Source organism: Urocitellus parryii, unplaced genomic scaffold (genome assembly GCF_045843805.1).
Source record: "Urocitellus parryii isolate mUroPar1 unplaced genomic scaffold, mUroPar1.hap1 Scaffold_48, whole genome shotgun sequence".
Classification (NCBI taxonomy): Eukaryota; Metazoa; Chordata; class Mammalia; order Rodentia; family Sciuridae; genus Urocitellus; species Urocitellus parryii.
The window spans coordinates 1,288,756-1,432,934 of NW_027554049.1; the positions used below are offsets into that span (position 1 = coordinate 1,288,756).

General features: G+C 43.3%; 1 pseudogene; it reads left to right on the top strand.

Moving 5' to 3' along the window:
- The first annotated feature begins 30,047 nt into the window (after window positions 1-30,047).
- Window positions 30,048-113,756, top strand: LOC144252564 (KAT8 regulatory NSL complex subunit 3-like; annotated as a pseudogene).
- The last annotated feature ends 30,423 nt before the right edge of the window (window positions 113,757-144,179 follow it).

A 144,179-nucleotide genomic window follows, 5' to 3' on the forward strand; every position in this document is an offset into this window, starting at 1 on the left:
TTGGGCTCACGGTAGTAAAATAATTGAGAGTTCAATATGGAAAGGAGTAACAAGAAATGTGAGAGGCCAAGATAAAATAGATCAGGTCAGGAACAGCGGTACACCCCTATAACCCCAGGAACTAGGAAGGCTGAAATAGGAGGATCATAAGTTCAAGGCCAGACAGGGCAATTTAAGGAGACCCTATCTCAAAATAAAATAAAAGGGTCTAGGGATATAGCTCAAAGGTAGAATGCTCCTGGGTTCAATTCCCAGTCCCACCCCCCCCGCCAAAAAAAAAAAAACACAACAAACAAATAAACCCCCCCCCAGAGCTGTCAGAACCTTGCTGGGTGACCTGCCAGGTATTCTGGGGTCAGACATCTGCAATCACTACCAAGAAATACATGCTGAGCACATTCTGTTTGGAGAATCAAAGTAAGTTTTGATTACTCTGCTATATGTTACTACTATTTTTTTTTTCGGAAACAGAATTAACTGTATAGAAGAATGCACACAGTCCCAGTTTGGAGACTGGAAATGCTTTCTCTAATAAAGGATCTGTTATTTCAGAAGCAACAGATCAGATGTCGCTCCCTCACCACACCCCCACAGGGACCCAAACCACCCAGCCTGGAGTCTGCAGAAGTGGGTCTGGCTGGGGCTTTTGTTCTTATGTGGTAACTGCCAGAAGGAAAAATACCTCCCTCAGCCTCAATCCCCACTGTCCTGAAAGAGATGGCACAGTCACTGGGCCTTGCTTTCTTTTCTCCACAGCTGCACAAAACCAACCACCAGGGCTTTTCATGGTGTCACAGGATTGTAATTAATCAGTAGACACCAGCAAAATACATGACTTTAGAATTTACTTGTAAAGAAAGCTGTGAGATTTTCAAATGCTTCTCATTTAGAAGCAATCACTTCAAAAATAACTCCTGATGGATGTTTAAACTTAGTCCTATATTTGCTCACCTTGCTTGGCAAAAACAAGACTGTTTTTGAAACGCTTGGTAGCTCTGGCTTAGGAAAATCAGCCTACAGGCCCATCAGTTCTGTTACTCTGGGCACAAACCAGACAACAATTGTGATCCTGGTTATTCATCAGGAAGGGAGAGTGATCTGTTTCCATGGGTCAAATGGAGAGAGAGATACACTTAGAAGAACTTGCAGAAAGAAGCAAGCAGAGTGACAGAGTAATATAAATGAAGCACAGAATAGGAGCAGTCACAGAGGAAATGGAGTAGAAAAGACAAGGAGGAGAAAAAGAGAGGAAGGGGAGAGGAAAGAAAAGTTTTAAAAGCAAATGTATTAGTAAGTTAGTGACTTTTAGATAATATTTTTTCTTTAAGAAAATTAATGAAAATATTTGAACACACAACCACCTTCACATGACATTTAGTGTTGGGTTCAAGGAAAAAGAGGCCATCTTTTGGTGTGAGGTCCAGGCATACGGCCAGGCCTCTGGAACTGGGATCTACAGTGAGAAACAGGCATACCAGGCAGCTCCAACCTGAAAGGTCATTTGTCCACCAGCTCTTAAGGCTGCCAGAGGCAAGGCTACTCCTTCTCCTTTTCCCTCTTGCCTACAGTTCTGATCCAGAAGAACTTCTGGGCTAAGAGCATGGTTGAGCCCAGGCCTGGGATAATTTGCAAACAGCCTGTATCCCACACTGTCCTGAACCAAGCACAGAAAATCCAAAGCTGCTAGACCCAAGGTGGAGGGTGATGAACTGAACACACATGAGAACTCTGAGAAGTTTGGTGGGGTTTCTTGTTGTTGTTTGGTGACACTGGGGACTGAACTTAAGGGGTGCTCTACCACTGAACTATATCCTCAGACCTTCTGATTTTTACTTTGAAACAGCGTCTCACTAAGTTGCCCAGGCTGGCCTCCAACTTTTGCTCCTCCTGTCTCAGCCTTCTAAATTGCTGGTTTGCACAGCTGTATGACCATCACTTTCTCTTTTATTTTATATCTTTTTATTTATTTATTTATTTTTGGTACCAGGGATTAAACCCAGAAGTGCTTATGCACTAAGCTACATTCCCAGCCCTTTTTATTTTTTATTTTGAGACACAGTCTTGCTAAATTGCTTAGGGCCTCACCAAACTTGCTAAGGCTGGCTTTAAACTTCTGATCCTCCTACCTCAGCCTCCTGAACCCCTGGGATTACAGGTGCATGCCACTGTGACAAAAAAGATTTTAAATGGTATCAAAATATTGGCATTGCCAACAGAAAGAGTGAATCTTAACATAAACTATGGACTTTGGTTAATAATGATTATCAATATTGGTTCATTAGCTGTAACGGATGTACCACTCTAATGAAGATATTAATAATACGAGAAAACTGGGGTGTCCAGGGAGGAGAGGAATATATGGGAACTTCCAATACTATCAATTTGATTTTTGATAAATCTAAAATTATTCTTGAAAATAGTCTAGTCATTAAAAAACATACATGTTTATACAGCTTGGGAGACAGCAAGCATCCTGTGTGACAAGAGCACAGCCAGGGTGTGCAGAGGGTGGTGGGGTCAGACTGAGAAAGTACTTAAAGGTAACCTGCTGGGATGAGCATTGCCCTGTGGACAGCAGAGGCCTCTTCGGAGAGCACTTCAGTGGGGGAGCTGTGACCTGGAGAGGAAAAGTCACTGGGAGCGGGGGTAAGGTGTGGAGGGCCAGGACCACAGCAAGAGTCTAGACAAGAGATGGGCACATTGAAAACAGGGCTCAAGGCCAACAGTCTGTGGGCTGAGGCTTTACTTGGCCCATACAGTACTTTTAAACCAACATTTATGAATTGGGAGATCACATCAAAATCATCCTGATTCCCCAGTTCTTTTGGAAAGTCAAAAGATCTAGCTGTAGCTGGCCCACCTTCTTGCTGGCTGACAGTCACCTGGCTGTGGCTGAGCAAAGTGTGGACAGAGAGGGCCATGAGTTTATCCTCACTGCCCGTCTTGGCTCACTTAGCTACCTGGCCTGAGCAGGGCTCTCATTTTGCAACTTTCCCATCTCACCCACCCTATCTCAACTCCAGCAGCAGTGGATTCAGAGGAAAGGATCCATTCTTCTGGGGGCTGCAAAGTAGGGCTTGACAACTGCTGTGGACATGGAGCTGAGGGGCAGCTGGTGAACCAGGGTCATCTTTCAGGACCAGGTTCATAAGAGAATACACAACAGGTCTGAGAATGAGGGAGGGGACTTAAAGAGTCTGGCTGGGAACATCAAGGTTATGGCTGCTCTAATTAGGGCAAAACCAGGAATTCTTCTGTGAGGAAAGAAAGCTCAATTAATAATCACATCAGAACAAACAGAGAACAGATAGTTATTACCCCCCTAGCTACAGCATGCCCCTCGGAGAAGGGTGAGGGGTAGACTTAGAGTTGTCAGCAAAAGAAAACAAAGAAAAGCTTTGTTGCTTTATGCCCAGTCACAAAGAGACCAAAAGTACAGAAGACCAACAGCACTGCCCATGACTATCACAGGCATGGGACGGTCAGCCCTGCCTTGGAGAGGGGTGGTCACTGAAGAAGCAGGAAATGCAGAAGAGGGCCAGAGAATGTGCTGGATTTCTTGCCCCTAAGACACAAGGCTCAATGAAACTCCATCTGGAGAACCTAGAAGTGGTTACCCTCTGTCCCCAACCCCACCCCAACTCTAAACAGAGAGGGCCCAGGCATCTGTGCAAAGCTCAGGGTCCACTTGGGGAGTACAAGATCTTAAAAGCAACTCCAGAGAGCAAAATATAAGGTTCTCTGAATAAATGCCACAGGCTTAAAAGGAGTCATGAGGCAGTTCCCTGAAAAAACTCACACTGCACCAGTAAAATAGGTCTGGTTTATGCTGCTGGACTAAAATAGTGACTTGTGTTAGACAAGATCAAGATGATATATGGCTGTTTGGGAATGTAACGCTGAGATGGGTTTTCCTCTTCACCAAGCATGGCTTCCAGGCAATTTTCCCCCTTATAAAATCAACAGCAGCTGAGCTCCAGAAACCAGCAGGATCCAGCAATAACAGGACAGTGAGATAGGCCATGAAAAAGGCTAATGCCAGTAAGAAAAGAGATTCTCATTTCAAAGGCTAGATCTCTATGGAGTGAATGAACTGGAACCACTAGCAATCCCAGACTCTTCGAGATCAACCAGTCTCTCCACTTTTGGAACTGTATTTTCTTAAAAGCAAATTCAATCTTTTCCTTTTGCAGCATGCAGACTGTGAGTGCGTACTTCTGACCCTATCACATTCAGCCAAGTATAAAAGTCCTGTCTCTACCTTTCTGCCTCTTCTCTCTGCTTTGCTCTAACCCCCCAGCTAAGTCAGTGCTTCATTTTTCCAAGCTCAGTGTTTACACAGGGTTTTATTTCGGCTGGTAAAACATCTGTATTTTTTCAGGGACTTAAATAAATGATCTATGCCGGGATTGTACAGTATAGGGTGATGTCAGGCCCCCTTTTTTTCTCAACTCACTGGGCAGAACAGGCAAACATTGTTTCAGCCTGTAGTTGGGAATGTGAATATTTATCCTGTCGACTTAATTCATACAAACAGAACTAAAGGCAGGCAGGCAGGCAGAAGTATTTTATGGCTGTAAGTCAGATTGCAAGCTGGGAGTGGGGGGAGGCTGAAGGAGGGATCTAAACTTTCTAATTCACAGAAACACGCCTAATCACATAACTGCTGGGAAACGGATACAGCAAAAGTCATTTAAAAGGCAGATCTGTGCTTGCATGTGTGTGTGGAGGAGATGGGAAAGCAAGAGAGAAAAAAGTTGTCTAACCTATATATCATTTCTAATCATAACAAGGTGGGTTAGGATTTGCTTTCTGCTTCAGGTATATCAATCAAATCCCAGCCCAACTGTGCTTTCTCAGGAGCACTCCTCTTGCTACAGACTTCCAAATTCAGGGCAATGCTTGCAAGGCATATGTACCTGCCTATGTCACAAGAACAGAGAGCTCAATGTCCTATTTTTTATTGACAGACCAACTATTACCAGTCTTGAGGGTCAGTGTGGGCTACAGACAGAACCTTAAGAAACTGGAGCCCCTTGGTCCAGTTATTCCTAGAAGAATGACTTAGTGGGCATGTGCCACCCACACTCACCCACCAACTGAACCCTTCGCCAGAGGGCAGGCCGGGAAGCATTTCAAGTGGTTGCTCCCTGTCTACCAGATGAGACCACATCCTTAGGAAGGTCTTGGTAAGTTCCAAAAAGGTGACTTCACTATATTATGTTGATGCTACCAGGAAGAGGACACTAATTACAAAGTGTAATTACTTCCTACCTAACTCTGGCTGGGGGAAGAGAATTGTAGGAAATAGGCCATAAATATCTTTAAGGACTAAAATGTACAAAAATACCATCTCTGTGAGAACTGAGCAAATCACTTTGTGTCTCAAATCTACCCCTCCTTTCCAGAACATTCCCACAGTCCTGTTCAGAATCCAAAAGACCTTGTACCTAGATGATGAGAACAACCTAATCTGGCAGGTCTCTCCCTCTCCCACACAGATTTTACACACAGCTGTCAGAAGTTCTAAAGCCAAGCTCAGAGGTATCACTCCCAAGTTCAAAATCTGTCAATGACTTTCAATCTTCTCAAGAACTTACTGGGAATTGAAGATTCAACTAACCTTTCTGGTTTCACTTCCTGTACATTCTCTATTGCATAAAACCTGTTCTATGGCCACAGGAGATGATTCCCCATTCCTGACAACCTATCAGCTTTATAGAGTGAGTATATATTTATCTTGGATCACCTCTGGCCTGATGTTTCAATTTTTAAACACAATCAGGAGTCTTGTCACCCAGCAGTAGTGTCAAAGGCCCCTACACTGACATAAAATTGGTTCTAACCAAAGAATTTCTAATTTCACTTATGAGAAAATATGTATAAAAAATTAAGTTTTATTTATTTGCAAAATAAGGCTCTGTTTAGATTCCTTAGGAGAACCCTTTTCTATACTGGCTAATTTAACTTTTCTGTCTATCTGGATCTTCAACTATTGAGATTCCTTAAAGATAGTACTGAGATCTGTAAGGAACTCTTTGATGTAGCAAACTTATTAATTAATGAAAAATAACAATTTGTTCAGTCAAAACACAACACAGAGCTGGGTGCCATGGCTCACGTCTGTAATCCCAGTAGCTTGGGAAGCTGAGGTAGGCAGATTTCAAGTTCAAAGCCAGCCTCAGCAATAGCGAGGCGCTAAGCAGCTCAGTGAGACCCTGTCCCCAAATAACGTACAAAAAAGGGCTGGGGATATGGTTCAGTGGTCAAGTTCCCTGGGTTCAGTCCTCAGTACCCGCTCCCTCCAAAAAACAAACAACACAGCAATGCAGGAGGGGGTAAGTGGATAGAAGAATAAATGAAAGGAAATTAGTCAATAATTGATCACTGTTGAAACTGAGTGATGGATACACTGGGATTAATTATATTACTTGTATACACTTAAAGTTTTCTACAATATGAAGTTTAAAATATTCAGAGAGGGAAGAAAAGAAAAAAACAGTAAAATGTATGTAAGATACAAAGATGAAATTAATAAAGAGCTATGATCTTGTGAAGGAAATAAGAAATGTGCATAAATAACTGAAGTTTAAGTGGAAAAAAATATAAGTGCTATAAGATAGAAAACACAAGGTCCAGAGATAAACTTGCTGGAAATTCTGCATATAGAAATAGAATACATGATAAAAATGACATTCAGGCTGTAGAGAAAAGACTGATTCATTCAAGAAAAAAATACTAAAACAACCAACCAGTCCTTTGAGAAATAATATAATTGGAAAACTACCTAAAGCCTTGAACTGAGGTAAATTCCAGATAGATAGAAAAAAAAGAGTCCAATGTAAAAAAAGAAAGTATAAAAATGCTAGAGAAAAAATGTTTTATAATATTCAGGTAAAAAGGGTTTTTATGAAGAAGCTGGGTGTGGTGGCACACCTCTGTAATTCCAGCTACTGGGGAGGCTGAGGCAGGAGGATCACAAGTTCAAGGGTATTGTCAGCAATTTAGAATACCTTATCTTAAAATACAAAATAAAAAGGGCTGGGGAGTGGCTCAGAGGTAGAGTGGCACTAGGTTCAATCCATAGCACTCCACACAGACACACAAAAGAAGAAGCCATGATGGATACAAAGAATGTATGGATGTGTAAAAAGCACTAAGAACTTCTGCATACCAAAATCTACTGTGAATATTCAAGAGTGAAGATAAAAACTGGGGGAAATATTTGCCAATTCCTTATCAATAACAAAATTAAAGTTAAATATGGCAAGGATTCCAAGAGTTTTTTCAGTTCATAGCCCGTTCAGTACCTCAATAATATTTTCATGGTGCTCTCTTGACCAAAGGAAATACCTAATAGTTTCATTAAGTAGGTATATCCAAACAACCCAATAAGTATTTATGCCCTTACAAAGTAATGGTTGTTTTAAAAAGTGACACATAAAAGTTAAAAGAACGTATGTGTATCACTTCATTCTTAAATAACCACAATACTTAACTCATGGGACCTGTGTGCCTATTGGATATTTCATAACTGCCCAAGCCTTAGAATCATTAGATTGTACCACTTTAATTTCTGTTCCATGTTGATTTCTCATGGCTCTTGCTTTTTATTACAGTAACTATCAAATACTCAGTTTTACTACTATCAAAAGGAATGTAGTATAATTTAGAGTTGTTAACTCTAAATTACTTCAAGTCAGTAGTTCACATATCATCTGACAGATGGCAAATGTCACTGTGCTTCTCCCCAAAATTTAAAATTTGGCATACACTTTGGGAACTGCAAATATTTAGCAAATAAAATAAACAAACAATTCACAGATGAAATATAAATAGCCAATAAACATGAGAAAATGTTTCATTATTGTTTAAAGTAGTACAACAATGTTTTTTTTTCAACTCATAAATTTGGCGCAGAATCTTTTTTTATTGAATGGGTAAGATCCAATTAATATCTGGATAAGAAAATAAATACTCATTCATCATTGGTGGGAATATAAATAGGCACTACCTCTTTGGAGGGTAACCAGCAGAGCCATGTTGTTGCATACACAATGTGTCCCCCATGGTACTGGGGCAAAGCAGCAATCTAGAGGTCTAGCAGTTGCCATCAGAATGGAAAACACATACTTTCTTCAATCTTGCAAAATCTACTTCTAGGAGTTTATTTGCAGACATCCTTCCATGGGCGGACTAAGATACAGATGCTCAAGGATAACCTTCAGCAACACTGGTTGTACCAGTAAAGTTTAGAAATGACCAATACAAAACCAGATGAAAACAATCATGGGATATTCCTACAAGTGGAGCCAAACTATATGGCCATTCAAAAGAAGTGTTGGAGATATACATGGACAGAACTGGAAATATCCCAAAATCATACTTTTCTTTTTTTGGGTTGTGGAGGAGGAAATGTGCTGGGGATTGAACTCAGGGTTGCTTTACTATTAAGCTGCATCTCCAGCCCTTTTTAATTCTTTTATTTTGAGATAGGATCTTGCTAAGTTTCTGGGCATCTTGCTAAGTTGCTGAAATTGGCCTCAAACACGCAATCCTCCTGCATTTACCCTCCTCAATTGCTGGGATTACAGGCATGTTCCACCGTATAAACTCCAAATCACACTTTTAAGTGAAAAGACAGGCTGTAAGGCACTGTGATCTCATTTTTATTAATAGTGGGGGTGGGATACTTATATTCAATGTTTCATATTTTTGTAATTTAGAAAGCTTTTACAGTAAGAAAAAACATTACTTTAAAATCTTTTCCTTTGAAAGAATTATACTCATTTTATTTGTAAAAACAGTAATCTGTGTACATTTCCTTCAGCTTATTCCAACAGTGGTACCTTATATTAGTTTATATCAAAATTAGAAAATGAACAGAAACATTACTGTCAACTAGGCTATGTATCTTATTCCGTTTTCACCATTTTTTTAACACACATTGTGGCAGGGGATAATTTTATCCAGTGTATGGATTTGTGTAAGTTCTACCAAAATCAAGATACAGTGTGGTCCTATCATCACAAAGGAAGAGTATATTACTTTTGGAACCAGAAACATTCATATATTTCTTAACTCCATTGTTAGAATGAAAATCCACATACTAATTATTGGGACAGGTGTCTATGTGGTATTTTCACCAAAAGATGGAATTTTCAAAGCATCAGTGTTAGACCAGGACGCAAGAAAAGACCACTGACTCCAATTAAATTCAAATTAAAGCAAGCTTATTATTTCGACCGGCCGGGCTGCCTTTCCCTCCCAAAACGGCGGGAACAAGACAGCCCCGAGGCTTCTTTGTGGCCCAGTTTTATAGCCCAAAAAGTTACACAAAGGGGGGGTTACAGATAACAACACTCTGAGGAGCATAACACAAGTTTACATTTTTGCTGGCCCCGGCATCAGAATTTATGGAGATCTTAGAGACTTAGAGAGGGTCATTGTCTGGCCAGGGAAGGCCAGAATTTATGAGGCGTCACTAAGGTTTAGGAAAGGGTTGTTATCTGGTCAGGGAAAACCGGACCTGGGTGAGTTCAGGGCACGGGCAGGCATTCCAATCAGATTTACAACATCAACTAATGGCCAGGCCATACAGACATCCTGATATTTTTACAGAAAACAGAAATGAATCCTTCATAACTTGTGACAAGCTGGCTTCTAATCTAATGAGATAACTAGGCTAGGTATATCATTCCCCCCTTTTCTGATGTGTCCCTTTCAAATCTTTGATAGGGAGGGGAAGAGCACTGAGGGAATTTTAATCCCTCAGGCAACAGTCTCTAAATTTTTAGAACTCACCCAAAACTGGTCTCCCTGATTTTACCTGATTTAATTAATTACTTATATTGATAATCTATTTATTTTTGGCTCCATTGTTGTAAGAAGAGAGGCGTCACTCATTTTGGCTTCTTCTGAGCTGAGAGAGGGTGACGTGAGGGGGCACGGCGTGAGGGACATGAGTTGCCTTTTAGAAGTCAGTTCGGTTTGAAGTCTGGTTGGGGAGGAACAGGTTGTAAAGTCACATCTGGGGATGGGTGCTTCTATGAGAGAAACAAAAACCATGAGTACTGAGTACTGAGTAATGTTGCAGCAGCCGGAACGTGTCACTGTATAGAAGTTCCCTCACCAGGCTTTAACATTCCCAGTTATCAGGATTGTAAGCATGACATTTAACCTTTAGTGTTACAGTTGTCCCTCCCCATAAGATACAGTTTAATAATTTAATTTCATCAGATCTTGCAAAATTCTTCTACTAGTATGAGCTCTGTGTCTAATAGAGAAACCTTTAATTCTGTTACTCAGGGCTGGATAATCATACTAGCAAACACGAAGCCTACCTGTGTAGGTTAGGAATATCTGTAGGCCTTAAACAAAAAAAAACTTCTGTCTCTGGCAGCTCCTCTTGATAGTCTCTTTCTATAGTTATCAGGCATTTCTGTCTGAGAATCCTTCTTTGTAGCCTCCAGTCTTACTTATTTTGGAAGGCTAACATAAAGTGTATACCTTAAAATTATTATTATTATTATTATTATTATTATTCAAAATGCCCAGGAATGGCTGTATTTTGGTTTTAATGTCTTTGCTAAGTGTTTAAGATGAAGCAGTCAAACTGACTTTTGTTTCTATCTATTGTTAACAGTCAGCTGAGCTTTTATGGGAGTCATTCCTGGGGAAACTTCTCAGTTCTGCTAGTGCCATTTGCGCTAGGATGGGTCTAGGTCTTGCTTGACCATGTGGCTTCCCTCGGAAGCACCAGGGATATCTCCCTTCTCTGATGACTCTCCTCTTCATAGCAAATGCACTGATTGGCTTTCTGTTCTCCAGTGGTCTCATTAGTCTCCCTGATCGGGAGGTTATGTGGCCCAGAGTTGCAAAGCTCTTTAGAGAAGTCCCCTGTTCCCTGGATTCAGACTGACTCAGAGGGCAAGAGCCAAATATTGGTTTTTCTGGCCCTTTTAATTTAACTTTAATTTAAAAACTTAATCTTAAACATCCAGCAAATAAATTTTAACAGCCTTATATTAAGGGTACTGGGCTTTAATGTCTATAACTTTATAATTATTCATCTTTTTATTAATTGGGATCTGTATTATCCTATCTGTCTTGTAGGTGATGGCTTACTATCTCGAACTAACCCATGTTGTGTTCTTAAAGCAACACTTCTGTAAAACACTAACAGGGAATCTTTAGATCACTTATAAGGAAATTACAAAATAAAATTAACAAGAGTAAAAACACTTAGTTCGTGTAACAGCTTCCCTGAATTTTTGGCTGAGTTATACATTATATCCCCTGTTTGAGATCCTAGTAATCTTGACAGAAAAAACAACAACAACAACAACAACAAAAAAAAAAAAAAACTTTTGAACATAACTTTAAATGAACTAAAATCTGGCCTACTGTTTTCATAGTCATTCTCACATGTAGTAAGATGGGACACAGAGCCTCATCTCAGGTAAGGCAGGGCTCTTTATAAATCTTAAGTGTTTTAGTTCTAAAGCTGATCTTTGTATTTTTAATTATCATTTTACAAATTTTACATAAATTGTTTGAGGTCACATGAACATTAGCTAACACCATATGATATCACATTTAAAACATGAATTAAAGAAAGGCTGAAAGTTTTTAACCTTTACATAGATTAGGCTCTCATTAACTTAAGAATACATTTAAATTGTTCCCCAATGTAAGAAGTAACAAAACTTTACATATCTTATTGATAACAGGTAAATAAATCCCCAATATATTTTTTACCATACAACTTCTGAACACCAGCTTGATATAATGCTCTTTCAAAGTTTCTACCTTACAGACTTGTATACCTGGAAAATATGAGCACATTAATAGCATCACAATTACATTGATGTTTCTACATTAACCAAGTTTAACTTTTAAAGAAATGGCAGTACAGTGCTCTAAAATAACAGTTCTTATTTAACCAGTTGTTTAATTTTTATGGTTGCTTGCTCTAGGAAAAAAATAAAACTTAATAAACACAATGTTATGGGTAAACTTATGTTTTAAGAAATTTTTGTCTCTTTAACACATGACTGATTTTTACAATCTTATACAGACTTTAGTACAAACTTATACAGACCATAGTAAATCAATCAGATATCTAACAAAAGTACCCATGAATGAATAATCCCATATCAAATTTACTTTACTTATTTATCAAAATATTAGACAAATGTATTGAACAGTGTAAACCATTTTTTGTTGAAGGAAAAGTCCTAGAACCAAGGCATATTAGACATTTTATAGACATTAATATTTTATGAGGGTTTTGAACACCTAGAAAAACTTGTAAGCTTAAATTTTAAAGACATTTATTTTTATCTGTTTATCCAATTTAAATTGAACCATTTAAATCACATGAATTAAAGATCTTTGGATCCATTTTTTTAAATTTGTTTTTATGAGCGCTCCTTATATATGTTAATTTGTATATCATATATATGATATACGGACATATGTATATATAGACATACAACACATAACAAAAGTGTGCACACATAACAATAGTAAAGGCCTTAGTAGATTTTCGCAGGTGAAATTTCCATTGCAATGTTTCAAAAACTCCACAGTTGGTCAAAGATAGAACTGATCAGAAAAACATTAACCTAGGTCTGTAGGGTCAAAATCATGAGCTCAAAAAATACAGAATCTAAGGAAAAAAACAAGAGTCCTAGTAAAAATGACTGGCCAGTAATTAGTAAATACCATACAATTTACATTTTTTCCTTAGGTCTCAGATCAGTCTCCTACTGAGCTTGCAGGCTTCTTTCATTTGCATTTCAACATAAGTCCTGGCTGAGGTCTGGAAGGAGCAGGGAAAAACTGCTATTCTGAGCAGACACCTCAGGCCTAATGCAATTTAACCATAAGTCATAATTTTCAGGTTCCGATGTTGAAAATTATGATACAAGTTTAAGATACAATTCACAAAATTTTATATCTTTACATCTTGTTTTGTCAACAGATACCATACTATGATTTACTATCCTTGTCCAAATTAATGCACTGGTACACACAGTAACATTTTCCCAGGCTACCCAATTCAAAATTGGTGAAAAAAAAGACTAAATGATTAGGAAGTTACTTGCCAACTTGGAAGTAGAGTTCTTTAGTTTTCCATCCTAAGTATTTAAGTTCTGTGGCATGAATTATCTGAAATCATAAACTAAACAATTACCTAAACCCAACTTTTAACTGCAGCATTGTGCAATGCATTAAAAACCCATTCAGATACCAGATTGTTACAATAAAACATCATCTTTTAGACACACATTCAGCCAAGATCATTCCCAAGAAACAATTTATAATATCAACACACTATTGCACATGTCTTAAAGGGCCAGAAACAAAGACACAGGACAGACAGGAGCTCCAGACTATGGCTGACAGACAGAAACCATTTAAAACAGAGCAGATAAGAGAAAAATCTCCTACACCAGTGGCACCATAGATGTCCCCACAAGGGGACCAGATGTTTTCACAGAGGGGCAACCTGAAATATAAAATCAAGGGTCTCCATGGCGACTTTACTGCATTAAGTGTCTCCTTTTTCTTTTTCTCTTTTCAAGAAGACAAAGGTGGCATAATCCTTACAGTACAGGGAAGGAAGGAGGGAATCCCCGAAGCAACAGGGCTTCGGCAGCTGCTGGGAGTCCCTCAGTCCCTCCTTTTACTTACAGGATTCCACCCCAAGCACACTCCATCTCTTAACATTTCAGTAGTCAGTTCTGGGGGTGGGGGGGTATCAAAATTTGTAACTGAAAGTTTGGTTCCTGACCTTAGAGCCAATTAATGCCAATTTAATAATGAGGACAGGGTTTTGAGAAAAAGAAAAAGGGAGGTTTATTGCTTTGCTAACAAAGGAGAAACACAGGGGACTCTCTTGATCTGGAGGGACAAGGGGTTTTAAAGGAGTTTCACTTGTTAACCTGGGAGATACTCAGTTCTTAGGTCCCCAGCAGGCATTGCCCTCTGCACTGGAGGTGCTTCAAGCAGCCAGCTAGGGGCTTCTCTCCTCCTGCTTAACAAAGGGGGGTAAAGTTCATCGCAGTTCCTTAAAACACAGTCCAAAGGGGTGTCAGGCTGACTTGCTTTATTACCCATTTTCACATCCAATATCCTTAAGTTTTTACCACAGAAATCACACAACAGAACGCACAAAAACAAACAAACAAAAAACATATAGAACACAGAACAAAATACAAGAAAACAGAAACCCAGCGCCGAAACAGAAAAACAGAAGAGCAATGCAACGTTTTGCCAAAGCTCCGGGGTAGGAGCGCGTGCGTGCCCGTCGGCACCTCTCTACCCTTCCAGAGGAATTCCCTACAGAACAGAACAGAGGACAGAACGATTTCTCGTTACTGTCCGGACAGGAGTATATGTGAGCCTCGCCAGGCCACCTCTCTGTCATCAGAAGAGATCTCCCTTAACCGGATACCAGATGTTATAAAGGCGCCACTTACCTATGGAGGCCTCCTCCCCCAGGTGCTTGCTGAGAGTTTTAGTGCGGCAGTTCACTGCAGTGCTCCGGGGACGAAGGCTCACTCCGAGGCCTTGGAACATCTCAAGTTGCGCACCCCCTAGAGTGGCTCTCCAGCCCGGAGCCCTGGAGCGAAGGCCGGCTTCAGAATTTCCAGCAGTCTGCTCTTGTGGTCTGGCCGTGCAGGGTCATCTCGCTGGGGAACTCCAAAATGTTAGACCAGGACGCCAGAAAAGACCACTGACTCCAATTAAATTCAAATTAAAGCAAGCTTATTATTTCGACCGGCCGGGCTGCCTTTCCCTCCCAAAACGGCGGGAACAAGACAGCCCCGAGGCTTCTTTGTGGCCCAGTTTTATAGCCCAAAAAGTTACACAAAGGGGGGGTTACAGATAACAACACTCTGAGGAGCATAACACAAGTTTACATTTTTGCTGGCCCCGGCATCAGAATTTATGGAGATCTTAGAGACTTAGAGAGGGTCATTGTCTGGCCAGGGAAGGCCAGAATTTATGAGGCGTCACTAAGGTTTAGGAAAGGGTTGTTATCTGGTCAGGGAAAACCAGACCTGGGTGAGTTCAGGGCACGGGCAGGCATTCCAATCAGCTTTACAACATCAACTAATGGCCAGGCCATACAGACATCCTGATATTTTTACAGAAAACAGAAATGAATCCTTCATAACTTGTGACAAGCTGGCTTCTAATCTAATGAGATAACTAGGCTAGGTATATCATCAGTACAACGAAGATCTCATGATATCGCCAAGGCATCTCCCTGGTGTCCTCCTCTGACATCTCAGTTGAAGCCCTGTGGCCCTGGAAGGGCAGATCAGAGGAGAAGACCATTGAGGGGAGAGAAGGCTGCCCCTGGTGTGGACATGCAGCAGCATTCTCAAAAGTGGCAGTGAGATTTTCAGCGAACAAGGTCCAAGGACATGTAAATCTATTAAATTAATTTGCACTTTCCAGAATTTAAGGCAGCTCTGAAATTTGCCTTGTAAAGAGTTTTAATTATGGAAATTAGATGAGCATTCAGCATCTGGTCTTCAGGCTGGTAACTCACATTATCCGAGCTGTCCAGAGAAAGGGTTTGGGGCAAAAAAATTTAAAAACCTGGGCCTGGACTGTGGCAGCCTTGGAGTCTGAGGGTTTCCTGTGTACCATGGTAATGAACAGACTCCTCTTTTTGAAAAATGAGGATGAATTTTTTTTCTTTTACTCTTTCGGTTGCAGCTTATTTCAAGGGTCATCAAAGTAAACAAAAGGAAAAGACTGTGAATCTTTAAAAGTCAAAAAGTGACAACTGTTTATAAAGTGTTTATATTTTCAAATGGAGGAAGGAAAAAAAATTATCCCTCTAAGCCCTGAGAGACAGGACTGGGGTGGCCACTCCACCCCCCTCCCTGAAGTTTGTTTGTTCATTTGCCACTCAACACCTCCAGCAGCCAGGACCAGGAACATCTGCTGTGTCCATTTTGTGTGGAATTATAAGTCTACTGGATGGCTGGGGTTTGTGGAATAAACCCTTCTGTGTCTCAAGTGAAGGCCTCTTGTAGCCCTTTTATTAATAACTGAACCTCCCACAATCCTGCTGAGCTATGTGACATCCAACATCCCACAGACAAATTGCAGTAAGGTCTTTCCAAATCCTGAGCCCCGCTTCCTAAGAGGGTATCACTGTTCAGAGAAGGCAACTCTGTAAGATCTAAACGAAGCAAAGAGCCAGTGAAATCAATCCTGTGAGCCTCCTTTGATCCCTTAGAGTGATCAAAACCTCTTGATTCAGGAGTGTTCTTAGGTGAGCTGACAATGAACTCTGAGCAGTCATCATGAATGAGCTTCTAACTGAACTTTGTAACTGTTACTAGACATACTTCTTGATAACAAACCTCACATGGTATTAAAATAATCACCTAAAAGATACCATTTACATCAGCATGCTAAGCGAATTAACCAAAGTGCAATTCTCAGTCTACAGCAAAGACTTCATATCATTTCTCCTCGTCCATCAGGGCTCAGCTCCCCAACTCCCTCTGCAAAGTTCCAGGTCATAGCAATCTTTCCATCTTCTCATCCCACAGTATTTATTATCTGAACCACTCATTTGGCACCTAAGAAATGTTGCTTTGATTGCTACTTATCTTTTTAAGTAAACCATGCTGTTTTAGCTCCTTACATAGCCTTGCCAGAATGCAAAAGTTTGTTGATTTGTTTTTAAATTTAAGGCAATTACCTTTCGGGCTGAGATAAACAATACTTGCAAGGCAATAGTTAACTCCATAGTGAAAGTAAACAATGAAACTCCTTGCAAATGGGCTGGTGGACAAGATAAGATGCCCAATGAATGCAAGTCTTAAGACTGGATATGCTTGTGATAGACCATCTGCCTGTTCCTCCTCACCTACTGACAGGTCATGGGATTTGTGTGAATTTATCAATGTGAGTTTATCTTCAAAGTCAAATTGTACAAAATTGATTGAGTCTATAATTTTATCCATTAGATCCTCCAGGGAATATTGTTATTTAATATGGATAAGCTTTTCTCAAATTATTTGGAGAATTCTTCAGGCCTGGCTACTTGATTTGTAGAGAAGGAAAATTTAAATAAAAAGATTCAAGTTATAAAGGCATTTTGGAACCAACTCATATCCTCCTCAGCTATAATGGTGGTTATATGTTGTGACTTGTTAACTACCCTTGGGAAATTTCACTGAGCTGTTCCAATTATTATCTTGCAACTATTGTTTTAATATTAAGTGATATTTTTCTCAAGACAAATCAAAAGTATGTTTTCCACTGATATTTTGAGAGCCATAGTCATTACACAGTTTTTAAATAACAGATATTTTTACCTCTAAATCTATTTTCTGACAGGATGCAGTAAGTAAATGTTGCATGGATTTTTATGGAAAACTAAATAACTGTACCCAATGGAAAATATAAACATTTCATCATGTATCTGAATCACAAATATCAAGGTACGTTTCTATTTAGATGTAATAAAATAAGATTTTGAATCACTCCTTCTTTATACTTATAAACCATTCTTTTAAAAATGATTGTAGTTGAGTGACATGATTTTAATGAAACTCTTAAAATTATATGAGCATCTCAATTATAGTTGAATGGCATTCCCTTGTCCACCATTAAAACTTGACCATATGCCACAGAATGAGAATCCAGTAATGAACTTTCCTATGGTTGGAAGTATGATTGATATTGATGTAGAAACGGAGGATTTGTTCTTGAAACATAAATGCTCTTCAGCAGGGAGTAAAGGCTAATATAATTAGATACCTATAACTATAAGCTACCATAACTTCTATATTTTGATATGTAAGTAATATTTTTATGTTGCCTTTATAAGGCATATGGGTAAAGTTACTTTTTTAGTTTCTATTTTTGATTCTTATTTCTTTGTTATGCAGAAAGTTCTTCTTTAGCACCTACTTTGCATTTACCAGTATTTTGGATGCTAGAAAATATATAATAGCATTTTATTTAGTATTTTATTTTTTACTTTCAAGATTGGAAAGGTTGTCTATCCCTTTATGTTTTAGGACATGATTGTATCTGTAAAGATTTTAAAATGGGGTTAAAATAAATAGAAGGACCCAACCAAAAAGCACTTAATTTAGAAAACCACAAGCCATTATATAAAGGGCATGGATCATCCTGTCTTTAATTAAGTGGGTCTGCGTTTGAAGCCAGGGGCTCATCCTGTTTATGAAGAGGTTGAATTCTTTTGTGAGTCTTGAGTGTTGTTATATATCTATATATCTATCTATCCATATCTATCTATCTATCTATGCATATATTTAGTATAGTAATATACATATATGCAGAAATATTTATACATACATGTATATGTATGGAATATGGCTTCCAAGAGACAGAGGGACATAAAATGATTATAGATATTTGTAGATTTTTTAAGCTGAGAAATAATCAGTTCAGACTGGCTTTTATTTTTCTTTCCACATTTTCAATTTTGTGCATTATAGTTGTACATAACAAGATTTTTTGTTACATATTTATACATATATAAAATTTAACAATATAATTTGGCCAGTATTGCTTCCCAGCACTTCTCCTCTCCCTGCCTACCTCCCATCCCTTGTTTTTTTAAAAATTATTTCCCATTGATTTTCCTGAAATCATCCCCTCACCTTTCTTTTTCTTTTTCCTGTCTAGCTTGCACATAGGAGAGAAAGCATATGATCCCTGACCTTCTAAGTTTGACTTATTTTGTTTAATATTATGGTCTCCACCCATTTCCTGCAAATGACATAATTTAATTCTTTTTATGGCTGAATAATCTTCCATATTATCTCACCTCTTTTTGGATTCCTAGCATTAGGCACACAGGGAATCTAGAATTAGTCCACCATATTGATGATAGTAATAGCACAGTCCTCCTTTCTCATTCCCCTCCAACTTTAGTTTCCTCCTATGTGCCTGCTGTGATCCTTATGGGTGATCTTTCATCCTTGTTGTGGAATAGTATGTCTTTCCTTGATAAGCATGAGTGCCAATTTTAAGCCAGAAAAATGTCTGCAGTTTGAGGATTACCTTCATCTTATAAAATTGTATTCTCATTGTCTGTATCACAGTATTTTTTGACATGTGAACTATAATTCTATATGTAGTATAATTTTGATAAATTATTTGAATTTCTCCATTTCTTCTGTTTGGGAATATGTTAGTAAAGTAATAAGTTACTTCATTAATGAAATAGGTTGATTGGATCAGGTGATTTCTAATGCTGCTTTCATCTTTGATACACCTTTTAATCTTTTCCAGTTATTTGATATGTGTTTTTTTCCTGAGTTCCTAAAGCAGTTTTTATTCATTCTATTTAGTTGTACATGGCAGTGGAATATACTTTGACACATCATACATAAATGGAGTGTAAATTCTCATTCTTCTGGTTGTACATGATGTAGACTCATACTGGTAATGTACTCATATATGCACATAGGGTAATTATGTCAGAACCATTCTGCTATTCTTCCTACCAACTTTCCTCTTCCCCTCCTTTCACTCCCCTCTACCTGATCCACAGTACCTCTGTTCTTCCCTAGGAACCCCAACCCTTATTGTCAATTAGTATCTGAAAATCAGTGAAAACATTCAGCCTTTGGTTCTTTGGGATTAGCTAATTTTGTTAAGCATGGTATTCTCCAGCTCCTTCATTTACCACCAAATGCCCTAATTTCATTCTTCTTTAAGGTTGAGTAATATCTGGTTGTGTATGTATACCACATTTTTTTTCATTCATTCATCTGTTGAAAGGTACTTAGATAGGTTTCTTAGTTTTGCTATAACATTGATGTGGTTGCATCACTGTAGTATACTGACTTTAAATCCTTTGGGTATAAACTGAGAAGTGGGCTAACTGGGTAAATTCCAAGTTTTCTGAAGAATCTCCTTACTACTTTCCATAGTGATAATTTGGAAATTTGCCTCCCTACTAGCAAGGTATGAGTGTAACTTTTTTCTACATTTCCCCAACATTTATTGTTGTTTGTATTTTTATAATTGCCATTCTAACTGGAATGAGATAGAATTTCAATGTAGATTTGACTGCTTTTTTGTAATTACTAGAGATGAACTTTTTTTTCGTATATTTATTGTCTTTTTTTTTCTTCTGTGCAGTGTCTGATCAGATCCTTAGTCCATTTACTAATTGGGTTGTTGTTCTTGTTGTTTTTGTTGTTGTTGTTGTTGTTATTATTATTATTGTAAAGTTTTTGAATTATTCATATATACTGAAGATTAATGCTATATCTGAGGTGAATGTGGTAAAGATTTTCTCCTGTTGAGTAGGCTTTCTTTTCATATTATGTTTCTTATGCTGAGAACAAGTTTAAAGGAATTGCATTGAATCTGTATAGCATTTTGGGTAGTATGGTTAATTTGACAATATTAATTCTGCCTATCAAGGACATGAGAGATATTTCCATGTTCTATGGTCTTCTTTAATTTATTTCTTCAATGTTCTGTAGTTTTCATTGTAGAAATATTTCATATTTTTTGTTTTATATATTCCAAAGTATTTTAATTTATATGAGGTTATAGTGAATGGGATATTTTTCCTAATTTCACTTTCAGTTCATTTTCCATTGATATATGTAATTGATTTATGGGTGTTAATTACCCCATGGATTTTGATGTATTGTATCCCTGTTCCCAATTATTTCTGAAATTTTTTCTCCACTGAACTTATCTGTGATCCGATCCTAATCCACAGAGGTATATTTTAACCTCCAGGTTTTAAATGATTTCTGTTTCTTTTCTTGTTACTAACTTCTTATTTCTTTCTTTTATGATCTGATTGGGTGCAAAAAAATTATCTCTATTTCTTGTATTTACCTTGTACCCCCAAATATTATTTTTTTATTGGTACCAGGGATTGAACTCAGAGGCATTTGACAATTGAGCCACCTCCCCAGCCCTATTTATATACATGGGCTCACTGAATTGCTTAGCACCTTATCATTGCTGAAGATGGCTTTGAACTTGAAATCCTTCTGTCTTAGCTTCCAGAGCCACTGGGATTACAGGTGTGTTCCTCCACACCTGGCAATATGAAATATTTTAAACAATGGTCATTGTTTCAGGGAGAAGCAAATGAATTCATTATTGAAGGATTAAACAGTCAACAGATGTCTATTTGGTCTATCTGATTAATGTGATTTATTTAGTTCTGAAGAGGCCAGGCTGTCAGGTTTTACTTTTTGTGTGGGCGTGGTACAGAAAGGTTTCCCCAAACCACAGTAGTGTGAAGATCGTGGAGTGTGGTCCTCACAAGGCCTTTTACTTGCCACCACAAACTCTGTCTTCCATCTTTGGCTCCCTACAATTGTCACCTCCTCAAACCCCCACCAACACCAGACCATTTTATAGTAATCTTATTTTGTTTAAAAGCTTTGACGCAGGTGTTGGGTATATGGCTTAGTGGTAGAGTGCTTTAGCATGTATGAGAACCTGGGTATGGTGCTCATCTCTTAAAAAGAAAAAAAAATGACTTGCCAAAAATGATTCTCTCCAATGAGTAAGCTTATCAAGGGAGATTGAGGGATTGGGGATACTGGCTGGTACGGGCCATATGTGGAGGTCTTGACCTGAAAGCCTAGAGAAGCAGAGAGGCCCTGAGTGTCCCCATGCATCTAATCACTCATTTTTCAAATTTGACTGAGTCCTGGAGGCCAAAGTGCAAGTCAGTTTTGAAGGTTAGAACAGTTTCCAAGATAGTATGTTTGGTCTCCTTCATTTCAGTGAATATTTAGGCATAAAACAAATTAAGTGCAATAAACACAGTGAATAAGGCTCTATAAAGGACATGAACTAGGTGTTCAATGTTCAGGGGTCCAAAACTGGCTTGGTTTTGAGTGAGGCTTCATTATCCTGTGATGGCAGGAAGAGTGGGTCCAAACTTGTAAGGAGCAAGGTGGTACCAGAGGCATTGGAGCAGGTACAGGAATATGAAATGAAGCCATAGACCCTAAGGGGGGGATCAAAGTCAAGGGATGGTACAAAGGGATTAGGGAGATCAGTGCCTTGTCATGGGGACTGTGGGCCATGGTGAGTATTTTTAGCTTTATTCTAAGAGGAATAGGAAGTTATCTGTGCCTGAAACAGGGTGGGTGTCATGGGTTGGCTCCTGGTGTAAACTTTCTTCATTGAACTGATTTGGTTTTAACCCAGCTGTTATGTTGTGTTTCCATTTTTTTGTGTGCAGAGCAGTATGGAAGGACATACTGACCTGGTATAGCACTGGTCTAGTGGCATGGAACACCAACTTTGTTATCTGAGTTTGAATGATGCATTGTTTCTCTTTTAGATGGCATAACTGTTGGTGACATGAGAACCTTCATGGTCATTGGTGGCTAGAGCTATGGGAAATCTAGAGTTGTTATAAGGACCAGCTAGATCATCAATAGTGCCTCTAGGTCCATGTAGAGCGGACCAGAAAAGGTGAGAGATGTGTGGGCCAGGCAATGTGCACACTTTTGTGTAGTGTCAGCTGCAGACATATGCATTGTAGAGAGGAGTAACTGTCGGCAGCAAAGTGGTAAGGAATAGCTAGGACCAAAGACAGAAGCCAGAGCTGGTAAAGAGTGCCTATGAGGTGGGACCTAGTTTGTTAATGCACAGAGCTGTAAGATCAGATCTGATTATAGACACATAGGGCTTGAGACATCCACCCTCCTCCTTCTTTCAATGAGCCATTCCCCCCGTTCATCCACTATGAGGCATACCCCAGCTATTGCACTTTATGAAACATTCATGCCTCTTAACCCCTAGAATACATTCACTATCCTCCACCTCTGTATGAGACATCCACCCTCCTCCTTCCCTCTTTGAGGCATTCACCATGTTGTGTATATATATATATATATATATATATATATATATATATATATATATATAATTGGCCTTGGTTTTCCCCTCTATGAGGCACCTGCCCACACCTTCCCTCCTCTGCCTGGTGGGGGAGGTAAAGGAATGTCATGTGACCAGATCAGGTACTTTCTCTTATCCTCCACATTGCTGGTTCCACCCATGAAACTCCAGTACATAGGAAATGTACCCCAGAGGCACCCCACCCCACCACTGTAACCTCTTTGGAGGAAGGAAACCCCATGTAGGAGCAACTCACAGCCCTCCTTTCTCTAAGGGTTTGGACCACATTACACTGTTTACACCACAAAGAAGTCATTCGAAATGATCTGGAAGGGAAGGACTACCTGCTGGCAGGTCTCCACCCTCTCTACTTCTGAACACAAACATATATCCCAGGACATGTGTGGCAGGGGAAAAGCCCAAACATGCATTCTAGACAGTAACCATCATAGGGGCCAAGGGCCAGTGCACTCTGGGCCTTGGCTAATGGCTGTCAGCAGACCCTAAGAGCTTGGTTTGTGCCACCCCACCAGTGTCAGTATTGCATCACTGAGGCCAGATGCACTGCATGCACTCAGAGAAAAACACCTGAGGTGAGAACACCTCTAGCCAACTAACAACCCACCCCCAGGGGAAAAAATATCCCCTGACTTTCATCCAGTGAGGGAACCTGAGATCTTCCAGTGGGAGCTGTCTCCCTTACAAAATGGAAGCCCAAAGAAAAGTCTTGCCTGCGTATTTGTTCACATGACTCGATTTCACTTCCATCACCAATGGGTGCGAAGATGCCAACTATCCAGCTCCTTCAAGTTAACCAGGACAGAAGTGGACACTCTGAGGGGGAAGATTTCACTTTCAGGATTCAGAGGTCACCTCCCTAACTGAGGAAGAGATCAGTCTCCTTTCTTTTTTCCTGGAAAAAGATGATCAGGGCTGGGACTGTCTCCACAGCCTCCCTCAGACCCTCCTAATGGAGCACCTCTGTCCAGATGAAAGATAAAGGTCTCTTCTGAGGTTGGCTGTTGCCCCCAGTTTGGAGCAACTCAGTGAAGACCTCACATTAGAGTCCTTCTTGGAGAGAGGGTGGAATGAACAGCTCAGCTATAAGTCAGCAGAGACCACTTCACTTGGTCTCTGGATGCCTGATGAGGCTGCTGAGATCAATATTGGCACAGATCCTTTCAGAGAGGGAGGCAGTGGCCAGGGTAGAGGTGGCCAAGGATGGTGGCCTGGATGCTGTGTCTGCTCCATGCTTGAGATTGTGTTGTGCCACAAATACTTGTGGATAGAGTGGCATCGGAATAAGAAGGACCCTGCAGGGGAATGAGAAGGACAGGTATGGGTCAGAGCTGGCCCAGGAGCCACTTAGTGTCACATGTGCAGGGAAGAAGAGGAATGTGCATGATGCTGGGCCAAGAGGGGGTCAGATTCAGTGGTCCTGTGACAAACTACCACCAAGGCTGCACCTTCCCACCAGGCCCTGGTGTCCAGGATGTTTAGAAGCACTGTGGCCTTAGACCATGTACCCTGGTATTTACCTCATCATGGCTTGTGGTTGCTACCTTTCAGTGAGTTGATGCCTTCCCAAGGGTCCCTAGTCAACCTTGTCTCCACTGTCATGGAGGCCTTAGGCAGGCAGGGGAGGTACATATCTGTCCCTGCCCCTCATGGCACAAATGTGAGGTGGGGCTTCAGAGATGTGCATTATAAGGAATTTTTAAGGTGATCCTCGGTGTGTGGGCCTCTATTGGAGTCCTGGCCATCCTCTTTGAGGTGGGCACCCTTTCCCCAGGGAGGGACCTATGGAAGCAACATAACTGGGACAGCATGCCAACATTTATATCCCTTGTTATACATTGGCCTTTCTCAGGTATTTTCCTACAGCATATAAAACAGGCTAGAACAACTTCTGTGTCTCAATTCTCAATAAGACAGTCTGGGGAGATGCTGTTCTGCATTCACTGAGTAACTTTTAGTGAGTATTAAATCCCTCTGAGACCAAGGCCCCTTATTTATCAGAATGAGTAGGAAACCTATGATTACATTTAAAAAGACATGGTATAGCTCAGATGGTAAGGCTTAGCATTTATTTATCTCATCATTTTGTTTTTAGTTCAGAGGCCATATCTTGTATTCCTTATATTGCCCATGGTACTTAGAGTTTTGTCATTTACTTTGGAACTCAGATATATGGAATTGATATTGTTCAATATAGCAATAGAAACTATGGCTCCTTAAATTATGTCCAATTCTCTATGTGAATATTTTGTTTTGTATAACTGGAAGCATTGTCCCATTGATACTGATCATAGAGGGAAGTGGCATATATGGCTAGATCTTGATGGCACCAGTTAATTAGAAGTGGTCTGAATTGACTAGATCAAAACCAATAAGCACACGTGAATGAAGGGGCAGACCCCCATCAGTCATCCACATATTTAAAGTTCCAGCAACAGATGAAGGCACTTCTTGCTTTCAGGCCTTTGAACACACCATTCCTTCCTTTCTCCTGACTCATCTTTCTCCATTTTGTCCATCTTTCCCTGGTAGACTCTTCCTTCAAGGTTTATAGAGCCTTGTTTGAGTTCTCTCTGCTGCTTCAGCCTCATTACTCAGTCACTTTTTCCATCATTTACTGTCCTGTTGCCTTTGTTTGTTCATCTACTCACCAATTAATTTAACAAGTATTTACAAAGAACCTTCTATTGATCAGACATGATGCTGCAAATTGGGGGTCCAGTAGGGACAGGGCCTGGACCTGCATTTTCATGTCTCCATTAATAGTTCTCCCAGACCTGCCAGCCCTCATTTTCCCTGATGTAACTGTTTTTAGGTTCAAGTGCTATGCCCACTCCCTTCTGGACCACCTGCTCCTCAAATGCAGAGCTCCAAATCATGGTATTCTGTATTCCCAGTCCCAAACACGGTGCCCAGCCCTCAGTAGGTGATCAGTAAATGCTTGCAGGAGAAGTACTGGAAAACACCCTATATAAGAAGCAAGCATACTGGTTGACTGCAGGAAATGCCCACCTCCTGACTGGCCCACTAGCCCGACCTGCCCCACTCAGCCTACCTCATAAAGAAAGGGTTATTTCCCATTTTCATCTGAATGTGATGCTGATGGCCTGCAATGGTTACCTTCCCTATGACCTGATTTTTTTCCCAGGAGTTTTCCCCTTCACACATCTTCACCTGAACCCATAGAGGAAAGGACATGGGAGACTTTGGGGGCTCAGGCTCCCCTTCTTCTATAGGGGATTTTCTTTAAGTTGTTCTAATAAACAGCATTCTAGGAACTGTGGATAGATGGAGACTCCATGATTACCATTGTAAGGCTCAAGGTTTTGTCCCAAGATACTGGGATTTTTTAAAGCAGGTGTATGACTTGATGGTCAGACCTTTTTGAAAGACGATGTTAACTAAAAAATAAATGGGGAGGGTTAGGGGTTCAACTCAGTGGTTGAGTACTTTCCTAGCATGTACAAGTTCTGGGTTCAAAATGCAAAGAGAATGGCAAGCAGAGAGCTGAGTCTGGGAGTTCAGGAGGAGGCTGTCTGTCAGTGTGGTCAAGGGAAGTGACGGTGGTGGCACTAGGCAGGGAATGGGCCTGATAAGGGAGGGAGAAGTGGGGCAGTTGGTGATAGGAATAGCTAGGGTTTGGCCATTGATTGGATGCAGGAAGAGGAGAAATCAAGGCTGGCTGGGCCTCCTGGGCAGGTGGCATGCTGGGAAGCAGACTGATCTCTAGCAGCAATGTTTAGCTGCAGGCTGTGAATCAGAGGGAAGTTGGAAATGCATGGCATGAGCTTCTGGAATTCAGATGGCATCTGCAGACCTTCCCCTGGGCCCCTCACACCCTGGTTACACTGAATTGCACAGTTTGATTTGAACTGCAGGAGCCTCACTTGTTTAGTCAACAATCCAAGGACTTGGAAGGAGAAGTCCTTTCCTTCTGCCTCCCAGCATCTACTAGGACCTGCTTCACCAGACCTTCTCCAGCCCCATCCACAGGTGGACATTCTCCAGAATAGCCCCTGGAGGAGCAGAGGTTGCAATGAGGATCTCAAGACCTGAGGCTGGATCTCACGTGGGTCTTATGAACAGGAGGGGATGGCTGGGGAGCACAGCAGAGATATCAGGCAGGTCACAGGGACTTTCAACCTGGAGGTTCCTCACCAGAAAGTGCTGAGGCTTTGAGGACAGGGACCCAAGCATGTTGGCACTGGGCACCATCAACTTCTGATAGGCTACCATTTTCATAGTTATGCCCAAGAGGTCTTCGTTGTCTGTAGGAGCAGTCCAGGTAGAACATGGAAGCTGGAGCTCACAGGGTGCAGTCATTTACCCCTTTTATCACATTCCCCCCCCCATGTCCAGCCACTGACTGAAAACATGGCCAATAGGAAAAGTTTGTAACTGAGCAAGGTACAGTGATGTGTTTGTAAACAGTGAGTCAGGATGTGGAGGCAGGAAGACTAACTGTAAGTTCATGGTCAGCCTGGGCAACGTAGTGAGGTCCTGCTTTGATGAACCTCAGTGGTAGAGGGTCTCTGGGATAAAAACTCAGTACCAAAAAAAAGTTGTAATTGAATACAATATTAAGACTTAAGAAAGAAATGTGTGGGTTAAAGAAAATGGTCATTTGTCCCCTCTGTCTGGGCCCTCTCCAGACTTACAATCCTCTCTCTGAGATGACTTGACTGCTCTTTCAGCACTCTGCTTCAGTCACTTCCCTTTCTAGACAGCTCTCCAACAGCTCAGTGGTAACTCTTAGGGGGAAGGGTGTCTCTGCATGGTAATTGCCATATTGAAATATATTTGCATTCTTTTTTTCTTTTTTCTTTATACATGACAGTGGAATGGTTTACAATTCATATTACCCATACAGAGCACTTTTTTCATATCTCTGGTTGTATACAAAGTATATTCATATGAATTCATGTCTTTATACATGTACTTTGGATAATGATGTTCATCACATTCCACCATCCTTTCTAACCACTGTCTCCTCCCTCCCCCAACCCCTGTGCCCTATCTAGAGTTTGTCTAATCCTCCCATGTGCCCCCTCCATACCCCAATATGAATCAGACTCCTTATATCAGAGAAAACACTTGGCTTCTTTTTTGAGGGGGGTATTGGTAACTTCACTTAGAATTATCTTCTCCAGTGCCATCCATTTACCTGCAAATGTCATGATTTTATTCTCTTTTATTGCTGAGTAAAAGTTCATTGTGTATATATGCCACATTTCTTTTATCCATTCATCTACTGAAGGGCATATAGTTTGGTTCCACAGTTTAGCTATTGTGAATTGTGCTGCTATAAACATTGATGTGGCTGGGTTGCTCTAGTATGCTATTTTTTAGTCTTTTGGGTATAGTCCAATGAGAGAGATAGCTGGTTCAAATGGTGGTTCCATTCCCAGTTTTCCAAGAATTCTCCATACTGCTTTCCATATTGCCTGCACCAATTTCCAGTCTCACCAGCAATGAATGAGTGTGCCTTTTCCCCCACATCCTCACCAACACTTATTGTTGTTTGTCTTCATAAAAACTGCCAATCTGACTGGAGTGAAATTCCAGCTTAGAGTAGTTTTATTTGCATTTCTCTAATTGCTCGATATCATGAACATTTTCTCATATATTTATTGATTAGTTTTCTGTTTGTGTTCTTGACAGGTGACAACTTCATGACCTGGGTTGTACTCTCAGCATTTGTTCTTTTAGAGATAAGAGAAAGCTGAAGCCTTGCCTGCTGGGATCCTACATAGTGTTTGGGAGTTGAATGTTGGAGGTGAGATTGCACTCACACCCCCAATGTCCTCCAACTACCTTCCCTTTATTCCTTAAACTCCTCAGGGAAAAAGCCCTGATACTGACTTCCCTCTATATTTCCTGGAAGGACCAACAACACTCAGAAAAACTGCATAAACACTTTTGCTTTGCTATTTATTTATTTTGTCGTGCTATACCTAGCTAAACCAGGACCTTTGGTGTGTCAGACAAGTGCTCTACCAATAAGCCTCATCCAGTTCTTGGAAATTATTTTTAATAGAGTTCATTTATTAGAATATTTATTTATTTTTGGGTTCATAACTTATATTACAATTAATTAATTTATTTTAAAATTAATTTTCTATTTTTTGTGGTGGTTTATTCTGTTAAGAGAAATTTCTTAACTAGTAAAATATTTTTAACATTTTTGGCTCTGCTGGGGATGAGCCTAGGGCCTCACTCATACCACTTCACCTCTGGCTCATTAATAAATCCCATTAGGTCCTGAGTTTTCAATCCTTTATAGGACATAATGAGTTAGCATGCATATTCCTAAAGAGTAAATCCAAGGAGGCTGCTCTGGAGGAGGGTTTGGTGCACGCCTTCCCACCCCTGCTCTGGGTTTGTGGGGCTTACTTAGGCAAATGGAGCAGCTGAGGAGAAGGCAGTTATTGGGGGCTGTCTGGGTTGGCCTCATTCTGTGTGCTCCTCTTCCCTGCTAAACATGCAGGTCATGGAAATTTCTGCTTCAGAAACTAGCTTGCATTCCTGACTTTTCTCTTTTGAACCAAGTCCCTGGTGGTGAGTCCAAGCCGGACTTTGTGGCTTACTGTCCCTCCTGTCTGGTGCCTTGATCCTTTGGCATTTTGCCTGGTGCCTCCTTGCCAGGACGTGGAGGCAGTACCGAACAAGCACACTAGAACAAAGCTCAGAAGCGCTAGTTGCTCGACTACTATGTGTGAACTGCAGGCTGGACCTGAGCAAGGATCCATAGTTGTGGCCTCGCTCAAGGCAGGACGTGCATTCGGGGTCTGGGACTAGTGGCTGGGGCCACAATGACACAAGACCGATCCAGATGGCTACTCCTCATCGTGAACCCACAGCAAACTTGGCCAAGCCACTTGCACCCACCGTCACTCTTTTGCTGGTGGTTCTGGGATGTCAGGAGCCCTCCCTGCATGGGCAAAGATGTCTGTACAATATATGGACAGTAGGATCTGTAGCAGGTCATGTTGACTCCCATTAGAAATTTAGAATATTCCAATTCACTTAAACGGACACTTTTTGCTGCAGGTGACTGGGATGCAGATATCCATGCCTTGAGTTGCTGCTGCTTTACTGAGAGGACCCACAGGGGTGGACAGAGGAACTTCTAGAATTCAGCTTGTCCCATGGGCACCTCACTATTCTTCCAGCTTTCAGTGCATGAAAGAGAGTGGGACCCAGTTTTTCTGGACCACAGCTATGCCAAGCCATGGAATGCCAAACCAGATGCCAGTAGTGCCCACCCCACCTGCATGACCTTTGTTACTCCCCTGAAGCAGCACCAGGATACCATGTGAGTTTGGGTTTCTTTCCTAAAGGCTACTACTGCTAGAACTGGGAAGTAAGTACTTTCATGGGGGTGACTGGGAGGGTGCTGTGTGGGAAGCTTGCATGTTAATTTGGGCATCTGTGACGAGCACATACAAATATCAGGCCTAAATGTGGACATTTGCATTGAAGACTTCTCCTAAGAAAAGTTAGAAAAGCAAGACATGTAAAGGAAAATAGACAAGGGTGTCCACTTAGATAAGTCTTATATAGGGAAAAAGAAATTGAAAAGGATTAAACTGATGAAAATAAATGCTGAGATCTTGATTATAAAAGATTGCCACATACAGCAGGACACATTGGCATGTGCCTGTAATCCCAGTGGCTCTTGATGCTGAGGAAGGAGGATTGTGAGTCTAAAGCCAGCCTCAGCAACATAGCAAGACCCTAAAGAAAGCATAAAATGGACTGGAGATATTGCTCAGTGGTTAAGTACCTAGTGGGTTCAATGCCTGGTAACAGAAAAAAAAAAGATTGCCACACAGGCCATGTATGATTTCACATGCCTGTAATCCCAGAAATTTGGGAGGTAGCAATTCCAAGGCCAACCTCCACAATTTAGGGAGAACCTGTCTCAACATAAAAAGGGCTGGATTGTAGCTCAATGGTAAGGGTCCCTGGGTTGAATCCCCAGCACTATATATATAGATAAATAAATATATTAATAAATAATTGCTATACAGGTTTAGACCTGTGTCACTTTGGTGTAGTGCTGTGGTTTGCTTGACAGTGACAACAACAGTCATTTTGCATTTGCTGACCTCACACATAAATGTTAGGAGCAAATTCCCAAGACATTGCTTTCTCAATGTGACAGAACTTCCACCCATAGGTTAATCTAAAACCTTCTTAGTCTAATATTTTCAGCCAATCAGTATTATAGGGCAAGCAGCTTTCATGATATTATTATTTGATAGGAGATACAATTACATTGGCTTAAATAAACCTGTTGGCAATTGTTTTGAACTTTAAGGCAGTCTTATTTCTTACATTTTGAGATTTGTTGATATGTACTACTCTGATGATCAAATGATGCCCTTAATTATAGTATTTTGGAGACTGTTTTTTATTTTATCTAATTTTAATCTTTCCTTAAGCACAGGCTTTAGTTTTTTGCGGAGCTAGAGATCTTGTGTTTTTCCTCTTTTGATTCCACTTCACACCCACTATTGAGTCTTTTAGTTTCTTTTTTCGTAAGCAGGGATTGAATTCAGGAACATGCAATTACTGAGCCACATCCCGAGCTTCATGTTGTATTTTATTTAGAGACACGGTCTCACTGAGTCGCTTAGTTTCTCACTTTGGCTAAGGTTGGCTATGAAATTGTGATAATCCTGCCTTACTCTCCCGAGCCACTGGGATTACAGGAATGGGCCACTGCGACCAGTATTATTTGTCTTTCGTAACAAAGATGTTGGTCACTTTTTAATATCATTTTAAGTGATTTTATTTCCTTCAGCATGTACCACAGAAAGGGCAGAGATCTAGAGAGAAAGATGAGAAAGATGAATTAGGATAATTTTTTGTGGTGATAAGGTACTTATTCAATATAAAAGACATTTTTGGGTAACTAGATGATTATTAACCATGGTGTTGTATTCAGTATGTGTGGGGGTTGTCCCATTTCCTCACCTGTTTACAGTGAATGAGATGTCCCAATAGATGTGGAGATGGTCACGTTGACTCCCATGCCACTCTATGACAACAAGGTGTACAGTGTTATGAATGAGTACAACTGGCATGTCATCTTTGCCAGACTTCAGGCAGATGCCCTTCCTCCTCCAGAGGACCTGTTTTTTTCTGGACCATAGCTATGCAAAGCCATGGAGTGCTCACCCAGATGCCAGTCTTGTCCACCCCACCTGCATGCTCTTTGTCACTCCCCTGAGGCAGCACCAGAATACCATGTGAGTTTGGAATTCTTTCCTAAAGGCTACTATTGCCGGAACTGAGCAGGTGGGGATTAGAGTGGATTTTTGGAGGGATGATTGGTGGGTACTTATATGGGAAGGTTGGATGATTAATTTGTGTATTTCTGTTGAGCATATACAAATATCAGGCCTCAGTGTCAACATTTGCACTGAATAATTTTCCTGAGAAAAGTTAGAAAAACAAACATCCTAATCTCTTGGACACGGGTTATAATTTTACCTAATTTCAATCTTTCCTTAAGCAGAGGCTTTAGTTGTTTGGAGATAGAAATCTTGTATTTTGCCTTGTATTTTGCCCTTTATATTCTACTTCACCCCACCTTTGATTCTTAAAGAATTAGAGAGACCATGATGTGTTTTTTAAATTTTTTTTCCTTTTATTTTGCAGTGTTGGGGATTGAGCTCAGCCTCCAAACATAGCAACCCATGATGTGTTTTAAATACACATAGAATTGTGGTTTGCGATTCATTTCCCAATGATGTTAGAAATTTTTGATGTATAAGACATAGGACCTGTGACTTTAGGGAATATCTAGCATAATCTTTGTTGTTGTTCTTGTTTTTGGTACTGTTTATTGAACCAGAGGCACTCCACCACTGAACCACATCCCCAGCCCATTTTTAAAAAAATTTATTTAGAGACAGGTCTTTCTAAGTTGTGTAGGGCCTTGGTAATTTACTAAGGCTGGATTTGAGGTTGTTATCCTTCTGTGGCAACCTCAGGAGCTCCAAGGATTATCTGCATGACTACGGTTCCTGGCCTCCTTAACATTTGATTCAGGTTGGCTTTTGTTATTTTTGGTTTGTTTTTGTTTTTGTTTCAATGAAAGCGGAGTAATTCTATGTTGCCCAGGTTACTCTCCAAATCCTGCACCCCAGTGACCCTCCTGGGGCTGTCTATAGACATGGACCACTGTGCTAAAACTGTAAGCTTGATGCCTCTCTCCTAAGGCATAACTGAAAAGCTCCTGAAAAAAGCATTTGAAATCTTTTCCTTTTTGTTATGTAAAGCTTCTTGCTGACATTGAAACTCCTGGATTCATACCCCATTATATTATTTTTTAATTCTTTTTTTTCTTTTTTTAGTTGTTGATAGACCTTTATTTTATTTATTTATATACAATGCTGAGAACTGAACCCAGTGCCTCACATATGCCAAGAAAGGTTGCTACTTCTGAGCTTCAGCCCCAGCCTCATTATATTACTTTATTTTTGAGGTTCTGAGGATTGAACCCAGAGCCTTGTGCATGCTAGGCAAGCACTGAGGTACATCTCCCACACTTTTTGAAAATTTTGTAACAGGGTCTTCCTGAGTTGCTATGGTTTGGCTTGAAATTTTAATCCTCCTGCCTCAGCTACACTAGCAGTTGGAATTACAGGGGTGTGCCACCACACCTGACTTTGTGACAGTTTTTTTCTTAAAGTGAGGTCCTGTAGAGTTCATTTTGTTGGTAGTTAGAAAATTATTTCCTCATATAAACCCTGTTGCCATACATAGACCCTGAAATTTGGAATTTGGCATATTGCAGGAAATAATTTTAGGCCATTGTGGCTGGAATATAGTGGCAGGTGGGTTGTAAGTAGGAGGTAGAGAGAGGTTGGCAAAAGAAATCTCAGTTGATTATGAGTGGTATGAAGTCATTGGAGAATTTTGACCTAGGATCCAATTTGTATTTTTAGAGAATCACTTTGGATTTTTAAAAAGTAGATTATAGTATAAGAGTGGGGTTAAGAATACCAGCAATGAGGCCTCTGCAGTAGCTTGAGATGAGCTAGACATCATGATATTCTGGAAAAGGATGGGAACAGTATAAAGGAAAAGGTTCAAATAGGATCCTTCTTAGATCTTTGGCATGAATAGCTGGATGGTACCATGAATTGGGGAGACCTAGGGAGTATAGGTTTCAGATGCCAAAATTAAGAGTAATCTTGTAGGCACACATGTCCGCAAGTGTTCACTCAGTTTCTGATCTGAGAAGATAATCAGCTCTTATTCCCACTACCAAATCTACTGCACAGTTATTCACTTCATTTAACAATGATGTGATTATTCCAGTCATTGGGAATGGGTGCAGTGAGATCATTGAGGTCAAAAATTTAATATGGTGTTGAGGAGATAGCTAGTAGACCCAATTGATTTGCATGCTATTTCAGGCAACAAAGATTGTACAGTGTACCTAAGGTGTTGGGGAAGGATCCCCATGGTTCTAAAATTCTCTTAGCATCATTTTAAAATGTGAAAGGTCCTTCAATGATCCATTTATATTCATTTTAGTTGTAGGCACTGCACAAAATGAGTTAGATAGAAGCTGTCTGCATAACAGGTGATCCTAGATAATCACAGACTTTTACAATCATATAGTTAAGCACAAGTTGATTTACTAATGAATTATTTAAAACTCTAGACCAGTGCTATTCAACAGAACTCTGCAGTTATAGAAATGCTGTAATCCTGTGTGGTCTGATCTGGTGGCCAGTCTGGTGAGCATTAGAAACATGTCTCGTGTGATTAGGAACTGGATTTTAAATTGATTGACACTATTTAATTTCAATTTATTTAGGTAGTTGCATGTGGCTTATAGCTTCTGTATCTGTAATAATAATTACCTTTATGTAATTAATTATTTTCTTAAGGAATATATCTTTCTTTATAAAAGCTATTGGTCACTTTTTAAACTTTAAGCTGGTTTTATATTCCTTCAGTACATACCACAGAGAGGGAAGACATCTAGAAAAATGTGAGAAAGATGACTTAGGATCAAAAATTTTTGTGGCTATAATGTGCTTATGCAATGTAAATCAGACTATGTTAAAGAGACATTTTCTGGTAACCAGGTGATTGTTAACCATGGTGTTGTTTGCAGTATTTGTAGGCTTGTCTCATTTCCTCACCTGTTTACATAGAATCAGATGTTCCAATAGATGTGGAGATGGTCACGTTGTCTCCCATGCGACTGTATGACAACCAGAAGCTGTGCTGCATGATGAACGAGTGTGAACGACACGTCATCTTTGCCAGGCCTGATTCAGATGCCCCTCCTCCACCAGAGCACTGGGAGAAGATGTCAATAGTAGGCCACTCCTCAGAGGGATGGGTTAATGTCACCATCCTTTAATAATTTTTTCATCCTCTTTAATGAGACATTTATTGTAGCTACAAAAATGAGAATTTTCTCCTATCTCTGTCTCATGACTGTCAGCTTGCTGTGCTGTGAGCTCATTGAGAGTAGGGCCTGCATCTCTGCCATCTCAGCCTCCCTATGGCATTGCCTAGCATACAGTAGGCATATAGGCAGAGTGTTTTTTCAGAGCTCAGAATAATCCATGGAGTATTGATTGAGCCCATGAGTTTGACTCTAACCTGGGCAACATGGTTCATGTTGCTGAGACTTGCCTCAAATTTGTGATCCTCCTGAATTGCAGAGATTACAGGTGTGCACTACTGTGCCTAGCTAAGAATCCTCTCTTTAAAAAAGTTTGTGGAATAAAAAAAAATTTAATTTGATGGGTGTGGCTAGTTCTGTAGCTTGCGTTATAATATAGGGCTCACCCAGACTACCGAAAATTAAATGTACATTTGTATGATTTTACATTTCTGTGGTCTATAGCTAGTAGAGTGCAAATGTTTTAGAATCACATGAAAATCCAAGAGATATTTTGAGTGGCTTTAAAAATAGATTTAAAACTGGGTGTGGTGGCATGTCTGTAATATGAGCTACTAGGGAGGCTGAGACAGGAGGTCTACATGTTTGAGGTCAGCATTGTGCTAAATAGACTCTGTCCTAAATTTTAAAAAGAAAGTGTTGAGAGTACAAGTCAGTACTAGAGTATGTCACAGCAGGCATGAGCTCTCAGGTATAATCCCCCCTATTCTCAAACAAACAAATATACAAACAAAGATTTGCAATCTCTGGTTTTGAGGGATATTTACATTCATTTTCCTGGATTTGCTGGCTAGTTTTGTTTCCCTGCCCCTGCCTCCAACAGAATCAGCATTCCTCCATTTTTCTGTTTGTTTAGCAAACATTTCCCTTTTATATAACAACTTTATTGAGGTTTATTTACACACCCTGTAATTCATCAGCTTATGTGTACTGCCAGTGCTTTTTAGTGTAAATTCAGAGTTATGCCCCCAACACCCTAGTGAGTTTGGTGAACTATTTCCTCACCTCAATAAGAAACTCTATTTCTATTATCAGTCAATCACCATTCCTCCTGACTTCACTGGTCCCTGGGAGCCACCAGTCCACTCCTTGACATAGATTTGCCTCTTTCGGACTTGAATGTATGGGATTGTGAACTGTGTGTTCTCCATGGTGGGTGGTTTGGCTTGTGCTTGGTGGAATATTTCCAAGGGTCATGCTTATTAGGCCATGTTACATCACTCCTTTCTGTTGACTGACATTCCATTGATTAGATGATCCATATTTTATTTGTCCACTGATCACTGATTGGCATTTAGGTTGTTTCTGCTTTGGCTGTTATGAAAATGATGCTGTGAACATTTGTGTACAATTGTGTGTGTGTGTGTGTGTGTGTGTGTGTGTGTGTGTGTGTGTTTTGCTGGGGATTGAAACCAGGGCCTTGTGCATGCTAGCCAAGTGCTCTACTGAGCTACCTCAGCAGGCCCTGTGTACAAGTTTTTGTGTGAATGTATGTGTAAAGTACCTAGGAATGGAATTGCTGGATCATATGTATATGAACTCTGTACTTAACTTCTGAGAAACTGCCAGACTGTTTGACAAAGTGGCTGCTTAGCATTTCGCTTTTGATGAAGCTGGCTTTGAACTCACGATCCTCTTGCCTCAGCCTCCCAAGCTACTGGAATTACAGGCATGAACCACCACACCCAGCTTAATACTTTACTCTATTTAAAAGAATTTTTGTAATTGTAGATGGACAGCATGGCTTTATATTTATTTGTTTTTTGTTATGATATGCTAAGGAAAAACCTGGTGCCTCACACATGCTAGGCAAGTGCTCTGTCACTGAGCTATGGCCCCAGCCCAAATTCTTTTACTTCTTATTGTATTAAATTTTCTGCGGCCTTTTTTTGTTCTGGAGTTTTAACCGCCCTAAGCAGGGCCATTGTTTTTTATTTGCGACAGGTCTTCTTATGTTGCTAAGGCTGACTTTGATCTTTAGATCCTCCTGACTCACTCAGCCTCCCTAATGCTGGGAGTACAGGTGTCACCACATTGGCCTCTGGGGTATCTTTGTTTCTTACTTTTTTTGGTACTAGGGATTGAACTCAGGGGCAGTAAAGCACTGAGTCATATCCCCAGCCCTATTTTGTATTTTATTTAGGGAGATGCTCATCACATCACCATTGCTGTGGCTAGCTTTGAACTCATGATCCTCCTGCCTCATCCTCTCGAGCTTCTGGGATTACAGGTGTGTTGCCACGACATCCAGCTCTGGAGTATCTTTCTTATTTCAATGCAGTTGCATTTTCCCACTACGTTTTAACTTTATAATTCCTTTTCCATTTTACAGAGGTTTGAAATTTTCATATAGCTACATTTATCTTCCTTTTTGTCTTCTACATTTTTTAGATCTTTTCTTATTTCATTCTTAGAAAGACCTGAATCTGAAATAGGTATATGCCTAGGTAGATTGATTACTATTTTCTACCTTGCTAGTGGTTATCTCAGCCCTATTTTTTGACTTTATTTTTACTGATAAGAAACACTACCTTGATATAAATCTTGTTTGGGGCTAGCAATCACTTATATTTAAAAAAAAATATTGAGTAGTTTTTTCCTAATGACAGGGAGAGTCAGTAAACAGATAATACTGAGTTGGTATTTTTGTGAGGGTTTTTTGTTTTGTTTTGTTTTAGTCCTTGGAATTGAATTTGACCACTAAGCCACATTTCCAGACCTATTGTTATTTTTTTATTTAGAAATATGGTGTCAAAAGTTGTGTAGTGCCTCACTATTGCTGAGGCTGGCTTTGAACTCACAATCCTCCTATCTCAGCTTCCTGAGCTGCTGGGATTACAGGTGTGCACCACTGTACCTGGCTCTGATCGGTTTTCTTCTATTGCCTTTGTTTTCATATCTATAGGAGGCTTCTTAGTCTGAATTAGAGTACCTAATTCAGATTGCCAGGAGTGGGTTGATGGGCGGGTTAACAGGATCCATAATTCAGTCTGGTTGCATTGATGTGGGGTTAAGAACTGTAGGGTAGATTCCTGATTTCAGTTTATTACTGATTTGGAGGAGAGAAAAAGTTGTCAGTAAGCAGCTGGTCATGTGTATGGTGGTGTCATATACTGGGATAACAAAATGTTAACTTATATAGGACATAAGTTTACTAATTTTGTGGCATAGAGGAAAAATTAAGAAGCATGGAAAAGGGAGAGAAATTACTGTAGGGTAGAACTGAGACCAGGAGAATAGTCACATATCTGTCATATTTTTGTTTTTAAAGCTAGTTTAAGTAGAATTCTTACCATAGTCTAAGGTTTTGGTATACTGAAATGCTTTGCTGTTTCAGGTTTTGTGAAATGTACAACCTATGCAATTCAAATTTCTCTATACGCTGGTACCCTATCTTCATTTGCTAGTGTATTTTAGCTATTAGATAAATAATTAGCTTTGGTAGCACTAAAAGACTTCATCTTTGACTGGTATTGACTTGTAGGTGATAATATACATATGTGTGCTGAGATGATTCATTGCCAGGATTGGGAACAGAATCTTGTGTCAAGTTATACTCTTTCAGAAGGGGATCAAAAAAGATTACAGAGTTTTCCTTAAATGTTGTGCATACATGAGGAGTGTCCCTAGGGTATGTCCTTAACTTCTCAGATATTCCCTTTAGGACTGACTGGACAGTGGCCCAGAACACACTATTCAACAAGATCCTCAAAGCCCTGCAGTCTGACCAACTTGCCCGCTTGGCCAACGAAGGGGTAAGAAATCAGAAATCTGCCAATGTGGGCTCTTCCTAGTTCAGGCCTTTATGACTGACTGATTTCTACCTACCTCCTATTTGCTAACTATGTGGAACTCTTGTTCCTTCTTCTTGTATTTTTCAGGCTTGTAATGAGCCAGTGCTACATCATGTAGCTGTAGACAAGTGTGCAAGGCGGGTGCAGCAGGCCCTGGCCAGTGAGAGTTGGGACACCAAGATGATCCAGTGGCTGCACATGACGCTGGTAGAGACCTTGAGTCTGCCCATGCTGGATGCATACATGGATGCTTTGCAGAAAATGAAAGGGAAGGGAAGGCTATGGTTGGTGTCTGCCCTGTCCTGGGGGCCACCAGTCCCTGTGATGCATTCAGACATGGGGTTGGGTAAAGTCTTTACGTGGTCAGTTTGGAGGGCATGGCTAGCAGGTATGCTAATAAAAATAGGAGAAAATGTCTTGTTTTTACATTTGATCTGGTGTAATATCTTTGTGCCATCTCCATAATGAGGTGCAGGGCCTAAAATCCAGAGGACTCATGGCCTGACAGCCCCTGGCTTATGTCATTACTGGATTTTGTTTTCTTGCTCCCTCTGAAGTCTAACAACCTCCATCAGACCTTGATACTTTTCATTCTCCAATCTTTAAAAACCTTTTTTTTTTCTTTCTGAAAAGGATCTCTAACATGTAAAAGCTTTTTCCTTTCTCTGAGATCACTTTAACCTCTGTGGGCAGTGTGGAATTCACACAGATACTCCTTTGGAATGTAAGCATCAGTGTATTTGAAACTCATATTTATACATCTGCGAGGTCACATCTTTGGTGGACAGGAAAAGAACAGGATATGGTATAATTCGTGATATATATACACTATTGTTGGATATGTTTTTAGAACATAATAGTAGGCTTCATTAACAAGCCACACTTGAAGGATGTACTTTAGAATAAAATGCAGGGTTTATTTAAATTTTCTTATTTATATAAGGATACAATTTCTTTATTTTGTTTATTTGTTTTTATGGAGTCCTAAGGATTGAACCGAGGGCCTCATATGTGCAAGGCAAGTGCTATGCCACTGAGCCAAAATACCAGCCCAGAAAAAGCAATTTTAAAAAAATTATATATATATTTTTTTCAGCAAATAGTCACTAGAAATTTTAGAAAATGCAGAAATACATAAGGAAAAAGTCATGCATAGTTCCACAGGAATTCTATGAACATTTGGCATGTTCATATCATCACACAGCCTTTTATATAGTGCTGTATATATTTTGTTTATATGTAGAATTTTAGCAAAATCCTTTTGTTCCTTGCTTTCTCTGTCTCTTCTGTCTTTCTCTATCTCTCAGTACTAGGGATTGAACCAAAGGATGCTGTATCACTGACCTGTATTTTATTTATTTACATTTTGAGACTGAGTCTCACAGCTCAGGCTGGCCTCAAGCTTATCATCCTTCACATCACTGTGATGACAGCATGGCCACCATGCCTGGTGCTAATTATTTCTGTGGGTTGTATATTGTCTAGTATGTATTTGAAATTAACCCATGGTGGGCATGGTGGTACACACATGTAATCCCAGCAGCTTGGGAGGCTGAAACAGGAGGATTTCGAGTTCAAAGCCAGCCTCAAGCAACTATTGAGGCTTCAAGAAACTTCAGTAAGACCATATAAAAATAGAAAATAAAAATTGATGATGTGTCTCTGTCTTTATGCATCCCTGAGTTCAATCAATGGTACCAAAAAAAAAAGAAAAAGAAAATAATCCTAGATATTCAGTCAGGTGGATATATTATTTAACTGCTCCCTAACATATACTTTTAGATTGTTTATGTATTTTGATTGTTATTAACAGATAATATGTCACTGGGTATATATTATTTTTGATATAATTTCTTGTTTTGGAACCAGGAATTGATCCAAGGGACACTTAACCACTGAGCCACATCAGGCCTTTTTAAATTTTTGAGACAGGTTCTTCTTGCTCAGTTGCTTAGGGCCTCACTCATTTTCTGAGGCTGGTTTGAACTTGCAATCCTCCTGCCTCTACCTCTCAAGGTGCTGGGAATACAGGTGTGTTCCACCATACCTGGATTGATATAATTCCTTTTAGAAGGTTCTCTAGTGAAATTGTTTGGTACAGGGATGGGGATAAACTTAGGATCCAGATGCATTTCACCAGATTGATTTCAAAAGGAGCATACACACTGTCCTTGCATTCTGGGGGCTTACTTTTCATGCAGCCACTTATTTGTGCCTTTGCTACACACTGAAGCATCTCAAACTTTGTCTTTCTAGATCCCAACCTTGATTGACCGCATGCTTGTGTCACCCAACACAAAGACTGGGGCCAAAGGAACTGAGGTCTGATTGCTGCTGCTGAAAAGGCCCTGGGACCCTGCTGCAGGGATGCTTCCTCATGACAAGCCAGTGAGTTGAGGGGCTCAGGCTTAAGTGTGGCAGTGAGATGTTCTGACTTCTAGCCTGTAGCCCTGGCTGGAGGAAGGTGTAACCTTTTCCCTTAACCACTTGTTTATTAGTGCCTAACAGTTCTGTAAGCAATGGGTCATGGGTGGGTGAGCAGCCATAAAAGCCACTCCTGATGGTTGTGGGTGAGCCTCTCACTCACCAGGTGGGATTTTCTCTTTGCAGAGGAAACTCCCTGGCTCTCCTCTGATTCTTATCACCTCCTCAGGCCCCTCTAACTCTGCATTCCCCACCTCACACTGCCACCCACTTCTGGAAATCTCAGCTGTGCTGCTTAGGCAAGGTTTGTTGGGGGCAAGAGGACGTCTCCACATGGGAATAAGATCTAGGAGGATGGAAGAGAAGAAACACAGGAGGGTGTAAAAATGGATGAACTTGAAATGTAGAGCATCCCGTGACTCTTAATTGGTGTTCAGATACCACTTTCTGCAAGGTTGAGGGATTCAGAGTAGGTTAAGTAGAATGGAGAGATTTGAACCTAGCACTTTGGCATGGCACCCTTCCTTCCTTTAGGTTATCCCTGTCGCCACCCATCTGCCAAAAAATGGCAGTGGAGTGGGTCTTCTGCAGTGCCTTGAGCATATGATAGGGGCAGTGAGGAGCAAAGTTTTGGAGGTGAGAATGAGCCTTTCTTGGGCAACCATGGCACACCCTGGGTGACTCTGGTACACCCAGTGTGGTGGGGTGTTTATACCTGTCTGCAGCCTCCTTCTGACTGTCTTCTTTCCCTTCCTCTGAAGATTCACCTCCATTTCCCACACAAACCCATCATTTTAATTGGCCGGAACATGGGAGCTTTGGTGGCCTGTCAGGTAAGTGGTTTCTGTCTTATTTGGAGGTGTCTTGTGGGGCAGTACTGCCTGCTTATGATGGCCATCAAGGCCTTGACTTGTGTTTCAAGCCCAGTGCTAGATGCTTACCTGATGATTGCATTTTAAACTGTAGAAAACAAACTTTAGTGTTTTTTTTTCACTTTATTGTGGAAATTTTTCAGCAGGACCTAAAGTAGAGAGAAGCTAGTAAGTACACCACAGGGCCCCTTGCCCAACTTTACCTATAACCAACTCATGGTAGGCTTGCTTCATCTTTCCCCTTCCTGCTTCCTTTCCCACTCAGGTTAATTTGAAGGAAATCCCAATATATTATCTTTTATTTATGTACATCAATCAGCATTTCAAAAAACAACAACAACAAAAAACAACTCCTGAGTTACTTTTTTCCCACATGTAAGTACCATTTAATTTGCCCAACTGAAAAAATAAATCTCATAGGCACAAATCAATAGCTCTGGAATTTCATGTTGTGTTCATATTCTGTCACTTTATAAGATATTGAGGAGTTTTTCCTTTGTCTTACATTGTGTGTCCACTATTTTGTGTAAGTGCCCCTGACATGTCCAGAGCCCCAGTGCTGTCCAGTCTAGTGGAGTAGATACCTAGAGCCCAGAGAGGAAGACCACATTCACCTGACTCCTGCTCCCAGGGACGTGAAATTAGCAGCTGTTCCACAAAATCTGGGATGTCTGGAGCAGAGAGATTCTATTCTACTTAAGGGAAAAAGGCAATGCATTTACCATTTTATGAACTCTTGGTGGAGAAAAGTCGGCCTAGCAGGTTGACAAGGTTGAAGTGAGAAACCTCCCATCATGTGCCATCTGAGGACCTGACTTCCCTTCATAGTAGCTCTCATGGGAGAGCACACCTTGTGTTAGGACAGAGGAAGGGGAGGAGGGAATGGCTGGTGGGTCTGCCAATCCCCTGGACACTGGGTAGGCTGAGGTACACTGAAGTCACCTTCCTGCAGACAGACTGTGCCATTGTCCAAAGGTGTCAATCATGGAATATATCATTGCCTGTTGTCTGCCTTGGGTTTCCTCTATTCACTGTGTATGGCCCCCGGGGGGTAAGAGTAAGGTGAAGCTGGTGACAGAGGTCATTGACAGTGGGGGCAGGGGCATCAGGGACATATCCTCATACATGCTGGGTCAGTTCTGCATGATTGTGAACTGGCCAGATCTAACTCTATACCCCTTATAGGATGTGGATGATCCCCTCTTTGATATGAAGACTCCAGTCCTTTTTGTTATTGGTCAGAATTCCCTGAAGTGTCACCCTGAGGCCATGGAGGACTTCTGGGAGAAGATCTGTGCAGAAAACAGCTTGGTGATTATTGGGGGAGCTGATGATGATCTCATATGGGTAAGGTCCCCCTGGGGTTGTCACAGTGTTGGAGGAATGCTGTATGGTTCTGCTGTAACTGTAGGCTAATCTGCTTAATCAGGTAACAGTAAGCAATTATTTTTAGTTAATTTTATATCTATAAAAATGTCACAAAATTGGGTAAAAGAAAAATCCATATACCTCTAACCTGGATTTTTCAAATGTTGGCATATTGTATAAATGGAGGATAATTCTCAAAGTCAGGAAATGAACATCACTATGGTGGCATTAGACTCAGATTTCATCAGTTGTCTCCCAAATGTCCATTTCTGGCCCTGGACTCAATCCAGGATTCCATGTGGCTATGGTTGCCATGTTTCCTCAGTCTCCCCATCCCTACCCCATGAAACTGAGGACTGGGCCAAGAGGTAATCTACCACTGAGCTATACCTTTGCACTTTTTGGTCTTCATTTAGTTTAGTTTATTTGATTTTTGGTAGTGGGTATTTAACCCAGGCACACATTATCACTGAGCCACATCTCCAGCCCCCAACCCCTTTAAAATTTTTTTTGACATGGTCTCACTGAATTACTTAGAGCTTTGCTAAGTTGTTGAGGCTCACATTTAACTTTAGATCCCCCTGCCTCAGCCTCCCAAGCCAATGGAATTAAAGGTGGGTGCCATCACACCAGATTGTTTTTTTATTTTGAGACAAGGACTCTCTAAGTTACCCAGACTGGACTCAAACTTTTTGCCTCAGCCTCCTGAATTGCTGGGTTTACCAGTGTACACCACCATACTATGATCTTGACACTTTCAAAAATGACTGGCCATTTATTTTGTAGACTGTTCCCCAGTTTAAGTTTTTGACATTTCTTCATGGTTATATTGAAGACATGTGTTTTTGGCAGAAATGCTTGTTGACTTTTCTCACTGATTCCCATAACAGAATTCCTGTTGGTTTGCCTTATCACCACCAATAATGCCTTACTCATGTGGTTAAGGTGGCTTCTTCAGTGTTCTCCACAATGAAATCACTGATTTCCCTTTGTAATAGGGAGAAGGATCCTTGGGACACTGTAAAAAATATGCTTTTGTCAATGTACTTTCACTGGAGTTTGCATTTTTAAATGCCCTGTTGAGGATTATATGCCCTGTTGAGGATGAATGAATGTAGATATTATTTGTATGAAAAACTTTTTTGATGTATTCTGGAGTACAAACACAGCTGAAATTTGTAATGAGATGGCTGTTCTTTTCTTATGATGCTGGAGTACAGACAGCTTTAGTTATGGTGTCATGGAATATACTGAAAATGAGGGTGTGACTTTTATTGACATTGATTTTCTTAGTAATTCAGATATTCTCATCTACATGAGAAAGACATGATTTGCTGTAGGGAGTAGAGGAAGTTAGGACTACTGTTCCTCAGAGTTACCTTGTGGGATTCTTAAAGATTTGCCTCATTTTTTTCTATTTTTTTTTTATTTTTGCAGTACTGGGGATTGAACCCAGGGATGCTCCACAACTTAGCTTTATCTTCAGCACTTTTAATTTTTGATCTTGATGCAGGGTATCACTAATTTGCTGAGCTAGATCTCAGACTTTCAATATTAAGGCTCTGTCCCCTCAGTAGTTGGGATTATAGGTGTTGCTGCATACCTGGCTGAATGGTGCTGAGAGTGTTAGATAACACTAATAATGTCCCTTTTGCTTAGAAATTTGGTCACTCACTGTCTTCATCTGAATGTGGGGACCTGGTTTTCTCTTTGTCAGGATTCCCAATCAGAAGCTGGGGTTTTAAGGCTAGCTTTCAAAGTGGGGAATCCAGTCAACTATGGTCATTTTCTCTTATCCAGTAGAACTAGCCTAGGACCCCCTTTCATCTGCTAAACTATTAGCCTCAGGGTTGGAGGCTGGGCCAAGTGACCTCTCAGTGAGGCCTAGCAGTCCAGATGGACTCACCTGTTCAGACTGAGGTGTGGTATTTGTGGAGGGGATGAAGCAGGCACCATGCTTAGTTTTCCACATGGATTGTTTTGTTCAATACCGTGACTACTTGAATGAGGTATTATGATTCTCCCTTTTTGCAATGTGAAAACAGGCTCAAGAAAGGTTGCATCACCTGCCCGAGGGCTAATAAATGCTGTTTCATTGGTGCAGAGAATGACAGATGAAAAATCTGTTCTTATTTTCATAGGATGCTATGGAATATTTTATAAGCATTTTCTTCCTTCTGTCTCTTAGAATAAGCAAGGTAAAGAAGCAATCAGAAGGATTGTCTCAAAGGATGGTGGACAGATGTATTCAGGTAAACACTTGTCTCATGTCTCTCTCAGCAAGGCCCTCTTCTATTGCCATTGAGGTTCAGTCTTGTTGGCAGCAGCTTGATGAATGGTGTGGGAGATCCAAGGGGGCTTCTGATATGCCTAAATCATAAGCAAAGGAGAGTGGCGACCTGAAAGGAGGGTGAACCAGTAAGAGAGAGGGTCTGTGGGAGAAGGGTGGAGGGGATGTACAGAGGTACCTGCTGCAGGTCTTCTCTGTTGTGGCTGTTTGGAAGGCTGGGTTTTGCTGCAGGCACTGTGAGATGGGGAGCAGCAGCAGCACACCTGAAACAGAAGCCAAGGAGGAGTCACATTAGCTTTACACTGTCTGGTGGTTCCTGTCGTCAGCCATCTGCCCGGCTTCTTTTTGTACTAGGATGAGATTGTGGACTTCCTGATGGGAGTGCTTACTTGGTGTGAGCCTTGGCATCAGGATGCTGAGAAGAAGAAGCCGCATGATGTGGCCTGCAGAGACTTGGCATTTGAAGTCCTTGAGTGGGGCAGTCAATCTGCTTCCTCAGCTGCCCTTCTCACCCTTGCGCTCAGAAGTAGAGTGGGTGGGGAGGGAGCACTCTTGCTGGTTTTGAGGACCTCACAGTGGACCCTCCAACATTCTGGGGATGCCTGTGAGTTCCTCTGAGGAGGCTCTAGGGGCTCCTGCTGACTGTGGTAAAACCCAGGCAGACTTGACTCATCTCTTGGCCTTCTCACTCCTGAGGATCTTTCCAGAGTGTCCAGTAGTCACACCTCCCATTCCATGACCATCATGGCCACAATGACCTCTGCTCAGAAGTTAAGAGCAGGTGCTCCCAGATGCCCAAGAGAGATGTGCAGTGGAAAGAATCTATGCTGACCCCCAAACCAGCCCAGGGTATAGGCTCAGGGATCAGTGGCCTCTCTCAAGTTCTTTCTAATGCAGGTGGTTTCACATGGCAGTTGGAAAGCACTGGGTCTGCAGCTTTGTCCAGAAGGATACGAGAGGCTCCTTTCCCACCTTCCTGTCCAGGCTGAATTAGGTTGCAATGAGTGGCTCTTGAGCCTGAAGCTTCCAGGAAGCAAATGGGGAGGCAGAGGTGGGGAGGACAAAGGCAAGGAATCAGCCAAAGGCAGTGGGCTCAGCATACAAAGGAGCAGCAGAGCAAGAGCCACAATTAAAGATACAGTAGGAGAGAAGGAGGAAAACACCAGGTGAAACAACCACAAAAGTGCCCTTGAGTTAAATCCCCAGTACTCCACCAAAAAAGAATTTGTAGTCTTTTCCTTTAATACTTGCAGTGTATAATCTGAAAAGTCAGCTGCTCTTGAGGTTCCCTAATATGTGGTAAATTCTTGTTTCTGTCATTCAGATCATCTTGCTTTTTAATTTCTGATTATAGTGTGTCTCAGTATGAAGCCCATCTATCCTAATTAAGGAGGAGGCAGTATTGGACATATTAGAGGACATTCTAACTTACCTGGACCTTTAGTGGCAGGAAATGCTAAAGCTGATTTATTAACTAGGACTGTTTATAACGTTATTGAACAAGCTACTAAAGATCATCTATTACATCATCAAAATTCTGCTGCTGTTAGAGCACAGTTTCATATAATAGGGGTAGGGATGTGGCTCAGTGATAGAGTGCCCCTGACTTCAATCCCTGGTCTCCCACCCCCCAAAAATGGGGCTGAGTAAATAGCTCAGCTTGTAGAGTGCTTGCCTTCTAAGCATGAGGCCCTGGGGTCAATCCCCAGTACAGAAGAGAGAGAGAGAGAGAGAGAGAGAGAGAGAGAGAGAGAGATTAAAATTGCATGTAATTTAAATTCAAATTAGTCCCACTTTTATTTTTTCCTGCCACACCAGAAGAAAAGAGTTTCCTGAAATGTTTTGAATGTTTCTGTGAGTTATTTATTTATTTATTTATTTTTATGTGGTGCTGAGATCGAATCCAGGACCTTGCACATGCTAGGTGGGTACTTTATCACTGAGCCACCACCCCATATTGTCTGACCATAAATAAATAAACAAACAAACAAATTAATAAATACATAAACCCTCAATTGATGACCCATTACAGTTTTTAAAAATCCTTAATTGGGACACATAAACCTCATTTAGGAGAGATTCATTCTTTTTAATGTCACCTAATTTTATTCTGCTTTCTTCTCATGAGAAAATCTCAGAATGATAAATTAAAATCTTTTAAAAATGCTCTCCAGTTCTTGAAGAAAAACATTATAAATGATGCATACCTTTGAAATAAAACATCGGAAAATAATGATCAATAATGCTGAAAGTGGAGTTTTGAGATGAACCAAAATTTCTCAGTTTGCCAATTGAATCTGGGTGCTTGTCTCATAAATTTTGAACAAAAAAATCTATTTAAGCAAGAAGAAATAGGACATCCACCATGTGGTATGAGGAAAGATACCAGAAAAAAAGACCTCATTTTTGTGTACCATCTTAGAAGTTTACAGATAGTTTTGGGCAGAACATGGAGCATAATGCATTTAGAATAGGCTTTGGAAAAGGCATCCTGCCTACCATCTGTGTTCACTTTCATTCTTTCTGTGAACCATCCTTTTTTCTTCAAATTCAATCAGGAATCACCCCTGGGACAAAGGATTTTGTTGAAGGCTTCAAAGCCTTTTACATTTGAAATACACCTTAATGGTGCTCATTAACATCTTTCAGTTAGCCAGCATGTGTGTTTGAGTGAGGCCCATTATCCACCTTACATGGTCATTATACTATCTATTCTATTTTACACTTATCCCCTGTGAAAAGAGAACCCTCAATTTGCATATGTGGACAGAGAGCTAGAAAACTAGGGGTTTATTCTGAGACCTATGGAGAGCTAAACTGAAGTTCTGGATTTCAGATTTTTATTTTGGATTTGAGATACTGCTTCTGCTACATTTAAAAATCTCAGGACTCATGAAGAGAATGAGTTAAAAGCCAGCATCATCAAATTTGTGAGGCCCTAAGAAATTCAAAGGGACCCTGTCTCTAAATAAAAATATTAAAAAAGGGGTGGGAATGTGAATCAGTGGATGAACACCTCTGGGTTGAATTTCTGGTACCAAAAAAAAAAAAAAAACCAACAACACACACACACACAAAATAATAATAAATAAATAAATAAACAAACAAATCCTCATGAGTAACAAGCCCTAAAATTAACAGATTCTCTCATGCAGGAATACAATAAATGGATTTGGAGTTCTCTCTTGATAATTATCTCAGTCTACACCATGCAATCTGGAGACATGCTGGACTCATGGCACATGGAAGCCCACAAAGGGCTTTAGAAAGAAGCTGAAAACACCATACAATTATGGAACAAAATGCCCAGGTTTTCAACTGCTGATCTCAGCCTCACTAGACTAGTCAAAGGGAGGTGAAGGCTAAGCAACCACAGAGAGACCCTCTTGCCACAGGACTCTGGAGAGAAACAGGAGGAGTCCCTAGCCATGACTGCCAGTTTCCACCATTGCCACTCCTGTCAGCTTTAAGCCACCTTCCTAAGCAGTCTCAATATAACAAGGCACATTTACCATTTCCTGGCTCTCAAGGTTCTCAGCGTTCTCCCTGTGGTTTGTTTTCAGATTCTTCACAGGACAGACACCTGGGCTCCGGATCCAGGATAGAAGCCTACAAAAAGATTGAAAAAATGGCGGGTTCCAGACACCAAGGGAACAGATGAGTGTGGAAGTCCTCCCCCTCATCACTGGCTGCCTGAGGATTGGACAGTTCTCAACTAAGTGTCTGATTGGTCAAGGCTTCAGGCACTGCCTCCAACCTGAGCCAAGTGGGCACAGAATCAAAGTCTAAATGACGGGGTGCTCCATTGTCATTGTTTACCGACTACAGATCAGGGCTGAGAGTATAGCTTAGTCAGTAGAGTGCTTGTTTTGCTGATATAAGGCCATGGATTCAATCCCCTGCACTACACGCACACACTCTCCCTCCCCCTCCAAAAAAAAAAAAAAAGATTAAGTAAAGGACTTTGGGGACTATGGTTATGGATCAGTGGTAGAGAACTTCCCTAGCATGCATGAGGTACTGGGTTGAATACGAAGCACCACATTAAAAAGCCACCCAAGTGGGGGATGAGGCTCAAGCAGTAGCACACTCACTGGCATGTGGGCGGCCCAGGTTCGATCCTCAGCACCACATACAAACAAAGAAGTTGTGTCCACCAAAAACTAAAAATAAATATTAAAAAAAGCCAACAAAGAAACTAATAATGATACTGTGTCCATCTACAACAAAAAGTATTCAAGAAAAAAAAGACTGTGTATTGGACTTGTGCACCCTCACTGCAGAACTCATAAACACTTTTTATAAATAATATATACATATATGTCTTCAGACAATGTATAAATTTCTCCTGTGATGTCTTCTCAAGTAACTTATATTACAGGTATGCTTCACAACCTGAAATCCTCTTCACCTCACTTATTATTATTATTATTATTGGCCTGTTAATTGCATTAAATGCCTCTGTATGGGGTTCTTTTAAAGCAAAGTTTTCTTCCAATAATAGGACCTAGCCCAGAGAGAAATGTATTGACACTTATAACTGTTTATAAAGTTAAAGCAATTTGTGAATAAATATGTATATATTTTTTATGAAAATGATATCACAATTACTTTAATATATATATTTTTAAATTTTTCTATTCTTTGTCTCATAAAAAAACAGTTTGAACTTTAAACTCTTTAGCAATGTTCTTATATCCCTTCCCAAAAACAAGTGACTCACAAATATAATTCAAATTATTGAGACTCATAAATTTTTGCAATGTCGTGTTTGCTTCCAGTAGCTCTGGTGGCTTGACTGCCTTCTGGATGTTGGCCCCTTAGGGGAGACAACATGGCGGGCCATGGATGGGAGTGGGGGCACCTTCCTGGAAGCCCTTGTAGGCTGGGTGTCTTTGTTGCTCAGTTCTGGGTTCTTCTATCCTCTTTCCCTCAGATGGGCTCAAGAGGGTTCTCTTGGGCTGAAGGCTTAGCCCTTCACAGTTACCTTGCAGCTTACAGGCTGGACAGTTTGGAGGCCTGGAAATGGCCATCCTGAAAAACCAGCTGCTGAGTTGTTCACCTCGGGGGAGTTGAGTAACAAGCCCATAGTTGCTATTTATCAGCTGTGGCTCTGAGCATTGGTGTGTGTCTCAACTCACACATGCAGCCTCACTGAGCTCCAGTGAACATAGAAAATAGGCCCAGGAAGATGGAATAACTTGAAAAAGGTTATCCAGCCAAAAAGCAGAAGAACTAGGACTTGAGCACAGATTTGGGCTCGCTTGCCTCTTGGTTTTGGGGGGGGTGGTAGGGACTGGGGTGACTGGGGTATCATCCCACATACAGTCTTCCTTCCAGCAGTTGTAGCCACACTGGGGTGAAGGCCAGCTTGGGCCACTAGAGCTAATGTCTCAGAAGAAGCCAGGACTCTGGGTTCTTAAAATGTAATATACTCTGATTTAAACCAAGATAGAATATTCTTAGTGGGTCAACCCTCAGGGAGCTCAGATGGTCTTGGAACATTAGTTTATGCTGGGTCCAGAATCTGCTGAGTGCCATCTCCAGAAGGACCCCCTACCCTCTCTCTGCCAGGCTCTGGGGGCTTCTCTGTTCTTTCTGTCTTTGGGGAAACTGCCTTTCCAGGTCCTCTCTGGAATCTGCTGTTGTTTTGAGGACATACAGCTTCTCCTCTAGGTGGCAGTCCTATAGAAAAACACCCATGATCCTTGCAGATCCTGTTCAAGACTCCTTGAGAAGAAATCAAATCTCAGACTCCTTCCTCGGGCCAACCTAGTACGTCCCCTCCTGCCTGATTCTGAACTTCTCTCCCAGCCTGATCACCCCAACCTTCCTGCTTTTCCTCAATGCACCAGGCTAAGGGTTCTTTTCTTCTTAAAACCCCTTTATTTTGAACAAATGTCGGATGTGGGGAGAAATTACAGAAAGAGTAAAGAGAGCCCCGCATACCTTCCTCTGCCTCCATGTGGCTGCTTCCTAAAAGGAGGTGGGCAAAGGCCACCTGGAGGAGGTGGCCCTTCAGCTGGGAGCCGAGTGATGAGAAGGAGCCAACTACTGTATGTAGAGACCCATGGAGGGATCAGGCAGTGCAAAGGACTTGTGGCTTCCTCCTTGTTCCTGGTGTGACTGGCAGAGGGCTGGTGACATGAGGACTGTTCAGCATGAGCTGCAGAGCAGGCTCTGTTAAGGTCCGTAAATAAGTCAAAAATAACACCTGGTATTTTGCCAGAGAAATGTTAGAGTTCGTAAACAAGTCTGGATGGTGCCTGGCAAAATGTCAGAGGGAGTGGTTTGAGAAGTAACAAAAGCGAGCCATTAAGTGTGGAGATTCCTTATTGGTTGATTGATGTATCTAGTTTATGCTAATTAAGATAAGCTGTGCAAAATGTATAAATAGCTCTGTTGCCCTACAATAAATGGCTCCCATTCCTGCTGTATCAACGGGCACAAGTTATTCGTCACCCCCCGGTTATTCTGCTGCAGCCGGACTGCGGCAAGGCTCCTCATCAGAGGTCAGAGCCAGCATCCTCACCCAGAAAAATATTTGAGAAGATCAAATTAATGGCAAAAGATTTCACATGAATAGCTAAATTTATGACTTTGAAAATCTATTGAAGGGGCAGAGTGGTGTCAGCCAGTCCTTTTGGCCCAGGCAGACACCTGTTTCTTGTACAGAGGGGCACAGCTCCCAGGCCACTTGACTCTTTTGAACCCATCCAGCCTGCTGATACCTTCAGCTGTGCCTATGATACCTGCTGTTCAGTGACTCTGAGTTTCTATTTCCAGGGTGAGCCCCCTGGGGTGGTGGGAAACCATACCACAGAGGCCACTGGAGTGTAGAGGAGGGGCCAGGCTCCTGCCAGACTGCCTGGGCTCAAGTCCAGGCACCACTCCACCCAGCTGTGTGACTCTGCAGGTTTCTTACCCTCTCTGAGCCTCAGCTTCCACATCAAAGGGAGCAAGTAATAGTACCTGTGGTTGTTGGGAGGATTCCTTGGATTTGGTACTACAAAGGGATGTGGCAGAATGTGCCATGTGAATGGGGAGGAATCTGAAGCACCACCCTTGGGGCATCCACAGCAGGAGGTTCCCTGCTGGACTTGGGTGTGTAAACATAACACAGGACACCTGTATTCACTGCACTTGCAGAGAGGCACAAGCAAGAAGCACACGTGGGGAGGGGGATGCATTATCTCCCACCACATGCATTATCTCTTGCCCACATGACTTTCCCTGGACTTGGAGAGAGGCTCTGGATCTGGTTCTACCATCTCTGTGTTAGTAGCCTTTGGCAAGTATTTCCATGCTGGGCTCCCACCACTGGCCCCAGGGTCCACCTGGGAGGTAGGCATGGCTTCCAGGACTGGACCCATCCATGTCCAGAGATAGTGGGGATAGAGATGTGAGCAAGGTTAGGTAGGGTCTTAGAGGATTGCTTTCTGAGGCACAGACAGACACTTAAACCTGGAACAATTTGAGTACCCTACAGAAGAAGAGCCCCCTTCTGCATTCCCACCAGTGGAGCGGTGTGAGGCAGAGAGTTGGCAGGTCCAGCGATGGCTCCATGGATGTGATTTGACAGACGCAATGTTGAGCACAAAGTGCCATCACAGACAGACACAGGGTAATGCTGTTTATATGAAGCAGAAAGTCTAAAAACGAATATTTAGCAACATAAGGAGACATTACTATGTGACAAAAATTAATGCAGAAGTCCCCTGGGGTCAGCAGGGAGCACATTTATGAGGACGGTTTTCCAGGTTGGTGGTTGGAACCTTTGTCACCACTGTGTTCCACATAACTCCTGTTAATCTTAGGTGTTGTGTATATATTTTAAAATGTTTTGTTTGAATGAAAATATGCATAGCTAAAAAGTAGGCCTCTAAGTCACTGGGCTGGATGCTCTACAATTTCCTTGCTGGACCTGAGCCTCTAGGGTGTCCTGGTTTTTCTCAGGCCATCAAGGTGACCCCTGGTTCAGGTTGGCCAGGTGGTACTGTGGTAAGGGAATCAGTCAGAAGAAGCTGAAGACCTGCCTGGGTCCTGGTGGTTTCAGACAAGTGCTATGTTCCCTTGAGTGTCAGTTTCCTCCACTGTGAAATGGGGAGAACTTAGTCTTTGATCTCCCAGAGCTGGCATAAAGGTATTTGGAGGTGACAGTGCATGGAGTGAGTTCAGCTTTGTTTCAGGGTATATGCCATACATCAAAGACTGCTGAGAACAGCAAAATAGAAGGCAGTAAGAGGTGGGGTAAGAAGGACATGGTCCTTCAAGAGAGGCCCTGCTTTGGTGACTCCTAGGGCTCTACATCAAGGAGCCTGGAATCTCAAATTCAAGCCCACAAGGACTAGCTGGTCTTGAAGCACATGAACTCAGAGACTTCTTCTGTTCTGGTCATTTTGCACAGCTTTCCTCTTTGGCCACAGGCTCACTCTGACACATGAGGAGCCCAGGGCTTGCTTTGACTTTCTGCTGATCTCCTCCCTTTTCCAGATGGCATGGCTTCGGACATTCCTACTCACATGGGGTGATGGTGCAGCCTGTCCTCCTTGGATCCATGCACTCCACCCTCTGCTGATGGAGGGCTGAACCCATAAGGTGGGGAGCCACTCATGGCAAGAGCAAGCCCAGGAGGTGTTTGCTGTGCTGGCGCAGTCAGGGCCCAGGAGTAAAGCTGTTTTGGGGGGTCACTTATGTTCCTCTTTGTCACATAGTAGGGTCTGTCTCCTGTTGTGCTTCGGGCGCAAGGTGAATCCTGTGAGTCACAGATGTGCATTTTGCAGAGTGTAGTGCCAGGCTCACCTGTAACCAGATGGAGCAAGGGACAGTAAGCAGCCTGCCGGATGGGCTTTCTCGGGCTGCTGGCGCCAGGCAGGGTGGACTTAGCACAATGTCTGAGGAAGCCAGCAGCCCACATCTGGGACCTTGGAGCTCAGGAAGCTGAGGCAGGGCTGTTCTTCCAGCTAGAGAGAGTGTTTTATTCCCCTGTTTGCTGGCTCTTTGACAAATTTTCAGAAAGCTGGTGTCTTTAGAAAACAGAAACTGGTTTTCTCATATTCTGGAGGCCAGAAATTCAGAACTATGGTGTTAGTGGATTTGCTCCCTCTGAGGCTCAGGGAGAGGCTTGGGATAGGCTCTGTTGCTGGCAGCAGCCCTTGCAGTCCTTCTTGGTCTCTCCATCTTCACTTGGGGCACTCTTGGGGCTCTGTATGTCTCAAGCATGCTGTCAGTTCTCTTATGAGGACACTGTCAGTGGCATTATGATGACTCATCTCAAGACCCTTAACACAAACACATAGGCAAAACCCTATTTCCAAATCAGGTCACATTTGCAGAAACTGGGGTTGGGACTTGGAAACAGCTCTTTGGGGATCTGCTGGGGTTTGAATGTATCCCCAGCATTCATGAGTTGGAAACTTGTTCCCCAGTGTGACTACATTGAGGGAAGGAATCTTTGGGGTAAGGTGGCCACAGGGGCTGTTCCCTGAGCAATGGATTCATGTGGTCTCACTGGGGTGGGCTCCTGATAAAGGGAAGATTTTGGCCTTGTCCCCCTTTCCCCATGTGTGGGAGTACACTCTTGCCCTTCCACATTCCCTATGAGGGGCAGAGCATGTAGGTCCTTGCCATTTGTCCACATCTTCATTGTGAACTTACAGCCTCCAGAACCATAGGAAATAAATCTCTCTTCTTTATAAGTCACCCACCCTTAAGTATTCTGTTACAACAGCACAGACCAGATGAGACAGGGACATGCTTCCCCCCATTGCATGAGGAAAATCATGTTAATACCTTTGTGAATCACAGGTGTCTGATTCCAGCAACCACTCATGCAGGTCCTGGGATTTTGCATCCATCTTCCAGTCTGCTGTCCTCATGCTGTTCTCATCTTTAAGGCAGGAGGAACAGGCCTGGTACACATGTGAGTGAGAGAGCTGGGGTGAGTGTCAGGGAGGGATGGGGCCTGTGGGAAACTTCATGGAGCAGGCACTAGCTAAAGAGCAGTGACCAAGGCGGTCAAGCTGTGGCTACTGGTCAGGGCATTTATCCAGCTGGCTCAAAGCTTATTTTATTTTTACAGAAAACCCAGAAATATGAATATTGTGTGACCAATTTCATTTTGAAAAAACTATTGAGTAGGTTAAGAAAAAAACAACAACTATGTGAGTCTCATGGAGTCCCCAGAGACTGCTTTTTAATCTTCTGGACAAGGTGTCCAGAGAAAAGTGGGGATGGTGGCCTGAATGTATGCCTGGGGTAATTCCAATGCACTCAGAGCCCAAGGAAAATGCAGTCTTCTGTTTAACAATGACAAAAATGCCTTTAAAGGAGAGAATATAAATTCTTTCCTTCCTTCTGGGTCTCTCTCATCTGTTATAGTATTTCTATTTGCTCTTTAATGATATTCTAAAAAAGAAAAATTAAAACCCTAAGTCATAGCATAATATTTCCCATTCATTTTAACTGTGAAGTATTAACTTTCAATACAAATGTCAGAGCAGTTAACTCTTATGCAGATGCCTCAGTTTTACACCATTCCTTCTCTGAAGCTCATGCTTGTGCAGGTATTTTGTCCCCACTGGAGCAACAGAAGTACTTTCCTGAGCCCATTCAGCAATTTTATTTGACTTCTCAAAAGGTTCCCATCTCACCAGCCCCATATCCATAGGTGGCCAATGAGTTGGGAATGAGTGGAAGCAAATGGCTCAGGGTTTCCCTGCCTCTGTTTTTCTCGTTTGTGACCATGTTCAGAAAAAGTGCTTTGATGCTGGAAGAAACACGCGTGGTAAAGGATGTGATGAGTTCCTTGGTTATTGCAATTTTGTAGAACATCTTTGCCTTTTCTCTTCATTTGGAGCAAGCTCTGGTTTGAGTAGCCAGCAGGGTTTCTCAAAGCAGTGGATTCCCCACTTTCTCATTATAGTTGCAGCACATTTTCTTGTAATCACTTTGAGACCAGCAAGCAAGCATGTGGCCCACTGCTCTTCTGCTGGGGGGCATGCCCCATTGTCCTACCAGATGTCACTCCCAAAGAGCATGTTCAAAGTCAAAGTCTTCAGAATTCAGAGGTGGCAACCCTAGGAGCAGAGTTTAGGCCCAGCACTTTCCCTTCTGGTCAGGAGGCCCTGTGGGAATGCTCAGGTCACAGGCACAGAGCTGGTGCTGTTACTGCCTCTGAGATCACTCTTGAAGCATCAAAGGAGTGCTTCAGTTGGGATTGGCTTGCTTTGGATCCTGTGTTCTGAATCTCCAACTTGTCTTTCAAGTATAGTGCATCATCAAACTGCAAAGGCACTACTTTCCTACAGGGTAGCTGCTAAAATGTTTTTTGGACACAGCAATTCTCCTTTCTCTTTGCAGCCCCAGTGGTTTTGCGAGCAGCATTGGCTGGAAAACATGCCTGGACTTAGGATGAACAGGAACAGCCAGAGACAGTGGACTTTGTGTTGTTCTGTACCTTGAACCCCCTTGTCTTCTTGTCAAAATAGTACCTTAATGATGCTTTGGGGGGCCCTCCCAAAGTTTCAGCTAAGGATGACTCCATCTCCAGGCTAATGAGGAGGGACCATGACTGCAGTTGAGGCAAACTGAAGAGACAATTTCCTGATCATAGTGATTGACTCAGGGATGGGCATATGTTCCAGGCTGAGCCAATCAGAAGAAGCCATTCATTAGCCATAATGATGGTTCATAAATTGGCAGATGAACAAGACTGAGCCAATCAAAATAAGTCATTTCCTGACCATAGGAATTAGCCCAGGGATTGGGCACATGGCCCTCAGAGCCAATGAGAAGCCCTGATAGTAGTTTTCCCTGAGACTTTCAGAACAGAAAGTTTTCCCTTTACTTCCACTTAGATTTCAAGGAAGCAAAATGTGAGCCTGGAGTTGCTGGTTCCACACTTACGTGGAAATTGAGAATCAAGTCAGCTTCATGGACAATAGTGAAGAGTGATGATGATGATGCATCTTAAAAATCACTTTATTCTTTACTCAAATACACTTTCTGGTGTATTTGAGTGAAGAATACAGGACACACAGCAGCTTCATTTGCGCACCCCTGTTCTGTGCTCTGACTTTTTGTAGCCAGAGCCTCCCCAGCCCTGCTCTCCTGCAACAGCCAACCCATGCTTGCTTATGCATAAGCCAAGATACATTCTTCTTATGTAATTGTAGCTATGTAATATTTTGTTTCTTTGAATAATGATTCCTGTCTTGTAATAACAAAATACTGTGAGCCTGCCAAAATGAAAAGTATATATGATTAACTTCACAAGTAAAGATTGGGATTCAGCACCTTCACTTTTGTGTCTGTGTTGTTTCTCTGCTGCCTTTTCTGACTCCTCACCATCTGTTCATCTCCTGAGACCCCCTGGTAGAGCTGGACTCTGACACGTTTTAGTCTTTTTAGTAGGGGCCTGATTGTGAGTGTCAACATGCGACCAGACCACGTGATGGCATGTGGTGGTTTCTCACTGATGGCTGTGACTGCTCCACCTGTGGCTCAGCACCACCTAAGAGGACTTCTTGCTCACATCCCATGTGAGTGTGCATGTCTGGCAGGCAGGGTCCTCTACGTGGGGATCAGGGACCCAGGCTGCTTCTAGTTAGTGGCTCTGCCATACTCTAGGGCCTCTGTGTCTGTAATTTGTCCTTAGTGGAATGTGACAGCTATTGATTCTGGCTTTAAACTGATGTGTGACACTTGGGCTCATAGTTCATTGGCCAGAAGTAATCCTATGGCCACATCTGGGAACTGGAGAGGCTGGCTAGGTCCCTAGCTGTGGAGCTGTGGGCAGTGCTCTGTAGAGCAGGGGTTTGTGTGTTTATAAATCTTGACAGGTGGCAATCTCCCCCACAGATGTGACTCCTCACTCTCTTTGTTCTACACTCAGAATCCAGTATTATTTACAAGACTGTCTACGCCTTGGGGTTCCTGCAGAACCCACCTACACACCCTCAGCCAAACCTGGAGACAGTGGTTCAGGAAAATGTTCAAAGACCGATTAGAGCCTTCGATTGCACCATGGCCTCGACCTCCCTCCCTTCAGTTTTCTGTGATTACCTCTAGAACATGTGCTACTCTCCTACCTCAAGCATTTGATTTAAAATTGTAGCTATAAATTAAAAATGAATATGAGGATTAGCTTATTTACCTGCCTTCTGTTTTTTTTTCTTTTTTTCAGATAGTATTTATCTATAAGTAACAGAATCTTAGGCCACAAAGCTCAACCAAGCAGGAATTTTTTTCTCATGCTGTGGCTTGCTCCTCTGACTTCCTGCTTTGTGTTCTTATCATTTAATTCTGGTCTTCATGGTCACACAATGGCTGCTTTGTCTCCATCTCTCTCAGAATGGAGCACAAGCATTCATAGTTGGACACGTCATATTTTTTAGTGGGTTATTTCAAGGGTCCTTTGGGAATAATTTATCTTTTTTTGGAATATCTTCTGGGGATAAATATCAAATATCTTGCCTTTTGGTTAGGGTGTGGGCATTGGGATGGGTTCTACCTGGAGAGGGGGCTCTCATCTACAGGATGTAGACAGTGCTTGATGTGAGCCCCATGTCCCACTCCTCACCTCATGGTATTTTGCCATAGTGAGTTAGGAACACTTCTGGAGGCCAGTGGCAGCACAGCCCCTGAACTCTGCAGAAACCCCAAGTTACATCTTGAGGTGGCCTCTGCTGCCTGCTCCCCAACATTCACCCACCTGCTTCCTCTCTTGCACATGTTTGTTGAAATACTTATGGGGATGCACCAAACCTCTGAGCTTTTGCTCCTGGATCTCGCCCTTGCTGTGTTTCTTCTATGCTTTCAGGGGGATACCTGTGGTCAGCCTGCAGTGTATGCTGAGCTCCAGGTCTTTCGTTATAGAGGCAACATGGAGCTATGTAGTTGGATGGAAAGAGCAACATCTGCTCCTTCTAGGAAACTAGAAGATTCTTGATAGGGGGCCTGTGGCAGGGAGTTGAAGGGCACCGCCACCCAAATGTGTAGGCCTCACCTCCAGCGGGCTGTGTGGGGGTTTTGGCTTGGGCAAATGGACACGTGATTCTAACGTTGATTTGGAAGACAGAAGACAGGCTAGTCCAGCTGACGGGAATGTAGTAAAGAACAGCAGTCCCTCCATTAGCCTGCAAAGGCTGCTGTCCCCAAGGTAACAGGCTGGAGGACTTCCACAACAGAAATTTGTTCTTCAGAGTTTGGAGGCTGGAAGTCCAAGATTGAGGTGTTGGCAGGCTGGTCCTATTGTGGCTCCCACTTGGTTTCTGGGGGCTGCACTTCCTGGGTCCTCACACTTTCTTCTTGCATGGGTTGGTGTCCTCATAGTCCCTCTGTTTATAAGGACACCAAGTATTAACTTGGTTTCCTCTACAGAGTCCCTGTTTCCCCCATAGAGCTGGGCTCTGTAGGGCTGTGGGTGACAACTTCTTGGGAGAGGGAACCCCACATGGTCCCCAGCACTTTAGTGGTAGCTGTGTCCTCAGTGCTGCTCTCAGCCCTAGTGCATCCATGTGAGCATTTACCTGCAAATCAAGAAAGCTGGATGACTGACCAGCATGTGGGCCCCTTGGGCGACAGAACTCAGGAAACAATCAAAGCCCCAGGAATCACCTAAAAGGGGAATGTAAAACCACAGACACAGTTGTCTAGCCACATGGGACAACAACCTCATGATCAAGGCAAGACGTACCCCAGAAATGACTGAGGAGAGCCATGGACATTCATGTTGGTGACCAGGAGTGGGTGGAAACTGGGCACTTGATGCAAAGTGTTCAAGTTCCCTGGATTTCCAGCAGTGGAATCCAGCCACAGAATACTCAGCTCCCAGGTCCCAGCTTACATCAGGTAACAGGAGAAGCCCCTTTGGTCTCCAGACTGAATGTAAAGCTGTGGAACACCCACAACCACAGAGGCAGAGGCCATGTGTCCTGTGGGTGTGGATTGGACGGTTCTAGCACATAACAGTGGTGGCCATCACACTAGGGCACAGACCTGCTCTTGGTTCTCTTTTAAACTGTGCCTTTTCCTGTGGTTGCTGGTGGAGCACCTGAGGCTTGGGATGTGGCCTGGCTCCTCCAATCTTCAGTGCCTTCAGGGGCCAGAGTGTGTGGTGTGGTCTGTGGTTAGTCAAGATGTCACTTGTCCACCAGGCCAGGCCACACAGAAGCCCTCAGCTGCCTGACTGCATCCTGCTGCTGCCCTCTGCCTTCTGGTCCTTCCTGCTACAGCCTGGCCAGGCATCAGCCCAACTGGATAATTGCACCCTGTGGTGAGGCTGCCCTGGCACCCAGGGATTGCTGAGAGCACCCCATCCTGGAGCCAGAAAAAGCTCTGTTTCCTGCTTCATCACAGGATAGTGTCCAGCCAATGACCCACATGTGGCCCTTAAAAGCCACACTCACAACTCACTGCCATACTTACTGGGCTCCCCTGGTGTAGAATCTGCAGAACAAGTGGCCTCTGGCAGCAGAACACAGTGGCTACCTGGATCTGGGCCATTTGGATCAACTACCACCTCTGGCTACTCTTGTGAATGAAGGCAAGCTACTTAATCTCTCTGACTCTGTCTCCTAATTTATAAATGGGATGCTAATCAATCCCTCACAACTGAAAGACTATTGAGATTGACAGCATTAATGCCTGTAAAGTTCTCATAACAGTGTTTCGTCTGTAATAATGATTATGCAAATAATGACTATAATCATAATAATGGTTTCAGTGCCTATCAAATATTCAGACCAATACTCTGTTGATGATGGTGGTTTTATTCTTGCTTTCCCTTTGCTCTAAAAAAGTGCTGGACTGTGGTGTGTCCCTGCATTCTCTCTATCAATGGATCTGCTGCTCCATATTTCAGGACCTGTGGCCAGAATGGGCTCCCCCTGACCTGATGTTCATTTATATGAGCATACACAAAGTGCTTACTATGTGCCCAGTAGTGTCCTTGTACTTTTAGAGAAGTGGTCTTCCTGCTGTTGTTCATTTGCATCAATGGAGGACCATAGGGACACTCAAGACCCATGGAGACCACTTGAGTAGTCTCTGACCCTGAGTGTAAGGCATAGCTCATCCTGCAGTGGGAGGTGAGACCTGTTGAATAACAAGGCAGCTCTGATGTGTCCTCTGGGGTTTTCCTCTGTGGGAGAACCTGTGGGAGTTCATCCTATTGTGCCATCACTGATTTAAGTCGTCATGCTGTCCATGTCTGCTGAACTTGAATATGAGTAAACAAACACCCCACTCTCCCTCATGCGGCCCCCATGGAGCTTCTACAGCTCCAAACTGGACCTGGAGCCCAAGGAAGAGATCCTGACCCTGCTGGGGGGCATGCCATGGAGCTCTCCTTCAGCTTCTACCTGGCCAATGAGGCAGTCCAGCATCCCCTAGAGGAGGAGGGTGAGTGGGAGGACAAGATCCACTTGGGCCAGGACAGCCCCACACAGGTGCCTTCTGCCTGAGAGTGCACCTGCAGCGTTGCAGTCTACCTGACCCAGGACAACCTGTAGAGCTCCCTGTTGGGCCTGGATGAGAACATCACCTTCTCTGTCCTGCTGAACCTCATCTGTGAAGGGGATACAACCACCCTTCAGGTCTCTGACCAGTGGCAGCCTGGCAGACCAGTTCACTCTTCAGTTAGAGGCTTTGCCATGTTGGTTTTCAATTCTTAGAAACCCCAAGCTACGGGCTGATAGATGGTGTTGGTCGTTGGCTGGGGTTTGTCATCAATAAACATAGCCAGGAATTAAAGTGGCCAGGACAACTTTTGTCTGGAGGGAGGGAGCTGAGGCCCTCACATGTGTGCAAAGGTGGGCTGGGCATCAGAAAGGGACCATGAGGGAGGGGAGCACAGGAGTTAAGAGACAGAGAGGTGACCCAGCACCAAGGGTTGGTGGCATGGACCCAGTACCACCTCTGTCTATCTACACTAGCTGTGACCTAAGTTAGTGGTCTGTCCTCCTTTGGAGTCCAGAAGACAGAGCTTGTCCTTTCTGATGGTTCTATTTTATGAAATTCTTATACCTTGCTCTGAGTTGTCAGTGATAGCTACATACTATTGCCATCATTAGAATATGCTCCAAGAAGGAGGGTTCATGGGCCAGTCACCACGTGTGCTTGGCTAAACAAGCAGTAGACCTTCCCTGCCAGGCCTGGCCTGCTGGCAGCATTCCAGGGGCCTGTGGGGTTGGCTAGTGCTGTGTGTGCTGACCTGACCTGGGCTGAGAATACTGCAGTTCTCCATGTGTGGGGAGTGAGCCCCTCAGGAACAGGAGAAGAGAGCTAGGAGCCAGACAAGGCAGAGAGATTATAGAAGGGATTGGCTGGGAGGTGGCACTATGGGCCACACCAACCCTAGGGCCCTCTTGGTTTCATTTTTGCAGCGTAAAAGCAGCCATGGTGAGTAAGTGCCACTGGTCTCAATAAACCTTCATTTATAAATGCATGTGGAGGGCTGAACCTGGCCCCCACAGAGTCCCTAGAAAGCTCTGAGTGAGCTTTCGCCTCAACCAGCAGAGAGAGTGAGCATGCTCTTTCCTCTGCAGGTGTGAAGACATGGCAGCCTGGAACCATCAGCTCTGGTTGGACATGGTTCACCAACTAGCTCACAGAGTCCTTTCCCCTCCCTTGTGCCCCACACTGCATTGCCCCCTGGCTCCTGTGGGTATTTGGGTCTGGAAGCACTGACACAGTTTGGAATAAAGGGGTGCAGCACTGGAAGGAGGGCTAGCTGCTGGCCCATGATGACAGCACATCCAGTCACTTACTTTCTGTGGAGAGGGGAATCAGAGTGACTGGGTGTAGTGCAGGAATGGGCTTAGGCCTGGGTTGGCTGATTCATGCAAAGCCCCCCAAAAGCCTGGCCCCCACTCTGTTCAGTGTTTGCCTTTGGGTGGCCAGGACTCAGTGCTATAACTGTGTTTTTAAGCTGCTGTGTCCTGTGCCCAGTCCTGGGTTGAGTCTTTGCCTGCATATCTCTGCAGTATCACAGCCACACAAAGATTTCACTCCTGTTCATTCTATGCATGTGGAAACCGAAGCTGGGAGGTTGAGTTCCTGACCAAGGTCATGCACTGGAAGGGGATGGGGTTGGATCCTTTGCCTACATGTGTGAGTTGAGAGACCTTGTTTTACATTCTTAGTGTGCTCGTCTGGAAGGAGTCTGTGCTCCACCATGAAAGCACCTCAATGGTTTATTTATTTATTTATTTATTTATTTTTTATGTAATAGCCAGAGAAAAACCTCATTGACATGCTGGAAATAAATGAAGCTAGCAGGGCTCTCTTCGGAGCTGGCCATGGTGGGAAGTTGCCACCATCTCTGTGCTTGGCAGAGACTCCAAGGAGGCAGAGGAGTGGGGAGCTCATATAGGATAGAAGGGGAGGACAGCCCCTGTGCCCAGATGGAGGCTCATTGTTGGGAGGTGGAGGCAGGTCAGAGGAAGTGGCAGCTTCTGTGATGGACTTGGGGAGCACCTATGGCTTCCCCTGTCTGGGGGAGTTGGAAGCACAGGCACAAAAAAAGGGGGGCCTAGAGCCGTGCCCACATTTTGGCCACCCTGGCTGATTTCCAGAGGGGCCAAGTTGAGTCCTGGATGGAGCACTGCACTGTGATCAGTTATTCCATTGCCATGTGGCACATGGATGTTGTCCCTGCTGTATGCCTCCTCTCAGAATCAGGCACAGAGAAGGTGTTGATCTTCCAACCTAGAAGACTGTCTGTCTGAACCATTTCTTTTGTAATGGGATGTGACACACTGAATTGGACTCCAGCATGGCCTGGATCCAAGCCTGTGCATGGGATTTGCCAAGGTCTCCTCTCAATGCTGTGGATATCAGGCAGGGGACAATGGGGGCCGTCTTCATATCTCACTTTGTGTTTCTGACCTAGTGCTTCACAGGGTCATGATGAACAGAAGTGATATTGGTTCTTCTCCAGCACTGAGGTACTGTTTGGAAACATGGGTATCTATATCTTGCTGAGCCTTGAAAAGACAAAAGCCTTTTGGCAGAGTCCTGTGGGCACAGTGTTGAAGCAGATAGGGCTGGGGGCAGCATGAAGCTGGAGATGGGGTCTTTCTTTGTGAAACACCAAGAGAATTTGGAATGCTGTGACCCTCTTTCCCTAAATTCAGTATTTCCTGGACCCAAAGAGATCCTGGGGAACTTCATCCCTGGTTTGTGAAACAGAGTTTCCTTAGTTTATACAGAGAGCCTGCTGGGCTGATCTTTCAAGCTATAGGTAGTGGATCCCCATGTTAAGACTTGGACTCTGAAGCACAGAGTCAAATCCTGGTGCTGCTACAAATAGGCTGTGTGACTTGCAAAAGCTATTTTCTCTGTGTCATGATTTCCCCACCTGCAAATAAGGACAATATATTTCAATACAGGCATGTAGTATGCAATCAATTGAGGGTAACTGGCCAATCCACCACCTCAAACATTTATGCATTGTGTTGAGAACATTCAAAATCCTTCCTATCAGCTATTTGGAAATATACAGTTGTCAATCACCCATTGTGCTCTTTAGAACTTAGAAGTTCCACATACTCTCCAGTGGCACCTGGCACCCATTAGTGTCCTCTCTCCACCTGCCTCCTTCCCTCTCAGCTCTGCTTCTACAAAGATCTTCTCTTCTAGGTGCCATGCATATGTGAAAATGTGCTATATTTGTATTTCTTGCCTGGCTCATGTCAAATGATAGACTTTTGTTATATTTAATGGCTGAATAATATCCATCATATATAGTCACCAAATTTTCTTTTTCTACCTATACACATTCCATATCATGGTTATTGTGAAAAATGAAAAAAAAATAGCCACCTGTTTGATGATTGTCCCTCAAGTGGCACCAAAATTCCAGGCTTTATTCATCTTTCTTCCAGATGAAACACAGGTTTTTCCTTAAGAAAATTGTGCCTAGACACAGGTGTTCTGGAACCTGCACTGCTGGAACCTACATCAAGCCTAGACCTCAGAGCTTGGGTTTCAAGTGAGCATAGAGAGGATGGTGGATGACTGTTCCCCAGACAGATGGAGCTGCACAGCATACCTGCTGCCTTTGGCTGAGTGTTTCTGAGCAGTGCTCGTGATGCCTGCCTTGTTTGCCTTGCCAGATGCATTGGGTCTGTGTGCTGTCTGGAGGTTGCTATGGGCATGCTGGCTTTGGAAGCTCGAGGGTGCTGTTTGTGAAGGGGGACTTCCATCTATGCTAATGGTGCTATCTGAGGTCACAGCTTTGGAAAGTGAGTGTACTGAGATTGTGGCAGTGGTTGATAACTTGGGGACACCCAGGCTGTGTCAAACCACATTTGTTTTGTTATCATTTTAGCCACTGAAGTCCTTGGAGGAGGCCAGGGTCATTGTGTCCATGCCTATTCTGCAGATGCAGAGACCTCCCATTTCTCTCTGCTCCATGCCCCTGGCACAGTGGAGCGTGGAGGTGCCATGTGTAGGTGCCTGACCCTCATCTGCCACACTGGCATGGCTGACCTGACAGCAGTTGCAGGACCACCTTGTGCCTTACTCAGGGCAGTGCATCTGGGTTAGAAGGACTCAGTTCCCCCACTGCCTCCCGCTGCACTGCCTTTCATCTCTCCCCACAGTGCCCACCCCGTGCTCCCTGGAGGCTGGACCAGTGATTTCATTTCACATATTTGGAATGCTGATCTGAAAAAAAAGAAGCTCTGAGGAGAGTCATGTATGTCCTGGAGGACGCTTCTTACCATGGCAACACCACGCTGGGCCAGCTGCTTCCCAACATGTATGCAGGGCACGGAATGGCAGTGTTTACCTTGTGCCACACTGTTTAGTGGCCTCCAAGGGCCAGTTTTCCCCATGATTTCCAGTGCCTCAAGGGGCTCTCCTTCCCCACACTATCTCTGGACCATCCTTCCCCACTCTGTCTAGAGGTCTCCAGGGGCCATCCTTCACAATTCTGTCTAGAGGCCTCCAGGGGCCATCCTTCCCTACACTGTCCAGAGGCCTCCAGGGGCCTTCCTTCCCAATGGCGTCTAGTAGGCCTCTAGGATCCATCCTTCTCTACACTGTTCAGTGGTCTCCAGGAGCATCCTTCTCATGTATAGAAAACTCACCCACCCCAATGGAAAACTTGCCACCTCCTCTTCCCCCCGAGCCACCACCTATGACTCTCCCAATCTGTGGTTCCCACTGTCTCTGGTAACTCACATGGGGATTACAACACGTGTGTCCTCTGTTTGTCATCAGCTTATTTGATGATGACTTTTAAAGTTAACATTATATAAAGGTGATGCAGTGAATGTTTTCTTCATAAAAGAAAAAGTAGAGTGCAGCTCAGTCAGAGCCCGAGCTCCTGCCGGTGCCCACGTGCTGAGCCACAGCCAACCCATTCATGGCTTGTGTTCACCTCATGCTCAGTGCTGCTGTGTGTAGACTAATCATCCTGCCTCTGTCTGAGCCTTAGTCACCTCCCTGAGCATTATCTCCTCCCTCAGCTGCTGCCACCTACTGGTGTGAGCTGTCTAATTGTCCCTTGCTGGTGCACATGAGGTTTCTTCCAGTTTTCCACTGGCCCTTGGAATGGCACTCCAGGCAATTTCCTCAATTTGGACACACATTAGCATCTGTCTGGGTGAGAGGCCAGTGCCCAGGGCCTGGGGCCTGGCTGCCATGGCTCTGCCATGGCTCTGCTCGGGTGAGGTCCTTCAGCTCTTCACACCTTCGGTTGCTCTATGTAAGAGAAGCTGGGGCCCCCCTCCTCTCAGGTTGTGCCAGAATGGACTGAGCATATGCAGTTGTGGGGAGTGGCCTCCCCTGGATCAACACTCTCTTGTGACAGCCACGGTGGCTGTTTCTTGCTGGTTTTGTTATTGCTCTGCTCTGCCACCAAGCTTTGGGATTGACTTTTGGAATCTGCACCTCCTGCATGTGGTTGCTCTTGTCGAGCAAGGAGGTCCACAGAACAGGGTAGAGTGTGGCTGTGAAGTCTCTATTCTAGGCCTCCGGAGACCAAGCAGGAAGCAGTTCTGATTTTATTTTGCAGTTACCATGTACAATAGCTAAGTAGATGACATGCAGCCTCCAGTGCAATTTCTGCTAACTTCCCTGCATTGACCAATCAAGGAGCCGGCCATAGAGCAAGTGCAGGGACTGCAACACATGACCTCATACCCAGGGCTGTGCCTACAGGTTAAGTAGCCTTAATGTACACCATGTTTGCAGTGCTTCATTCACCTGTCTGCACATTTTCCCATTTCTTTCCTGGAGATATGGAGTTCTAGGTGCATCTGGAAGTTTGACAATAACTGAAGCCATGTAAAGAATAAGATTTTCTCAGATAAAATCATGAGAAGAAAAGAGAGCTTATGAAGTAGTCTTGAAGGACTCCTGCATTGAACAGGTTCACGGATGATCAGTTCTCAAAACATGGCAGACAATTGGAAGGAGAACCAGGACAGCATCACTTCACACAGCAAGGAAAAGGAGACTGAGGCTGGGAGGCAGCAGGATGCATGCTTCAGAGAGAGCAGGAAAGGGCACGAGCTGTCCTGCATGTTTTGCCCAGGGATGCTGTTGGTGACTTGGATAAGGTGTTTTGATTCACTCTGGATAAAAAGCTGGATTGGAGGGGATTGAGAATAAGTAATCCGAGGGTCAGTTCTTGTAAGGATCAAGGTCAGCTGCATGTAGTAGGAACCCCAGAAAACATGAACATCACCAAGACAGGGATATAATTAAGGATAGAATTGCCCCAGGAAGGTGTTAGTCTGGGGGATCAAAGATGTCTGAGTGTCAAGGATTTTACAACTCTTGGCCATTTCCTCATCGTTACAAGGTGGCTGCTATAGTCATGGCCATCAAATTTATACTTCACTTAGAAAGAGAGATAGAGATAGAGTGAAAAAGCCCTTGTGTTGGAGTCTGCTTCCCTTAAGGCACACTTCCAGAATGAATGTCAATCAATATCTCTGACTGTTGCCCAATGCCAGGCTGTTCCTGTTCCCAAGACTGCCTCTGGGGAAGTGGAGAATGTGGCTTTGGCCATCAGTAGGCATCTGTGGGGGGCTGGGCCCAAGGATATTCCTTGGATACCAAAATCCCATGATGGTCAAGGCCCTTTTGTAGGATGGCAGGGTTTGCATGGGACCCAAATACTTCCTCCCATGAACTTCAGTCCTCTCTTATCACTCATAATACCTGGTGCAGTCCACAGACTCTGGGCAGAGTTGCCCCACTGTATCATTCATGCATCATGAGGAGGAGAACTGCAGGTGTAGGACAGGTGCAGCTATTTCCTGGAATTTTGATCATCAGAGGATTGAATCCCTTGAGTGGGAACCCTGGATACTGAGGGCTGCCTGTGTGTGGCTGGGCATTCTGCTGGGCCCCTCCCACCATATCAGAGTTTTCCTGCAAGGACAGAAATGGAGACTGGCTGTCAGATGACCAGCTACCAACATTGGCCACACATGACAGTGGCTTTCCCTGTGACTCAGCATTTGGTGGGGAGGAAGGGAGCCAAGGACAGTGCAGTGGGGAGTCTCAAGGGAGGGAGGGTGAAGTGGGGAGTCTCGAGGGATTCTTTTCCCTAAACTGGTGGCTGCTGTGTGTGTTTAATGCTGAGGAGAAGCTCAGAGTTCACATGGTAATGTGGGCTATTTTCTGGGGTCCTGAAATGCTCCTCCATGGATTTCCCAGACACAGTGTGGCAGTCATCTCACTATTACTCCTCCCTTTAGAGAATTCTATTGAAAAGAAAAACTGCCAGTTTCATGCATAAGTAGATTTGTTGCACATACTTATGTCACATGGCATGAGTCCCGCTTGCCTTCCAAGCATTGTACAGTTGCCCTCCAAGAACTTGCATGTGAATACCTTTAGGGAAATCCAAAGGAACAGTGCTAATAAGAGACACATACACCCTTGAAAATCTCCTCACCCAAAGAAAGGAGCTGGTTTTCCTGATCACTTGAGGGGTGGGGTATCTATGAGTTTAGGGTCACTCCACCCAACCACTTTGCCCTGTACCAAGGTCTGTTCCAGCCACTGCTGAAGAGAACACCATGGGGCACCAGGCTCCACCATTCAGGGATGATGCTGATTGGGTGGATGGCACCAGACCTCATTGGGTTGCCGTCAGGCCATAAGCCCAGTCTCAGGAGTGCATTTGCCCTCTGTCCCTGTGGTGGACAGTTTGTTCTCTGCATTCTTGCAGATAAAAGGTGGAGGTCTCATCTTCTACACTTCCTGCTGACATGGGGACATTGTTACAAAAACATATCACCACCTGAATCCAAAGGGGATGAAAATGACAATGTAGATGTTTGCCTTTTAAGAGCTAGTGCCCCTGAACCACTAGAGACGGCCCCTGAGTTATGTCACTAGGTTGCTTGTCCTGCTGGTGGATTAACCTCTGTGAACATGGCTGGAGGCCTCCACAGTGTGTTGGTGTGTTTTTGTGAATCTGGAAGAGCAAGTGAACTCTAGCACAACCAGCCACTGCAAGAATATGGGGTAGCAGAGACCATCATCAACCAAGAGGGAAGAGAGACCAGGTGAGGAAGTGCAAGACTGGGCCACTCTGCAATCAGAGGAACCCCTAGCCTCGGGGTCACCATAAAGAGAGTGTCCTCCTGGAACAGGATCCAGGGATGTCACATCAGCTGTCTTCTGAGGCCTCTCCCAGTGCCCATTACACACACCTCAGAGGTTAGACTTCCTCCATTTTCAATCTTTGTCCCAAGTATAGGCAAAAGTCTTTCCTTTCTTTTGCCTTAATACTGGGCAAATGAACATCAATTTAAGAAATGCTTACTGAGTAAAAATGGACAAACTCAGGGAAGCCAGCATTCAGCCACCTAGTTCCAGTGTATTCCTGGCTCCCTGGGACAGTAAACAATGACTCATTACAAATGAGGTCTCAAGGCAAGAGGGTACTAAAGGATCCATCCTGTTCTGACTACTGAGCAGACATCTTTAATGATGAACATGCTAGTTTCCTTGTGAACATCAAGATCCAGGCTAATCCCAGGCAGCTTCCTTAACCCACAGGGCTGTGGCTTGACACTTTAATGAGCACCACTGTTTCACAGTCAGGGGGTGAAGCCCACATATACACATGGTGGGTGCTTTCTTCTCAGATGTGCCTTCTGTGTGGAATCCTACAGAGGCCTTGACAGCAGGAACTGTTGAGGGTTTAGAAAAGGATGGTGGCAGGCTGGGGTTTGGCTCAGTGGTGGAGATATTGGTTTTGAGGTCAAGGTGCTTGTGGAGTGTTCTGTGAGTTCTGCTCTGAGGCTGCTATTGATGTCCATGAGCCTTCCTTTCCTGACTTCTCCATCTCTAGCTGCCCATTCCACACTCTGGCTCCTCTCTCTAGGAGTTCCAGGATGGGATGGGAGAACTTCAGCTTCCTTTGCCTTCCAGGTCGTCCTCAAGGCCAGGTTGATGGAGCCTCCTCATTTCTGAGCTCATTGTCTTTAAGCAGCAACAAAGCAACTGGAAGAAGTCAGAAAAACTCCAGAATTTGTCCCAGACTCAGTTTTTTAGGGCCATGACCACAACATATTATCCCCAGGCTCCTAACACTATACCAGCTTCTTTAGAAAGTTCAAACAAAGGGAGCAGAGAGCAATGTCACAGAAATCATGGAAATCCAAGTCCAGAAGGGGATGTTTGGAAGCGCCCCACCTGCCAAGTAAACTGTGGACCAAAGCTCCCTCCTTGGTTTCCAGTGGGAAGGTCTGGGGGCATTTTGCTATGACCTTGCTATGGAGGGATGTGGCTGGTGGAGGTGTGATTAACGAGTGGCTGGCTGAGTAATGGCAGGTGAGCAAGGAGATGCTGCGCAGTGTTACTTCGGATCCGGGTTATGGAGGGGGCAGGGAGATGCCAGGGGATTCAAGATTTTGGAAAATCACCTTCATTTTCCTTCATGTGTTATTGTTCACCCTCGTTTTTCCCTGGGAGAGTCTGCTGCTGGGAAGGGGCTCCTGGAGAAGGAGAGCACACCACAATGACATGGGATGAGAGGCAGCTTGAGCTGTGAACACCTCCTGCCTCTGCCACTGGAGGCATTGGCTGGTTGGTGCTGCATACAGGCTGGGCCAGCACTGTGATGTAGGTAGTGCAGGGAGTTCTCAGTACAGAGCCTGGTGCTTGTAGGGCTGTGCACAGGTGTCAGGGCCTGGGAGGTCACTTTGATGTCTTCTTTAGAGACCTGCTTCCATCTTTCAGGAGACACAGCTGTTATACCTCCCTCAATGAAGTGAGTTTGCTCAGCAACCTTTTCACACTGACGTCTGACAGACGCTGTGGTTGAGTGAAGAGTAACCATATTTGAAGTCTGACAAACCCACAGCATGTGCCAGGAATAGCCACAAGAAGGCCTGATAGTTCTGTCCATCTTCCCTGTGATCCAGGAATGGGACCTTGACTCCTAAGGCCATCTGGAATTGGGTGTCTGAGCCTTGATTTTCCCAAGGTAAATTTGGGAGTCTCATTAACCAGCAAAGCAGTTGTATCTCTGGTATTAAATAAGCCGGCCACCCCTGGGCCCCTGGGAACTAATTGTTCAAAGAAGTAGGCTACTGCTGTGAGATGGATCCCAATTTTGGGGTTGGCACCCCTAAAGCAAAACCCAGCCTTTTGTGTATCTACTTGTGAAAGGATTTTGTAAGTCACAGAAGGCCCAAAGTGGGGCACAGCCCAGCACCAACTTTATTTGGTCAAAGACCCTTCAAGGTCTGGTAGTCAGTGGCAGGCTCTTTCCTTCTCCTGTAAAGGTTTTGCTTTTCCATAATTAGGAATCCATAAATGTTTTGCTGTTCCATAATTAGGAATCTGTAGCAAAGTGAATGCCTTGTTCTGAGGGCAGTCCTACCTGAACTTGGCTTCTGACTAAGGAGGTGTTTGCTTCTGATTTTATCACTAGGTTCTTTCCTAACAGAGGCAGAGGACATTCTAGGACCCAAAGAATGGAGATAATTTGATAACCAATTTTGCAATTAAGACAAAAAGCAAAGCATATCACCTTAGGCCTGCCATCCACTCCTGTCATGGGTCACTGCTGGCTTGACTAAGGTCCAACAGACCGAGTTGGGACAGTACAGGCAGCTCCAGCAATAGCCAGTGCTTTGGTTTTCTTACCTTCCATGTGAAGGGTGGCCAAGGCTCTTCTCACAAGAGGTCCACCTGGGCTTCTGGAGCATCATGGTGTCATTCCATAGTGGTCATTGTCGAATAGTGCCAACAAGGCCTCTGGTTTGCATTGCCAATTGGTGTCCCCAACAGGAAAATCCAGAGCACCCATATTCACTGTAGCCTTTCTTAGAGCTCTAGGCACACAGATATGACCCCTGGTGTTGTTACAATTCTGAAATTCTGAGATGGCTCTAGTTAGGATGGCTCTCAGGGGGCTGGGCTAGCCTAGGGTAGACTAATTCTGTTTATTTTAGTCCCTGGTCTCTCCCAGTTTGCCTCTTCTGCCTTGTCCTGTTATTAAACACCTTAAAGTCCCCAGCAACAGAGTAGCAGTCATTTTTGTCCTGACATCAGTGATGAAATCCAGGCCTCTCAGAGATCTCCCTCTGTGGAGTTAGGGTCTGTGTCATTGTGTTTTCTGGAAGCTCCTGTGAGCCTTTTTAGAAATGCAGTTGGACCCCCAGCCTCCTTGAGTTGTCACTAGATTTTGATATAGTTTAGTTGGTTTTCATGGAGAAAGCCCTGCACTTGGGGAGACTCCTCCAGAGGGAAGCCTCAGCAGCTGCTTCTCAGTGTCCCAGAATGAAGAGCCTCTTCATTTTCCATGCTTTCTGAAGGGAGGTTAAGCTGTGAAATGTCAACCTCCTGCTTCTAGAGGCCAGGCCTGAGTCAGGATGGTGAGTGCAGGTCAAGGCCTGAGAACTGTGTTGGTCCCACTCACTTTGACTTCTCCTAAATAGAGGCCCAGGGTAGATTTTGGAAGTAGATAGCTGTGGCCTTCCCCCACCTTACTGGACAACAACACTGGACCATCTGTCCTGGCCTCCATCTTTGGACTACTCACTGCTTCCCAGGCCTTTCTCAGCCTTACCAGTAGGTTGGGAGGTCTGAAGAACTTGCAGGGCTGCCGCCTTCAGCACTTGTCAAGGGACAGCCCCAGGGGAATCGCTTCCTGATCTCTCTGCTGTTTTCCTCTCTATATAGTTTCCTATAAAATCCTGCCTTTTGTTGCATTTTCAAAACATGTTCATGCCATGAAAGAGGGAAGACCTAGAACTGCAAGATGCTGTTGCCCTGCCACCAACCCAGGAATTCACATTGGCTTTAAGCAAAGTTAATCTTCAAATAAAGGACTTACTCTATTACATACCATGTGGTATTGAAGATGATATGAAAATAAAATAATTATGTAAAATTTAAAAAATAAAAATGTATTTTCTGTATGCACATGTTCCATTAAAATTCTAGGGGTGCAGAAATGCAAGTCACTGGAGATAAAAAAAAGTACTTACTCTATTGGTTCTTTTTTTAATTATTTTTTTTAGTTGTAGTTCGACACAATACTTTTATTTTATTTATTTATTTTTATACCTAGCACCTCACATGCACTAGGTGAGTGCACTCTGCTGAGCCACAACCCCGTCCCCGACTCTACTGGTTCATTTTAGGTATACATGACAGAAGGATTCATTTGTATGTAATTACAAAAGCATGGGATGTAACTTGCTCTATTTTGGCTGCAGAACTTACCCGGGCCCTCTTCTCCTCTCTCCCTGTCTCCTTCCCTCTACCCTCCTGATCTTCTGGTGTTTAGGATTTTCCTTTCCATCACTGTTGTGAATTCACTCATGCTCTTTCAGGTTGGGCAGGGCTGTGTGCTCCCCTGTGGTTCAACCTCCTTGCCTTCATTTCTACCCCCAGTGTTGCCTGTGCTTAGTACACATGTTTGGGAAACCCAGGGCCTTGGGATCAAGCCAGCCAGTTTTGAACCTTTGTCATTCTGTTCTTGTGTTGGCAGGTGCTGTAGAAAATACTGTCACATCCTAGTCAAAGGACTATTCATTTTCAAATGGAAAAGACTGATATATGAGCCAGCAACAGCTACCTGCAGCAAGAAATGAGGACAACCCCATCACTCTCCTCCGCGTCCCCAGAAATCACAGACGTGAGTTAAGGCTTCAAAGTACAGTAAGCGTCAGCTGGTGCAGCACAAGCCAGGAAGCTGAAGAGAAGATACTAGGAGTACTCTCCATGCCAACTGTTCTCAGGATTCAGAAAACACTGTAAGTGGTGGCAAAGGTGGGAGATAAGGGAGGACAGAAGAAGAGCATGTCACATGTCACATCCTTGGACTGTCCACCAGGGCCTGCAAGGTCTTGGGTGATCAGTCTTGCCTCCTTGTGGTAGCTTTCTGGGTGGAGAACCATGGAGAGAGTGGATGAGTCAGGGTCCTTGACCTTTTCCAGTGCCCCAGAGGCCTCAATAACACAGAGGGCCCCCTCACACCTGGGACACCAATGGGGCTGAGACAGGAGAATGGGAGAAAAGTACAGAGAAGGAGAAACACAGAAGAGAAAGGAAAGGCAGAGTCAAGAAGAGGGAGAAAGAGAGGGGAGCCCTGCCTACAGGACCAGGGAGAAACCAGGGCTCACATGTCACATATCCCTTTGTTATAGTCACATGTTACTAGAAGTAAGGTGTTCCCCAAGAGCTTATGTGTGAGACGATGCAAGAAGATTCAGAGAATAAATGATTGGGTTGTGAGAGTCTTAATCCAATAAGTGATTAATCCCCTGATAGGGATTAAATGGGTGGTAACTGAAGTGTTGCGGTGTGGCTAGAGGAAATGGGCATTGAGGCCTGGCTTTGGATATATATTTGTATTTGGAGAGTGGAGTCTCTCTCTGTCTCCTGGTCACCATGACCTCTTCCGCAATGATGTCCTGCCTCCCCTTGAGCCCCAAGGAATAGAGCTGATCTTCTATGGACTAAGACCTCTGAAACTGTGAGTCCTCAAATAAACTCTTCCTCCTCTACAGCTGGGCTGGTCAGATTCTTTACTCACAGCAGGAAAAAAGCTGATTGAAACACCCTCTCCTGTTCAGGAGAAAAGATTCAGACAACCACCCAAAGTCCCACAGGTTCTGCCCTGTACCTCTCAGTGACCTGTAGGTTACACCAATGCTGCCAAACACAGGATATTTTGACCTGATGGCAATGAAAACAAAACCAAGTCAGGGGAGCAAACATGCAGGCTAGGAATTTGCCAGGTTCTCTTGCAGGAAGGGAGATGCAGCTTGGACAGGGGGAATGTCAGCCTGCCCCTGAACCAAAAAAGCGAGCTCTTTTTTTCTTGTCACTTGAGGGTGTGGTGTCAGTGGGCTCGGGGGTACTCCACCCCAGTACTTTGCACTTTGCCAAGCAAGTTCCTGCCAATGCTGCAGAGAACACCATGGGGCCCTTGCTCAGCCATGCTGGGCTGATGTTTGTTGGGTGGCTGGCTCCAGGCCTTCAAGAGTAGTTGTGGGGCCACAGGCTCAGGCCCAGGAGTGCATTTGCCCTCTGTCCCTGTGATGGTCCCTGGCACTGATTCACAATTATTACTGTATTCAAACAAGATTTCAGAAAAAATTTCACTTAAAGCCAAGAAGGAAGAAGGTAATGAATTGTGTAATCTATGCTTTTAAGGTTAGTTAAAACATTTAATTGCATCCCTTCCTATATGGTGGTCTACATCTAAAAAACTGCAAGAAATTTAATATGAGGTCCTCTTTGTTTTTAGAGAATTTTACTCCAACATTAGGTCTCACGTGGATACTCCATATTTTAACTCACTGAATTTATGCCAATGTCTTTGAAGATAGCTTTGCAGAGAGGGGTTGCTGATGTGGAGGACCCTGTGTTCTCTCATGGACTGGAGCCATGAGAGATCAAGAAGGATCCCTGGAGTTCAATGAAATCTGAAATAAGAATAAGGAAATCCATTGCTCACCTCTATGATTTTCTCTGTGACTGGCTGTGGCTGGCCTCTTGGGTCCTTGCAGCGATCTCTCTTAGCTCTTGGTGATGCAGCTGCCCCTGATGCTTTTCAGATAGATCTGTGTTTCCCTCAAAGTGGAGAATCAAAGCCTCTTCCAGGCTCTTTCCTGTTTGGTTTCACCAAAGAACGTTTCTGCCTATCCTCAGGGTGGGGATATCAGCATCAATGTCAGGAGATGTTTTGCGTTGGTTGGGTTGCTTTGATTGCAATCTGGGGGAGTTCACATGCAGTCTTTGAAATTCTGATTATGTCAAAAGTGGAATGACAGGTGAGAAGTAAAAAGACCTTCACCACAGTGGCCTTGACTTCATAAGGCCCAGCCATACTTGGCCCTTAGCTCCCCTCAGCCCAGCCACATGCCCTCATCTGGGTTCTGGAGGCTGAGCGTCCTCTTGACTTTGGTGCAGTCTTTGTTCTGTCTTCCCTGTCCCTGGACTCTTTCTTTATGGCCCACAGGGTGTCCCCTTCTCACCATTCACAGCTCACTTGAGGGTCCCCTGACCTGAGAGGCCTCCTGACCAGTCCTGTGACTCCCCTACAACAACCCTGGGCCCATCACTCAGGTTCCTTCTCACCAGCACTTGCCAGCATGGGGGAGAAGCTCCCTCATGTATGCCAAGTTGGCACTTGTTTGCCAACTATCTTCCCACATTAAACTCAGCTCCATACAGTAGGGTTGTGAATCCTCCATGCACAAGGATTAAGTTAACACAAGGCCATCAGGGTGGGTTTCATCCATGAGGACAGGTGTCTTTACAAGAAGGGATGAGAAAACCGATTCTCAGAGACTGGGGATAATAGCTCAAGGACACAAAGAGAATATAGCCATCTACCAGCCAGGAGTTAGGGCCCCTGATGAGGTGGGTCTCCCAGTATTCTGAGTTATAGCTTTGGCTTCCAGGGCATTGTACACAAGTGATATCTCGGTGCTTGGGAGACTGAGGTGGGAGGATCACTTGAGTCCAGGGGTTCAGAATGCCTGGGCATAATGGTGAGAGGCTGCCTCAAAGAAAAAAATTATTATTTAAGCCATATAGTCCATGATGCCTGGCCATGGCCACCTGGAAAGCCAGCACCATGCCCTGTGGTGGAAAGTGATAAAATAGCTTTTCTTGCCAGTGGAGGCTCATTCAGAAGTGTTTTCACCTCCCTGCTCCTTCTCTCTTTCATTTTTTTCACTGCAAGTTTGGGACTTGCAGGAGCCCAGGCTTTTAGTTTGGGGATGGATTAATTTGTTGGTGCCACTATCTGGCAGATGTATCAGACTCTGGAACTTGCTCTGGATTTGAGGTTCCCTCTTTGGGAATTTCTCTCTGAGATGGTAGGTCTAGAGAACGCTGTTAGTCAAAAAGAAAGATATAGCTAAGACTCCTCTGTTCCCTGAGGTCCTCTCATCTGAGGCCTATACTTCCTGGATAGGTCATGACTTTTCCACTTTAATTCTTTTGTGGTGCAAGAAATTCTAGAACCACCTGATTTCTCCCAACAGTCCACAGGGCACAGAGCTCGACACAGCTCACCAGCAAACAAATTTTCTTTCCTGTTTTGGTAGAGAAGGATTCTGCTTTTTACTAAAGATTAGCCAGTTCCAAGAATCCTCCACATTTTCTGTTCAGGTTCAACTTAAATGGGAAATTTGCAGAAGGATATCTTTTAGGGCCTTCTGGGAGTTTCTTCCAGATTTTCCAAATGCATTATCTTTGCAGAGCACCCTTCTTTTACTTTCTTGCCCAGACTTACTTCGGGTTGGCAATCTTATGTGCTTTTCAATCTACCCCTTGATTCTCACTTGCTAATTGCAAATACATGCTATTAAAGAAAACTCATAGAAAGGAGAGAGCCCATCTGTGACTCAAATGAGAAAAAGGAGAGAGTGGGTATTTCCAATGCCACATAAAAAGAAACTTAATTTTGCCAGCTTCATGTTGCAGAAAAATATGGAGAGATAAATTTTATTTTGCAGCAGGGCTGGGTGGTAGAGCCAAAGTCTATAACATCAGATAGAACACCTCTATCACTGAGCAGGTTAATAAAACTCCTAATAGGATTTGTTGACTGAAAGAATGACAGACCAAGCCACAGAAAGTTTATTTATTCACTGTCTGTATGTAAATTTTGCTGTTATGGAAATTGTATCAGGAACTGTACTGCAATTATATAGCACACAATATACTGTAATATTTGAGTTAAGATTCACAAAAGCTGCCTGTGTATCTGAACACACATGTGTACAATCTTGTTGCTTTCTGGAAGCATCTCAGTCTCAGACTCAGGACCCAAGTTGTGATCAAAGTGGACAGACTCATTTGCTAAAATGTTCTCACTGGAAGACTAAGATATTGAACTCAGTTTTACAAAGAACAGAGGTGCTTTATTATTAACTTTCAGGATCTTGTGCCAATTTGTCTTTTGGGAACTCCCCAGGTGACTATGAAGAGGTCTGTTTTATTGCTAAAGGACACATATTTTTGGAGTTACTTATACTCAGTCCTGGAATAGAGAAACACCCTTCTTGCTTTTTATTATGAAAGAAACAATCCACTTGGAGAAATTAAATCATGTTTCAGGTATATGTGATGCCAGCTATGTTACATAGTTAGCCTTGTGTGGCAGCAGCTTGCTCTGCAGCTAGGAGCTGCCAGCTGTGTTTATGTAGCACACATTTCCCTGTATCAACAGGTAGAAACTTTGACATGCCACAGTTGTGTGTTTTTTACAGTGATCATAGTCCTTTATTAAGTGAGGCTGAAGGTGGATTTGAATGCCAGGTTGGTGTCCACCATGTAAGGCAAATGTTCCTGACTCCAGGAATGACTTTGCATCATGGGTCAGCCTCTTCACTGACACTAGGGATTTTATTAAACTCAGCTCAGCCATGTTTTAAAAATGTGTTGTGGGGTTTGACCACTCACTGAAGAGTGGCAGCCCAGTCTAACTCTGTGAGCATTATGGCCACTGTGCTTTTATAACTTTTGCTCTCTGCCTTCTCTCTGCTTGAAAACAATCTTTGTTCAAGGCTTCCCTTTCCCTGCAACTCTGTGAATGCCTAGTGGTGGAGACAGAGGAGACATGGAGGTGAAGGCAGGGGATGTGGTTTCGTTTTTATGACTGAGGAACAACAGGAGTTTTTCAGCAGCATGATTCCCTCCAGGTGTGTTTCCCGTTTCACCATCTGAGCTGCTGAACAAACTCAACCTGGATTGGACTTCCTATTAACTGAACTGAGAAGGTGCTGAGAGAATCATCCCGACTTGTAGCTCAGAGCCACTTTTTGTGCAGCTACAGGGGTGTAGTAGTGTGTGAGGCCAGTTGTGAAGCTAGTGAAAGGCATTTCCCAGAGTTCAGTAACTCTGTGCCACCTGTTCCTCCCTGCATCCACCCAAGCTACTCTCCATCACAACGTTCATTTTAACAGACATGCATTTTAATGAATTAATTTATCTTTAAATTTTATATTACTCTCTGAGGAAAACCAATCTCATGATCTTCTGGCTTTATTTTTTTAAGAGAGAGAGAAAGTGGAGAGAGAGAGAGAGAGAGAGAGAGAGAGAGAGAGAGAGAGAGAGAGAGAGAGAGAGATATTTAGTATTTATTTTTCAGTTTTCGGTGGACACAACATCTTTTATTTTTATGTGGTGCTGAGGATTGAATCCAGCCCCCCGCATATGCCAGGCGAGCGCATTACTGCTTGAGCCACATGCCCATCCCTGGCTTTATTCTTTTTCTGGTGGGCTGAGCACATTCCATCTGTCAACTACTCCACTGTGCCTTGATTCTGAGGCTCATTAGTTCTCTCTGTCAAAAGGCAGGGTGTGCAAATGTCAGTGAAGTTTAAAGCCATTAACATCCACTGGCACCTCTGCACCTGGTTCAGTGAGAGGATTGAAAAAGATGAGCGACCTTCCTGCTCAGCCTCTTTTGCATGATATTTAGCATTATAAAATCATCTTACCACCTGAGATTTCCTCATGGACCCTTAGGGTGTCTTTCACACACCCTGGAAACACTGCTCTCTCCCAGCTAAAAGATATTTTAATTTTTTTTCATTTTAAATTATTTCCTTTTAAAATTTTAATTTAATGGACAGTTAATGATTGGATATAATTGGGGGCTTCAATGTGATATTTGGATGTATGTTTACAAGGTGTAATGATCAAATCAGAATAATTAACAAATCTATCACCTCACTTTTTCAAATACTTTAAATTGTTTATTTTGTGTGGTAAAGACATGTAAATCTACAGTTCTGAAGCACATGATGCATTATCATTCATTAGAGTTGCCTTTCTGTGCTGTCGTCACTGAGGCTCACCTGCCATCTAGCTGGACTTTGCTACTCTTGCCCAGTATCCCCCACCATGCCCCTGGAAACCCTCATTCTAATCTGTGCTCCTGTGCATTCAGCTGTTTTAGATTCTCCATGTACGTGAACTCATACTGGCTTTGTCTTCTGTGCCTGCTTCTTTCACTAAAACTAAATAATATTCATATTTTATGAATTGAATGAGATGCCAGAATTTTAGAATGAAGATGAAAACTTAATTTTTTTTTCTTGTCTTTTTGAAATTCTCTGTTTCTTCCCAGCAACTACTGATGGGGTAAAAAATGTGCATGGCCTCTCAAGAGTTGAAGCCCACATGGAGGGGACATCCTGAGCCTGGGCATTACTTTCCCATCACACAAAAGATGGAACTGGAGCACCTCAGGGACCCACTGCTGGAGGTGATGGTTGACCTTGGACTTCTTTACCATTGACAGGCTACATGATAACAGGTGCTAATGACATCTGTGTTGGACATTTTGTGACTACGAGGCTGAGGTTTCCAAGGCTTTATTATTGTGACTTTCCTGTATTTTCTAATAGAATGGGTGCCTGAAAGAAATAAGATGAACTTACTTAAATCAGGTTCCAATAAATGCCAGGGTCTTAACACTGAGTGACCTGTACTAATGCATCTGTGGGAGACCCATTAATTTCTTAATTTAACAAATATTTGAGTGTCTCCCATTTCCCAGGCATTGCTTTTGCACTGACTGTGGAGTGGAAGGATGTGGTTATCTGATTTTCAGGAACTTATATTCTAGTAAGAAAGACATGGAGAAATCTCTGCTGTTTTTTTTTTTTTATTTGTGATGTCCATATTTTCTGAGCCCAACAGGTGCTTAAGTACTTGTTGATGTTTAATAGAGCAAGAGTGCAGAGGGATCCACAGCAGGAGGTAGGCAAGGTTAGATGACTGGAGTAAATGAAAGGCCAGACCAAGCTGTCGTCTGGACATGCACAGGCACTGGAGTAATTGGTACTTTTGAATACTGGAAAGTGGCATACCGAGATTGAAGTATTGTATGTATAAAGAATAATGTTGTAGCAATGACTACTAATGAAAAATGCCCGACATACTTGAGAAAATGAATAGATTCTGCTTGTCTTTGCACCAGGCAGAGTGATGATTTATTTGATCAACATTGGTCTTGTTTGAAACACATCTTGAGCTCTCTGAGACCTTAGGCTTCTTTAAATTTTATTTCTCTGGACAGGCAGTATTTGCAGGCTATGTCTAAAGACTATCAGAAGTGGTGGTGTACATTTTAGGAATCTGGAGCATAGGGTGGATACTGTCAAAGCAAGAGGGTCCTGAGCTTTTTTGGCTTGAACATTTAGAGAGAAGTTTTGAATGTGAGCACCCAAATTGGTTCTCTGGGTTATTGAATAATTAAGAATAGTTTGGTCCCTGGTCTGTGTGCAGATGATGGACTTTGGCCTTGCAGGAAGGCCACTCAAGGCAATGTCAACCAGTGCTTGGTTTCCTTGGTCTTTGTGTGCCCCCATGTAGATTAGAACCACCACACTGTGCCATTCCTCAGTGATCTTTTCTCCTACTTTAGGCTGAAAGCTACTGTTGGTAACTTTTGTGGCTGCAGTAGCAGATATAGCTTTTATAATCTTATTTGTAATCTTAGTTTGTAAATATCACCAACATTGTTGTAGGTAGTCATTCATGGAGCTGCTGTGACTGGATCAGGTAGGACATTGGAAGTCTGGAGTAAAAAATGATAATCACTTCTAAGAGGCTTACCCTTGAGATGGAGAAATACCTATCTCCATCTGTCTGTCCTTCTGTTTGACTCTATCCATCCATTCAACTACCATCCATTTATCATTCATCCATCCTTCCATCTACCATCCATCTATCCATCCTTCCATTCATCATCCACCATTCATCCCTCTATCCACCCATCTATCTATCCATCCATCCTACACCATCCATCCGTCCATCCACCATTAAAGTTTTCTGTCGAGTGTGGTCTCAGGAGGTATGCCTTAGATAATAAAAATGAAGAAGAATTGTCCTGGAGAATAGTCAGAAGGACAAGGGCAGGAGCTTCTCTGAGACCACCTCTGTAGAGGGGCCCTAGCTGCAGCTCTGCTGCCCAGTGGTGTGAACGACATGAGAATGGCAGGTCCTGTTGCCAGAGAGCTGCTTCTTCTCCAGGTTGAAAGGGACCTGATGCCACTCAGAGGGGCAGCCTCTGGATTGAGATTTGTGAATGTGATCACCAGGTTCCCAGTCTCTACCTGCCTGCCTGGCCCGTGGAGGCACTGGAGATTTGTGAATGTGATCACCAGGTTCCCAGTCTCTACACTACCTGCCTGGCCCATGGAGGCACTGGATCTTCCCAGGGTTTTGGGAATGGGACATAGTGACCTTAGAAAATCCTCTGGCCTGTCAGGTGAGTATCAGAGCCCCCTTCTCACCCATGGCTGACCTGAAAGATCAGGAAGCATAGTGCTGAGGCGGCAGGGCCTGCCTGTGAAGATGACAAAAGTCCTATTGGTCTTCCCTTTCTCCTCTTTGTCCAGCCTCAGAACCCCAGGACTACCCACTGCCTTTGATCCCCAAGAGGATGCAGAAAATCTAAGAAGAGATCTCTTCCAGCTCTATCCTGGCCAAAGGGGCTGAGAATCAAAACTGATTTGAATAATAGAAAGTTACAAAAATGATTTCTGAGTTTATGGCCTGGGAGACACGCCTGCTCTGGGCTTTCCTCTTCACCCAGGGACAGAGCTAGGGGCAGCGTGTAATGAGATTTCTACCCCTCTGAAAGACTGGAAGCATGTAGTGGGGACAGGGAAGCTGGTCATGGTTGGAAGTGTGTCAGTCAGCTTTCTGTAACTGCGATACATTTCTGAGATGATTTCAACATATGGAGTCAGAAGGTTTATTTCAGCCCACAGCTTTGGAGGTTTTAATCCTAAGGATTGGGCTTGTTGCTGTGAACCTGTGGTGGTGGTTGGTGAGGGATCAAAGCTGTTGCCCTTATGGCTGTGAGCACAAAGGAGAAATAGGAAAGGGCAGGGACCCTGCTCTCCCCTCAAGGGCGCCCCTGATGCTGGACTCCATCCCACCAGGCCTCCCATCCTAAGAGTACCAATGCCTCCCAGTAGTTCCCCACTCCCAATCTCTTCCAAATGTGCCTATGAGGGACACGCAGATTTACACTACAGCAGAAGGAGGGCCAAGTAGGCATTTGCAACAGTCAAGGCAAGTACTGTGCTTCATGTATGTGTGAATGTGTTCATTCAGTGCCTGGGGGGTGCCACCCACATTAGCATGCTTGTCCTCACCTTGTAGACAGGGACACTGAGGTCAGAGAGACTGAATAAATAGCCTCAGGTTCACAGGTCCAACAGGGCAAAGCTAGGCTTTGAACTTGGATGTCAGGGCTTGGGGACACTGTTTTTGGCCCTTCTGTAAGCTGCCTTTTCAGAAACTGTCACAGGGAGAGGGGTAAAACCAAAGCCTAGATCTCACCTCCAAGAGGGTGCACAGCTGTGTGGCCCTGGCTGGTTGACTCTTCCTGGGTCCTCCTGGCAGGGTGGTATTGCAGCCCGGTTCTGTATCAACCCTGGGAGATTGTGGGCATATGGATTGTTTCTCTGCTTCAGTCATGTGTTTTTATGAAGAGCAAGTAAGGTGAAGTGAGAACACTTGGAAGCCTTCATGGTGGCTGCCTTGAGCTGCCCTCAGTGGTGGCAGTAGGGAGTGGGATGGGAGGGCAAGTGAATGCAGTCCTGAGGCCCTAAGACAACCTCCATCCCTTCTCCCTGGCCTGCCTTTGTGCCCAGATTTGCAATATTGGCTCTAATAGGACTTCAAAAAGGCATATCTCTCATTAGCAGCTGTAGGCCATGGGTGGCAGTGGGGGGCATCATCCCCAAGCTGGAAAACCTGAGAACTTTGCCTTCGACGGCAGTTTGCTGACCTCTTCTGAGCAGGAAAAAGTCCAGATGTGTCAGTCCCAGGGGCCCATGGCATTTGTTGTTTAATTTGATAATTGCATCCTGAGCACCAAGTGTGTGCAGGGCATGGTACCAAGTGGAGAGTGTACAACAATTAGCAAGATGAGCACTCGCAGTCCAGGAGGGACAACACTAATAAAGCATGCATGGTGGATGTGGCATGATGGGTGCTCTGAAAGAAATCAGTTCATGGAAGCAGCAGACAGCCTGATCTTCTGCCCTGGGAGGGCTTTCTGGAGGGGGGACCATCACCTTGAGACTTGAAGGATGGACAGTGAAGGTCCAGACAACCAAGGGGCCCCAAGTGTGAGGGGAAAGGTTCAGAGGGCCTAGAGTGGCCTTGCAAAGGCAGGCAACAACTGGTGAACACTGAACAGAGCACAGTGGGGGGATTTAGCTAAAGGTGGGCCAGAGGCACCCTTGAGCAGGTGGCAGGGTGATTTACAGGGAGACGGATGTCAGATGAGAGGTTCCAGCACAGCCGAGTTCCTGGGGAATGAGCCCTATTATCTATGTAAACCAGCCAGCCTCTGTGTCCAGCCTCCCTTCACAGTGGCTTCCAGCTGGTTCTGCCAGAAGGGGCATAGCACAGGCCCCAAAGCAGAAGGCTCCAGTGTGATTTTGAGTGTGATAGGATGGCTTGAGCTCCAGCAGACCACCCTGAGGCTGCATGGGGTGTGGCTAGGAACCTGGGTGCTTCTGGGGACATGCATGGGAGGACAGTGGCAGGGAGCATAGGGACACACACATCCTATGGTGCCAGTCACTTGATGTGAGCAGCACCTTGAGACTCCAGTAGCTGGTGAAGTCCACATGGTGGTTGCTGGTCATTTCTAAAAGGGCACAGAAGGGGGAGTTCTGTGTTTATGTTTGGGCGGGTTGATCTTGAGTTTGGCTTGGGCTGTTTTATTTTTCTTGAAAATTTTAGTAGGCAATGTTGGTGTTCCTTTGCCTATGAATTTGGTACTTGGAAGAAAGTTCTGTGCAGTTCTGATGACCATCTTAGTACAGATGGCAGGTGAGCTGTGAAGGTGTCACGGTAGGCGTGAGTACCCAGGTGTCCGACAGCTCTTCAAGGATAGGAGTGCATAGAGCACCAGGGCAAAGCCCGAGTGTGTTTGAGTGAGAGAAAGAAAACTGACAACATTTCACCCTGGTTCATGGACTACTTTGAATCACCACAATGAAGTGGTTCTTTCTTGAGCATTTGAAATTTTATGTCAGCAAGCATTATATAAAGAGCAGGTTGGACAGAAAATGAGTTTAATTGTATAGAAGATCATATTGCTTTGCAGCTATAAATTGATTTTTTCTATCTTAGCTTTGTTTATTAATATTTATTCTTATTGTGATAAATATTGACAGGAGAGGCTCTCTGGCTATTTCCATGGATCCCCTTTACTTAATATTTTCTCTCTGTATTCACAGAAATGATTGGAACAATAAATACCCACTCACCATCTGTTTTATTTATTTATTTATTTTTTAATTTTACCTTGAATTGCAGGGGATACACTTGTGTGTGTGTCTTCTGTGGACCTCAGGTGGATTTTGTCTGGTCTTCTGAGTGGTGAAAATTTCAGTGCCTACCTGTTTTTGCTAGTGAACTTTCAATTTCAAATAGAATAAACCCAACCCAATGTGGCTTAAGGGAATTTCCTGGCACATATAACTGAAAAGCTCAAGGATAGCCTCAGGTCTGGCTAGATCCAGGTGTTCAGAGATATGGCCAGAAAGTGATCTATGTCCATATGTTGCCTTTGTGTTCCTCTGTTGGCTTTAGTCTCTGGCAGGTGCTGGATACTTGAAGCAATCAGTGCTTTGTAGAAGGACAACTGAGCTCAACAATTCCTGACAAGTTCTGGTCACCTGTCTCTTTGTGAGTCAATCAACTGTGGCCAGAAGATGAAAAATCTGATTGGCTTGGGTGATTGCACAGTTCCTTCTTAGACCAGTCTCTCTCCAAAAAGATGCTGTGCTTTGGCCACACATGTCAATCCCAGAAGCTGGAGTACAGCCGGCCCAGCCTGAGCTGCCTGGAATGCACAGGGTGCCCCTCCCCTGGGAAGTCCTGGTGCTGAGTCGCTGGGTGTGGGCAGGTGGCACTGTTCCCAAGGGCCCTCTGTATGGAGAGACACAGAGCAGGAGCTGTTGATGATTCATGAGAGCTTCTCTCCAGGTCTGTGTGTCCCTGAGGCAGGGTGGGACTGAAGGTGACTGAAGTGTGGCAGATGGGCAGGAATGGCTTCTGAGGGGGCAGTTCCTGGACCCCATCACCCATCACCATAAGCCTGTGTGGTACAGATTGCCTGGCAGAGTCTGCAGTAAGTTCTTTGCACATAAGATCCTGATCCTTGCAGAGATGCTGAGAGGTACCTGTTGCTTGCAACATCCCAATTTTACAGATGAGGCATTGGAAGGCCAGAGGTGTGGTAATTTTTATGGCTTTATGCTGGAGTCTGACCTCAAGGCAGGTGTGTGGTCCCATCTTCACTAAGCTACCCGGGTGCCTCTGGGGATGGCCATTCCCACAGCAAAAAGTAGGTAGTCAACTCCTGGTGTGTAGCAGGGTCTTGGTGAACAGACATCAAAGTAAAACACATGGTTTAGTGTTGTTCCTGAGTTCTTCCGAGCTGTATCCACCACATTTGACTTTCTCAGATGGACAGTTAGGCTGAGTGGTGAGACCAGAGCTGGCAGCCCTTCCTAGGAGTCAGGGCACTTTTGGGGGTCCTCACCTGTACCCAGATCCCTTCCTGCACTACCCTGGAGCTGTGCTCTGGCCTATCCAGCTCATCTTTTTGGCAGATGCATTTTCTCAGCTCCCATGCTCTGCTGGTCCTCCTGGTCCCTTTCCAAGTCAGAGGCCAAAAATTTACATCCTCAAGGTTCTCTGCTTCCTGGGCAGGCACCTACAGAAGGAAGATCCACTGGGCCAGGATTTCCTGGCAGGTGTGAAGAGAGATCTCCCCGCCTGCTCTTAGGGCTCCTTACTCTGCCCTATCATCTTTCAAGTTTATATCCCATTTTGAAAGGCACACCTGGCAGGGCCCACCTTGCCAGCCTCCATATCCCTATTGTGATGCAAGTGGCTCTCTGCTAATTGATCATAGGCAGAGTGGTTGGCCAAACAGAGAGAATCTGTATGCTCCCCTTAACCAGAGCAGAGGCACTGCTCCTGGGGCTGGGCATAGCTCTGGGGCTGTGAGGTGATCTCACCTTCCTCCCACATGATGGGATTCCCTTAAATGTGCTCCAGATCACACTGCCTGGTGAGGGCTGCCTGGAGCCCATGGTGGAGTCACCCCCTGAAGCCCATGTGTCCTCTTTACCAGCCCAGTCTCAGCACTGGAGGGTGGGCACAGAACTCTGAAGTATCCCTGGTGGCACCAGTGATCCTGTGTGCTTCTGAATCTGAGGATCTCTGGTCAATGGGATCCCTCCCTCCCTACAGTGTTGGTGACATTTCTTACTGGGGCCTGGGGGGGAGGGCTCAATGGAGGTGATGGTCACTGATGCCTGCCCCAGGTATGTGAGGGCAGCCCCTGGAGGCCCTGAGACTGAGAAGAGAGGCCAAGGCTCAGGATTGCACAGGGGGGACCACTGGGGCACTTCCTGCTGGGACCATCATCCTGGGCACAGCAAGCCTAGTGGGTCCCTTAAATCTGGGAAAGAAGGAGGGCTGTCTACATGTTGCTGGTGCATGGGCAGGGGTTTCCAAGGGGTACCAGGTCCAGGTTCTTGGCATCCCAAACAAAGAATGGAGTAAGATGTGGGGCTGGTGGGCAAAGCTAGTGGGGGTTGATGAAGGGGAAAGTCCACACTGTGGCCCCAGAAAAGGCTGAGCATGTAGCTCAAGGCCCATGGACACAGTGAGCTCCTCTGTGCTGGGATGTGCTGGTTCCCCTTTCCCCCCAGCAGATCTGGGGATAATGTGCACTGATCAATCACCTCCTGAACTTGATGTGAATGCTATAGTGCCCATGAATTTTTCCCCCAGTGAAGGCACAGGAGAGGCACATAGCTCAGGGCTAACCATGTGTTTACAAGCAAGCTGCAGGTCAGTGCCTTGGGCCATGTCATGCCCAAGATAGGGACTACCCCCTGCAGGGTCTTGACCTGAAGGTCATCATCTGACTTCCTCCCTTAAACACAGATGCCTCAGTTCCCTTCACAGGAAGATTCTAGCTTGGGCAGGGAGGGTCCTGGCCCTGCCCATCCCCGTCTTCTACACCACACACAGGTGTAGAAGGTGACCTCTTCTTGACTGAAACCCACCTCAGATCACCTTGGGTGAATGTCAGACAGTCAGACTCATGCCTTAGCGAGGCTGACAGCAAACTCCACCCAGCACTCAGTGGTTTTGACAGCATTTAGGGTGCTGGGAAATGACACAGGACAGTACACATTGGGGGACTCTGGGGCAACCATGTTGTTATGACACCACATGTCATGTAAGCTGAATCCATAAGGTCACACCTACCCAGACATGAAGGAGACTAGGGAGTGAGCCCCACATGCACCCATGGGAGAGTATTTCTGGCAGAGGGAACAGCATGTACAGAGGCTCAGAGGCAGGAAGGAAGGTGCTATTTTGGGAAGGAAGGGAGAGTTCTTTTCTTCTCCATTCACAATTTTCTTCTCAATTCACATATTTTCACACATAAAATATGCATTTTCATGAGCATTGCCATTCGAAAATAGGAGGGTATTATGGGAAATTATTCTTTACTCAGAATATTTGCCTAATTAAAATGGGAACCAAGATTTCTCAAGAATTACAAAACTTAAAAAATAAGAAAAATGTTGATTGGGTGTATTCCTTGAGAAATGAAATTCAGATTATCATAATAAGTTTACTTGATTTTATGTTAAAGAAAACACAGGTTTAATAATTTGCATGTTCTAATATGCAGAACAAAGAATTTATAGCATGCAGATCATCTGTGACTATTCTTCAATTTTATATTGTCACATAATATTGAATTTTTAACTTCACATTTGACATTGCCAATATGATCATTGAAAGGGTCAATGCAGCAGAAATATTCAAGGGCTTCCGAAGTCCGCAGCAGCTTCACTGTGCCTGGCAGTATAAGCTGCTCTCTTATAAAGCACTGCTCTTTTTGGTCTTCTCCTCTCCACTTGTTAACTGTCAATGACTCTCCCTTGAGGAGTGACTGTAGACCCTTGCTGCATTCTTGTTGCCAAGCACCCTCTTGGCATGTGTCAATCCTCCAGGATCACAAGACTTGCAATTTCACTTTGCAATAAAGATGCACTGTATGCATATTTTGTTTGAAACTGCCAGTAAGCAGAGCCCACACAACCAAGATGGCAGAGATGTCAGAGTAGTGGGTGGGATAGATGCTGCTGTTGTCCAAGGACAATGGCTAAGTGAGGACAGACATTCTTCCTTCCTTCCATCCTCACCCCCCAACTCCATCCTCTCTTCCTTCTTTCCTTTCTTCATTTTTCTTTAAAAGAAAATTCTTGGAATGGTGGTATAAGGATTTATAAGAATTTTTTCATTATAATGGAAGCCATGTTCCTTTTTTTGTGTCCACCAAATGTGGGAGCATATTCAGAGACTTGAGAAATTACATGTAGTTTTTACTTTAATGATGCCAGGACACATATAACAGATGACACCGATTGGTATTGAATTGTTAGCAGGGAATTTTTTGAGAGCATTGTAGTAATTTCTAGTAGTTTCATTCATCCTGACAAAGTCATAAATGCATGGGATTTGATTTCAGCTCATGGTCTCCCTTCCCCCTCCCTTCCCCCATTCTCCTTTCTCCACTCTATAGATGTTTCTCATCTATTTATTTATATTGAGTGGTTCTCTCTATTTACATATAAAGTTGAAATTTCCTGTGGTGTACTTATATATGCACATACGTGGTTTTTCAGAATTCACTCCCTTGTCCTGCCCTTGACCACCCCTACTCCCTCTTGGTCTATTTCTACACCACTGATCTTCCCTGGACACTCTCCTCCCTCTTTCCTTTATTTCACTCTAGTTTCCACATGTGAGAGAAAACATTTGACCTTTGATTCTCTGAGACTTGGCTCATTTTCCTTGGCACAGTGTTCTCCACTTTGATGATTTCATTTTTCCTTATGGCTGAGTACAACTCCATTGTGGGGCTAGAACACACTTTCTTAATTCATATATCTATGACAGGCATCTGGATTGATTCCATGACTTGGTTGTTGTGATTTGTGCTGCTGTAAACGTTGATGTACCCACATCATTGTAGTAGGTTGATTTTAGTGTTTTTTGGATAAATACCAGGGAAAGGGATAGCTGGGCCCCATGGTGGTTCCATTCCTAATTTTTGAAGAATCTCCATCCTGCTTCCCAGAGTGATTTGCTAATTTGCAGCTCCACCAGCAATGTGGAAATGTGCCTTTTCCCTGAAATTCTTCCAAGCATTTATAATTCTTTGTGGTATTGATAATTGCCATGCAGATGGAAGGAGATGAAATCTTGATGCAGTTTTGGTTTTCGTTCCTCTGATTGCTAGGGCGGGTAAGAATTTTTTTCATATATTTATTGTCATTTGTTTTTCTTCTTTTGGGAAGTGTCTGTTTAGTTCTTTTGCCCATTTATTGATTTGGTTATTTGTTTTCTGGAGGTAAGTTTTTTGAGTTTTTATGTGTTCTGGATATTGATCTCCCTCACAGGAGCAGCTGGCCAGGGTCTTCTGCCATTCCTTAGGTGCTCTCTTCACACTCTTAATCATGTCATTCGCTGTGCAGAAGCTTTTAATTTGATGTTACCTCACTCACTGATTCTTGTTTTATTTCTTGGGGTGTAGGGTTTTTTTGAGGAAGCTGGTGATGCATCTGTATGTTGGAGTATTGACTGTATGTTTTCTTTGAGAAGTTGCAAGGTTTCTGTTCTAATTCCTAAGGTTTGGATCCATTTAGACTTGACTTTTGTGAAGGGTGAGAGACAGGGTTCCAGTTTCCTTCTTCTACATATGCATATCCAGTTTTCCCAGCACAATTTGTTAGAAAGACTATCTTTTATCCAACATAAATTTTTGGAAACTTTGTCAAGTATCCAATGGCTGTAAGTGTGCAGGTCTATTTCTGTGTCTTCTAGTCTATTCTATTCGTCTTCATGTCTGTTTTATGCCAAACCATGCTGTTTCTGTAACTACAGTTCTGGAGGATGGTTTGAAATCCTCTATATCATTGTGATGCCTCCTATGTCACTCTTTGTGCTTAGTATCACTTACACTATTCTGTGTATCTTATTCTTTCAAATGAATTTTAGGGCTGTTTTGTCAAATTCTGTGAAAAAAATGAGATTTTAATAAGGATAACATTGAATCTGTATATTACTATACTGGTAGTATGGCCATTTTGACAGTACTAATTCTGCCAATACAAGAACATGGGAGGTCTTTTCCATTTTCTAGGGTCTTCTTCAATTTATTTGTTCAGTGTTGCATGATTTTAATTGTAAAATCTTTCACCTTCTTAGTTACATTAGTACTCAACTATTTTATTTTTTTGAGGTTATTGTGAATGGGATGGTTTTCTTGATATCTATCCTGGCTGAATCAGTGTCGGAGTCTGGGCTTAAATTGCTCCAAACAAATATAACCTAAATTGAGGGAAGATTTGGACCAAGGACTGTGATTAGAAAAAAAATTTTAACTGTGTTAAAGAAAGGTGCAAAATGTCAATAGTTTGGCATTGGGCTTATACTTTTGATACACAGCACTCCACTTTAATTATAACTTCAATCTTCTTTGAGGAGCTTCTCTTTGATAACCCTTCATGGATGATTACAATGGGATTAACCTTGCCCTTGGTGCAGGAATAAAAATTGTATACTCAATAGGATTCATCTCATAAAATTTTGGTCCAGAATTTTTGTTGTGGGGAATAGAGTTATGCTTTCTTTTTTATGGATGTTGGTATAAGATCCAGAGCTGTGGCAGCCACACTGTGACCATGAGAAGCCTCAGGTGTAAATTTAATAGGATCAGCTGCCTGAAAGAAATGGGGGCATCAATTAAACCTCAGTAGTGAGCTGCACTGAAAATGGCTCTATGAATAGAACTTGAGCAGTCATGAAGCAGAGTTGGGGTTTGTGTGTGTGTGTGTGTGTGTGTGTGTGTGTGTGTGTGTGTGTGTTTACAATTGCAACCACCATAAAATTTCTGAGAATTTTCAGATATGCACTGAGGTCCTATGGGTCCAAAGGTTTCAGAGTTTGATGTTCTCTAGAGCAAAATTTTTTATGAAAGAAGTGGATTTGCCATGCCAAAGTGAGGAGTTTTCCCTGCCTTGAGGTGTGGGAAGAATTTTCTGCCAAGAAACAGGAGGTGGATAAGGAACTCATATCTGGACAGCAGGTGGTTGGGGTGCTGCTGGGGTTTTAGAACAGTTCCAGGGACCTCAGGGGAGGTAGTTAGGATGTTGCTGGGGTCCTAGAGCAGTTCCCAGGGAATCTCAGGGAAGGTGATTGGGGTGCTGCTTGGGTCCTAGAGCCATTACCAGGAACCTTAGGGAAGGTGGTTGGGATGCTGCTGCAGTCTTAGAGCAGCTCCCAGGGACTTCATAGAGGTGGTTGGGTGCTGACTGGTGTCCAAGAGCAGTTCCCATGGAACCTCATCAGGTGGGATCAAGTGCTGAGTTTTTCCTCTCTGGGGATGATCTGGAGGTTCATGTTCAGAAATTAACAGTGATTAACATGGATCAGTTTCTAATACTCTGTGTGGGGCATGTGTGTGGCTCATTTAACATTCACCATGGCAAGGAGTGTAAGTGTCATCACCCACTATTCATGTACAGGGATGCCAAGTCCCAGCAGCTCTGGGACACTGCCCAGGTCTCACTGGGAGTCAGCTGAACCCCAACCTGCTCCAGGTGCCTCTGTGATCCTCTCTGGCCCAACTGCCTCCTTCATCCTGTGTGACTCCTGCTGTCCTGGGGGCCTGTGGATGGTGTGCTTAGGGCTTCTTAAGCCTGCACAGCAAACTCATACCATTCATTCCTCCTCACCTGCCATGTTTTATTATTTACATGGCTGTTGTCCCCTAGATATTCTTGACACCTCCTCTGTGCATCATATGTATAATAACATGCATGCCAGGACCTGCCCTCTACCTGTTCTCTACTTGCACCACACCTGCCCTGCCCACATCTGCCCTCTTCCTGCTCTGCACCTGCATCCCACAACACCATCGTAGGACTTCATGAAACAGTCCAGCACAAGTGTCCTTCAGCTGCCACACCAATGACCAAGGAGGTGGTGGTTAGAGCAGTGGGGATCTGTGCTCTGGGCATGGGGTGCCCATGCTCACAGTGCAGACGCTGTGGGGTGGAAAAGGTGCTCCAGCCTCTGCTCTTCATCTTATCCATGACTCTGTGTCTTTTCCTGTTTTGTCTCATAAAGACATGACTCCCTGGACTCAGCACCCACACTAAAACAACAAGCCTCCTCTCGAGATCCTTAAGGAACTCCAGGGGTGGAGGACCCCCCTCTACATAAAGCCACATGATGGGTGCTGGGTAGATGTGGGGTTGGGGAGCTCTCCAGACACCACTGCATTTTCCTCTCAGCACTTTCCATTACAGTCTTAGCTACTGGCAGAGCCAGGGCCTGGGCCTGGCCCCTGGGTGGCCAGCCATGCTCTGCCTCCCAGGGGCAGTGTCTGGGCTCTGGCCTTCTCTGCAGTGTGTGAACCTTCTGATCATGTTGCTTGGCTCCCCAGGCTGCTCCTCTGGTAACCCAGATAATGAGACCTGGTGCTGTGATGGAGGGGTCAGCATGGTGCAGGGAAGGCCTGAGGCAGTCTGTACAGAGCCCACTGGTTTGGCCATGGCCCCCGTGGATTTTGGTCCTGGAAGCTACACAGACCCATGAGAGCCCTGCGGGGACCCTCAGCTGCTGCTGTCCTGTTCACACCAGACACGGTGTTCTCACGTGTGACCTGGGTTGGTCGTGGTGCCTTTGCATTTGGATCATGAGTGCTTTTCCCGGGGGTCATGGGCCCTTGATCTAGTGGATGCACTGACCTCACTCTCCGGCCTGTTGGCTACCAGTAGAGATGGTGGCATCTGCTCTCCAAATATGAGCCATCTTTACTTCTGCTGGCTGAAGTGGACAGTTTTCTCCTTAGCCACCTACATAAGAGCCTGTCCAGTGACACCTCAGCAGTGTAATCACATGGAAAATGGGAGTAGAAAGCATGCCTACCACCCAGTGGAATGAGGATGCCATGGATCTATGAGAGTCTTCAGGCTGTGTGGCCTGTAGCAGAAGGCCAGAGGCATGTTGTCATTGGTTACTAAGTCATTTTTCTGCTGTTAAATTGGTCCTGGGAAAGTGTGTCCATGGTCTTGGCCTATGGCCCATGCCATCTGAGACTCACAGTCCAACCTGAGCTCTGTGCCTTCTTATTTCCTTGTGCTTTGTGAATAGCACTTGATCCCAAGAAGTTCTTAAGTGTCAGGGGATGTTGGAAACAGTGAATGGGAGAAGGTGCTTGGCAGCCTTGAGCATCTCTGAGTCCTGGTCACAGGCTTCCTTAGTGGTCCCTACCCATGGCACACAGGGACCACTGTACTCACCCACTGGGAAGTTAGAGTTCTTGCCACCTGTGCACATTATTTAAAAAGCCAACAGGATACAGAAAGAGGGACAGAAGAGTCAGGGCAAGATTTGTGAGGGTCTCCAGTGGATGCCATCTCTCCTGGCCAAGGTTTTACAGGAAATGCCAGGAACAAGAGATGGCAGCCAAGCAGCTGGGAGTCTGGGGACAGAATTGTCAGAGAGAGAGGGGGATGCAGAAGAGGGGGCAGAAGGAAGAGGGAGGCAGGAAAGGAGGGCAGCTGGGTTGGGATCCATGTCAGGAAGGGGAGAGCAACAGGAGTGGAGGGCAGCGGGACAGGGAGCAGCAGGTGGGGACAATACCGCATTTCCTTTTCTTTTAGTTAGAGAGGCACACCTGAGTCCCCAGTCCCACTGCAGGGTTCCCTGGGCAGGCAGCAGTAATAGCTTCATACCACCCCCAAGTTCCATCCTTCAATGCCTCAAATACTGCTACAAGAGTATTGCTCGCTTGGGCCATACAGAGGTTAGGATTTTGACAAATCCTTTTAGAAATTTTTTAAAGTTTCAGCCACATGGAATTATGGTGGGTCATTTACCTGTCCCCACTCCAAACTTTTTTCTTTTTTAAAAGATTGAGTTAGAATTCATGTAACATAAAATTAACGACTTTAAAGCCATCAATTCAGTAGCACTTAGCGCATTACCCAAAAAAGATAGTTTGTACCCACAAGCTAAGCAGTACCTCCCCATTCCCCTGCTGTTCCTAGGCCCTGGAGACCACTGATCTGCATTTCTGTCTCTATGGTTCACTTTCTGTATGAATCATACCACTCAATATGTTCACTTTCCCACACTTCATAGAATAGTTTTTTTGATGGGCACTGTTGGAGCATGCATCTTTCTTCAGCCATTTAAACAGCTCAGTAATACTCCAAGGTCATGAATGAACCATGCTTTAGTTTTTTTCTCAAAAGTCGATGGACATTTGAGTTCTTGCCCCCTGTGAACATTACAAACAGCACTGGCCAGGTGGTGATGCACAGCTTTAATCCGGGTGGCTTGGGAGGCTGGGGAGGAGGATTACAAGCTCAAAGCCAGCCTTAGCAACCTAGCAAGTCCCCAAACAATTTAGCAACCCCTGTCTCTAAAAAAAATTTAAGAAGGGCTGGGGATGTGGCTCAGTGACTAAGTGCCCCTACATTCAATCATTGGTACCATAACAAAACAAATCAAAAACCCCAAACAAACAAACAGTGCTGTTGTGTATTTTACTGAGTTCCTGTTTTCAATTCTTTGGACTCTAAGCCTAGGAGTGGGATTTCTGGGTCCTGTAGTAATTTTATAAGAAACTAATTGTTATACATATTAGGGGATCTCTTGCATCTATAAGTACGCAAACATGATTTGGTCCAGTTTATTCCCCACTCCCTCCTCCCTGCTGCCACTCCTTCCTCTTCTGGTTTCTCATCTATTTTCATGAGACCCTCCCCAGATTTTTTTTTCTTTTTTGCTTTCTAATTTCCTAATGAGGGAAATCATATGTGGGTCCTACAGTAGTTCTAGGTTAATGTTTTGAGAAATTGGCAAACCATTTCCATAGCAGCTGTGCCTTTTATTTCCCCACCAGCAACATGTGAGGATCTGATCTCTCCAGGACCTCACCACCTCCTTTATGTCATATTTTAACCAGTGAGTGAGTGTGGAGTGGTGGCTCACTGTGGTCTTGATTTGCATTTCCCAATGACTGACAATGCTGAGCATCTTCTCATGCACCTGTTGGCAATCTGTATGTCTTCTTTGTAGAATTATGCAGTCAAGACCTTTGCCTATTTTTTTCATTGCATGATTGTTTTTTTGTTATTTATTTGAAAGAACTCTTTGCATATTCTGGATATTAGCTCTTATCAGATGATCTGTAGATCATTCCTCCCATGTCACTGTCTACTGTATCTTCACTTTTGCTCATCTTATTTTAACCAGCAGCACCTTGGACCGTATGTGGTGTGATGATTAATCTTGAGGGGATCTTGGCTCCCTAGGTCTCAGCAGTGCTGGACATGAACTCCCTATGCCTGTCTTTGCTCTCTGACTCCTGCACATGGGCCTTGTCTGCCCTTGGCATTCCTTTTGTGTGTTCATAGGAAAGATTGGGAGAGCTTTGCTGAGCATTCCCCATCACTGAGTGCTCAGTGCAGTGGTCTTCTGGGTCCCTGATGTGGCAGCGCCTGTCCTTCCTGATCCCATGGTGACTGTTTCCCACTTGCAGGTGAGGGGCAGAGTCCATCTACTTTCCCACATCCCCATCACACCCAATGAATCCCAGTGGCAGGAAGTGACCTGTCCAAACTCAGACTAAACTGAAAATTAATGGAAATGGACAACTCTTTGGGCTCCGATTTTCAGGCACTCGTAAAAATAACAGGACACTTTGTTTTCAGAGGAAAGCCATTCACAGTGTTCTTCCTGTCTCCTGGGGGGAGGACAGTATGCCCACACTCCCCCTTATAGGGTCATATTGGCCTGCGGAGTGGTCCTGGGATGTTTTCTTATACATTTTGTTTCCTACCTCTCAGAATTAAGGTGGCAGCAGGTGTAAAGATCACAGCCTTGAGAACTAGCAATGGAGACCAGTGGGCAGTGGACCACAGCAGCACCCAGATGATGGCCACTTTGGCCTGCATGGGCCACCAGTCACCCAGGGCAGGTGAATGCTGAGAGGCCCAAGGCCCAAGGCAGTTGAGGGACTGGGTACTGTGTGGGAACCCAGGGCTGGAGGTGGCGTTTAGACCGATGCAGCTCCACTGAGGGGATCATTGTTCCTTTCCACTTAAATAGTCATTTTTCTGATGTCACACCTGGGGACTGGTGCATTCTTTGGTCTTACGCTAGGTTCCTGGCACTGCTGGGGGGCAGCCTCTCTTCTCCAGCTGGAGCTCAAAACTCAGGTGTGTGGGCTGTGCTCAGCTCTGCTGCAGAGAGAGGCCCTCACTGATGATGTTGCATTGGGACAACTTGTGGGTGAACAGATCCCTTGCCTGAAGTCTCGGCCCCTGCCCCCTCCCATGTGTGGGACAAGCATCTTCAGTGGTTATTCAGGTTAATTACTGTGACAGCTGTGCAGCCACAATCACGGCTCAGGCCTCACCCTGGGAGAGGCACCAGCTCCTTATCTGGGCACACAAGCCCCTCAGGCAACTGCTCTGTCACGCTGCATTGTCATAGTCTTTTCTCTTTCCTTTCTTCTCTATTAGATTATTTGAGGACCACAAACACAGGATCGTTGGTGGGTGTGTGAGTGGTGGGGACAGCCTGTTCCCTGAAGTGGCATGGTGTGGCTGCCTCTTCCTGGTGACCTTGACAGCATCAGCTGGTGTTTCCCTCTGCCTGCTCTTTAAGGGGAAAGAGGGCCTCAGATAAGTGCTGGTCAGAAGCCTGTTAGGAAGCACTGTCTGGGTGATCTGGGCACCTCTCCCTTCAAACTCATTTCAGTAGCCTCAGGTGACCACAATGTCTCTGGAAATCTATGTCTATCTGCTGCTCACCTCCAAATGCTGGGCACCCCAAATCCAGAGCATTCCCAAATCCTGAACATACCCAAATACTGAGCACCCCAAGTCTTGATCACATCAAATTCCTGAGTTGTTAATATTAGCTCAGGGGATTCAGCTGCAAGTAATAGATCATCTGCCCACAGATGGCTGCTACAAAAGAATTTTGTCATCTCACATCCCAAGCAATTCATAGCTGGTTGGTCTTGTTATTGGTGACACAGTGGTACCACATATCTGCTCAGTGTTTCCTGTCCTTCTACTCCAATCCAGCTAGAGAACTGACCACCATCCTCTTCCTTATCTCCTCATGGTCACAAGGTGGATGCAGCTCTTTCAGGCATTGAAAACTCACCCAGAAATATTCAGGGGTTGAAAAGGAGTGGGACTTGTCCTATGTGTCTTCTTCTACAATCAGTCTCCAGGGATTCTTCCCTTAAAAGTTCATCAGTAAGCTATGGGATCTCTGCCTTTGCCCAAGAAGCAGGTGCTCTTGGGAAGTACCTGTTGGATAGTATTTTGGGCTTTATACTGGGAGATGGTCTCTGCCATCAGGGAATGAAGAGGGGAGAGTGGCAGATAGTACTCTTCAGAGTTGGTGTCTGTCAAGGGCTGTGGCTTTATTCTGTTTTTCACAGTGTGTGATGCAACTTTTCATTACTGTGACCAGGATACATGACCCCTACAGCTCTGAGGAAAGAAGGTTTACTTTGTCTTACCATTTCAGAGGCTTCAGTTCGTGGTTGACCAAATAGATTGCTCTGTGCCTGAAGTAAGACAGAACATCATGGCTGGAGGGTGTGGTGGGTAGAGCTGCTCAGCCCCAGGCCTTGGGAGTGGAGAAGACAGGAGCTAGGGATGAGATGAACCTTCTCAGGCCACATGCCTAGTGATAACCTTCCTCCAACAGGGTCCCACTCCCAATAATCCATTCCATCTTCAATCCATCTGGTGCATTATTCCACTGAGGAGGTCAGCACCTGGGGATGGAGTCATTTCCTATGATCCCCACTGTTTCTGCTGTTGACCGGTGATGAGTCCTTGTTTCCCCAATGTTGAAGAATAACTCCAGAGAAGCATGCCAAGGCAAGGTCAGAGTGGAAAATTAGGAGTTTTTTAAAGGACAGCAGAAAAGACTTCTCCCAGAGGAAGAAGGGGATCCAAGAGGTGGAATCCATTGAAGGGCGAATGTGTTTGCCTTTTTATAGTTTTTGGTGATGGAAGAAGAATGTGTTCCCCTTTTTATAGTTTTTGGTGGGAAGGGTTGGGATACAGGAGGGCCAAAGAAGTAATCTGGGCATTTCCGAGTAAAGTTTGCCGTTCATTAACATTTCTTTGGGATGGGGTATCTTCAAATCTGTTGGGGGATGTTTCCTGGGATTCATTAACTTTCTTTGGGATGGGCTGTCTTCAAATTTGTTGGAGGCTGTTTCCCGGGCTTCATTAACATTCCAAGAGTTGCTCAGCTTTTCTGGAAATTCATTCCCAACATGGCCTCCATTTTAGATTTCACTTGATACTAGACCAGATTTACCTAACTACACTGACTACCTAATTTTAAATCTGGCTTCACCACCTCTGGACATTTCTGCACTGAGGACTAAGCCTTTAGGTGCATGAGACTTTGGGGGACTTTTCAGACGCAAACCATAACACACAGCACTGCTGTGTGTATTCCTGGTAGAAAAGTTCCTCTCCGGTGCTTGGTTTATCAGGTGGTTTTGTCCATTTGGTCCTGTAACAATGAAGGTCTTCAGGCAGGTTGAGTTCTTGATGGACGGGCACCAGGAGCATTGGATTGGGGCTCCAACCTTCTCCTCAGAGCCTGTCCCCATGTTCCCGTGGTTGTACACCTCTCAAGTGCTCTCCATTCTTGAGGAGGATGGTGGACACTGACTACATCTGCATCCATCTGTTGATGTGGTCACTCTGATAGAAGCTTTTCTTCCCAGACAGGCCCAGCACAGGTCCTGGTCATCCATGGCCCTGGGGATATAACTATGATCATGTGATCCCCTAAGCAACTGCCATAGCCATCCCTGAAGTCAGGGGTTCCCATCAACCTCAGCTGAAGGCCTGGGATGGAAGGTGGGAGGGGATCTGGGGGCCATGGACTCTGATAAGGACTTTAGTGAGAGTGAGCCAGACAGTCACCACAGTGTCAAGGTTACTGATACCCCCAGAGCATGCTGTGGGTGCCATCTGTCCCTGCATTCTAGGACACTGGGTAGGTGATGGTGTCCAGGTTCCATGCAGAAGGAATTTTGTTGAAATATTTGGTCAAATGGTAATGTTTCAAATGCAGAGAACCACACAAATTCTTGGAGGTGGTTGTCACTGTTGCTTTCTGAGAGCAGAGTTTGAAGTTCTTAGAAGTGACTGAAAAAGAGCTGTGCGATTGACAGCTCCTGGCCCCACCCTCCTCCCCAGGGCTAAAGAAGGGCAGGTATTGTGGCTGTGGTGATATTTTATGCTTATCTAGTATCCCTCTAGAATCCATTCCATAATATAAATAAATAACTGCTTCTTTTTACGCCTTCTGTTGCATTGTGATATCAACTGAGGTGTGAAACACAGGCCTGTGGAGGGAAGTTTCTGCTAACAGGAATGTGTAAATATATCTCAGCACATCGTCCAGCAGGAAGCTGTGATCCCTGGGTTGTGAAAACCTTGAGTGGAACTGAGTTTTTAATAGAATATAATGTACAAACTGCCTGAAATCCTGTGATAAGAATTATACATGTTGTGTGGGGAGCCCTGATGCACACAGCAAGGAGGGCAGTGCAGGTCTTAATTTAAAATATTGTAATGAATACTCATCCTGAGGGAATGTCAGTAATTAAGATGAAACCAGAAAATAAAGGGTTGTGTTGCCAAAAGAAAAAAGATTAGAAAAAGAAGCAAATTGGAAAGGTTCAGAACAGATAAGCTGAAGCCAAGGGAATAAGACAGAGGACATGACTCTCTGCATGGAAGCGACGTGCCTTTGGCCAGTGGGGGCAAGTGTTTCCTTGCCTTTTCTGGCTGTTGGACATAGACCACAGGAGGTGAGCCACCAGGACCCATAGTTCAAAGCCCTCCTCTTCTGAGCACTGTGGTTGGGGCAGAGGGAGGCTTTGTTTTCCACAGGGAAGAGGAGAAGCCAAGCCAAGTCTTTCTGCAGAGGACAGGCCATCCCCAGGCTGTTGCCCTGGTCCACTGAGAATTGTGATTATGTTTGGAAATCTGGAATCCATCCCCAGCTCCCTTCTGGGATTTTTCTTTGCTGCTGTCATTCAGACAACATGGTGACAGTTTGCGGGCTTCCATTACTGGAGCAAAGATCAACTTGCAGAGAGAAGGGGTTTGCTGGTGAATTGTTTTAGAGGATTCAGACTGTGGTCAGGTTTGGGGGCTTGTGGTGAGTTAGCACCCTGTGCAGGGAGTGTGGTAAAGAGAAAATATCCACTCACTCTTGTTCTGAACAAGGGAGAAAGAGGAGGGAGCTGGCTTCATACAGCCTCCCTCAAGGCCCATGATCTAAAGCCTTCTGCAAAGTCCCCAAAGGTTCCCCACCCCATCAACACCAGACTAGGAACCTCATCAACACCTGGCCTCTGGGGGCCACCCATATCCAAACGGAAGCAATCACTAATGAAAGAGGGAAGGGACACCCTGTCAATCAATTTGACAAACCCAGTTGCTTTTTGATGATATTTAACAATTGGCCATAAAACCAAAATACAGTGATGATTAAGACAGCCAACACATCATGGGTAATGGTGCATGAATCAGGCTGTGTCTCCCAGTGGGCTGACACTTCACACCTGAGCTGAGAAGAAGGAGGCAGCTGCCAGCCGGTCCTCATCTGGCCATGCAGCACCTCTGCAACTAGCCAGTGCAGCTGCCCCCTCCTCACCACCGTTTGGTGTTAGCTTCTCCTCTCCTCCTGTTAAAGGGTTCACTGAAAAGTGAAAGAACACAGGGAAGGTTTAGTCTGTCTCTCAGGAACATCTTGTGTGATTTGGTCGTCTATACCTTATTATGTAAAGATTTTGTTAAAATCCCACACACACACAAACACATATATAGACAGACTTATATAAAATCATATATATATATATATATATATATATATATATATATATATATATATCAGATATATCAGGAGCTAGGAATCATTTTTAAAGTCTTTAAGGAGAACAACATTTCAAAAATTAGAAACCTGAGTCCTTGAAGTGCACACCTGTCATTATTCCCACTTGACAGCTGTTTGAGTGAAGGCCTAATTTAGCAACTCTCATGGTCCCACAGCCAGTTTGTTGTCAAAGCCATTGACTCCAAAGCCTGTGCTTGGACCACTGCCTGAGGCTCTGAAGATGCGTGTCAAGGGGTCCCTCCATGTGTCCCCTTTCTGCAGCTCTCTGTCCCACTAGATGGAATGCTCAGTAGCAGCAGCACCTATAGTGCCAGCGGCCATCTAGCACATGGACCTAGACAACAGCGGCCCCTCCAAAGACAGAACCACATTCTCATCTCCAGAACTTGTTTGACTGATCTTTGGTCAATGTGCCTTTGCAGAGGTGGTTGATGTGGGCTATAAGGTGGCCTTCACTGAGGAACTGGCACCTCCCTCCTTGGCTGGACAGGGGAGGGAACTGGCACCATGTTCTGGGAAGGAATCAATTGCAGCTTCTCATTCAGTGAGGAGCAGCCTTCTGTCCACAGAGGACCCTGAAAGCTCATCGTGAGATGAGGCTACAGAGAGGCAGCTGTGGGCCAGGTATTTGAACACTGCCATGTGGGAATCAAAGGTGGCAATCGTTTCCTTGGTTGATGAAGGGGAATGGGCCATTTGCTGTGTTCTTCATATTATGCTAAGTTATGTGCTTCAATCTGAACTATAATATGTGTTTGTTTTCCAGAGCAAATGGCTCAGTGTACGAGATCCTACAAGTGGACTTTGGTATCAACAGCAGTGGTCTGGCTGCAACCCAGCAAATCAGCTGGCAAGTGGCCTACCCAATCGAGGACTTCATGAGCAAACTGGTCATTTCTGAGATCTTTATCAGCCATACCACCTTTGTGGGCATCATCCCTCTTGCAATGGTACACAATTATGCCTTTAGGAGAAGAGGAACAGAGAAGTTTTCTTTAAATACTTTGATTACTCTAATGTCATGAAGCAGAATGTCATCTGTTCTCTCCCATGCACTTGGTACATGTTGTTTAAACAAGAAAAATATTCTTAAATTGCATTTCCTTTATCTGCTTTCCATAGTGCCTCCTGGAAACTATGTAGGTCTATTGTGTAAATCCCTTTTCATTTTTGGAGACTGTGGAATGGTTTCTTGGGGAGCCCTCATCCTTTATTGTCTCCATCTTTGTGCATGTCAGGACAAAGTGATGTGCTGAGGGAAGATAGTTTTATTGAAATGTATGGTAGGGTATGTGTTGGGACAGAGTTCTGTGTGCCCAGTTACCAGCCCCTCATGAATTGGCTTTGCTTTGAGAGTCCCCAGGTGGCCTGGGATTGGCAAAATTTGAAATGCAGGTGGACCAAAAGAATCTTGTTGGCAACTGCCCAGATGAATTTAGTCAGGATCCCAGAGCCCACGAAACTGCCTGTGGTTTTGCTTCATGTGTCAGAAAGCAGCTGGGATTTTCCCTGTGTTTTGCTGAAACTCTTTCCACAACTAAGGCCCAGGGACCACACTTGAGGATGGAGTCATTGATAATATTCCAGTTCATAGAAAGGAGGGTGCTGTGGGTCTGTGGGAGGGCCATGCACTCCATACTCTTCTGTCCTGGAAATTATCAAGTAAATTTTTCGCTGAGTTGGATTTCCTGCCGGGACCTCACACACAGCTATTCTGGGGAAATCTGTGGCTTCTTTGGATCATTTCTCACTCAAGTTGGATATCAGAGTTGAGCCAATTGCAGATGAAAACCCTATTCATTAATGAATCTAGTGTTATTCCCCCATCTTGAGGTCCTAGCATGTGCCCTTTGCCTGAAACACATGTTCCCTGCCTCTCCCTGGGTTGGTTCCTTTCCTATGCCTTGGCTGTTAGAGAGGCACCTTCCCTGACCACACTGGTTTGTGCAACCCTCAGCCACTCCCTGCTCTTCTTTTACTGTCCATTTCTTCCTATTTCATGATCCTCACAGATGTCACCACTGGCCATTGCTGGAGTCATCTATTGACTCTCTCCCCAGAAGATGAGATCCTAGTCAGTTTCATCCACCCCTGTCTCTGTGGCACCCATAGCAAGGCCTGGCACAGTTGATGGTTGTTGAATGAATGAATGGACCCTGTGCTTGAATACAAGTTCCAGGGCATTTAGGTTTTGAAAATGATGTGATCCTGTCAGCAGTGATCCACATTTTGGTGTGGTGGAGGCATGACTTTGTAGGAAATCAGCTTCTAAGAAACAATGGTGGCTGGTGTGTGTTTCAGGGAGAGATGAGGCATCCTTACAGTCCCTCTCCCTGGGAGCTCTCCTGCAGATTCTCCAGCTCAAACTAGCTTGGGCCACAGTTGGGGAATATCTTCACTCAAGTCCTTGCCCTTTGTCTGATGCTTCATCTCTAGCCCTGAATTCCCTATTAGTGCCAAAGCCTCCTGACACTTATGAGGGTGGAATTCAGCAGAGAGCTTAATGCTCTCTTCTTGAGAAAGCACCAGTTTCTAGAGTTGCTGGGAAGCAAGATGTGTTTACCTGTCAGGGCCTGGGACTAGAGCAGGAGTAGAGAACAGGGCTTGGCAGGTACAGAGCACAGGCTGAATCCAGCCTGGTGCCTGGTTTGTACATATAGTTGTATTGAAATCCAGCCATGATCATTGTCAGAGTCTATGGCTGCTTGGATGGTGATGCTGGTGGATTTGAGTATTTGCAACAGAGAGTATCTATGGATGAACTTTAATTTTAGCATCTTATAATAATGTGTGAGGAGGCAGGTGAGAAGAGGGCTGCTGTCCTGTTGCTGTTAGGCAATATTGTTCTTGACTCTCAGCATTTTTCATTACTAAACATGACTTTGCCAAAAGCACTCCAGTCCTCTTTGACCAGTGGTGACATTGTCTTTCCTTGGGCCACATGACTCAGGGTCTGGGCTAATTGAGATGTCACTCACAGGGTCAGGTCCCAGGGTGGGGACAGAGCAGAATTGGGGGGGAAGAGCTGCCAACAACTTCATGGCTGTGAATGAAGGGCTCAGTGACACTATGTGGCCTGTGGTCAAGATGCAGGTCAGCTCGACAGGCTTTTACAAGCATTGCGACTGTTCCCAGGAGGCTATCAGTTTCTTGGTGACTGGAGCAGAGGCCAGTGGATAGAACTGGGTGCTGCCCCTCACGGGTGGCTGCCTGCAGCTTGGGTGAGGTGCACTCTCTGTCACCGACCTCATTATCCTGTTTCCTCCCTGCTGGTGCAGGCTGAGAGACTTGAGGCCACACAAGGCCATGATCCTGCTGTTTGCTCTGCATCTAGTGGCCATGAACACCAATACCTGGCTGATCTTCAATCAGAGGCACTCATGGTCTGGCCATCTGCAGTTGGAAAGTGCTGTGGACGAAGGGCAGTGGTGTCTGGTGTAATCACGCTTAGGACCCCAGTCATTTAGTGGAGTTTCCTGAGTATTAAGTGAGACATTACAGGCAGTCTTTGTACACTGGCCTGAATATTGCTTGCAGTTAATAATATTTAGTTTTTGTTATTTTCATCCAATATCGTCATCACACTCACCCACTCACAGGTAAAAGGAGCCATTTTAAACTGTCAAGGTCAATGTGTGTTCAGTGAGCTCACATTATTCGTGGCCAAAAATAACCACTCTTGTTAGAGGAGCCACATGCTTGTGCAGCTGGTGTTCACACTTGCAGCAGAGTGGGTGCTACGTGGATGCCATATGGGTGCCACACCAGTGCCCAGCTGAGCATCTTTCCAGCACATGGCTGTAGTGAGGGTGCTTCCTGAGCCCATATCTGCTGTGGCCCCAGATGGATTTAGGCACTGTGCCTCTGCCCAGCATAAACTAAAAGACAGCAGTGTGCAAGGCTGCCTCATAGAAGGCCAGCTGGGGTCAGCTGAGTGCAAGAGAAGGGACAGGCCATCAAGGTGTTTGGTGCAGCCAAATGCTGTCTTTGTCAAGAACCTTTACCAATTTCTATTTTCTGAAGGTGAAAGGAAGGAATGGATTCAGAGGAGGGAGTTAAGGAGAGAGAGAAGCAGGTGGTGACAGTCAGAGGCCCCACCCAAAAGGGTTTGGGCACTCATGTGCACAGATGTGAGGACGTGTTCCTCAGGGCTGTGTCAATAGCAGTAATATTTATGATCCACCCACAAAACAGCCATCGTGTGGCCCATACATCAAGGGCTTCTATCCTGGGAGCATTCAATTTTGTGGGTCATGAGGCCTGAGTGACAACTTTAGGAGTGATTCTCTTTGACACCACATTTAAGGTGGTGAATCATCAGGAGAGCCTGTCTGGAGACAATGGTTTTCTGAAAAACCAAAAGACCCATTTGACTGTTGGCAGGTGAACTAGGCTGTTTATCATGGCATGGAGCCGTGGCCATGGGACCTGTCCATGGGCACCGTGGCTTCCAGAAGCCTTCCACAAGCCTTCTATTTTTGTTTGGAAATGACAGAGAGTTCTTGCCAACAAATGGCCGTGCCAGTCTCTGCGCTGGCCCTGTGGGGAGAGCCCTTCCCCAAGCTGGGGACCAGGGAGATGTCTGTGCTCACACTAAGACAAGCTGATCAGTTCCTGTCTGACTCACTCTCTGCTGAAACTGTGCCTTCAGCAGTTCTCTCTGGGTTGTCCCATGTGCAAAAGGGTCACATGGACTCTGCAGTGTTGTGTTACCAGTTATTGTGAAGGCAAGTCACAGGAACACACCTACACAAATGCCACATAATGCACGTATGGGAAATGCTAATGCTATGGTTCCTTTTTATTTTTGCTTAAAGAGGAAATACACAAGAGCAGTGGTGGCATTCAGAATGTTTCCTAATGGGTGGCATAGACTCTGACCAGCTAGAGTAGGTGTGACTTGTAAATAATCACAATGATTCTGCCCTTTCCTGGGCCCACCAGCTGCATGCCAGCTTCAAAGCACACAGCAAGTGCCCTCATGCCCCATGCTTGACTGGCTCACTGCAGAGCCCAAAGAACTCATTTCTAAATTCCAGTGGTCAAGATGGCATTTTTTAAAAATCTGCTTTGACTTTTTCTTTTCCCAGAAGGGAATCATGGGTGACTGTCCCTAATATTCCCACTAGATGGTGCTGATATGCCAAATTGTGGCCACAGACGTGCCCTTCTCCCCTCCCCAGAGGGCTCCAGAACACCTGTGGCCAACTGGCTTTTTCTAGTCTCCCCTGAGAGTGAGCAGAAAGGCTCCCTTCTGTCACCCACCTGATCCAGCCAGCACCTGGCAACTGGCAGGCTGGAAAGGTACTGCCTCCCTTCTCTACACTACTGCAGGCCCCACAGCTACATGGATGCCTAGTGGACTTTTCCCCTCAAAAGTCTTTAATATTTTTATTTCTAAGGATTGGTGCTCATTATAAAAATTTTAAGCTACATATGGAGAAATCAAAATCCCAGCACCCCCAGTATGACTCCCATTCCAAGTGGCTCATCTAAGTCAACACTGTGCAGAGACAGCTGGCTTGACAGAGAGTTGGGGGTGAACATCACACCCTGTTGCCATGAGCTCTTGCTCTGCATGCTAGAACTCCAAGAGATGTCACATCCCCCATTCCTGTCTACTTAAGAGGAGCCAAGACCACTGTAGCTCAAATGAGCTCCCGTGTCATGCAAGGCCTACCCCTGTGTTTGGTAGGGAGAGGAAAAGGTAAAAATAGCAGTGGGAGAGGGTGACTTCTTAGAGGTGCTATGTAGTATTCAGAGAGTGTAATTTCAGGTAGAAAAGATGCTTGCACAAACCCATACATAGGGTTTTTTTTTTTTTTTTGTAAAATTTAGTTCACCAGAACCAGAGTTCAATATTTGACTTTAGTTATTTGTCTAAGGAGTTTAAGCCCCTGGAGACTTGCTAATCATAAAGACTTGTGTATTTCCAAGTGTGTTGGGGTATAGGCGCTCTTTAGCAGTTCCTCCGTGCTAAGTGCATTACATGCAATATCTAAGGAAATCCTCAACAGTTACCCAATGTGACAGATGTTATCTTGATTATTTTGTCTTGTTGTCCTTGAAGAGCGAGACATGTGCTTCCCTGTACTTACAGGGATTTATTAGGAAATTCCGAAGGGTCTTTTCTGTACATCTCCCTAATTTAAGTTCCCCATTCTCTTGAGTAGGTAAACCCATGCATATGCCCTCGCCTAGAAACTTTGTTCTTTTCTGGTGCTCTCGTGCTGAGACAGGAAAATTGTACTCAGTGGGTCATGGCGGTAGTTGCACACTGAATATGCAGAGGGCATATGTCTGTACTCTGCTGGGTTATAGGATCTCAGGAGGCATTCATATCCACCAGATGAATTTCATTTGTTTACCTTTCATTTAACTTTTCTTGCTGCAGGTATATGCCAGAGAGGCAATTCATAAGGTCAAGTCCTGTTCATAGTTAGGAGTTGCTTTCTTTTTTCCCTCCAGTTTTAGTAACTCCTGGTCTATTTGTTGTCTCCAGAGAAGAACCCAATAATGGACACATTCTTTCCATATGAGAATGTGGTCTGGTCATATAAGTTGTCATTCTTTTCCCTATATAACAGACCCAGCCTGGTTTCCAGATGCAGTGTGAGAGTTGGGAAACCATGAGGCTGTATTTTAATTATGAAAGAAAATCTGCTTTCTGTATTTGAGACATACTAAAAGTAAATTGCTCATAAATGCCATACCTTATCTTTCTTGTACCAAATTGCACAATTCTTGCCAGAATAAATGCCATTATCGGTATGCTTCAGGATATTCCTCAATTTGATCGTTGTGTGTATGTGTGTTGTGTGTGGGAGAGAGATAGGAGAAAACAATTCCAAAAAAGGAGAAAACACTTCCAAAAAGGCATACGAACTCCTTCCTCTGGTAACAATTAGGCTCTTCGAGGAAGTTCAGTGTCATTCTTTAAATGAAAGGTTTCCTGTTTAAAACTTTTTTCAAAGGAGCAGCCCACCTTGAAGATTCTCCCTGGGGAACAAACTATTTTGTATTTAACTTAGAAAAGAGTAGAGGAATGAAAAATGAACTCTGTCTTTATTTATGCTCCAAGGAATATTAGGGCTCAGAGGACTTTTCTAGTTTTATGAGAATTTGTACTACTGATTTTTATATATTCCTGTTTTTGAGATGAACAGATCTCTGGGGAGACTGTTGAGTTATAATGGCGTTTCACTGTGATCCCTCTCAAGCTCAAGCCTGTTTTTAACCTGGCTACGACGACCTGTCTCTTCCGTTTACCGTCCTGTGAAATGTCAGCTCGGAGTTTCCCAGAAGTCGTGTGTTTACGATGAGAGTGCTTCTCCTTGGTGTGACAGCTGTTCCCCCTGGATGTTGGTGTATGTGCTCAGTTCAGAGCAGCTAACCCTGTGTTCTGTTCCGTATATGCTCTCCTAACTGTTGATTGTACTATTGATTTTTGTTGTTGTTGTTATCTTGCTTGAAGATTGATTCATACTTTTTAATTTGATAGAAATAAAGTTTATTTTCTGCTAAAAAAAAATAAAAAAAAGAGGAGCCAAGAAATCTAATGTGAGATCCTTGCACTTCAAAAAGCATCAACCACCACAAGGTACTGATTATTGATAGAAAAAAATCTATATTTTGCCTAGAAGAATTTCAGTCCACCTCCAAAAGAAACACATAGGACAAAAGTGAAGAATAAGAGAAAGTTATTTCAAGAAAATTGAAACAAAAATTAAACAGAAGTAGCTATTCTTATATCCCAAAATTTACACCTTAATACCTGCCTTATCCACCTGAAGTGCTGGGATTACACGTGTGCACCACCAAACCCAGATGATTTAGTTTTTAATACAGTTGGAATTCAATAAAATTACGCAAAAATCTTTTAATTGTTCAATCATATCCAGTTACCCCAATAACCAAAAGGTTCATTTCTTCTGATTTCAATGTTATTGTTTTATTATATAAAGCTTTAAAATCAGATTTTTCTTATTTCAACTGACTTATATAAGAAATAAGAAATATTTGGTCCTCATCATGCACTCTTGGCTAGCGCCAAGATGATTGAAGTGGGTGACACCCCAAAAGACCAAGCCCTCTTCAATGGAGCTGAGAAATGTAAGAAAGATCATGGGTACAGTTCTGGTGTCTAGTTGAGAATTTGAATTGGCTCTAAAATTAGGGGCATAAAAACAGCCCAGTTTGGCCTGTGTGCTTGGCCTGCCGACCCTGTAGGTGCTCCATGGCCTGTTAGTGAGAGAGCACTTCTGGGAAGTGCTGGGTATGGGGGAAGGCCAGGCAGGGCAGGGGAAGGCAGGAATGCCCCAGAGGATGGACTTGAAGGATCAGGGCATGGAGGTCACTCCTTCACCAGCCATGATTTCCGTACCTTGTGAAGGAGGTGACATGTACTTCAGAGCTGTTATAAGAATTTAATCAAAGCCAGGTGCTGTGGAGTATGCCTGTAATTGCAGCAACTCTGGAGGCTGAGGCAGGAGGATCGTCAGTTGGAGGCCAGCCTCAGCAACTTAGTGAGGCCCTAAGCAACTCAGTGAGACCCTGTCTGTAAATAAAATAAAAAATGGTTGGGAAAGGTGCTCAGGGGTGAAGCACCTTTGCTCAGTCTTCAGTACTAAAAAAAAAGGATTAAACTGAATAATACCCTCATAGTGTCTAGCACATGGTAGTTATTTAGCAAGTGCTATTTTTTTCTGCATTTAAAAAAATTTAATGAGCAGAAAGGTGATCCTCTCAGTCTAGCTCTGCTGTTGATTTGTTTTGTGATGTAGAAGAAATTTAGATAATAATAGTTCTGCAGTCTCAGTTTCTATGTGCTGTTAAACTAGGTTAAGAGTAATGGCCATATCAAATGATAGGCAGTCCCAATAATGGGGACCAGCCTCAGAGTCAGTCAAGCCTAGCCTCTGTTAACTGGAATGTATTATTTAGAAAACAATAATTACAATTTTCTACTCTGCCATCTTCCATACAGCATGCCTTAGAGATCTTAAGTTAGAAGGTTAAATAATTGAGTGAGAAATTCATCTAACTTAAATTTGTGAGTTTCAGACACAAATCAAGATTGTAGAATATATTTATGTATTAATGTATTAATCATTAATGAATTAAGTAATGCATTATTAAATAATAAGTAGTGCATTTATTATTCAATGCCTTAAATTAATGCATCATTTTTCTAAAGCACTAATAAGCGGTTTTCTTTTTTAAATTTTTATTTTGGACATTTTAAAATATACTTGGCTTAGTGCAGTGGTGCACGCCTTTAATCCCAGCAGCTCGGGAGGCTGAGGCAGGAGGATTGTGAGTTCAAAGCCAGCCTCAGCAACAGTGAGGCCCTAAGCATGTCAGTGAGACCCTATCTCTAAATAAAACACAAAATAGTGCTGGGGATGAGGCTCAGGGGTTGAGTACCCCTGAGTTCAATCCCCTGTACCAAAAGCAAAACAAACAAAAAAATTTGCATTATTTTTCTAAAGCCCAAATCAGCTGTTTTTTCTCTTTCTCTTTTTGTTTTTAACGTTATTTTTTGCAGACCTGGAAATGGAACTCAGTGTCTCTACCACTGAGCTGCAAACCCAGAAGTTTTCTCCTTACCCTTGATAATTTTTTAAAATGTTTTTCCATCTTAAGAATTCAAGATCATTTTTTACAAAAAAGAATTTAGGATGACTGGGCTGAGGTTTAGTAGAGCACTTGCCTACCATCAGCAAGGCCCTGGGTTCAATCTCTAAAGTACAAAAAAGACCAAAGATGCTTTCACTAGAAAGCCTCTGAGTTCTCATGCACTTTGACATGTGACAGTTGGACAATCCTTACCAAGTCCCTGGGGACAGTGTCAGTATTTGTCATCTGTGTTCCTGCCACACTCTGCTCAGGGTTTTCTTGGGATCCTAGTATTCAGCATGATCGTCACCATCAACCAGTCCATCGTGGATGTGATGACGGGCATGGACAGGGATCCCTCAAAGATGGACGCTGCAATCTGCCTGCTGATCACCACTCAGATGAACCCCCAATCGCACCCCGCTTCATGAGTGACCGCACCATCCCTCTTCCTCATCAGAAGTACTCAGCCAGAGATGGGGCCAGGCCAGGCTCAAGTCTGGGCTCAGGGTTAAACACTGGCCTGAGCAGGGTGAAGCCTCGAGTTGGAGGCTGAGCACCGCCCAAAAAGAAATCAATCAAATAAAGACACTGAGCCCATCTACAATGAGAATTATTGAAATCAATAAAGGCATGCTGTCCACCTGCAAACCACAAACAATTAAGAAACAAAAGCAAAAAATGTAGGGGTTTTGGCTGGGTCTAAGTGGTAGAGGCTCACCTGTCATGCACAAGGCCATGGTCTCCATCCTCAGCACCCCATAAAAATAAAATAAAGACGTTGTGTCCATCTCCAACTAAAAAAAAAAAAACAGATATTTTTTTAAAAAATAAAGAATCGAAAGACCCTGGTTTTGGCTTATGAATTCCCGTGAGGCAGATTGAGAAGGGTCTCTTATTTGGCCCTCATAGCAGAGAGCCCAGTCATTGAAGATGGAAGGAACCAGGGCCCTGGGGCCAGTAACGCAGAGTCCATTTTTTTCTTAATTTATTTATTTTAATTCTGCAGTTCTTTGTAGTGGGCTTGATCATCCTCCTTTTGGATGACCTTCTTTAGAAAGGGCACAGCCTGGGCTTTGGCTTCTTCCTCTCCATTTCAAGCAACATCTGTGAAACCATCCTGGGAAGGGCCTTCAACCCCTCCACATCAACACCAACCAAGGTAAGGGCCCTGCCTCCTGTGGGGCACTTCTGCAGGAAGTTTTCATGCATGCAGAGTATTCCTCTGGGGGAAAATGTCTGTTTCAGAAACATTTCTTTTGAATTTTCAGTGTGCAAAGTTTTAAAAATGTAGCTGAGTGCAGAGGCTCAAGCCTGTCATCCCAGCAGCTCAGGAGGCTGAGGCAAAAGGATCACAAGTTGGAGGCCAGCCTCAGCAACTTAGTGAGGTCCTAAGAAACTCAGTGAGACACTGTCTGTAAATAAAATAAAAAAGGGTTGGGAAAAGGGCTCAGAGGTTAAGTGGTCCTGGGTTAAATCCCTAGTTCCAAATAATAATAATAATGAAAATAATAATAATAATAATAATAATAACACCTCTTATAAAAATATTTCAAAGACAGTTAACATGCCACAGAGTAATCCTGCCTCATATTTCTTAGCAGGAACCTGCACTGCAAAGATAAAGAAGTGTTGATTTTAGCCAATTGTCTTCTGGTGGACATTTCAGTCCTTTCTCAGTCACAGGTAGCATTGAAGTGAATACTCTCAGGCAATCATCTGCACATATTGTAGCAGTTGTTCTTAGTGAATAAGATTTTAAAAAGGAAATTGCTACACGAAACCACTTGTTCAGGCAAGGAGCAGTTAGTTCGATGATTACAAGTTCAAGAACAGCCATGGCAAATAAGTGAGACCCTGTCTCAAAAATGGCTGGGATAGAATGAATGTTCCTGGGTTCAATCCACAGTTTGCCAATTTGGGGTGAAAAGCACTAGGGATTGAACTCAGGGACAATTAAGCCCTGAGCCCCATCCCCAACCCTCTTTTGTATTTTATTCAGAGACAGGGTCTCACTGAGTTGCTTAGAGCCCCAATTTGACTGAGGTTAGCCTCAAATTTGCAATCCTCCTGCTGTAGCCTCCAGAGCCACTGGGATTACAGGCATGCACCATGACACCTGGCTTATAAATTTTAATAAAATAAAAATTGAAAAACATTTGTGACTTCTTAGGATAGGAAAATTGACTTTTTTTCTTTTCTTTCTCTTTTGGCCTCTGAACCCTGAATCTGTTATTTGCTGGTAAGTCTCTCTCATGGAAAATATTTGTGTGCATTTGTGTGTTTTCTTGGAATTGACTGTGGAGCTTATTCTTGGCCTCCAGTGCCATGTCATCAAATTGATAAAACTGCAGACGAGTCTCTGCAGGGAGCCTGAGGGTTCCCATGGGAAAGACTAAACCATGGGAAGGAGGGTCAGGGACACTTACAGAAGAGTAGGCAAAGGGACACCAGACTCTTCCCAGAATTTAAGAAAATCTAAGGTGAATTGAGGATCTGGGGGTGCAAAGCAGATAGGCCCCAGCCATGGATGTGGGGGTGAAACCTGGGTAGGAGTCGGGGTGTCGGCCAAGACCTCCTTGCTTTGGGGGGGGGGCTGCATTTGAAAAGAGTGGGAGCAGTGGTGGCCACAGGGGACCAGTCAGTGAAGGCTTGGGCTGTGGCATCCAGCCAAAGGATCACTTTGCTCTGGAGCAAGATAGTGAGTGAGGGGACAGCTTTGGAAGGAATGATTTGCTATTCCTGAGAGACAGGCTGAGAAAATGGCTGGGGAAGTGGCACAGCCATCCAGCCTGAGCCAGCCAGTGTGACATCAGAGTGAGGGCCTTAGGACTGAATGAGAGATGAAGGCCACAGACAACTAAGACATGGAGGTGGCTGCCCTTGGCTACCTCTGGGAACTGCCTGGGGCAGAGGGGATACCAGGGGGGATTTGATTGGTGCTGTAAGGAGCCAAAATGGTGGAGCCACGAGGACACCCCCAGGATAGGCAAGAAGAGGGTGGAGCAGGCACAGGCAGTTTGCAGCTGGAAGGGCCACCTTTTACCAGGAGTGCCACCATGGCTCAGCTTGCGACCTGGAAAGTGGGGTGTGGAAGGGCCCCTAGGGTGGAGAGCTCAGCTGGTCCTTCTTCACTGAGGTGGGGGACAGTCCAGGCTGGGAGGGAGGTGGACAGTACAGACGCCACACGACTCTCACCCCCGGACAACACTAGCACATGAAACAACCCAGTTCCCAGTTCAGCGGGTAGTGATTAGCAAGAAATGACCATGTTAAACATTCAGAAGGCTCCTAAGGCCCTCACCCTGACTTTGCTGTGACCCACCTTTCATTCCAGACACTTGTCAGGCAGGTGCTGTTAAGCACCAGGAGCTTCTGTGGGTGCTAAGAAAGCTTGAAGGGCCCAAGAATATGATGTTAGTCTTGAGAAAAAAAGAATACATCTGAGAAATGCTCACTAACTGTCAGAAATGCTGAACTATTAAAAGAGATTTCAAATGAGTAGGATGCACTTTTTTCCCAAAGCTGAATCAGGTCAGATGCACAAAAGCTACAAGACATCAAATTCTCATGTAGTAAAAGGAGTGATTTCTAAACAAAGATTTCTAATGGAGCACACAACTTTCTTGTGAGACAGCCTGCTCCCCTTGATCAGCAAGCCTCAGAAAAAGACTCTGGCCACCTGCAGGGATATTGTGCCAGTTTCTTCTCTCTGGTCCTCTGGGGCCTGGGCCAGGGAGTGGGTGCAGTCTGGGGCTGAGCCAGCCTGAGCGGTGCCTGGTACTAGGATTGTAGCCCTTGGGTACTGTGCCAAGAGAAGGGAAGCAAATATTAAAACAAGGACTGACAAAAAAGGACCAAAGTACTGGGGGCCAGGTATGTCACAAATGGGTTACCAAACGGGAAGGGCAGAACAGACGGGAAGCAGGATGAATCCACTCAGGATAGGCGGAGACCAGCGGGATCTGATTTCATGAACTTGGTCCCTCTGTAGTGGCATTCCATTAGCAAGAAACTAAATTGTCTCACTGAGTCAAGTGTGTAGTTTTTTTTTTTTAATTTATTTTTTAGTTGCAGGTGGACACAATACCTTTATTTTATTTTTATATGGTGCTGACGATCCAACCCAGTGCCACATGCATACTAGGCAAGTGCTGTACCTCTGAGCCACAACTCCAGCCTCAAGTGTGTCCTTTTTATAATTGGGAATCTCGACCTGACAGATTCCATTCCAGTAGATTAGTCTTCTAATGTTACTTGTGTCAGTAATTGTCCTCAGTGAAGACACTGAGAATAAATCTCTGGCTAAATCCATACATTTCAGCCTCTTGTATCTTCTCAAAGACTGAGCACAAGGTTAGGAAGACAGATTCCTTTGTTCTTTATGTATCTGCCATGCTCAATCAGGAAAATTAGCCAACATTCTTGGTTTTCAGATTCCTTATCTGAAAAAAGAGGAACTTGCAAGTAGCTCTTCCTCCAAGTCTAAATCACCAGGGAGGGATTAATTTGTTAATTTTCCTTTGTCCATTGCATTCATTTTCCTTTACCCTAGGCAACATATTCCATGACACATATTAGCATGTTTTTTTTCCCTTGGCCTCCAAGTGTATTGTGTTTTCCAATTGATATTATATGTTTGTGGACCAATTAAAACACAGCGGAAATGACTAGGGATGTAGTTAAGTGGCAGAGCATTTGCCAAGCATGCACAAGGCCCTGGGTTCCATGCACAAGGCCCTGGGTTCCATCCCCAGAACTGCAAAGAGCAACAACAAACCTTTTGCTGTACTGGCTATAGATGTCATAGGACCCAGAAGCGGGGAGGTCAAATCACCAAGGAGATGGCAGAAAAGAAGAACTCCAAAAATTTCTACTTATAGAAATCTGGATTCGAGGCTCAGTTTTAAAGAACACTGAGAATGAGAACAATGCTTACCTCAAAATGACCAATTCTTACTGTGATTCTGTCACAAGCAGAATTTGAGATAAGCCAGATGTATGAGTGACTTATCCAGGAATGTGGCCTCAGCGTGCAGGAGCAGGGACATGAAGAGTGGACTGAGAAGGAGGGAGAGTGGCTCCAAAGATGCATCCCTGAGCTGGTCATCACTAGGGACAACTAGTGGCGTGGCCTGTGGGAACAGCACAAATTTTAGAAAGTACATTTTAGAACTATTCACTTGGGGTGGGGGGGACAAAAAGATATCTGTCCATTAGTTCCCATTTCCCACTGGTCAAAGGTTACTCTGTAAATGTTAATTCTCTAGCTTTTTGAGCTAGTGCATTAACTGAATGGCCACAGGTTTCCCAGTTTCCCATTCTGTGACATCAGAAAGCTTCAGATAGTGAAGCAAGAGCATGAGGCTTTCTCAGGTGATTGGTGGATGAGATTTGATGCAGTCTTCAGGAACTGATCTCCATAGTCATGGGGGAATAAGAAGTGAAACAGCAGGATTTACAGTATGCAAATATGGTGACCCAAATTCACTACCTCTCACTGCCACTCCAAAGCTTTGTGGCTGATAATTTTGCACATACACTTGAACAGAGGATCCTCTGGGCACTCTCACCACTTCTGCTGGAGACTGCTTCTCCCCTTGAGCACAGTCACCTCTGTGGGGTGCCACTTGTGCTTCTGCTAAGAATTGCCAGCTCTACCCTAGACACCATGCGGCACTTAAATTTCTTCCTGTCCTACAACTTCAGGGCTTGGTTATGTGGCTAGAATTCTTACTCCCAACTCATCCATTTTAATGAAACCTTTTTTCAGGAGGCTTTTCAGTCATGGAAATGTACTCTTAGAGGTAGTCTCCAGGCAGTCCCTTGGTGAACAGAGCTTAATTTGATGTTGGGACTAAAGCTACATAAATATTAGCTTGAACAAGTACAAATATGTTTATGTGCTCTACTAAGCAGAAGTTCTAAAACATTCACAGATAGGAATGGAACATAAAGAGAGAATAATGCAGAGTCAGAGAGAAATGGGAGAGAGAGAGAAAGAGGGGAGAGAAGGAGAGAGAGGGAGGGAGGGAGGGAGGGAGAGAGGGAGAGAGAGAGAGAGAGAGAATGAATCTTGAAGCTCAGTAAGAAAGCAGAAGACATGAACACTGTCTCCTAAGTCTTCCCTGTGTGTACAACTATGATCACATGTTACTAGATACATGAAGTAATCATCCTAGGGAAAAAAATGGTTTCCTTGTACTGGTTTATATCTAACAGTCATCCCCACTCTGCCTCCACCTCTAAGCCACTTAACTTGAATTTCTAACATTTTCCAGAGAAGGTATTTAAGTAACTTTCATTATTTATCTAATGCTATTAAACTGTGGTCACTATCTAGAATTCCTTGCAAATGATTACTCTAAAGCCCCTGTGCTGTATCCTAAGCCCAATTCCTAGTCAAACCCAACAGAGAGAGAGAACAGCTGTTATGTGCTGGGCACCCCCACTGAATTTATAAAAATGTTTTTGACTTATTAACTAGGTGATTCCTATTCTCTGCATCTCGGTTTCTCATAGTTTTGAAAGCTGGGGATCAGTTGCTACCAAAGTCATCTCTTCCCAAGTGTAATTAATCCCTGTTCTGATAGAAAGTTGGAGGGAAATCCAATTTACAACTATTTGAACCTACAAATCCTTCTCCCCTCGATCCCCTCCAGTCCCAGATTTGGAGTGTCCTGAGAGTGCTTAGGTTTGAATAGTGTCTCTTTTCAGAGAAATCCAAACACTTTTCTCTGAAAAGAGACACTATTCAAACCTCAGCAGTCTTCTTGCACTCCTCCTTGGGCGATGCTAGTAAGATAAAGACAAGGACAGAGGTAGACAGTCATGACATCTTCAAGGTCAGGAAGAGAGTGTCATAGAAGGGTGACAGGTTGCAGAAGTTGGAGGATGAGATAAAATTCCTAAGTAAACTCATTTACTGTTTCTTTATAAAAACACTGACTCCATCTTAGCCATTTTTGTGTACTGACCATGATGATTGAGCTTGTAGGCACTGACAGAAAGGAGGCCTCTGAGGCCATTTTATATAGTTTGATGTCTCTGGAAAGAACTCTCCTTAATATATTTACATAGAACAGAGAAGAGAGCGGGGTATAAATGGAACAGCCTGGAATGGAAATCTATATAACAGTTATCGATGATGTCACTTAGGTTCTGACAGGCTCATGCTTACTTGATCTTCTGTTAATCCTATTGTATTAGTTAAGACCCCTTCAAGTGCAAGTGAAAGAATCTTAGCTAAAAGTAGTTCTGGGCTTTGGGTTCTGTTCTGCCTGGGCTTTACACAATACCCATTGGACAAACAGTATCCCAGGCCACCACCAAGTGCTCAGTTGTGGATCCACCGATGCAGTGGTTTCCAGGGACCTTCCCCTGGCTTCCCCTTGGTGGTCCTCTTCTGCTGCTGTGTGTCCTTGTTTCTCAGCTTCTCTGGCAAGCTCTGATGTGTCCAGCCTCACCACAGATGCAGGTAGGCAGCTAAGTGACTAGTTCTGCAATCCTGTAATGCCTCCTGTATGTCTCCACTCTTCTGTACCATGAAGGTCTGATTCTGAATAAATTCTCTTATTCCCATCATTCTTGCAGTGGCTGTTGTCCTGACTGAAACCTTAACAACACACTGGACATGTAAAAGAGACATGTGGCAGGTAACCCTGCATATGTGCCTATTATCCTCCTTTTATATATAAGAACACAAAACAAACGTTCAGAAGAGTTAACAATTCTTCTCAGATCACAGAAATTTCAAGTGAGAAGGTCGGGATTTTAACCCAAGCCTGTCTGACCCTAAAGCCCAAGCTCTAAGCTGCCAGCTAAACCTACCTGTCACATTTTTCTTACTTCTTAGTCACAGATTTGTGACTTCTTAGTCACAGTCTTGTCTCTTAAGGATTAGGTACATAGTAACAAGAAAATAAAGCAAATAACTTCAAGGGAGAGACTCAGGTTTAGATTAGCTGTGTTAAAAAAGAACAAATGGACAACCAAATGCCACTGCCTGAGAACTGGAAAAAGAAACCTGGGTGCCTCTCCAGTTCTCATTGGCCTGAGTGACCTTCTACTTGTGCCTTTTGGGCTGTGTACCTTCCCTGGCCGTGCGGTCCATCTGTGGACCATGCCCTGGTGTTTCCACGGCTAGCTGCCAGGATGTGGGAATGCCTAGAAACCTATTAGGGCCACTCAACTAAACCATCACCCCACTTTCTGTCCTGGTTGTTCATGACACCTCTCATATGTTTCACTGATATTTGCTTCTCACACAGCTAAGTCAAGATGTACCCCCATGCTCATTTGAACTGAAAAAGTGGGAAAATGTACTACACCCCAAACTTCAACTATGCCTGGGAGACCTGGGACCATTGCAAGGTTTTCACTAAAGCCCTCCAGGTCTTTCTGAGAAAATAGAATTGCTCTTTCAAATAATACTTAAATCATTTCATATTGGAGTATTTGAGTGGAAGGGTAAGGATATTAAAGTATACAGATTAAAATTAAAAATTTCAATTGAAGAACAGATGGTTTTCATAAAATATTCATCAGGTGAATGAGTGTTTAAGTGGAGTTTATTAGGAGACGTGGAAAAGTTCCTCTGACGTGTTGGCCACATGAGGATGGAAAAGCTCCTTCTAGAAGGCTTCTCTAGGTGGGCATGGACTTTGTCCACTGTGTACCTGTTCCATAAAAGTGCTCAGTAACAATGCTTTTTGGATGTAGAACTAAACCGAGTGAGGCTTGGATCTCATGTACCAAGAAAAACAAAGGAAAAATAGAGAGTGTGGGATGACAGTGAGTAAGAAGGAGCCGAGTGTTCAGAGCAAGAGAATTCAACTTTGTCAGAATAACACGGCAAAAGTATTGGTTCATGGAAGGAAGGATTAGAGTCTCACGATCCCCATTCCCAGGTGTTGGCTAATTCAATATGGCCCTGGAATTCTACTTCTTTGTTCTGAGTCTCAGTTTTCCTCTTCAATAAAATGAGGTTGACTTAAGTGGTCCTTGAGGGCCTTTGAGCTGTGTGATTACAGTTGGGAAAAACCAGAAAGGGCTGGTCTCTGTCCTCTGTCTGGGAATAGGTCGTGGTTTGGGAGGTGTAGAGAGGAGCATGAGCTCCCATCTACTCTCTTCATCCTGCCTACTCTCTTCCTTGCTCTCTGCCCTTAAGAGCACGGATTCTTTCTCTGGCTCAGCTTTCCAAGTCTCTTTGAACCTGCTCTGCCTACTGCCTACATTTCCTGGCAGCTCAGTTGGCTGGTGTCCTTAGGAGCAGAACAGAAGGGGCATCTCTGGATGGAGCAGATGAGGACAGAGGGGCATGGACTTTGACATGGTGTAATGCGGTGCCAGGCCAGAGTCAGGGCAATTTGTGCCCCAGCCAGAGCAAGAAGGTGGCAGAGGCAAGCTGAATGCACACCCTGGGTCCTTCTGGAATCCAACCAGCACTGGAAAATTTTCACAAATACTAAATTCACTTACCACTTTATAGGAAAAGCTGAGCTCTGAGCCATCTTTCCCTTAGCAGTTCCAGTTTGTTTTTCCAGTTGCCTTCTGCCTTACCCATGCCCTTGAGCATGTGGGTCTAAGCTGATGGTCTTGTGAAATACCCAGAGACTCATACTCACACATATACACAACCTAAATCACCTGTTCATAAACCCTCACATGCCTCATAGGCCCAAACACATTTTTATAATTCCTGTCCTTGTCCCCAAAATAAGTTTCTGGCCATTGAACTTTAAAAAGAACCAAGAAAATTTCAAAGCAGAGTTCCTTACAGTATTAATGCTTAAATTCAATTCCCATTTTTATCCTATCTCATCATTATCATTATTATTTTGTTTAGTAAACTTATTACAGTGATGATGATTTGCTTTTCGGAGTTTAAATGATTTGGCAGTTTAGATTTCTTTTTTTTCAAGAATTTCCAAATAATCCCTTTATGAAATGAAATGAAATAGAAAGATGTGTAAAGTACCATTTTCTAAATTACTGTTGCTGTTGTGTGTGGTTATCAGAAGTGGCAAATATAAGGACTACAGACAAAGCAGGAGAGTAGTAAAAAGAACACTGTGTTTAGTCCTAATTCAAATCCTTATTACTAAGAGATGTGGCTTTAATCAGATAGTGGAACCCTTTGGACCTTTGGTTATCTCCTTGGTGAAACTGGAATAACAAAATCTATCCAAAGGGCTAAGAAGAGTAAAGAAATAACACAGGCAAAAGAACCTGGTACATGTCGATATTCTATGACATTTGAATCTATCATGATGTTGGGGGATATGAGGTATCCCCCAAAAGCTCATCTGTTTTAAAAAATGCAAGAAAGTTTAGAGATGGAATGATTGGGTTATGAAGGCACTAATGCAATCAGTGTATTTATTAATCCACTTGAATGGGTTAGCTGGATGGTAAGAGTGGGCAGGTAGGGTGTGGCTGGAGAAGGTAGGTCTTTGGGGTTTGTATTTTGTCCTCTCTGCTTCTTGGTGGCCATGTCCTCAGCTGCTTTTGTCCACCACATGCTTCTGCCATGATGTTCTGCCTCATCTTGGGCCCAGAGCCATGGAATTGATCATCCATGGACTGAGACCTCTGAAACCATGAGCCAAAAATAAACTTTTCCTCCTCTGTGTTGTTCTTGTCAGGTTTTTTGGTAATAGTGGTAAAAAGTTTGACTAAAACACATGATGAATACACACTTATGCAGAATTAGTTAATCTGAAGATTTTGAAAGTAGCTAACTATAATTTTTCCTTAAATCCTGTAAATAATTATTATTCAGGATGACATTTGCAAGATTTTGGTGTGTTTCCCGAATAACAAAGTGAAGTTGAAGATATATATGTATGTATATTCCTATACCATTATATATATATATATGGTATAGGAATTCCTGATTTTCAAGAAATCAGCATATGATAAAATAGTTTATGTGTGAAGCAATGCTCAGATTTCAGATAAAATTGGAGACAATTAGCCAGAAGAATCCAGCCTTACTGACACAATCATTTCCATGTAAGGAGCCACACCTGCCAAACTCAGAAAAACAGGTCCTTTGTGATTTTTCCTGGAGCACTAGCATCAAGGAGCTGCCAGGGTGAGAGTAAATGAATGGCCTTTTCAGTTCTCTTAATTCCTTGGACCCATATTCATCAAGATACTGAACATTCTCAGGAGGGGTGGATTTCTTCCCCTCATTCTTGACCCTAGTCTCTACCCTAGAGGCTATTTAATGAGACATGACAAAGTTCAATTTCCTCTGGAACACCATCTGGGCTTATCTTGGAGTCCAATGCCCAACAGTGTTTGCAGCCTTAGTTCTCCAGTCTCTTGTTCAAAGTCATAATAAAAAGAACATCTTGAAAGGATCTGTCCTGGCTGTGGAGGTTTCCAGGCAGCCAGCTAGCAGGGCACGTCTTGAGCTCATCCTTGCTCTCTCTGCAACATGGATTCATTGTGGGACTAAGCTCAGACAGGGACAAATGCGAGTTGGCAGGACATATGTGTCCGCTTCATCATGGCACAGACAGTTACAGATTAAAAACAAGGGTTTCTAGTCCATTTAAAATCAGCAAGAAGTATTAAGCCCCCTTTCTGATTTCCTTTCCGTGTCTTCCTGTTGGCTCCCCTCAGAAAACATGAAGTTCTCATCTCTTGACAGAGCTAAGTATGACTGAGAAATCGTTTTGAGACTCACAGATAAAGTACTGTAGGAGATAGAGATACCTTCTCCAAGGAAAGACTCAACCCTTCGTCGCTCTTGAGGCAGACAGGAAAGGCTTTTTTTCAACTACAGGTTTTCAGTGTTTTTCAGATTGATATAGATGATCCATATTTTTATGAACAGATTTCCAGAAAACTGCATGCCTGATTCATGATTGATTTCTCTTTTTATAAAACATTAAACTTCTATATTAGGTTAAGTCTTAAAGAAATACGAACAACTAGACATGAAACAGTCAGGCCTTTCCAAACATTTATTAAGCCTCATTCAGATCCAGACCATTTCCTTAGGCGTGTATAATGGGATTTCACCCTGGAACTTTGTAATCCTGGATCAACTACGTCAAATATGACAGAGCCTAGACTTTCTGAGACAGGACCCAATAAAACATTTTCTCGTAGTTCTCATAGTCAAACGTAAAGACTTGCAAATCCATATTGTATTACATATATTGTATCATCTAGAATATTAATCTTTCCCTGAAGAATATTGCCAACATTTAAAGTAATTTACTGATATTCTTGCAGTTATATGTGCCCAAATATAATTTGTTCTTTTTTTTAAATTTATTTATTTATTTATTTATGACAGCAGAATGCATTACAATTCTTATTATACATATAGAGCACAATTTTTCATATCTCTAGTTGTATATACAGTATATTCACACGAATTCGTGTCTTCATACCTGTACTTTGGATAATAATGATCATCACATTCCACCATCATTTATAACCCCATGCCCCCTCCCTTCCCCTCTAACCCCTCTGCCATATCTAGAGTTCGTCTATTCTTCTTCTATTCTTCTATTTCCTTTCTTGCCTCACATTGGTAAGAAAATTTTTTTATAATTTCATTATTTTTTTCCTTTATGATCATATTTGTTATATTGTTTAATGATTATCCTGGATATTGAAACATGTTCACAACAGACTAGAACTTTCACCACTTCCATGACATAGTTACAACCTCTTTCCTTTCCCTTTTCAGCAATTACTTTTTTCAAGAATTTTAGTTTTACATATATTTTAAACTCCATAAAATTTGCCATCATTTTTTTAAGAATCAATGTTAATTTATATTTTCTCTCTCTCTCTCTCTCTCTCTCTCTCTCTCTCTCTCTCTCTCTCACACACACACACACACACACACACACACACACATATATATATATATATATATATATATATATATATATATATATATATATATATTCCAGTGCTCTTTATTCTTTTCTGAATTTCCATGTTTTCATCTGGAATGATTTTTCTTTTGCCTGGGAAAACATCTCGTTATTCACGTGATGCACACCTAGAAACAACAAATTCTACTCTTTTGTTCTGAAAAACAATTTTTTTTTAGTTTTCTGGGTATAGAATTCTGTTTGGTATTTCATTCTCTCAGTGCTTTTTGTCTTCTCTTTACCCATTCCATTACCTCTTGGTGTCCACCATTTCTATTACTATGTCAGATATCATTTTCTTATGTTGCTTTACTGAAGGTACATGTCTCTTCCCCTTCTACCCTTCTGGATTTTCTCTCTGCCTTTGGTTTTCAGCAGTTTGGTCATTATGTCTTTGGATATGATTTGCTTTGCATTTGTCTTGCTTGGGTTTCACTGAGATTTTTTTAATCATTATGACCTTCATCAGTTTTTGAAAATTTTTAGCCATTCCTTCTTCCAATATTACTTTTGGGTCATTTTGCTCATTCTTCGATGCCAATCATACATATGTTATACCTTTTAACATGTTCCACACCCCTTCTCCATCCTCTGTACCTACCTTTGAACAAACATAATACTTGAGTCAAAAATACCATAACTATTTCTACTTTTATTTATTTATATTAACTTTGGACATTGTACTTTTATTTCTAGAGTGTCTATTTGATGCTTTTAAAAAGCATGTAAAATCAAAATGCCTTGAATTTAGTAATATTTTATATTTCTTCCGACCATATTTTTCCTTGTTTTCTTGAAAATATCAGTTGTACACATTTTAAAGTCCTTAACTAATAACTCCAATGTATGCATTATTTATGGGCCTACTGCTATGGTAGGATATATATATTTTGTATGTAAAATAACCACAGACACTCCAGATGAGACTGACTTCTACCAAGAGGGGCCCTCTTTCCTCTGTTAAGCAAAAAGGGTGAGTCATGGATCTCTTCCATAAAATCAGAAATTGAGCTTAGTGTGGGTTGCACTACAGTTGTAAACTCTAGTTTACTTCTTGATTTTCTTCCCTTTGTTCTGTGTGGTTCTTAGGCTTTTGATTGAAAACTATGTGAGAATGAGTTCTGAACTTGACATATTTTCAGCACAGCTTTTTAACCTTCTTCCCCATGTAAAGTCAAAGTTTGGTGAGTGTTTTGAGTTAGGCAATCTCCCCTGGTGGGTCTTTGTTTCCTTAGCACCATGAATATCTTCCCTTTTCAAGCTTTCTGCCTAACTCTCACCTTCTGGGAAGGATGCAGTAGATTCATCAGGTCACAGAGGACTGGAACCAGTAAAGCTGCAGAGACTGAAAACCATTTCCAGATGATGTGATCAATATCAGCTATTTCTTTTCCACTGGAGACATTTAACAAATCTAAAGTATTCCTTATTTCTGCAGACCTCCAGTCCTTCACAAATGTAATAATGCTGTGGGCATAATGACCTGCCTAGCAGTCAAACCATAATTTTTGAATTATGTTCTAATTGGTTGACTTAGTCATTGTCAATTTTTTGTGATTATTAAACATAAAGATAATAATGTGTAAACAAACTCAAAACACATCTGCTCATTTTTTGTCAGTCTTCTACTCTCTCAAAATTATATATCTCCTTATCTTTGTAGACAATCAATATTTATCCAGTTTCTTTCTAAGAAGTAAACATTTATTTAATAACTAGCATCAATTACTAGATAAGTTTTGACTGAGTTTTTAATACTTCAGAAGTGAGTATTTTACTTCTAAGATTTTCCAAGAAAATCCCTCAAATATAATGTGTCTACTTGCAACTTTTTTGAACTTTTAGTCTTTATTTGACCTGTGAAAGCCACCATAAAAGTAAGGGTCAACCTAGATAATATAAACTTTTGTAGAGTGTTTCTCATATTGAATCTGCATCCCTACACCTTATTCCTATTGTAAAAAATATGTGTTGAAGAAACTCTCTGATAGAGTGATCTAAAGTAGATTGTGTTCTGGTCCCTCTTATTTTAGCTTATAGTTTTACTAAATAAGTGACTTTAAATAAATGCTGTTGCAATTAAGAATAGAAGGTAATTGCTGATGCTATACTTTATGCTGAAAATATGATTTCATTGTCACATCAGAGGTGATTAATAGATAGTCCCTAGTCAATACAAAAAGTCACATTCAAAACCAAAATTATCATAATTGGCCAAATAACCACTTTTCAATTGGTTTCTATCAATTTGCTGCAAATTGGAAAGCAAAATATTTAATTTGAAGATTTAGGAGAGTATATTTTGCAATTACTTTAGTCTGGTAGATTTCCTAGAGTCAGGATACCCCAAATCAGTCATTTTGTAGAGCATTATTAAAGCTTTCATTATGTATTTTAACAGACAACTTGAGCAACTGGTTGGAAGATTTTCAACGCTAAAAATCTTGGCAAAAGTTCCACAATGGCGCACTCTGAGAAATCAGTTGAGCTCTTTTGTGTGCTGGAATTGGTCCCAAAGTGCCTATTGTGAAGACCTCTGGTTTGCAGGTGGCAGCAAATGACCTGGGGGAAGCTACTCAACTTTATTTTTCTATCAAGATTTGGGGCTTAGGGAGCTGTTCTCAGAAACTTCTACAAATACCCAACTATTCAGTATTCATCAATTAATGCGACTTTGAACCCTCTGCTGTCAGCATCTAACAAAAGCTTGGCTGACAAGGGAGATTCTGAAGGCTATGTTTGGTTTAAGTTTGCTTATCTAAAAGAATGGACTAAAAGGCTTTTTCTATTGCTTGTTTAGTTGATAATAATTATGTCACTTTTGTTTTGTGAGGCCTACAAACTCAGGAGCAATTTGGAACTCTTGTTATATTTGTGCTGGTCTTTCTGATCTCTGTATTTGTTTTCTTGCTTGTCATGGTCTAGATTTTCTACTTCTCATTCTGTTTCTTCTTATTACATTGCTTTTATTTGTTTTATAACTACGTTAAATCTTTTTGAGTGTGAGGCAACATATAAATGCATACATAAATTAAATGTAAATGTCCCTCAATCTATTTATGGTGTCTCCCCATCTCCGTGATCCTAGTCCATTTAGGACTGATGTTCAGCTATCTGTTTATTTAATCCTGGCTCTACGTCGTAGGGGTTATCTGCAATTTTCCCCTTTTGAACGTCAGGAAGAGATTCTCCAGGTTTTGTGATTTTTTCTGGTTCTCCCACTTCTTCTTTCTGTTTTTCTGCAAAATTTTCCTGTCGTGGGCACTGTGATTTGGGGGTAGTGTGTAACTACAGCATAATTTACCCTCAATCGTATTTAATGCAGTCACCAAATTCATACAAATCAAGTCTGTAGCGAGGAGAGGCCTGGTGAACCAAAGCATGATTTGAGGCAGATGGTGCTTCCTGAATTCTGTTTGCATTAGGGACTCTGTTAGTGGCCACAGCCGGCTGGGGGACAGGGATGATAGGAGAGGGTCAGCACAAAGAGGGCACAGAAGAAAGACATGAATTCAGTCCTCTTCTCAGAGCAGTGACCTCATCCAGACACAATATAGAGTCAGTAGGGATCTTGAGGCAGCCTCAACAGGGCCAGGTCGATTGGCTGTCTGTCTGTGCAGGGCAGATTCAGACCGAAGGCAGAGGACGCAATAGAGATCTAAGTGAAATGTGCTAGGCATTTTAATGACAAAAACATACATTCTATACTACTTATTTCTTGTAAATTATGTACTAATATTGTGCAGACTCTTGAGAAAATGTCAATCATTTGTTAAAATGGAAATAATAATGATCAATAATTGTTTTGTCTATTAGAACCTCCAAAATAAACCTGGCTGATGTTGCCACAGGACAGGACAGGTATTTATTTGGTTGTTGCTGTCCTGGATTGGTTAAAAAAATACACATATGTATATAATTAATATATATTAAAATAATATTACTAATGTATATTATTAATATATATTAAACTATATTATTGATGCATATTATTAATATGTTATATATATATTTATATTTATATTTTCTCACTTGGTTTGGGTTAGTTTGACTTGATCCGATGCAGGTGTCCCAGTCCACACAGCCCATTTCTCTGCTGTCACCCTCTCTCCACATGGAATCCATCCTGCTGAGGCCTGTCTGAGCTGCCAGGGCTGGCCCCAGATCCCTATCTCTGTGCCTCACAGAATCTGTCTTCTTTTCAGGAGAGCTAAGTGTTAACATTGTCCTGAATGCAACTGTCTTTCAGGAAGATTAATGGAGTTCAGCGTGCAACAGATATGCCTGCCTGGGAGGAGCAGGAGAGAGCTAAGCTGTGTCAACAAGGCCTAAAGACAGGAGAGAACCGAATTGATGACTCCGGTGATCTCTGCTCCCCTCTCCTCCCCCTCCCATTTTCAATTCTAATACGATTTGATGTCTGTATATAAATCCAAAGATAAATGAAGAAGCTCATCCATATGAGATGCTAAAATGTACCTAGAAATGGAGCAAAATGGATACAATTATATTGCCCAAGGAAAGCACCCACGGAGTTATCAAAGACTATGACATTCCCACACGGTGGGGGAGGGGATGCAGGTGCAAACAGACAATTTGAGACCCTCAAAGGGCCCCCTTGAGTAGTGATGATTGCTAAAATTCCTTGTCAAGGATGATGAATCTGTTGATGATATAATTTATTATCCTAAGAGAGGTTGCAGGAAATTTTACAAAGTGAGAGAGGAGCATCTACCAAGGATCACTTTCCTCCACTGTCTCCCCATACATTTAAAATAAACATTTAAAGGAGTTTACTAAAGTATTATGCTGCCAGGAGCATCCACATCAAACTGCAGCTCCATTGTCTTTTCAACCTGGAGTTCCTCTTCTTGTTTCTGAAGTGAGTAGAGACTGCTTTCTGACAGATCTGTTTTGCCTTTCATATATTAAAGGTCTCTGTAAAGTTCTTGTGGATTCAAAATCCTCCTTCCCTGGGATGCCTCCAATTGCTGACATTGGAAAGTTTCTTCTCAACATTTCCCCTGGGGTTTTCTCCTTTCTCTCAAGGGTCTCTGTTTAAATAACTCAGAGATCAAGGAGTCCAGAGAGGTTCCTGGCTCTCAATGATTCAGTAAAGATGGGAATAGCTCTGTTTGGTAAGGATTCACTTCCTGCTTTGCAAGTACCATCTTCTCATAGTAGACTCACAGGGCCAAGAACAGAGAAAGGAAACATGCTTTCTCCTGTTTCTTCTTAGGTGTGACCTTAAATGAGTCATTAAACCTCTTGAGGCTTCATGTTCTCTTCTATGAATGCATTATTAAACCAAGTTATCAAATGTAATTCACTCAGCTACTCACTCTTACAGGATTGTTGAAGACTATTGATAATGTCAAGATTTTAAACATACGTTAGTTATTCTTATTACTACTGCCACTGCTAATAATGAGAACAATGAGGGTTAGTTGGCCAGCATTATGGGAATTATCCAAATATCACAGGACCATAGTAAGTCCATGGTATATAGTGTATGTTTCCGTTAGCAAATAGTTTCAACCGGTTCAGTTTATGGTGTCTGGGTAGAAAAGAATAAGCAAGAAGAGAGAATTTGATGATGATATAGAAGAGAAACTTTGTATAGGACACACTTGCAACTAAATAAAGCATGCATCCCTACACAGTCCCACATAGTCAGAATGGTTGCTATGGACTGAATGTCTATGTCCTTCCCCAAATTCACCTTTATCACAAGTGTGATGGTATTTGGAGATGGGGGTCTTTGGAGGGTAATTAGGTCATGAAGGTAGAATCACTGTGATGGCATTTGTTCTCCTATATGAAGAGATATGAGAGATCTTACTTCTTTTCTCTGCAAGGATGTGTTGAGAATGTGGACATTGGCTGAGCTGGAAGTAGGCCCCCCCTCATGAGACATTGCATGTACTAACACCTCGATCTCGGACGTCCCCAGAACTGGGAGAAATATGTTAGTTTCAAAGCTATTCACTCAATGGCCATTTTTCATAACAGCCAAGACTGATGATATTTGTATGTAATAAAATGCCTGGCAACATGATATTTTGGCTGGTCTTAAGGCCTGCAGCACAGGTTCTATGGCAGAGGCCACCTCAATTCCTTCCCCATTCTCTGTGATAAAAACTCCAGGTGTTTCTGGCAGATGGCTAGGACATTCTGCTTTCTCTTTGTATCACTCACCCACAGATGTATAAAGATATGGGGGCAAGGATATTGTCAACCCCATGTCTAATGGTGCCCTAGACTGAAGATAAATCACAAAACAGCAGAATGAGGCTTCTGAGACGGAACTCACTCCAAGGGAAGGAACAATCTGGCCTTGTAAACCAAGCTTACAGCAGGGTTGAATTATAAGAAAAAAATACAAAAGCAAACACAACGTGGCACCTGAGTGGGACCTTGCCCAGATCCAAATAGGCACATGTGTCCTGTGAGTGAAGGGATACAGTTATTTCAATATAAATACTATTATGCTTTGGCATTCAAGCTGTGATGTGAAACAGAGAAGCATTTTTCAGCCCATTGCACAAGAGCTGTGAGAAGGACCTCTGATTCTGTCATCTCAGTTCACCATCGTTTGACATAGCAGATCTGGAAAACCCTGGCAGATTGCCTGACTACCTGATGCGAGGTCTGTTTCAATCTTGTCTCCAAGGGAGCATCTGGCTCCTTCCCTGCTTAGAGGAGATGGGGCAGGATGAATCCACAGCCTTAGCACATTCTCAGGAATAGAAAGTCAACAGAACACTGGAGAAAGCCTGAAATTCCACCTGGTAAGGAAGATGTGGTTTCAGAGCAATTTAGTGTGGGACATAAATATATGTGTGATCTAATTAGTATTTGTTATTTGAAGAAGTTGGCAACACAGGGTGACTTCGCCAATTTGCTTAGGACTGAGGTTTTCCTGGGTTGTGAACTTTCCATCTTAAAACTGAGAATACAACAAAGCTGCTCTTTCTATAATACATGTGTGTGTGTGCATGATGTGTGCACAAGCACATGCACACATACACACAGGTATATAGGTAGAGATACAACAATGAAAGTAACCAACATATAATACTCATGTGAGTCAAGGAAGGTTCATCTTGTTCTTTCATTTGTAGTGTGTTGGACTTACATATGCCAGGAAAGTATCCATGTAAATTTTTAGGTAGCCTAGTCTGGAGGGCTAACCTGCACTAGGAGATGGAGTTTTTGTGAGCCAACCTTAAGAACCTTAAGAAAGATGGTTTGTAAACAGCAGAGAATAGAACTCATTGTGCAAAGCTTCTAGCACCTGGAGTTGCCCCCCCCACCCCGACCCCACACTTCATACCTTCTCTCCCTCTAGTCAGGATATGGCAAAGTGGATTCTGTCCAGAAAGGAAAAAGCAGAGCCCCCAGGAGAAACAGGTCTCTATTGAGGGAAATAAAAGGTCTGAAAATTTTTCTGCATTGCCCCATTCAGAAGCTTCCAACAGGAGCACTGATTTTTGCCCCATGGAAACGATCAAGTATGAAGGATTGATACAGGACCTTGAAAAGAAACTCCCATTTCCAAAGTGAACAGTTTGTCTTGTAGGAGGGATTTTGTTTTCTTTTCATACTGGACCTAAATTTGGCTCCTATGGAAGGTTTATGGCCCGGCATTACCTGAGCTCAGCCCGTGTTCCCACTAGGAGTGGCAGCTGAGAGAAGTTGAATGAATGGGCTATTTTTTTTTACTCTTTCTTTCCTCCCCTCAACTCCATATGTTTCTCAATTTCTAGCTCATAAATTTAATTAGGAAAATATTTTTAAATGTGGAAGATGGAGAATGTGAGAACTTGACAAATATAAAATGAGCTTCTATGGCCCCTGTACTTGTGGACACACGCTCTGTGTTTAGAGAGAAGGGTGTTGGGAAACCTTCATAAGGAAGATGAATTGGAGTTTCTCTGGAAGAGAGGAAAGCTGTTGGTATTATTTAAACATGAGGTAGGGAGGCCAAGGGAGCATGGATAGCCCTGGGAGATGACACTCTTGCCATAAGCATGTAAGTGTGTTTGTGGAAATGGAGATATTTGTACAATCTACTTGTTGGATTATCTTCAGGAAAAGGGGGAGTCAACAAACATACATTGAATGTTTTTTTGGAATCCCATGGTGACATGCTCTGTCTCCAATGGCAGTCGCAGAGCACGAAGAATGAGACTTCAGATGACCAAGGCAAGGTTTCAGGCAAATGTCTCAAAGTGACCCCCAAGAGAGGAAATGAGGCTCATGCTCTAAATGGTTGCTACAGAAAGCACCATTGCCTACGTGACCTCAAGCTAAAGAATGAAAGGCTAAAAATTTATTGCACTGTAGAATAAAGCTTGCTTTTCAAAGAAGCATGGGTGTGTTTGACATTCTGAAACTACCCTGTGTGTGTATTAAGCAAATAAATACATATATTATAGATAATGTTCTCATTTTCAGAAAAGGCAGTTGTGAAAATATTTTGGTAAAGAGAAAAGATAGAATGAATCCAATGGTGTTATGAAACTGGAGACTTCAGTGTGAACTCATGGCAATTATTACATAGAAAGAGATCGGGGAACATGGCTATAAATATAGAAATGTCTGCAGGTGTAGAGATGTGTGTGTGTGTGTGTGTGTGTCTCTGTGTGTGTGTGTGTGTACATACATCTATTTCCTAGCTCTGTTCTCTTAGAAGACTTAAAACCAATGGAAGCCATGGCAATGAGCACATGAGCACATCTGGCATCCAGATCTTAGATTCAAAATGCCATTTTCTATTAAAAGGAATTGGGGCTCTTTGAAGAAATGGCTGGATCCATAGTGGAGGAGGGAAAGTGAAAGATGAGCCTGGAATTCTGTTTTGTTTTTGAAAGGAAGAAGGTGCCCAAAGAATGATGGGGACATGTCAAAAGAAGAGAGAAGCCAGCCGAAAGGAGCTTCCACCTGCAACTCTGAGGCAGTTTGGACAGCAGAATAAATTATGATTGTAAATGATTCTGGCCTATTGAATAAAACAACAGCCTATTGACTTGACAAACTGAGGAGAAGGGACAGCTCTTCCTTCCATTACAAAGTCAACTAATAAATACAGAGGGGAGGATGAAATTAGGAAATCACCATTTGACAGAACGGGGAGCACGCCTCCAGAGTGTAAGTGCTTTTAAACTCCTTTATAGGACCTCACTGAACTTGCTGATTGACCTTTGAGGGGCAAAGCATCTGAGTTTTGCAGCACTAATTACATAAACCTAGACAGAGTCACGTCTCAATACTTAATAGGACTGTGTCAAAAACCTACCGTTTAGGATGATGCGTTGGGTGTGGAATAGGGTCCCTCCCCTGCCACAAACACTGGTGATTTCACCCCATGTAAAGACTGATCTTAGAAGCTGAAGACAAGCAAAAAAGTCTCTCTCTAACTTAGCCAAATCCACTGGCTTGGAGGGACACTGCTCCACTCAGAGGCAGCAAGCACGTCATTGTATCTCCTTGGGGACTTGGAACAGGGCAATGTACATGGAGAAACTTAATAAGCATTTGTTGAATGAATGGAAGAACAAATAAATGGAAAAGTCAGTGAAAAGTCTTAAACTAGTCATTAAGGACACTTAGAAAGGAAAAGGGTACCTGTTTCAAGAAGATTACAATGAATTTTACTCCAATGGTAAAAAGAGAGTAATTTACTTGTTTTGGAATCCAAAGACATCCATAATTCTCTGCACACCTCTTTTTCAACTCTGTCTTCTCTCGGGTTTATGAATGACAGAGAGCATGCTCTATGAAATACAACCTTTGTAAACGCTTCCTGAATTAGAACATCGAGTTGCTTTGTGATCTGCCTCCACTTGGGATTCTAAATGAGTCCAAGTGGATTTGCTGGGGGCCTTGGGTAGCTGGAGAACCAAGGAGACAAGGCATGCACACAGGACATAAGCACACATAAGCCAACATCATAAACAGACATCTAACTCGAAACAGCTGTGAGGAGCTATTTAGTGAATGCTTGAGTAGCTGGAGCCATTAGGATTGGGTGGGAGCGAGTTCAAACTCCCCCCATGAGGCCTTCCTAAAGTTTTGCAGGAGGGCAAGAATAAGGTCTGTGAAGTGGGGAAATGGAACGGCTCATCCTGTCCTCAGTGTCTGGGTCCCTGCTGGCTCTCCACTTCCGCTCAAGATTACACACTTTTATTTATGCTACATTCAGGCAGAAAGCAGCCTGCAGCACTCTGGGGGTATTAACGAAGAAGAAATACAGATCAGATTTGACCAAAGAAAGCCTCAGACATCTGCATGGGAATAAGAAGGTCTAATATGCTCCTTTATCTGGTCTCTTTCCTGCTCAGGAAAGTCAACGTATAAATGATAAAAATTTATGAAGCATGGAGGTTGAGAGGCAAGATGCACAGTATTCAAGCCTGAGTTCCTGGCTAGATTATGATATTTATTCTTCCCTGAAATTACTTATTTCCCAAGGAATCAGGTCTGTTGCTACACAGTAACCTCTGTCCCCATGTCCTGAGTAGGAAGTTGTGGCAAAGGCATGCCTTTATTTTGAAGATGTGAAATTACACTACTTTAAGTGAAAATGATCTCTTATAAGGAACAGTGTGTTGCAGAGTCACTTATTCCTAGACCTGGAAGAATCTTGGAATTCATGTAATCTAAGCTTCTTGTTATGCAGAGGAGAAAATGGAAACATGGAAGGAGGAAGGAATCAGCCCCATGTCTCAGAGAGACTAAACAGAATTGGCAGTTGAACTAGAGTTAAAAATCCAAATTCCGTCCATAAAATGATCAGGAGCCAGAGATCACATTGTCATCTAGACAACTGAATCATTTTTTTCTCTTGTCACACATTGGTTGTCATCCATCTAATCCAGCTGGATCACTCACCTCAGTCATCTGATATATCTGGGCCAAATTTGATCTCTGTGCAGCAACCACAGGAAGCAATGTCTATTCTGACCAATTCCCTCAGTAGTGCCCAAACTCTGTGGACTTAAAAAGCATAATTCCAGTAAAGTCTTGAACCATGGAGGCATTGTTGGCATAGGCATGGAATTCCCAGAGTGCATGAGTGACGACTGTCCATTATGGTGGTTCAAGTTTGGATTTTGAATACTGATTCTGACATTTTCTGGCTGGAGTTTGGAGCAGTTGATTATTGCCTGTTTCATGGGGTTCAGTGAGCTAATGTGTGTAAAGCACTCAGTACAGTTTCTGCATTAAAATCACCACCATTCATTTAAAATGTATTAATGCTGTTTTATCATTTCTGTTTCTAGAATAAATCTAATACAATCATGGGATTATTGGAATAATCCAAAATATTCCAATAATATAAGCCAGCATAAATGGGAGTTTTCCCTCTCTTCCTTTTCCTTGTGATATCATCTATTAGATTCATGGGCAGAAGTCTAGTCTGCTGAAGAAGAAGAGGCAGGAGTCCTGTGTCCTGCATTAACCTGCCCACCAGCATGGCGACCACCAGACCATGGAAATCAACCACCCTCTATCTGACTGCTCGGTCAATCGATAATTCATAAGCAAGCTCAGGTATGATCAGCTAAGCTGGCCTAGACCATAATTGCTCAGCTGATCCAAAGAATCATGCATTGTTGATTTCAACTATCGATTTTTTGAGGTGATTTGTTATGCAGCCAAAACTAACTGGTGCAGTGTTCCTCTGTGTTCATTTCCCAAATGAACAAGAGATGAGATGTGCGGAGAAAATGCCAATAACTCCCCAATGGCATAAGTCTTTTTTTCAGCAGACAGGATGCTTTTGCATGGAATTATCCCCATCCTCTTCCTTGGTCCCTTCTTTTCCAGTGAAGATTGTAATTTGTGACCTCAGAAAGGAGACTGCTGGTTGGGTGTGGTAGGGGACCAGGAAATGACCTGGCCTCATTAACACCATGCTCTTATTAGCTGAGTGAATCAGCCTGTCTCTGTCCTCTTGGAAACTCTTACCACCCTCTGTCTCCCAGATGAGAGCACCCCACCCATTAGTCTTCCCTTCGGAACAAAGATGCATGTGAGCATGTAGTGGAAAGGGCAGGCAGTGAAACTTGGCAGAAACTTGCTGTTGGGGTTCCATAACAGCAGACATGCCACACTGGAGTGACAGGTACCAGGAAGTCCCAGACCGGGCACAGCAGTCTTCTGCCTGACAGCCCTAGGATGAGAACTGCACTTGTTCCATCAGGAACTCACTCTCTTGCTTTTCCATTTCTTTCTGGGAAAGAGGCTTTTGTGCAAGTTGCCCCTGTAACCTCTTTTCTGCATCTCAGTCCTGGGCCATATACTGCTCGTTTCACCAGTGTTTAATATTTCAAAGAAAATATATCTTGATGTGAAGACATTGGTCAAACCTTCCATCATCTTCTTTTTACCAGCAGGTAAGGGTAGGAGATGAAATAAAAATTATGCCCTCAGCTTGGTCAGTGTTTCGTGGTTTTCATTCATTGTTGTACATTCTATCAACTTCTGTCCAGTTCCTGTAGGATCATGGCTCCATGTCTCTTGAAAGAAATGGTACATACCAGGGGATGAGTTTGTCACCTCTTCCAGGACCACCTTTTGTGCCCTAGCCTTTCAATTCTGCACCCTCTGACTACCAGCTACCCTCTTGGCTTTCTAGGCTTTAGAAATCAGTGCCCCTAATCTGTTATTAATGCTCTGGTGTTTTATTTTATTTTTTTAAAATATAGGATAGCCTTTGTTTTAAATCAGGATATAGAAAACCTTTTCCATGAAGAGCCAAAAAAAAAAAAAAACATAAATTTTACTCTTTATGAAGAGGCTTCATCACATACTTTATTTTCCTTTTTCAGCATTTAAAATATAAGTGATATTTTTTATTAAAGCTGTACATACACAGGTGTGGGCTGAATCTGGCCTGTGGGCCATGTTTTGCCAACCCTTCCTTTAAATTAGAATCTATTCTTAAAACACAAATAATCCTGAAGGTGGTACACGCATAATTAACAACTGGATGTGAATTAGCTCATTCTCCTGCTTTCTGGCTTCATTGAAGGAATGGGAGAGCTGAGGATCCTTTGGGTCAATTTAGTAGTACCGTGAATAGGAACAAGGAGGGTCCCCATAGCCATGGGTGGCAAGGACAAGGAAAGAAAAGGCCCTGATGGTTGTGCCAGGGGCAATATTCCCAGTATTTAACAACTGGTAAGGCAGGGGTACGGTATGGGCAAATCAAAAGCATGCCAAGTGGCTTTTGTGCAAGATTAAAGACCCAAAGTCCAGTTGCACAGGCATAATGTGCTCCTTGCTAGATCAGGAGGAAGTCCAGGCTCAAGTTGATGTGGAGCTGTGAAGTTTTAGATTTCTCAAAAAGTTGGAAACTGCACGAGAGAATTCCTGTCACCCCTCATAGATTCCCAACAAATAACTTTAGTAAAGTACATTTTGTCACAATTAATGAACCAATATTGATATATTATTGTTAATGATTGTTTACATTTATTTCAAAAGTATTTGCTCTGAATTCACTAGTATTTACCCAATATCCTATCCTGTTGCAGGGTCCCAACCTGGATAACACCTAAAATTGAGTGTGTCTTCTTAGGCTCCTATTGGCTGTAGTGATTTCTCAAATTTTCCTTGCTTTTTTCTTGATGATTATGAAGAATTGTGATCATTTTGTAGAATGATCTGCAGGTGGGATTTCTAAAACTATTCTTGAATAAAAAGCTTATTTAAAAACAAGTGTAGATAATGAACCAGTAAAACATACAGAAAAAATAAAAAGGCTTTAAATAACTGAGAACAAAACCAAAGGTGGTTATCAATACAGAATTTATTATTTCCACATAAAAACAGTGCAGAGCAATATGTTTTGTATATTCCCTTTGGCATTGTTTGAACAGTAAAACAGGAGACACAAAGAAAGAAGAAAAATCCTGAAAAGAAAACCCCCAAACTTCTCTGGAAGATAATACACCAAACTGAAGAGAAACTGAGAGATAAAAAGTTTTTGTGGTATTCTCTCTTGTAACCTTCCAAAGATCATTCCATGGAAATATGGTGTTATTTTTAAACTAACTATTAAAAATAATAAAGACCCCCAATAAAACCATTCCCCATAGTGGTACAGGAAGAGAAGAAATGACCCTGGAGCTCCCTGCAAACTCAGGATTATGAACCTGACCCTTGATTCTGCAATCTACATGATGGCGGCACTTCCTGCAGATGGCAATCGACACAGAGGGAGCTGCTTCCAGAAGAGGCCAAGGAGCTTCAGAGATCCCATTGAGGTAGAGGAGCACAAAGAGCAGCATCAGGACAAGGAAGCTGAGGGTCCAAGCGGGATGGAGCAAAGTGAGATCTAAAACATCCCGTCAAAAGTCAGAATAGCTCGCCAGATGGTCACACCTGTTTTCAAGCTTCCTCATGCTTCTGCCCCCAGGAAGGGATGTGACCAGAGTGTTAATTGGAAGGGAGGACTTGGACACAGGAGAAGAAAATTTCTAATACTTTTGCTAGGACTTAACCTGGGGCTATGAGAGACACTGACTAAATTTCACAAGCTTCTTTTATTTTTCTTTTTATATTATTTATTGAATGTATGTAGGTATATATACATATATTTTTTATTCCTATTATATTCCTTTTATTTTTATTATATTTTATTCTTTTTATTCCTATTTACTTTGTTGAACTCATTTTATAACATTTTCTAAGCCCCAGACTAGAAGCTTCAGTTTGGGAATTCTGTGGACAAAGTCGTATTTCTTCTGTCATCCACATCACGTATATGGGTTCTGATTAATCACCGACTGAACTACATCTGTGAACCTTCCTGTATTGTTCTCCAGAGACAGCGATGCACAAGACTTGTGTCCTATATATAATCAGCACACTCCTTGGGGAGGATATATGTCTGTACATCTTGTACATCCCACAACCCTCTCAGGGCAGACAAACAATTATTTCATTGTTCTGGATCAACCTCATCTGTCTGTCCCCAAACTTCTATGTGAGTGTTGCACTTCTTGACTGAGGAGAGCATACAATTTATTGTCCCAATGTTGGACATTTTCAAGAGTGCAAATGTGATGGAATTAATACTGTGGAACATCAGGTATAAGTGGGAACTGCCCCAGGGAAAACGAGAGTATAAGATGGGGTCCATCTGTGATATTGGCAATTGCAGTTAGGAGAAAAGAGAAGGAGGTAAACAGTCTACATTTCGAAACTATACCTGAAGCTAAGAAAGCATTCAGTAAATATGTACTCTCCTTCTAATATAATATGGTGGCTCTTGGTGACCTGACCTCCAGATTTCAGTCTCTGGCCCCTGGAACACCTCCTTTGTTCTCTCCCTTAGAACCTGCTCATGGGCATGTGTTGATAAATCAGCTCACATTCCAAGCTCATGCTCCTCTTGGTCACTGGCTCCCTGATGTAGGAGACATTGCGCTTCCTTAGGGAAAGAATTCTAGGGCCCTATGTACCCAGAATGTGCTCTAGAAGGTGGAACACCAGTCAGGAGTGGGTATGATCCTATGGTCTTACAGATTCCTCATGCTCTTAGAGAGAGATGACCAAAGAGAGCCAGAGAAATGCCCCCTACTGCCAGCCTTCTTGACTGGTGTTATGAACTCAGTTGATTTCCCTCAATAGTTGAAGCTTTAACCCCCAACGTGACTGTGTTTGACTAGGTCCACAGACTGATGTCCTTATAAAAGAAAGGACAATACATTTCTCTGTCTGTCCCCATGCATGTATCAGAAAAATAAGATAAAAAATGCATGTATGGATACAGTCAAAAGGCCAGGAGATGTCCCCTCTGTGAGCCAAGGAGAGAGGTCTTGCCAGAACTGAACTGTGCTTGGGCTTGCAGTCTGCAGTACTGGGAAGAGTCACCTTTCTGCTGTGAAGCCAGCAGCTCATGGTGCTTTGTCATGGCAGCACATGGCTTAATGCACCTAGGAAAGAGTGCAAGCCTGTGCAGTCACCCCTTGTTAGACTCACTGTCTGCCTTCCATGTGGTATGAACAGGAGAGGTGCTTGAAGCAGGAGGCCTAGCTGAAGAGGAAGGGAGTGGGAAGTAGGAGCAAGGTGATGAATCCAAAGCTTGGAGTGCTATCAGGAGGGCCAGGACCTGTGGGCATTGCTCCTTCATTCCGGCACTTATTTCAAATATGTTAAATAAGTGCTAAATGCTAGACCCTAAGACTCTCCAGGAACATGCAAGAGGAAGACATTCTGGGCCCCATGGAGCAGGCATACCCCAGGGCAGCAGTGATGGCACAGGTGTGCGAAAATCTCCTGGATAAAAGTAGAAAAGTTCTTTTCAGTTCAGTCCATTGGGATTTTTAACTCCCTCTACTCCCTTCCTCCATTTCACAAGTAGAATTATTCTATCTTCACAGTCTTTTGCACTAACAATTTTAGAACTGAAAGGCAGCTAGGATTTCACCCAAAGGATTGAGGAAAGAAGATAGACACAGACAGAATAAAACCAAGATCAAGGACTGACCACCCACCATTCAAGTGACCATCCACCTCTCCAGGGAGAGCTGGCTGTGAAAATAGGAGATTTGACCTTTCCTTTAGTCCTTTGGAGGGTTCCCTCTCCCCCAAAGCATTTTAATTTGGAGATTTGCTTGCTTAAAATCTCAGAGATGAGAAATTCAAAGCAATATGCTGCAACTTTGGAAAGTCAGTGTCATGGTCAAGGTACAAATATGTACCAAAAAATAAGATAAAAAATGCCAGGCGTGATGCTAGGCAGTGGAAAAGCAGTTTGAAAAAGAAAAGTCCCCTGCATTTGGTGGAACTATTTTCTAGAAGAATCTCAAGGTGGTAGCCTTGGAATGGTCCCTTAAATCCTAAAGAGATGGATGAACAACACCGTTTTGGAAAAGCTTACTGGCCCACAATTCCTCAACCTCATTTTCCATATGTTATTCATCTTTGAGTTTGACCCCAAAGGGAGGGGAGTCCCTTTGTTGACTTGGTGATCACATTTCCCCTGACACCTTCAGCAATTGTCAGAACAGAGGTGTGATAAGCCTCTGCAGCCTCTAAACTCAGCTGGGCCCCAGATGTGGCTCTGGGGAGCCGGTAGGATTAGGAGGTCGCAGAGAGGTGAGCTAACACAGTTCTCTAATTCCCAGGTCCCTGTGTGAAGAGGTGGGGGTCAATTCAGAGACTTCAGGATGGGAGTTGTTAGCTTCCTGAAGGTCCTGAAGTGCCTGTTGTGTCCAGTCTCCTATCTGTCAGTCACTGGACTAGAAATTTCCCAAGATTACCTTTGATTTTCACCAGCCCAAAAAGGGATTCTCAGCACTTTCCTGCTTTATTTTATTTTATTTATTTTTTTTAATAAATATTTATTTATTTTTTAGTTCTCGGCGGACACGACATCTTTGTTGGTATGTGGTGCTGAGGATCGAACCCGGGCCGCACGCATGCCAGGCGAGCGCGCTACCACTTGAGCCACATCCCCAGCCCCTCCTGCTTTATTTTAAAAGGGAAAAAAGGAAAATCTGGACTTCCTTCTCTTAAATCTTTCCACCCTCTTCCCAAGTGTGACTTCTCAAATTCAACTCTGTGTCCCTAAAATGGCATTATTCTGTGTCAGGATTTCAGGCAACGTGTGATTCTTGGGGTCTCAACATAACATTAACCTGATTAGCATCGATCATCCATTATCTACATAATGTTTTAGAAGGTATTTGTTTATTTTATTCAGGGAGAAATTTTATTTTCTCCAGCCCACATCTTATTACTATCGGCTTGTTTCAAAGTTATAAATGTACCAATTGGCCCCACACCAGAACATGCCTTTGGGTTTTCATGGTGTCAAAATCAGAGGGAAAACTCCTAAATTCTTAGCACACTTTGAAGTAAGGAAATGAAAACCATAATATGTTCAACTCATACTTTGACCATGATACTGGCTTTCCATAGGTG